This window comes from Canis lupus, chromosome 8 (assembly GCF_011100685.1).
Source record: "Canis lupus familiaris isolate Mischka breed German Shepherd chromosome 8, alternate assembly UU_Cfam_GSD_1.0, whole genome shotgun sequence".
NCBI classification, from domain to species: domain Eukaryota; kingdom Metazoa; phylum Chordata; class Mammalia; order Carnivora; family Canidae; genus Canis; species Canis lupus.
Genome location: NC_049229.1, coordinates 73,068,043 through 73,202,330, shown reverse-complemented (window position 1 = coordinate 73,202,330; position 134,288 = coordinate 73,068,043). Strand labels below are relative to the sequence as shown.

Below are 134,288 nucleotides of genomic sequence, written 5' to 3'. Positions count from 1 at the left end.
GGAGGGCCACCCACAGCCCCTCAATGACCAGGCGGCAGGATCCAGATGAGGCCGGGCAGGGCCGCCGCCAACTGGGCCAGCTCCTGCCGACACTGGCTCTGCAGCTGGCGCAGCACCGCCTCCAGGCAGGCCTCCCGGCTGCGCAGTGCCCCAATCACCTCGGCAGCCCGCAGCCCCGGGCCCCCCGAGGCTCTGGCATCACTCTTCACCAGCCGGCAGGGTCCGTGGGGCTGGGCCGGGGCCCCACCTTCCTCCCAGGCCCGCCGAAGCGCCGCCAGCTCCTGTCCCACGGCCTCCTGGGTGGCCCGCTGCAGAGCGCTCCACTCGGACCCCGAGCCTCCAACCTGCGTTGGGGACAAGGCGGCTCGTGAGCCAGGGGCAGCCGCCCCCTGGCCAGGACACAGGCTGCAGGCCCAGATCCCACTCCTCCCCGGGGAAGGGGCCAACCCCGGTGCTGGCTGTCCAGCCTGTACATCACCCTCCCCGAGCACCTGAGCCCTGAGCCAGCAGTGGGCCCGGGACACGGCCAGCACCCGAGCACCCAGCGGACTGCAGCACCGCCCAGCGGCAGGCCAGCCAGCTCACCAGGTCCCCCGGGGCCTGTTCAGAGCCGAGGGCCAACCCTCCAGCCACCTACCCCCACCCCCACCCACCGTGCCGGGGTCAGGCTCGGCCTCCCACACCCACTGCCTTCCCAGGGCTCCCAGGAGGGGGACAGCGCCTGCCCAGCACTGGTGCTCCAGGCAAGCCCAGCCCAGGGGCGGGGGAGTGAGAAGAGGCTGTGTCCCCAGTCGTGGCCCTGACCCTGGCCCTCAGCGGGCTCCGCTGCAGGCAGCTTGGGAGAAACGCCTGCAAACATCAAACACGCTCCAGGGGTCACCACCACGGACGGGAGGGGCCGCAGGCTGCTGGGAACACCCCCGCTTCACGGGGTCCTGAAGACTTTAGGGAAAACCCTGCCTGCAAGTTACTTCACGATGCCTCAGAAAAGGCGAGGCAACTGGGGTGGCTCCCGGGGAGCAGGGCGGGGCTGGGGGGCTGGGAGGGGCTACGTGGGGACAGAGCGCAGTCCCTGCATCAGCGCCCCCTCACCCTGGCCTCCCAGGCCGCCCGCCGGGGCTCCACGGCTCCCTGCAGCTCCTCGTGCAGGGCCTGCAGCTGCTGAGCCACCATCTCCAACTGGTCAGCCCCCGACTCGGGGATCCTGGGCAGAAACGGGGGCTGTGCGGCCTCCAGGGGGCAGGCCCCCAGGACGGTGTCCTGCAGAGAGAGACCCCACCCTGTAAGAGGCAGGCAGCGAGCCCAGGGCTCCTAACCACAGGCCCAGCCCCTCAGCCCATGGGGCCGGCGCCCACCGCCGTGGGTGGACAGCTACCTGTCACCCCAGCAGGCCAGAGGCCAGGGCAGGCTGGATGCTGAGAAGTTGGGGCTCCCGGGGAGCTGGGCAGCAACGGGGACGGGACAGAGTCCTGGAGAGGGCCCCGGGTCTGAAGCTGGCTTCATGGCCGGGTGTGTATGCGCCCCCCGCCCCCGACGCCCCTTCCCGTCTGGGCAGTATGGAGGTGCCCCCAGGGCTGCTGGCTGCACTCAAGGCTGGGGGGCCCCGTCGTACCATCCACTGCCAGAAGACCAGCTCCCGGCGCCGCCACGCCAGGGCAGCCTCCAGGCGCGCGTTCTCACTCTCCAGCCTCCGGAGCAGCTGCAAGGCAAAGCACACAGCGCGGCCAGGTCAGAGCCCCACCTGCCCACCGGGGAGCCCCAGCGCCGACGCCCGTCCCTCTGGCCCGCAAGCCCGTCACCGCCGCCACTGCCGGCCTGGCCATCTCCGGGCAGGCAAGGCAGGGCAGCCCCACCTCCAGACGCGACCGGGCCGACACGCCCACGGTCCCCACGGAGTCAGGAGCGGACATCAAGCACCTTGGACTCAGGACCTCTGCCCCACAACCCTCACTGGGGGCCGCAGCCCGAGACGGCGGGCAGGTGAGGGAGCCCAGAACGGGGAGCCTGCCGGGCTCTCGGGAGAGGGAACCCCTCCTGGGCAACCTGGGAACCCCAGCGGCAGGGAGGCCGGGTTGCACACCCCGAACCTGCGCCCCCCACACAAACAGGTGGACCCACAGACGGCCACGGGCCCCAGGGCTGCTGCCGCTCGCGGAGTGCCTGCCCCGGCCTCGGCCTCCAGGAGCTTGGCGGGGGTCAGGAGTCCCACACTGGGGGGCCCACTGGTCACTGGGGAGGCGCAGTCAGGCCTCCTCGAGCCCCGTCCGGGCCCCAGCACGCCCCGCCACCCCCACCAGGAAGCCACAGGCCTGCACCTGCTGTGGCTCCTCTGAACACAGCACACCCGCCGGGCGGCACCCACAGCTCCTTCTAGAAGGCAGACCTGCCGGGCTTCCTGGGAACCCAGCGGCGCGCTGTGCGGCCAGGACGAGGGGCCAGAGCACAGCGGCCAGCGAAGAGCTCTGCCACGCCGCCGGCGGGAAGGTTCGGGGCACACGCCCTACACACCGGCCCGGGGTGGGGCCCGGGTCTCCCCACCCGGAGGGGCCCCTGCTCTGCCCCCGCTCCGCAGCAGACGGCCAGCAGGCAACCAGGAGTCCACTTCCTACAGCCGGAACCTGGGGCTCCAGGGGCCAGATGGGGACAGCCTCGCCCCCTGCCCCTCCAGCGGGGGGGCCTAGCGGAGCACAGCCCCGGAGGCTGAGAGGAGCGCCCTGCAGACCACGTGCGCGCAGGCGAGCTCAGTTCTGTGGTTTCCGAGAACAGTCCGCGGGGGCTCCCCACCTCCCAGGCTAGGGAAAGGGGGGCAGGCACAACAGGAAGGCGCAATGAGTCCCCGCTGCCCCCCACCTCCGGCCCGGTGCTGGAGTCCCCCCCTCCCCCCGCTGCAGCCCGCTGCTGTGGCCAGGCACAGGGACGCGAGAGGCCTGCAGGCCCAGCCCGGAGCCAAGCACGCGTGCTGCCCAGCTGCTCCGCGGCACGCCTGGCCACCCACAGCAACCACAGATCTCTCCAGAAGCTTCTGGGACCCATCCCAGGAGTGCAGGTCCTTTGGGTACACTGGCCCAGGTTTCTGCCACTCGCCCTCCAGAGACGCTGGGAAGGAAACCGATCGTGACCCCCATCCACCCCACGCCACCTGCGGTCCTGCAGCTGCAACACGCCCCAGCGTCAGACAGGAGGGGGGGCATGCAGGCCGGGGCCCCCAGGGGCAGGAGGCCCGGCCTCGCTGAGTCACCCGTAAAAGGGCACCTCGGGTCGCCGAGATACTACTGCCTCCGCACGGCCAGGGACAAGTGCAGCCCTGCCTGAACGGGGCCAGCCAGGTATTGGCCAGGGATGCGGGCCTGGCAGGCACCCCCAGGTGGCCACCCCAACCCCACTAACGGGATACAGGACCTTCTGGGAGCACGTGACTCCAAGGCTGGGATCTGCTGGGCCTGGAAAGAGCGGCCGCACCAGCCCTGAGCCTCAGCCCTCCTGCCTGGCCAAGTGCCCCCCAGGCTGCATGGTGCCAGCCTCACACTCTGGACGAGCCAGAGTCCAGCCCTCAAGTGACAGCCAGCCCTGGGCCTGGCCCAGGACACCCTGGCCGTGCCAGCCCAAGGGAAGGAAACAATCATGACAGATCGGGGGCCACCGAAACGAAAGTCAGCAAAGTCGGGCCATGCTAGACCAGCCCTCTGCCCACCACCTCCATCGCCAGATGACCCCTGCTCGGGCTCCAGGCACCCCCATCGTGACCTTGACCCTCAAGCAGTCTTCCTTAATTCCAAAGGGCCCCCTCCCCCAGCTGCCAGTCCAGCCTAGACACCTGTGCCCCTGGGGCCCTAACCATGCCCAGCCACAGGCACACACAACAGCCGGTCTGCATCCTGGTCTAGGGTGCCAGGGGAGGCCCTCTGGACGTGCCTGTCCCCCACATCAGCAAGATGGTGAGTTGGGCAATCACTCAGAGATCAAAGCGGGTCGGCTGGGTCCTCCTTCGCAGCCCCCCGCCCACCTCAACCCCACTACCTCTGGTCTCTGCAGTCCTACGGCACCGACACACACCTGGCTCAGACAGGAGGGGGACCCACACCAGCCCTCACCTGCCGGCCTCCCTCCGGGTCCCTGAGCATCTCGGTCTCAGCAACAGACAGGTGGCCGAGGCTTCGGTCACTGTGGCAGCCACGGGTATACGAGTGGATCTGAAACAGGCAGTGCCAACCCCAGGCTGAGCAGGAGGAAGCAAGGAAACGGGCCTCGCCTTGCCAAGGTGGTCCAGGGCAGGCCAGGGTCAGGCTCAGAGAGCAGTCAGCACTGCGGGGGTGCTGGCCCAGGGCCCTCCCAGAGACCCCTGCAGTGGGAGGGGCGCTGGACAGTCCCCCTGTAGCCTCCCTGTCCCACCCAGTTCCCAGGGGCATGGTGGGAATCGAATGGGGCACCCCTGCTTCTCCCTAAGTTCACTGAGTGCCAGGTCTACGTGGGGGGAGAAACAGCCTCTGGACAGGCTACATGGTCCGGTGGAGCCAACAGCAGGGACACAGAGTGACCATTTGGGTCTGGGAGGCAGGGAAGCTTCTCGGCAAGGTGAGGCCTGAAGGCATCACGGAGGTTAATGAGTGGCCATGGCCCACGCAGGAGGAGCAACTGGAGCCCAGGCCAAGCAAGAGACAGGTTCTAAGAAGGGCTGAGGGAGCAAAAGGCTCTCTGCAGGGGTGCAGGGTGCAGGGGCACAGGAGTGCAGGGATATAGGGGTTTAAGGGTGCAGGGGTGCAGGGTGCATGCATACAAAGATGCAGGGATACAGGGGTGTGGGGTGCAAGGGTACAGAGGTGCAGGGATACAGGGGTGCAGGGATGCTGGGTGGCGGGGCCCACAGTGGTGGGAGTGGGAGTCTGAGCATCCCTGCCCAGTGTCCTCTGAGCCTAGCTGCAGTGGGCCTGTAAGGGTGACCTGTGCCCCCATCACGGAGCCTTACCAGCCTCTAGGAACCCTACAGAAGCTGCCCACTGCCCACGAGCACCCAGGATGTGGTAGGAGGGGGTACCTTCCTCCCGGAAAAACACCAAGGCAGCTGCGGCTCCCCCAGGGCCCAGAGATCATTCTGCTCAGAGACGGAGCCTGAGGCCCCTGACGACTTCCAGGAACAGGCTCCCCAACCCATGGCTCCCTGTCCCAGCGATGCCCAGGTCCACCTGCCCTGGACTCCCCTGGACCACCTGGAGCCCGGGGCTCAGGATCCGGGCCACTGCAGGGCACACCCGGGCTCCTGGGTGGACAGGCCTCGGGCAGAGAGAGGCCGCGGGCCCCGGGGACAACCCTCAAGCCCCAATACCTTGCCCAGGAGGGCACACTGCTCCTGCTGACTGGTCATCAGGTTTCGCCACTGCAGCCGCAGCTTTCCCATCAACCACTGCAAGTGGCGTATGTCCACAGGGCCATCTGCACCCCCGCAGGCCGCGGGCGGGCCAGGACTGGCCGGGGCTTCGCCCTGGAGAGGGAACGGGGGTCACGCCCTGCTCCCCCACCCCCTGCGGAGACCCCGAGGGAGAGAGAGAAAAGACGCCCCCCCACCCCGAGTGAAAGCCGTGGGCCCCCGGGGCTGCCCGGAAGGGGGGAGGGCAGGAGGCCGGCGCAGGGGTGGCCCCGCCGACCCCCAGGGCGGCCCCGAGGGCTGGCCCAGGCCGCCCGATGCCCGCTCACCCCACACGCACCTGGCACAGGGCTACCTCGTCGCCCAGCCGCACGCGTGTCCGGCCCAGCAGCCGCTCGAGCAGGGGCCCGCGGGCCAGGAGCCAGGCGAGGGCCAGCAGGAGCTCGCGGCTGCCCCGGGCGCCGTCCTCGGGGAGCTGTGCCAGCGCCCGCCGGGGGTAGCCCTGGGAGCGCAGCGCCCTCTTCACCAGGCGGACTTGAGCCTCTGGGAAGGGGCCCGGCTGCTCAGGGGGCGCCCAGTGGGCACCGCCCCGCCCGGGCCTCCGGGGCCCCGCACGGCCACCAAGCGGAGGCCCGGGTCGCAGGGGTCAGCAGGGCACTGGGGGCGGGGCGGAGGGGCGCCGGGGCTCGGGGGCGGGGCTCACGAGGGGGCGGGGCCTCGCCGGAGCGGGGCCGTGGCCGGGTGGGCGGGGCCAGAGCCGCGGGGGCGGGGCTTACCGGGGGCGGGGCCACAGGAGCCGGAGGCCCCCGCGGCGAGTGGGCAGGGCCAGGGCTGCGGGGCGCGGCTTCCTGCGGGGGCGGGGCTCGCGGTGGGCGGGGCTCGCGGTGGGCGGGGCTTACCCAGGGCCGGGGGCGCCGGCGGGGCCCGGGGCGCAGGGGCGCAGTCGCCCGGCAGCGGCGAGAGCGCGAGGAAGAGCATCCGCCAGAGCGGCGGGGCCTGAGCGATCAGAGGGCGGCGGTCAGCGTGGCCGCCGCCGCCCCGCCTCCCCCAGCCCCGCCGCGGGCCTCACCGCCTCCGGACGGTCGAACTTGGCGCGGCGGAAGGTCTCGGGGCTGGGCCCGGCGGGCAGCGTCCGGCTGAGCGCGGCGATGGCGTCCGGCAGGGCCCCGGCCGCGCCCGCCCGCTCCTGCTCCGCCCGGCGCCGCCGCCCCATGTCGCCCTCGCGGTCCCGGCGTCCGAGGCGGGCGGTGCGGCGCGGCCCGGACACGCCCCCAGCGCCCGCGGCCCCCGGCGGACGCGCTTCCTGCGCCGCAGCGGCCAATGCGCGTCGGCGGCTCCGCGGGGCCCGCCCCCTGCAGCCCGGAGGCGGCCACGGCCCCGCCCGCCCCAAGCGGCGCCCGCAGGGCCAGCGCCCGGGAGCGCAGCGCGGCGGGGCCGGGCCCCGAGGCCCCCGAGGCCCCCGCGCACCCCGGCCGCCCTGCTCGCCGGCCCCGCCCCGCCCCCGCCCCTGCCCCTGCCCCTGCCCCTGCCCGGGTCCGGCCGTGCGCACCGACGCCGCGGGGCGGGGCGGGGCGGGGGGCAGCCGCGTCTCCGGTGTCTCGGACGGCGCCCGGGCCTGGGGAGCCGGCGGGCTGCCTGCGGTACGCGTGGGCACGGGCGTGACCCCCCGCGCCCCGGAGCCCAGGCCCCGCGCCCGCCCCGCCCGCGCCCCCCTCCGGCTGGCCGCCCTGCCCACGGGCGGGGGTGCAGCGCCCTGCGGCCGTCGGGACAACGAGCACACCCTGGCCCCGCCGCGCGGCTCCGCGGCTCCTCTCTGCGGCTTCCCGTGGGAGGCTCTTCCCCCCCACCCGTGTCCTGCGCTGCTGGGCCGCCCTCCGGCCACAGGCGTGGAGGCTCAGCCCTCATCCTGCATCCGCCCCACCTGGCTGTGAGCCCCTGAACCCGCAGGAGGCGGGAGCCACCGCTGAATCTCCAAGTCCCCCGCCCCGGCCCCTGCCCCGCTGTCCCCTGAGAAACCCTGCCTCGCCTTAGCACCGTCTGTTCCCTCCTACCCGGTCCCCCCAGACGTGCTCTGGCTCCACCGCCTAGGCTCTGTGAGCCACCCTACAGCTGGCCCTTGAAACCTCCCGACACTGTCCAGCTCAGGCCTCCACGGCCACGGGCAAAACCCTGGGGTAGGGCCAAGGCCCAGGAGGGGTGGCCCTCTGCCAGGGCCCGAGTCCGACTGGCTGGGAGGGGGCGGGGAATGGGGAGGCTCCAGTGTGGCCCAGCCTGCAGGTGCCCCCAGAACTGACAGGGGAGTTTCCAGAAATCCCCCAACTACGCACTGCCCAGCCAGTCCTCAAATTCCCCATCTGGTGGCCGGCGGCCGCTTGGGCCTCGGAGTGGAGGGCTGTGGGGGACAGCGGTGGTAGTGTCCAGGCGATACCCCCGCGGGTACGTGGCCTGCCTGGCACACGGGGCGGGTGGGTAATGGGGACAGGGTGCGGCAGGAAGCGGGGAGAGCACGCAGGGACTCCCCAGCCCAACTCCCCCAGAGCTTCTCAAAAACCGGAACTGTGTGAGCACAGCAGATGCACCCTGTGGCCACCGCCCACCGGCTGGAGGCCTCATGTTGCCACTGAAGTGTGGGCGCTCCCTCGGCCCCATCCCAGAAGCTCTGCGGGTCCGGGCGCTGGACAGCCGAGCCGCCGTGGGGCCTTCCAGGCACACAGCCGCCTGCCCCGTGGAGGAAGCTTCGGCCTGCGGCGGTCCCCAGCACAGCAGCCACCAGGGCAGGGGGCAGCAAGGCTGGCCGCAGCAGGAAGAGCTAGTGTCCCTGGCAGGGCCTGGGGTCACAGGGGCCAGCTGCAGCCTCCCCCCCACACACACCTCCTCAGCACACACAGGCAGGGCTTCTGAGCATTCAGCTTTATTGAGGGCACGAGAGTCTACAGGGGAGCCCCGGGTGCCAGGGGATGAGGCCTGCCATCAGCCTGGAAGGGTGTGGCCCGGTGGGCAGCCAGGGATGGCCTTTCCATGACCTGTGCAGAGAGACACGGAGACAGGTGAGAGCGGGCCCAGCGAGCCTCGGAGCTCGCTTAGGAGCGGGGGCCGCATCCGCCAGGCTGGGGGACGTGGGGGTGTACCTGGGTTTACTTGAAAGTGTGACTCTCGGCTCCACCCCGCCCAAAGCCTGCAGAAAAAAAGAGTAGGCAGGTTAGGGGGAGCCAGGGGCTGGGGGGGCAGGTCAGGGGCCCTGAAGCGTACCTTTAGGCCCGAACATGGCGGAGTAGCAGGGGTGGTTGCAGTAGGGCTTGCCTTCATGCTGCAAAGAGAAGGGCCATGAGGGGCTGTGGGCCCTCGCCCAGCCCTGAGCCCCTGCCGCCCTGCACGCCCACCTGCGCGCCCCACCTACCTCGGCGTGGCCCCCTGACGTCAGCGTCTTTCCACATTTCTCACACTTCAGGCAAGGCCGATGCCAGTCCTTCCCCAGAGAGGTCACCCGCTCAGCTGCAGAGGCACAGACACCCCCCAGGGTGAGGCCCTGCTACGGGGTCACAGGGCACACCAGCCTCCTCCACCTGCCCTGCTCCCACCCACGGCCGCCCAGGGTCCCAGCTGGCCCTTGTGCCCAGGAGTAGGGAGGGGCACCTCCAGTCCCCAGGGCAAGCTAAGAGGGGGCGCTGGGGGGCCAGGGCTGGGGGCCTGGCTGAGCTGCAGGCCGGAGGGGTGGGGCCTGCGGGGCGCCCTTCTCTGGGGCGGAGGCGGGGAAGACACTTCCCACTTCCTCCCTCCGGGGTGGACCCCGGGGCGCGGGGCGGGGAGGCGGCACCCGGGATCGCGCCCCGAGCGCCGGTTTCCGCGTCTGCTTCTACTTAGCGATGGGAGGGGCGGCTCGAGCGCGGTCCCCACCCAGGGCGCGCCGCGGGGGGACGGCAGGGAACGGGGTGACCAGGGCCAGGGAGGAGCAGCAGGACCGAGGGGGGACACAGCGGGGCGGGGGCAGGGGGGCTCCGACGCCGGGTCCCCCCGCACAGCCCGGCGGCCGGCGGCTCGCTGCCCCAGGGTCCCGGGCGCGCCCGCCCTCCAGGGAGACCCGCCCGCTCGGCCCTGGAGGGGCCCGGGCTGGGAGGGGGCGGGGGGCGCTCACCGAAGTACACCTCCTTGTCGCACTTGGGGCACTTAGGCATAGCGGCTCGGGTCCGGCGCGCACGTCAGGGCAGGAGCGGACGGGAGAGCGGGACTGGGTGGGTGCGGCCGGGCGCGCGCCTTTCAGCGACCCCAAGGCCCCGCCCCTTCGAGACCCGCCCCCTCGCGCCCCGCCCCCGAGTCGAGGACCTGGACCCGAGGGCCTGGTTCCAGGCCAAGCAGCTAGGAAAGGTCATCGGTCCACCCCCGCCTCCGGGCAGCACCCGGGCCAGCCGACGGGGGGCGGGGGGGGCGCCCGGGGGCGCGCGGGAGTCCTTGGAGATGCACCGAGGGGGCGGCTGCTCCGGGGGCAGCAGGGGTCTAGGGAGAGGGCTCCCCAGGTCGGGAAGGCGCTCCCAGCCCGAGCCCCCGGATGCTTGGGAGCCAGGGAGGGGCCGAGTCACCGCTAAAATGCAAATCCCTGCAAACCGGCGTGGGCTCGCTCCTCCGCACCGCACCGCCCGTGTCCCGCAGAGGGTCGGGGACAAGCTGCCGGGGCATCTCAGCCTGGTGCCGCCGCTCCAAGACCTCGCCTCCGGCCTCCTCACTCCTGGAGCCTGGACACCCCCCCCCCTGCCCCGCCGCTGCCCGCGAGACCACAGGACAGCAGCCCGGGGGACCTGGACGAGGGGGCTCCAAGTCGGGGCGTCCCCTGCATCAGTGTCACCGCGATCTGTCACCGCGATCTGTGCGGCCCGGCTTTGTCAGGGAAGGCGCGACCAGCCGTGCCCAGGGCATCTCGTCCAGGGAGGGGCTCCTTATCTCTGTGGGAAGCGCACGAGTGAGCACGGCGGGGGCAGTGCAGGGCCGCCGCCCAGGGAAAGTGGGGGCTGGCGCCGGGTGGAGCCGGCAGCCTCCACGCACCCGGGGTGGGAGCGCCCAGGGGCGCGGGCTCCTGTCCGCCTTGTAGCCCCGGCCTGGGCGGGGGCCTGGCCTGCGGGAATCCCTGCCCTGTCCTCCCTCCGGGTCACTGGCAGCCTCTCCACCTCCCTCTCTAGCTGCTGGGGAGCGGCGCCCTCCCTCGGGGGCTCTGTGGACCCTTCACCTCCGGCCGCAGCAGCACCATCCGGGGCTTCGGGGTCACTCTCTGCCCGGACCCCAGCCAGTCTGCCCCTCCTGCCCTTCCTCCACGGGTCCCTCCCTCTGGCTACCCTGGACACACCCGTCTCTCAAAACAAAACAGGCCCTGGGCCTCTCCAGGCCGCATCTTCATGGAAGGTGCTGGAGACCATCCTCGAACAGGACCCAGGGGCGCCTGCCTCCCCACAGAGCACACGGTGACTGCGGCTTTGCCCACTGACCCATCATAGGCCCCTTGGCTGTCACTGGGGGACGGGAGGGAAACCATGGGCGCCCCCACCCCCGGCCCCCACCCGCCTGGCCTCTGCCCCCCCAAGCCTGGCTTGGGGTGGGGGTGGCAGCTTCTGTGGTTCAAGGGCCACGGAGACCACCTCCAGGGCCAGCCCCCCATGAGGATGGCACCCTAGACCCCACAGCCTCACTTCCTGCTCCTCACTCTGCCCTCTACTCACCCCCAGCTCCGCCCCCCCGCCCCCGACTCCCTTCCTGAAGCCACAGCTGGACTCTGCACGCCTGGCACCACATCCGGGAACCCCTCAGTGGCTGGCTGGCTGTCGCCCTCAGGAGCAGGGGTGCACACCACACACTGGCGGAGCCCCCAGACTCCCACCCACGGACACTGCCCCTGTGGCCGGCGCTGGGGCACCTCGGCACGGTTTCTGCAGGTAAGCCCACCAGCCCGCCCTCCCCCACGGCCCCACCCGTCCCTTGGTGTCTCCCCGGCCTGGCCTGTTGCTGCTGCAGACAGGCAGGGTGACGGGGTGGGGGTGTGGGGGGCTGACTTCCCCGTCTCCCGGCTCCAGGAGCTGGAGAGAGGCCGAGATGGGGAAGAGCAGGACGTGGAGGGCGGGAAGATGGACACTCAGAAACAGACACAGCAGAGGACAGCAGTGTAGACATGGGGGTGCAGCATCGGGGCAGGGGCTGCAGCAGAAGGGCCCTAGGCCCCAGACCACTGCTGACACGGTGTGGGGGGTTCTCTCGTAGTGGATCACGGGGCTCCAGCCACGTGCGTACTCCCACTCATGTCACGTGTACCCCCTTGCAGCTTCCTGAGAAGGCTGCCCTGCACGGGGGTGCTGGCTGCAGGCCTGGGGCTCCAGGGCAGGGCTGCCTCCACCCCGCCCCGATGATGGGCCACGCACAGGGTGCCAGGCTGTGCCCACATGTGTCCCGGTGCCATGGACACAGCCGTGTATGAGTGCGTCTGTCTGGGTACCCCAGCTGCCTCCCCATGTTTCCACCCAGCCTGCACCCCCAGCCCACCTTAAGGCTCCAGGCGGGGGCGGGGGGAGGCCATGAGCCAGCCTTGTCCGCTTCTCCACCCACCGCGCCCCGGGGTTGCCTCCCCCACTGCGACTCCAACCGCGCCCACCATGGGGGAGGCCCCCCTTTGAAAACGGTTGATGAGGTTCTTGCTAGCTTGCCTTGCTGTTATTCCCCGTTGCCATGGTCACGGGACTGCAGAGTGACGGGAGGATGCCAGAGGGGGCCAAGGGCCGTGCGCCTGGCCCTCCAGTTGGTATACAGCACAGTTTTTCCAGACACTCACACACACACACACACACACACACACACACACACACACACTCCCTGGAACCCTCGAAAATCATCAGCCACAGACTGGCATGCTCCTCAAGTCCCCGGAGCTTCCCACCTACCTTGCTGGGCCACGGGGCCTGGAACCCCTCAGCAGCTGCGGTCCCCATCACCCCCCAGACTCTATGTCCGGGAGCACCCCCATCTTGGGCTCGGCTGGGTACCAGTCCGGGCCCTGACGGCCTCCCCTGGAGATCTGCCCCCCTCCCCAGGTGCAAGGCCTCCTACTCCCATCAGCTCACCTGGCTCAGGACGCACCTGTGGGGGGTCAGAGCGCTGACCTGGCTCAGGGGACCAGTTCAAGACCCAAATCTGCCCTGCCCAGACACCCACCCCCTGGCCCCGCTCCTTGGAGGGCGCTATGGCATTTGGTGCCTGAACAATGGAGGACACCATGGGCCTCCCCACCTTGCGCCCTGGTGCTACCAGCAGGCACAGGGGCCGTGTCCGAGCGGGAGGCACAAAGCGGCCAGGACGCAGACGCCTGCTGGCCCCAGGCTGCCTCTGTGCCCAGAATGCCCCGCCTTGTTCCAGGACAGCATGGGGGTACCCCAGGACCCCCGAGACCTGGGGGAGGCAGCTGCGGGGTTCTGGTGCACCAAGCAAGACCTCAGTCCGCTTGCCCTTCCCTCCACACACACCCCCGCCCCACCCTTGCCTTGCCCAGGTTGCTCCCTCCTAAGGCTCAAGGGCCAAGTGCCCCGGGGCAGCTGCTGGCTCCCTCCCCAGTGTGCACTCCTCTGCCCTCCCCAGGCCCAGCTGAGTCATGGACGCTCAGACATTCCCAGGGCCTATTTTCAGCAGCTTGTCCCCCGGGACCCCCGGCCTGCTCTGAGGTTCTGCCCCAGAGCGGGTCTGCTGGGCCCTCCGTGGCCGCTCCTTGGCCCTGAGGCAGGAGAAGGGTTGGGGCGCTGCACCTTCGCAGGAGGACTCTGCTCCTGACCACCTGGGCCTCACCCGGGCCACGTGAGAGGGCCGCCCCGCTCCTCCTGTCCTGGAGGCGGGAGTGGCACAGAGGATGGCACCGCCAGCCCTGAGCTCCCTCAGTCAGCCCCGCATGGGCGCCAGTCTGGCCAGTTGGGGTGACCCTCGTCCCCCACGGAAGCTAAGCCTCGTTCCAAGGATCCATGTCCTGGAGACAAAGCCCAAGCAGAACTGCCTCAAATTCTGGCCTCACGAGTCCAGCAGCTGAGCCTTTCGGTGGGCCCGAGCCCGAGCCTCCCACCCCCGGCAGCCGGCCAGGCCCGGGAAGTGTGCTGCCTACACCTGCGGCCCTGGTGCCCTGCCAGTCTTCACCTGGCCCAGCCCCCGGCAGCCCAGAGCCAGGGTCACCGGCGCTTGCTGACTTCTTGACACCGATCCCGGGGACCACGGCTAGGGGCTGTGACCCGGGGTCCTTAGGCAGGTCCTAAAGAAATGTCGGGAGGGGGCCTCAGCTGGGTGGGGTCCTCAGGGAGCCTCGGGCAGGGGAAAGGGGGATGTGATGCTACGGGGGCGGCAGGGGGACCGTGGGGAACCTGGAGGGGGACGTGCCGGGGTCTAGGCCCTCAGGGGGGCGGGGCCGAGGGAGGTGCAGACAGCTGACTGCACAGCAGACTGGGGACAGCAGCCAGGGCCACACGGGCCGGGCCTCCCCAAGCTGCAGAGCCCCGCCGCGGGCCGGGGCGTGAAGCGGGCGGTTGGCACGGGGAGGGGGCTGTGCGCTGGCCTCTGCGGGCGCCCCGCTGGCTGGCGGCCGTCGGAGGGGCTGCGGCCTCGGGGGGCCCGACTCGCCCGAGCTTCCTGGAGCGGGTGCCACCGAGGCGCCGGCGAGCAGCGCAGGGGCTCGGGCGTCCTCCCGACACGCCTAGCGACGCGCCAGGCCGAGGGTGGCGCCGCCCCGGTCTCCGTGACAACCGCTGGGAAACAAACAGGGCGCGCGTCATCGTCGCCCGCAGGAAGTGGGACGCGCCTTCCCTGCCGGGGCTGGGGCGCGCGGTGTCCCGGGCAGGCCTGGGGCCCGTCTCCCCCGGGGCCGTCCCCGCCGCCCACCCCGTCTGTCCCCGCATAGTTTCCACTGGAGGCTCCCGAGGGAGGCCCGGGCCGTGCCCTCAGCAGCTCCGCTCAGGGAGGGGCAGGCGCTTCCCATCCGACCCGGCAGCAAGGGCGGGCGGGCGGGGCTCAGGACGCCTCCCCCAGCCGGTAGGTGGGGGCCTTCCACGGAGCTCCCCGAGGGCCCTGTGGCCGCCCGAGCCTCCCTGGCTGCCCTGGGGGTACCTGTTCCAGCGTGTCCCCCCCCCGCCCCCCGCGGGCCACCTGCCCTGCACATTCTGGCTGCACTCCCAGGCCGGCCAGGTGGGAGGAGACACTGCGGCCCACGGTGGGCCCCGGATTGGACCGCCTGGGAGGAGGGCGGCCTGGCATCGCTGGACACCGGATCCCGCCGATCCACCCCCAGGGACACGGCTGGCTGCCCCCAGGACAATGGCCACCGCAGCCAGGCTCAGCTACGTGGAGCCTGGGGCCCGGAGGGTGGGCCAGGGCTGGGACGCGGGGAGCTGGTCCTGGGGTGCAGGGCACAAGGGCCCAGCAGGGCCGGCGCCGCCCGCCCGCTTTCGGCCCCAGCCCAGCCCGGTTGGGGAGCCGAGGACAAGCTGCGCCCTCTGCTGGGCACCAGACAGGAGGAGCCGGCGGGCGAGGGGTCCTCAAAGCCGCAGGCGGGACTGCGTGGGGAGCGGGGGTGACTGCAGTTTCCCTGCCGACCCAGACACAGGAACGCTGCTTGGGCAGGAGCACCTGAGCAGGGCACTCAAGGCCCCGGGTCCCAGCCCCACGCTGCCTGCCTTCTGTCCCCCACGAATGACCACCCCCCTTCCCCATCCAGGCCCGCTGTCCCCCCCCCAGCTCCCTCACACCCATGGACGGCCCCTCCTCTGGCCACCTGCCCCCCTTCCTCCGCGTGCCAGGCCCTGGGCTCTTTCCCACGCTAACCCCTCCCGGGCCCGGGGTCCGAGGGAACCAGGCGTCTCCCGGCCCCGGTGCCCACGGCTGGCATTCCCGGGGAGCGGGACCCCAGCGCCAGCAGAAGCCCGCCCACAGGTGCCGGGAGCACCCGTGGATGGGACACAGAGATGCCGTCCTGGGTTCACGTCCATCCCACAGCCAGACACACAGCACTAGATCCCCCGATCCTCAAACCTTTTATTGACAGCAAATCTCAGCGGTAAATGTGAGCCGCGTGTCAGACAAGCGTTTGCAAGGCGGTGCGGGAGGTGGGCGGAGGGCTCCTGACAGGGACGCCCTCAGTGCCCCCCTGGGAACACCGTGAAGAGCGTGGCTGTGGCCGTCACTGGCAAGGGAAGCAGAAGTAATACTGTGGGGCAGGCCTGGGGCCGCGAGAGGGGGAGTGTGGGGTGGCCACCCCAGGGAGACCCACCGGGGCCACGGGCACACAGGGACACGAGACACACAGAGGAGGGGCACAGACCATGAGGACACAAGAGGGCGAGGGGCGGCCAGAGCAACAGGCGTGGGCAGGCAGGCCGCCACCCGCGGCACCGGGCCCTGGGCCTGCAGGCAGGACGTGCCGGGCCGGGCTGGGCAGCGGCTGCCCCCGGGGCCGAGCAGCGGGCTCCGGAGCAGGCCGGCGGGAGGCGGACGGGCCCTCGCCCTAGGGCTGAGCTTTGCCCTCGGGGTCTCTGTCGTAGATGTAGCTGCCCACGGCTCCAGTGTTCACTCCTGCGGGGAGAGGCGGCAAGGTGGCGGGGAGCCGGGCGGGGCGGGGCACCCCAACCCCAACCCTCCTGGCGACACTCACCCTTGGGCCCAAACAGTATTCCGTAGCAGGGCTTGTGGCAGTAGGGCTGGCCGTCGTGCTGCGGGCGGAACGGGGGTGGGCGGCGAGTCCCGCACCTGCCGCCTCCACACACCCCTCGGCCGGCCGCGGCCTTCAAGATCTCAAAGCCGCGACCTGCAGCCCGCTGGGTGGAGGCCCAGGCGCCTCGGGCCTCGGTGGAGGCCCATGCTCTGCAGCGGCATGCCTCCCCTCTGGCCGCCGGGGGGCAGCACCCGCCCGCCGTCCCGCCCCACACCCCTGCCCCGGCCCTCACCTCCGCGTGCCCGCCTGGAGTAAGCGTCTTCCCACAGCGCTCACAGCGCAGGCACGGGCGGTGCCAGTCCTTGCCCAGGGACGTCACCTTCTCGGCTGGGAAGGGGGGAGACGGTGATGCCGGGGACCCTCCTGGGGAGACCCCCACCCCCTGGCGGTAGGCGAGGTCACTCACCAAAGTAGACCCTCTTGTTACAGCGAGGACACATGTTGGGCTCCCCCGTGAACGTGGTGACGCTGGAGGCTGGGGGGGACGAGCGGTGAGGGCAGGGCAGCCCCCCAGGACCCCCCGCCCCCCACACGGAACCCAGCCCACCTTTGCTGGGCCCCTTGGGCGGACCGCTCGCCTTGCGCTCCTCAGCCCGGACCACAGGCACCTCGATGGGGCCGGTGACCTGCGGCCCCTCAGCAGAGGGCTTGTCATAGATGTAGGAGCCGGCACCCCCGATGTTCACACCTGCGGGCGGCGGGCGCTGTGGGGTGAGTGGCGGGCGGCCTCGCGCACCCCACTGACCCGCTCAGGAAAGGGCCCTCGCAGCCTCGCTGTGGGGTCAGGACTCGGGGTGCCGAGGGCCGGGTTAGATTCCTGGGAAGGGCACGGAGGATGGGGGGGACTGTGGGGAGGGGCCAGGCCTCCCGGAGCCAGAGGCTTCGCAGGCTGAGGAGGGTGACCCAAGCTCACCTTTAGGTCCAAACAGCGTGGCGTAGCAGGGCTTGTGGCAGAACGGCTTTCCGTCGTGCTAGGCAGGGGGGCACCGGGTGAGGGCTGGGACCCCGCAGCCACAGACCCGGCCTGAGGGTGGGGGAGCCCGGGATTCCCCGCCCTGCTCCCCGCAGCCCCAGGGCAGGGGGCTCACCTCCGCATGGCCCCCGGGAGTCAGCGTCTTGTTGCAGCGCTCACACTTGAGACAGAACTTGTGCCAGTCCTTGCCCAGGGAGCTCACCTTCTCCGCTGGGGGCAGGGGGGGCCGGGGGAGGTGTCAGGGCCAGGGCTGCAGTGCCCTCATCCTGCCCCGCCCCCCACCTGGGCCCCGGAACACCCGCCCCCCGCCAGAACCGCCTTCTGCTCCTCGAACCGCCTTCTGCTCCTCGGAGTCCCTGCTTCCCTGCTGGGTCTTGGTCACCCTCGCTGCCCGTGCGGGGTCCCAGCCCTAGCACCTTAGGTTTTGAGATGACCCGGGTTTGAGGTTTTGCCTCAAACACCTGCCTCACACTCACACACCTGCCCCCGCCCCCCGCAGGTCCCCGAACCCTTCCAGCTGGGCCTTAACTTGCCAGAGGCCCCCTGCCCGGCCCGCAAGCAGGGGGCATGGAGGGTTACGGAGCCTCTGGTCGCTCCACCCCGGGGGGCAGGATGCCCACCTGTCTAGATGGGGAGAACCCTCGCCCCACTGCGTCCAGCTGCTGGCTGATGTTCAGGGTCAGCCTGGCCACTAAGGGCTCAGTCACCCCCCATCTCCCCACCCCGCCCGCTGGGCCACCTCCCAATGCGAGGAAGCGTGGGCCCCCCCCAGGAGAGCGGGGCAGGAAGGGCGGTGGAGGAGAGGGCAGGAAGAAAGGCCGGAGCCAAGCCGGAATTCCGAAGGGAAGGGGTCTGAGCAGAAACCTCAGGGCGGAGGAGGTGAGGCGGCCTGGGCCCTCCAGCAGGAGGCCGAGGCCCCACAGATGCCTCCTGGGCCCCCCTTGCGCACGCTGCCAGCGGCTTCCCCGAGGGTGGGCAGCGACGGCCTGGCCGGCTCACTCCCTGCTCCCAGATGCCCATGGGTGCTGCTGCTGGCGCCCCAGGCTCGGGGCCCCAGGTGCTAGCTCCCCACGGCCCTGGCAGGACCTGCTGGGCCCAGCCAGGCCAGGGCCAGCCTCGGGGACCCCGTCCGCCCCACCCCTTTCCCCGAGGCCGCTCTGCCCACGGGGTCCTGTGTCCTGGGTCCCTTGCCAGCCCCACTCCCTCTCCCAGGGCTCCTGCTGGCCAGCGATGGCCGTGGCAGCTGCAGCCCAGGGCCGCCAGGGCCAGGCCACACTGGCCAGCTTGAGCACAGGGCCACACGGGGGCAGGGGATGACCCTGAGAGCCACCGGGTGGGTAGGGGGCCGCACAGTAGCAGCCCAGTTGCCAGGATGGAGTGGACTGGGTCCAGTGGCATGGAAGGGACCGGCTCCCCACCGGGCTGCTGCACATTGTTCGGGACACAAAGGCGAGGCATTCGGTCAGTCTGGGTGTCCTGGCCCAGGTTCCACTCAGCATTAGGGTGTTGGTGCTGGGGGCGGGGGGTGACTGGGGGATGGGCAGGATCCCAGCCCAAAGGCCCCCCTCCCTCTGCCAGCGCCTCCCGCCCAGGACAGAAGCCAGCCGGGTCTAAGCTGCCTTTGTTTCCTGCTGGGAGCCGGCGACCGCCCAAGCAGGCAGAAGCGCTTTCCGGGCTTTCCGGGCTGTCCACACGGCCGTCCTGTCCACACGGCTGTCCGCCAGCCCTGGAGGGCCCCGAGCTGGCCCTGGCCTGGCCGGGGGGCAGGCTCGGGGGCAGGCTCGCAGGCAGTGCGGCTGGCAGGAGGACCCTGGGGCCGCCCCCCACCCCGACCCCCAGGGATGAGCCCCCTCGGGGATGGGGATGGGGATGGGGACGGGGACGGGGACGGGGATGGGGACGGAGGGCTGGGCCAGCTCCCGGGGAGGCAGCCGGAAGCCCCTAGGCTCCCAGCCAGGGCAGAAGCACTCGCGGCCAAATCCGGTCCCTCCCCTCTGGGAACAGCAAACAACCCTCCACCTCCTTCTCCCGCCCGGGGGCAGGGAGGCCAAGTGGCTTCCTCCACCTTGTCCAGCCCCCACTGCAGACCCGCTGTCCCCGCAGCGACCAGGGAAGGGTCCCCTGCCTGCCCCCCCGCACCGCTAGTCCCTCTGGGGCCGGGTTGGTGGGAGGCTCAGGGGCAGGACTTCGCCGCCCAGGCCACGTCGGGAGGGAGGGAATCAGCCCGGAGAGTGGCTGCGCGGCGGGCCGGGCACCGGGGGTGGGTGGGCGCCAGGTGCCCGGGGCTGCGGGCGGGAGCCGGGCCGCTGTGGCCCCGCGGAGGTGGGGGCGGCTGGGCGGGCGGGGAGCGCGCTGGGACTCGCAGCGCCTGCAGCCGAGGTCGCCCCCGCACGGACGGGCCCCGGCGCAGCGCGTCTGGCCCGGCCCGGGGCGGCGGTCGCGGTCGCGGTCGGGGTCGGGGTCGGGGTCGCGGGCGGGGTCGCGGGCGGGGCGGGGCGGGGCGGGGCGCGGCGGGGCCACGTGTCCGCGCGGAGGCCGAGGAGAGCCGCAGCGCAGGGGCTCCCGGGGCGCCCCCCGCCCCCCGCCCCGGCCTGACCCCGCGCGCCCCGGGCCGGGAGCCCCGCGCGCCCCGCCCCGCCCCGCCCGCCCCGCCCGCCCCCGCCTGGGCGCCCGCGCTCGGGGCCGCGGCTCCGGGCGGGCGGCGAAGGGCTCCGCGGCGGCGCGGGACTCACCGAAGTACACGGTCTTGTCGCACTTGGGGCACTTGGAGGCCATGGTCCCTGCGCCCGCCCGCGCCCGCCGCCCGCGCCCGTCTCCGCGCCGCCGCGCCGCCCCGCCCGCCGCCCGCCGCCCGCGCCCCATTGGCTCCGCGGCCGGGGCGGGGCCTCGGGAGCCCGCGGCGCCGGGCGGGGGGCGGGGGGACGGGGGCGCACCTGCCGCGCCGCGAGGGGCCGCCCCGCCCCGCGCCCCGAGGCCCGCGCGGCGCCGTGTCCATGGCAACGGGCGGGCCCGCGGCCCCCGGCTCCGGGCCCTGCGCGCGGTGGCCTCGGCCCGAGCCCGCCCCGGGACGCGCTCCGGACCCCGCGCGGGACCCGCCCCCCCCCCGCCCCGCGTCCCTTTGTTGCTCGGTTTCCATAGCGACGCGCGCGGCGGGCGGGAGCGGCGGGAGCCGGATTCCGGGCGGGCGCGGCCGGCGGGTGCGGGTCGGAGGGACCCGGCGGGGACCCGCGGCAGGCGCTGCCCCCAAGCGCTCACCCGCCGCAGACGCGGGAGGACGGGGTGCGCCGGTCTCAGGGCCCCCGCGGGGCTCCGGCCGCCCCGCCGCGCCGACCCCACCCAGCCCGGGCAGCCCAGCCCAGCCCAGCACCCCCGCACTCTCGCCCTCTGGCCACTGCCATTCCCGTGAGGACAACAGCCCAGAAACATGTGGTCCCCTCAAGCCTGACTGACCAGCCTGACCAGCCCCCCTTCGCGGCCGCACCCTGACTCCGGCCCGTGCCAGACAAGGCGGGAGATGGGGGTGGGGAGGCCTCAGCGGTCCTCCCGGGGAGGGCGGCCAGCCACGGGCCCCTCCTCGCTGAGGCTGGGCGTCGGGGGGCTCCTGTAGGGAATGTGTGCAACAGGCCCAGGGCCCAGCCCTGCCCGGGGAGCGATGGGGCACAGCTCGGCAGGGACAGCCCTGGGACAGGTGCCCCGCCCCCAGCCGCAGTCCCAGGGCACGACCAGAGCCTCCCTGGTGTGACAGGGCCATTCTGGACCAATGGACACCGAGGGCCGCAGCAAGGGCAGGGCCAGGGCAGACAGGCTCCCAGCGAGCAGGATGGAGGAGGGCAGCGGGTGCAGAGCAGCGGGCAAGGCCCACAGAGACCCCCAGGGTCCCCCCCCTCCCGGGGCCACAGTGGCTCGGCATCCTGGCAACACTGGTGGTAAACAGCACACAGGACCGGCTAGGCTCTGCTGCAGGGACCCCGGGCTGGGCTCGACAGCGGGTGGGGGCTCTGGAGGTTCTGCGGGTCTGTGTGCAGGAGGGGAGAGGGCCCGAGGGATCCCTACCCCATCCTCAGACCCCAGGGGTTTGGAAGAGGTGCCCAGGAAGCTCGTCTTTGTCAGCTCAGCTCCTGGCTGAGCTGTCCCAGGGCAGCTGTCCCAGGGCAGGGTGGGAGTACCCGGGCTACAGACAACACGGCCAGTGGGCCATATCTTCAACACCCCGGCCTGTCACCTTACAGGGCCCCATCACAGGCTCCAGGGAGGCCAGGGCTCCCTTATCTGTCTCCAGCGGGGGAGCACAAGTAGTTTCTATTTTAATTCCGTGGCTGAGATGTGCACGCATCAGGGGTGGGACTGGGGGAGGAGGAGGCAGAGCTCAGGGAGGAAGGTGGAGGGGGCCCCACCCCAGGAGGGCCCAGCCCAGCCTCCTCCAGGCCAGCTGGCATGGCACAGAGTGAGAGGTGTTCCCCCCAGACCCTTCTCTCCGGTGGCTAGACAGCTTGCCCCTGTCTTGCCGGCCTGCAGGGGTGGGTGCAGAGGTATGGCCAGAGGTAGAATTTCTGAGAACAACGTATTTGCTGAAATCTGAGCAAATTCTCACTTTGGAAACTCCACACCTGCTGGGGGTTGGTTGGCCCTGTGGCTCTGGGCAGAAATCCTCGGACAGCTGGGGCAGGGCTGTGCCAGGAGCAGGGTGGGGGGCTGGCCTGACCCAGCTATGCTGGCCGCCCTGGTGGGAGAGGAGCCACAGGGCCACCGGAGCCAGGCACCTGCCCGCCTGGGTCCCAGGCCAGGTCCAGGCCACCCCCCGACTCCACCAGACACAGGGGGTCTCAGCTCCGCTGTGTGAGGGCCCCGAGCTCTGCACCCTACCTTCACGGGAGACAGGGGGTCACTGGGCCAGGTCCCACAGAGGGCCGGTGTGGGGGGGCAGGGGCCAAGGGGCCAGCAGAAGCCCCAGCCCGGCCTGGAGGCCAGGAGAGCCGCGGGGCACGCGGTGTTCACGTGTGTTCCTGTCTGAGGACCCGATCTCGGCCCGGAGCTGCCCCCCTGCCCTGCGGTGCTGGGGGTCGGGGACAGCCTGGACGCCCAAGGCAAGGCGGGGGACGAGGGGACACAAGACACGGGAGGGGCTAGTTGGCTTTTTCTTTTTATGAGTTTTTTTTTCTTTGTTTTTTTTAATATGAAAATTACTTGAAAAGACCAGGGGCCAACCCCACCAGGCAGCTCGGCCGGCCGCTGGCCATGCCGATCCTAACATTCCAGATGTAAGTTACAGAGCTTAAGTTCATCTACAAAAAAAGTAATAAAAATAAAATTTAAAATGGCACCTTCAACAGAACACAACAAAACTTCCGGCCGGCCCGCGAGCCCGCAGCGCGGTGCGGGCCCGCAGGGCGGCTCCTCGGCTCCGCTCCGGCCAAAAAGTAAACACAAAGCTAAAAACGACTCCTGGGCGTCCTGGGAATCGGCGCGCCTCTTCCCGACGTCCCGGAGGAGCAGTTTCTGTGCGGTGGGGCGGGAGGGGGACGCTACCAAAACCGGGCGGGCGCGGGCGGGCGGCGGGCGGGGGCGCGGGCTGTGGTCGGCGGCGGCGCGGCGCGGGCGCTAGTCCTCGATGACGATGGGCTCGTCGTTGACGGGCGCCGGCGGGGGCGGCCGCAGCGGCAGGGCCTGGCTCTGGCGCAGGGCGATGGGCTTGTAGGGCCGGCGCGCGGCTCGCTTGGTCTCCGAGGACGATAGCAGCTTGCGGATCTTCCTGCGAACAGAGCGGCGTGGGGTGCCGGGGGTGCCGGGGGAGCCCGAAGAGCCCGGGGAGCCCGGGGAGCTGCCCCCGCCCGCCCCCGCCCGCCCCGGGGAGGCCCCCACCTGGTCTCCTCGGTGGCCATGTAAAACACATCATCGGGGGCGTCGATCCAGTTCATCCTCCGCCGCTTGACGGGGGGCAGGGAGCCCCCCCGAATCAGGCGCACTTTGGTGGGGTAGGACTTCCCGTTGAGCAGGAGGTTCCGGCTTGGTCCCTGCGGCAAGGGGCGGCGTGAGGGGGACGCCCGCACCCCCCCACCCCGGGCTCTGCCGCGCAGCCCCGTGGCCGCCTCGACCTCTTACCATGTGCCTGGTCTGTCCGTGGTTCGCCAGACCTGACAAGAGGGGGAACAGGGCGTGAGGCCTGCAGCTGAGGGCGGGGGCTGCGTCCCCTCAAGCCACGGCCTAGCACACGCGCCGGGCGAGCCTGAGGCCGCGGGAGCCCCCCCAGCTCCTGGGGCTCCAGGCAGAAGGCAGGCGTCCCGGTGTGACGGCCCGGTCCCTGGCACGCAGACCGCCTGCCCGGCTGGGCCGCCACAGACGAGGCCGGGTTTACGCGGTAGCCAGGCAACGCCTCGCCCGGCTATCAACACGGTGGTACCAGAACCCCGCGGGGGGCCGCCCCTCCTCGGGCAGCGCTGCGCCTCTTCCCCAGGGACATCAAGCATCCCTGGCTGACCCTGGGGCTGGCTGCCCCGGAGGAGCACATGGAAGCTTCTAGGAGAGGCCAGGGCACAGGCGCGGCCACCCTACCGGCTCGAGAGGGCACCCTCCCAGGCCGTGGTCCACACGCCCCCAGGCCCCGGCCACGGGCACCCGGGCAGAGAAGCCAGGTGACCCCCGATGACCCCACTGCCCCCCGGCTCCGCCTGCGCCAGTGAGCGTGCACGCGAGCACACGGTGCGGCCCGTGGGAGCACGAGAGCCTGGCCTGCCGGCGGCCTTCCAGAACTAGCCCTTCCCGAGCACGCTCCTTGGCGGAGGCTGTCGCCTGCGTGCAGCTGTCCAGCCCTCCCACCGCACACCTCCTAGCCTGGGGCGCCCCTGGGCAGGGCGGAGGGACAGGCCACCGCTGCCGCAGCCCCGCAGCCCCCAGGCCCGGCGCTACTTACCCAGGTAAGTGCCTATCAGAGCGACGGGTGCGGAGGGAAGGAAACACACGGTTAGTGTTAGCCAGGGAGCACGTGCACTGCCACGGGCCGGGGAGGGCGGGTGCGGAGCAGATGCGCCTGGAGGGCTGGGTTAGTGGGTTAAGGCCCCAAGGGTGCCAGGGTCCGGGCCGGCCCAGAGCTCAGCTCCTGCCCGCGGGCTGCCCGGGGGCGCCTCAGGAGGCCAGCTGCCGCTGCTTGCAGGGCTTGTGGGTGGCGCCAGGGCTCCTGGGGGAGGCGCCCAGCAACGGCGCCCTTGGGACCCTCATGCTTGGACCCGAGCAGATGCGCAAACATGTCACTTTGGACAAACCGATAGAAGCAAATTAACTTTATCCACCTCGCTCGTTAATGGCTTTTTGCAAACAAAGCCCCAAAGCACAGCAAAGATACCTGCTAACTAGCACCAGGGCCCGTGGCAGGCCCTGTGGGGGGCTGACCATGGGGGGCTGACCGTGGGGGGCTGGCGGCCAGGAGGCAGGAGCCCCCACGGAGGGGCTCACGAAGAGAGACAGCCGGGCACCGGGGGCCTAGGGCAGGCCAGGGGGCAGGGCCCAGGGCAAGGCGAGGCCAGATGGCCACTGCCTGCTGCCCCTCGCAGGTCCCCATGCCTGGCCCACTCCTTGGCAGCAGCTCCCCAGCCCTGTGTGAGCAGGAACTCTGGGCACGTCTGTGCTCGCTGGCCCGCACCATGACCCCGAGCCTCTGTCAGCAGGGCCTCTGACCTGCTTCCCCTGTCCCTGCCTCCCTTCCACACGGATCCCGCTGCGGGCGGACGCTGGGGGGCCAGAGCCTCCGGGGCCCACAGGCCCCTCGCTGCCACCACGGCCACCCCTCTTAGCACCTCACTGTGGCGCGGTCTCAGAGCCCGTGGATGCCCCTCGCCCAGCTGAGGGGGCAAAGCCAGGCCCTGAGCCACTGGGGCAGTGACTGTGCACTGGCCTGGACGATCAGGAGGCCCGCTCCCGAAGCGCCAACCACCGGGGCACTGGGTGGCGGCAGGGTCCCATGGCCCCTGCTCCCCCCCGCCAGCCTCCCCCCTTCCCCTGGGCGTCCGGCCCCACTCGGAGCGTGCTGCCTCTGCTCTGGGACACCTGGCCCCGCGTGCCTCCCCGTCAGGCCCTGGCCTGGACATTCCCTTGGGCCTTGCGTGCCTCCCCCAGCCCTGCCGGCCAGGCCCACAGCTCGGTCCTATCTGCCCCCACCAGAGAGGCCGGGGTCCCAAAGCCCCCCCCCCCACGGCAGGGCGCACAGGAGGGTCGTAGGCACAGCGCGGGCAGCCGCGGGAGCAGAGGCTGACGGCATGCAGGCGGTCACAGCGCGACGGCAGACAGTACAGGCAGGCGGCGGGGGCACCAGGGCTACACGAGCAAGGACAGTCCACTGACCGGGCACTGGGCCGGGAAGGAGGGGACACCCCACGAGCCAGAGGCCCCGGGGAAGGAGACGGCGTTCGGGTGCGTGCGATGGGGGACCCGTGAGGCCGCACTTGGCTCTCTGCCCAGCGACAGGGGAACCGGGGGAGCGCGGGGAAGCAGGGTGCGGCCCGGCCCGCGTGGACTGGCCCCTGGGCGAGCCCTGAGCCGCCCGCCGTGCACCATGCACGCAAGGGTACAGCACACACAGGCAGCGCACGGGGGCTCGCGCAGCAACCCTGCCAGCGGCCGCCGCAGGCCTTACCCCTACTGGGCATCAAGAGGCGCTTCTTCATGTTGCCTGCCAGCGCCCGACGGCGGGAGAGAGAGGGAGAGAGAACACCATCAGCGGGCGCGGGCGAGGCAGCGACAGGGCCGGCCGGGCACCCCCAGGCCAGCAGGCCGCGCCGGCCCAGAGAGGAGGCCCCGCCTGGCCGCCCCGCCGGAGACTCACCGTCCACCCCGTTGTGCTGCTCATAGCTCCTCTTGCCCAGGATGGTGGGGGAGCCGTTGTTGATGACGGGGGCCGACTTGGCCGGGGTCAGGCCTCCGAGCACGCCAGACACGCTCTTCACGGGGTCGGGCTTGGGGGGGCGGGGGTGGGTCTCTGTTGGGAGCAACAGCGGGGGCTCACTGTGGCTAGGGAATGGCTCGAGCAGCCCCCGGGGCCCATCCCGATGGAGGTCGACCACGGGGCCGGCCGGGGGAGCACACCGCCGGCCCTGCCCATCAGGGTGTCCGAGGAGCGGGGAGAGCGAGGCAGGCCTGGGCCCCACAGATCACTGGGTGACTGCCAGCAGCTTCCAGGCTCCAGACACAGGCCCATAAACAAGCAGGCCCATCAGAGGTGTCTAGGTCCAGGCCACCGGAGCTGATGGCAGCAGGCTGGCCGCCGGCCAGGTGATGAATTAACTGCCAGGCTGGCCCAGCCAAGGCCACGCCCCCCCTCAGCGCCGGCCGGCCGCAGGCTCAGGCTCGGACCTGCCAAGCAACCCCCCCGGGCCCCGGTAGCTCTCAAGATGGGGCAAGGCCCAGCCCCCCGACCCAGACCCTAGACATCTGATGACGCCAAACCCACTTGTGTCCACGTGGAACGCGATTAGGTCATGGTTCTGGAATGTCCTTCACAGAAGGTCAGCCACCTCCACGCTGGAGGGACTGACTCACGATCCCGCCCTGAGCCCAGCACAGGGGCCAGCTCCCTCCTGCCCCCAAGCACCCTGGTGAGCCCCCAGGACAAGCCGCCCATGGCTGGCTGAGCAGTGGGCAAAGCCGAGCCCAGGGGTGCCAGCCGAGGACCCCCCCGTGGGCTGCAGACCAGGCATGTGTGCTGCTCACGCGGCAATGGGCCGTCCGCTTGGGCTGGGGGTGAAGAACCATCCTGCAGGTGTCTGCAGTGGATGCCCGAAGCCTGTCCTGAGTCCGTGCGGCCAAACCCTGGACCCCCCCCAGGCCCCCCTGGACCCCCCCAAGCCCCCACGCGCTGCAGCAATACAAAGCAATACAAATACAAATACGTGCCGGGGGCCACGGCAGCTCAGGCCCCAAGGGCCCCTCCAGGCCTGGCTCGGTGGCAGCACGGAGGCCGGCTCCCTCCCTTGCAGGCGCCCGCTGCCAGGCTGCCCACGCGGGGCTGGGGCGGGGCAGGCTTACCTAGGTACCGGAGCACAGCTTCCAGGGGCTTCCGCACGGCCTGCTTCAGCACCAGTGGGCTCTGGGAGGCTTCGGGCAGCCGGGCCGTGCCTGTGGGGGCCCGGCACACAGAAGGGAGCCCGGGGTCAGAACCCCCATACCCGCCAGCCGCCCCGCACACTGGTGAGCCCCTCCTCCGAGGACCGAGCCCGGGGCTGGGGGGCGGCACTCACACTCCGCCTTGATGGCCGCGCTGTTGATCGGCATGTAGGGGTGCCGGGCAGCGTGCCACGGGCGCAGGATCTCTCGGCACAGGCGCCGGGCGATGCGGGTGAGCTTGGTGGTGTGCAGATAGAAGGCCTGTCTCGTCTTCATGGCAAACTTGGGACTCCCGCTGCTCCGGGCTGGGATGCCGTGGGGGCTCTGCGGAAGGGGGCGCGCCGCCCCGACACAGCGCCATGACCGCGGGCCGGGCGCCCGGCCACGCGTGGGGGCGGGGAGGGGTGCCCACTTACCATGTTACTGCGGTTTGGTCCTGGCCTCTCTCCATCTAACCGGGTTGGCATTTTCAAGCCACCATATTTCTTCCAATATGTCCAGCAAGATGCGCAGAGGCGACACTGCATGTTAGGGGGACCCCAAGAATACCACTGGTAAGACTGGGCGGCTACGGACAACAAAGTTGGAAATAGACGGGTCCTTAAGCAGAACCAGTGACGGCAGAGAGCATTACACAGTGTCGCCCGCCCGCCCGCTGAGCCGCCCCGCCCCGCCGCGGGCCCAGGCCCCCCGCACACCCGCGAGGAGGGTTTCCCGGGAGGGGTGGCCCCCGCCCCCCGGCCAGGACCCCGGGACGGAGCAGGGCGCCCAGCGCTGCGGGTGGGCCCCGATGCCGGGCGGCGGGCACTTACTGTAACAGCTCTCGCAGGCTCGGCCAGCCCCAGGGCTCTGGCCTGGCGCCCCCGCGCCATTCACCACGCCTGCCTTGACGTTATTGACGCTGATCTGGTTCGGGTTGGGCTTGTTACTTAGGGCAAGGGAGAGAGGCAGGACGTCACGGGAGCGCCTCGCGGCCACGCCGGGGGGCGCCGGCTTCCTCCCCGCCAGTCCTGGAAGCGGCTGCAGAGAACTTCGAGCCCCTGTCTACACCCCAGCTCTGGCCGCCAGAGCTGTGCTGGGCTCAGAGTGGAACCCTGGGCCAGGTGGGCTCGAGTCCTGGAGCCTGTGCTACAAGAGCCACTCCCCACCCGCCCGGCGGCCAGAGGTCCGAGGACCCCGGCCCACCCAGCCCACGGTCCCCAGGGACGGCGAGGACGTGCACGACGCACTTACTAGTTGGGAATATACACTTGCTTTAACTTGCTCTCCGCTTCAGCCGCTTTCAAGCGTTTCTGGAAACGTGGAACTGATGTCAAGGACGGTGGGAAGGGAAGGGCCGCCCCTTGGGGTGCGGGAGGGGGAAGGGCCACCCTGCTGGGCTCAAGAGGGAAATGGCTGTCCACACCTCGGGGCGTGGGAGGGGGAAGGGCCGCCCGTGGGGTGCGGGGTCCCCGTGGGGGCGCTCACCTGTTGCACGTATCTGTCGGTGGTCTTCCACATGTAGTAGTACTCGATGATGCTGGTGAGGGACTTCCAGGGCAGCTGCGCGACAGGGGGCGGCATGTGTACGTGGGGGGCCTCCCCAGCCAAGCACCCCTCCCTCGCATGGCCGTGACTCAGAAACCCGCCTGGTCGTGTCCCAGATTCAGACCCTGCCTACACCTCGAGTGCTCAGCGGTGGCAGAGGGGCCAGCGTGTCTCAGTCGGGGTCCCAGCCCCGTGGCCTCCGCCAGCGTCTGGCTATGCAAGTTGGCCCAAGGGTTCCCAGCAGCCCCATCTTCTGGCTGTCATTTTTTTTTTAAGATTTTATTTATTCATGAGAGAGGCAGAGACACAGGCGGAAGGAGAAGCAGGCTCCCTGCAGGGAGCCCGACGTGGGACTCGATCCCAGAACCCCGGGGTCACGAGCTGGGCTGAAGGTAGACGCTCAACCGCTGAGCCACCGGGCGCCCTTGGCTGTCGTTCTCGGGGAAGCTCTCAGCGAACTAATCCTACATCAGACTCTGAGCGAGTCAGACTCTGCTCTCCGCTCTGCCCCTCGGGGGCCTCAGCAGGCTTCTCTATCCTGAACGGGTCCCTTCCACCTTCCCGAGGCTTATCAAGATTCCCACCTGGGGCGGGGGCCGCTCCTAAGCAGATGCCGGCCGGCCTGTGGCGCCCCCCCCCCCCACCTGGGACAGACACGCTCGCCTCTTGCGTGAGTGCACGTGTTCAGCTGAGCACAGGGGCTGGGGGGTCCCGGAGGGCACAGGCCCTGCCCGCACTGCGAATCCCAAGGGCTCCCTGGGGGACACTCTCAAGGGACAGGAGACAAGGACGCACAGGGAGAAGCCCTGTGGGTCAACAACCGACAAACTCAAGGCGGCACAGGTGTTGGCGCCAGGAGGACACTGCGGGCCAGCACGGGCCCCCGGCCTGCGGCAGGAGCAGCTCTCAGCCCAGCCCTCCCGGGAGCCGCACACACACTCGGGGGGCGGGGGGTGCACAGCGGTGCTGGGAGGGGCCCGGAGCCCACCCGGGGGCACTCACGAAGTCTTGCTGAATGTCCGTGAAGTCCTTCCCGTACTTCTCCAGAGCCTCCTCGAAAAGGCTGGCCTCGGAGGCCGACCACTCCTCCATCTCGTCCCTGCAGAGCACGGGCCCGCCCTGCGGCACCAGCGCCGAGATGGCCTTGGCGACGTCGTACACGCTCTTGTGCAGTGTGTCCATGGCATGGAACTGGCAGGACACACAGGTGTCACCCAGGCCCACCGCCCGAGAGGAGAGACGACAGTCCCAGGGGCAGCTGCAGGTCCGGGAGTACCGGGGCCTCCGAGGGGCTCGCTCCCAGGACGAGCTGCTGGGCTCTCCTGGAGGGCATGGACGGCTCGCCCAGCCTGCCCTGGCTGGCGTGGAGACCCCAGGGGGAAACGTGGCCCGGACACAGCAGGCCCCAGCAGCACACCTGTGTGCAGATCCCCGCACCCGGCCCACTCACCAAGGTGATGTCCCGGGAGGCGGCCGCGGCGCTCATGTGCAGGCTGGGCTGCCGGACGGAGCTGCTACAGTCCAGGGCTCGCGCAAAGGTGCCGACGGAGCTGGGGGCGGTGGGGGCACAGTGACCACTGGAGCCCGACACAGAGGCGCCCCAGCCAAACCCCCAGCACAGCGATACAGGAAGACGCCGCCGGGAGGCCCCAGGGACAGAGCGGGGACACCCGGGACAGAGGTCTGACTCAGCCGCTGCCCGGGGCTCCCCTTCCACAGGCTCGGGTCCAGCTGAGATCCACGGGCGCCCCCGGGCATGGGGCTCCCGCACCCACACAGGGACTCCCCTCCTGCTGGCCCGGGCTCAGGGCTCCACTGGGGGCCTGCCGGAGGGAACGCCGCTCCTCGGAGCACTGCCTCCCTTGTGGCCCGAAGACCCTGGGTCGTAGGAGCCACGTCCCTTGGCCACCTCCCCACGGTCTGCAGGGCAGCGGCCCGCAGCCCATCCAGAGATGGCAGCATCCCCGTCCAGCCTGCAGCCCTGCCTGTGCCCGGCCTGCTCAGGCCCTGCAGGTGGGGGGCCCCGGGTGATGCAAGTGCACAGGTCCCGCCCCCAAAGCCGGGAGCTGCCCCCGGGACCCTCCAGGAAGGGAGACAAGGGCTGGGCCAGGGGAGCTGCTGAGCCCCAGCGCCCGGGTCCAGGCGGTACCCTGGCTGCCCCCAGTGCCCAGAACTCACCGAGCCACCACCAGGAACTGGTCGATCTGCTTGTCTATGAGCGGGTTGTGCGCCTCCCACACTTTGGTCTCCAGTCTGGACTGGTCTCGGCCGTCCTCCTCACCTATAGGAAACACGACACGGTGACGCCAACGTGACCCCGAGGCCCTCCCCCGCTGCTTACGGCCAGGCCTCTTGGAGCGAGGGCTCTGCAGGCCTCCGGGGTCCTGGGAGTGGGCCCGAGGGCCACTCGCTGCGCTAAGCGGTGAGCCCAGGTGAGGCGGCAGCAGGCGTGCACGCACAGTTCCAGGCATACTCGGCTCGCAGCGGATTTTCACCTCTGCAAACACAGCAGCCCCCTCTTCCCCCCGCCGCCCCGGCCTGCCTGCTGGGGGCTGGCGGAGTCTGATGATAGGCTCAGGGGCCGGGGGAGCCCCGGGACGGCTTGGCCTGCCGTGGGCCCCGGGCGGCCAGGTGTGACAACGGGGGTGCCAGAGGCTGGCTCTGGCTTGGATCAGGCTCCTGAGGCAGAGGCAGCCCGGCAGCCCGGCAGCAGCAGTGCGCTCTGCGACCAGGACACGGGACAATGGCTGCATCCGGCGTGGGCATCTGCCCGCCGGGACCCCTCGCAGTGCCAAAGAGACCACAGTTCAGTTTATCCTCTTCCAGGAGGGCCACCACCCCCGGCCGCTCTTCAGCCTGCAGACGCCAGAGTCGGGGCTCGTTTGGGGGGCTGTGTCCTGCACAGCTGGGGGCAGAGCCCCACAATCCGGCAGGCACGACAGCTTCTGATGAAGCAAACTTGCTCCCAGAGGACAGGGCGGCCGGTCAGGGGACACCTGGGGAGAGCCCGCGCCCAGGGCAGCCAGCCAGCGTGTGCAGGACGCCCACGGCCACGCTGGCCAGCCCCCCGCGCCAAGGGCACGTCCTCAGGCAGCCCAGGCCCGCAGGCTGCACACCCGCAGGAGATCCACTCAGCTCCTGTGCTGCGGCGACAGCACGCTCCAGGCCAAGGGCGGGGACCCACACGGCGTGTCCCACTGGTCAGTGCCCAGCAGGCCGGCCAGGGAGCCTGTGCAAGCAGGTGGCTTGAGCGGGGCCGGTCACCAGAGACGCGTGTGCTCCCTCGCCTCGGGGAAGGTCGAGCCTCGCGGGCCCACCTGGGGTCACGGCAGGAGGGCCCCACACCGCAGGGGCGCGACGGTTATCCCTCCCGGTCGCCCCTGGAGCCTGCGGCACAGGCTGACTGCGGGTGGGACGTTCCTGGTCGTAGCCGGTGTCCCTCCTGGGGGGCCTCTGCCCTGAGGCCCCTCGCCAGGTGTCCAACCCCTCCCGGCCTCTGGAGTCTGAGGGCCATGGCCAGCACCAGCCACCGCCAGCACGTCTGTCCCGCCAGCCCAAGGGACCCTGCAGGCCCCCACGCTGCACCCACTTCAGTCTCCAGCGTATGAGTGGTGGGGCACAGTCCGTTCCCTGGGAGGGTCCCGGGCTCCAGGGGCCACCCTGTGCCCGCCCTGCTGCAGGTTCGCTCGACCAGGCCCGGGCCCCACACCCCGAGGCAGCCCTCACAGCCTCCTTGGGGCCGCAGCTCAAGGGTCTGAGGCGGCCGCTCGGAGGAGCCGAGGAGCCCTCTCCCTGGCACCAGGTCACTGCCCGGGAAACCGAGGCCCTCTGACGTTCGGGCCACTCTGGGTCCTCCTCTGGCCGTCACCAGACCTGTCACCCTCAGCCACGCAGGGAAGGCAGCCTGGCACCCGCCGCGGACCTGCCACTGTCGGATGGGCCAGCCGAGCCCCGAAGGACGCCTGGTCCCCGGCACCAACCACGCCCACAGCAAGGGGATGGGCCTTGCTTGCTCCTCAGAGGCCGCCAGGGGAGCCGGCGTGAGCAGGCAGGAGGAGCAGGTGCGCTCGGGGACCCCACGGGAGAAGAGCCAGAAGGGGGACGCAGGGCAGAGGGCCAGCGGGCCAGGAGGGCAGCCTCGCCACACACGGGACAGAGGGAACCTGCGTGCCTCCGGCGTGGCTCCTGCCCCGTCCTCATCTCCCACCGGCGGGACCACAGAGAGCCAACAAGCCAGCACGTGAGCCCATTAGCGTGACGGCGCACACGTGCCTGTGCATGTGGTGGTCACGCGGGCGCGGACAGGGCGGGGGGGCGGCACACAAGCCAACACCAGACCGGCCTCAGGGGGATGGAGCATCACGTCCAGGGAGATGCAGAGGCCACAGAAAAGGGAACCTGGGTGCTCAGGAACTGTCCTCGGATTAAAGCCAGGACCACAGACATCGGGAGGGAGGCCGGAGCCCGGGGCCCTGGGCTGGGCTGGCGGCCGGGCAGGCTCCACGGGAGCAGCTCAACGAGCAAAGACCTCAAGATCACCAGGGCCAGCGGGCCTATGTCGGGGTGACGAGGGTGGTCTCAGCAGCGGGGCGGCAGGGGCGGCGCCTGCACGCGCCACGCCCGGGCGCACTGAGCCACGTACAGGCTCCAGCTCCTGGGACCCAGCCCCAGCCCCAGCAGGTGGCTCCCAGCTGGAGGCAGGACGCACGGCTCCTCCGACCACGACCACGACCACGGCCACGGCGGGCTGCGCAGAGTCACCGGCAGCACCGCCCGGCGGCGGAAGTTGGCAGCACGGGCAGAGACTCATTCAACAAGTTTCTTTGGAGAAAAAGCTCAGCAGGGCGCCCGAAGGCCGCGGGGGGCGCCTACCTTCCTTCAGCAGGTCAGTGATGTCCGCCTGGTAGCGGTTTCCCACGCGGATCTCCCCCTTATCGGCCAGCAGGGTCTTCTGCTGGGGGTCGTAGACTAAAGAATAGAAGAAGAAATCCTGAAAGACAGCACACAGGACGGCGTCAGCAGGGCGCCCGCGGCCTCACTGAACCGCCGCAGGGACCCGGGCCCCGGCCAGCCCGACCGTGGGGGGTGGGGGGGGCGCTCGACAGCGACAAAAACGCTCCAGCGCGGCTCGGAGCGGCTGTCACGGGAGATGCCCACGCGGGGCCACAGAATGTTCCGGGCTCGATGCCCCGGGCTGCAGCGCAGCAGCCGCCCTGCGTTTCTCGCCCGTCCTGGGGGCACACCCGGCCCTCCTGACCCCAGCCCCGCACGGAGCTCTTAGAATCTGTGTTGAGCGGGTTGGGCTGTTCTCCCACGGCTGCAGGTCCAGGTCACGAGCGGAGCGCCCCCCGGAGGCGGGCGACCACACTTCCAGCGCCTCCTCCAAACGCCTGGCATCTCCGTCCGCCCTGCGGGATGGACTGTGGGCTTGGCCCCTCCCGGCGGCTGCTCCAGCTCCCGACCCCATGTCAAGCCATCGCGGGACCGCACCACCGGCTCTCCTCAAAGCCACGCCGCTCGCTTCTGCACGCCGTTCCCGGCCGCAGGCCAGGCTCCGCGCGGTGGGAGGGGCTGTGGCTGACAACGAGGCCGCCCCTCAGGCCTCCAGCCCCTGCAGGCCCCACCTGGCCCCCCAAGGCCCGCGTCCCCGCATCCCGAATGCAGGCTCCGCCCGGGCCATGCAGCTCCCCAGGGACACACGCGCTGTCTGGAGACATTTTCGGCTGTCACAACCGGGGGCGGCATCGGTGGGTCGTGTCCTACAAACGCATGCGGTCCCTGCTCCTGTGTGTGGGATGAAAAGGCTGGCTCCACGGCCCCGAGCCCCTGACAACTCGTGTTTTTGGTTTTAGACTCAGAAACCCTTCCCGCCGCCTGGGCGTCCTGGCTCCGGCCCCATACGGTGAGGGTCCGAGGTGCTGGCCTGCGGCGGGCTGCGAGGCACTGGCCCAGAGGAGGGGCGGGGTGGGGACGGCCCCAGGGACGCCGCGGCTGGCCTCACCTCCCGCTCCAGGTAGGACTTGAGCGACTCCGTCTCGTTGAGCAGGGTGACGCTGCACTTCCCTCTGCAACAGGAGGGCGCAGCGTCAGGGGGGCAGGGCGGACCCCCGGCACCCTCCGGGCCGCTGGGTACCTGATGTGAGTGGCGGGCAGCGACTCCAGCTGCCGGGACAGGAACAGCTCCCGGTGCCGTAGCTGGTGCTTGAGCTTCTCGGGCAGGTCCACCATCTCGGGGTTCTCCATCTCCTCCTCGATCTCCCCTGCAGGGTCCAGGGCTTCCTGTGAGTCGGCTGCGAGGTGCCTGCCCAGCCGCGCCCACTAGCCCCCGGCACTGACAGGGGGGACAGGGGACGGCAGCTCCCGCCAGCCAGCCCGGGAGGGTCCTCCGCAGCAAGTGGCGCTTACCTTCCTCGCCGTTGTCGGCCCCTGGTCCGGTTTTATAGCAGACAGACAGGGCTGAACGATAGACAGACAGAGCCCAGACGGCAGATTAGCGCCGGAGCACCGGCCACCCACCGGCTGCCCGCAGGCTGCGGGGGGGGGGGCAAGGGGGACACAGGGCCCAAGGGCAGGGAGGGGCCCAGGTCAGGTGGGCAGAGCGCTGACCATCCCGAGCGCTGACCAGGGGCCTCGGCCACACCTCCAGGGCTCGGACACTGATGCCCGCAGGGAGCGCCCCAGGCTCCCGCGTGAGCACGCACACCTGTCGGGCACCTACTGGGGGTGCGGTGACCGGGAGGCACAGTGGAGGTCTGGGGGACCTGGGGGGCCTGGGGGCCATGCCAGGCCAGGGCACGCGGAGGCCGGCCACCCCACGAGGCTGCTGCACCTGGGCAGCACCTGGGCAGCACCTGGGGACCCGGGTCTCTATCCCAGGGCCCTCCGCAGCCCTCTGCTGCCCCCCAGTGGTGACAGAGAGGCCAGGGCCCGGGTTGCAGGGGGACGGGGTCCTGTGCCTGCTTCAGGCAGGTGGGCCCGGGGCCTGGGCATCCACACTGCTGGCCTTGCCACCTCCTTGCCCACTCCCGCAGACCCCACCAGCACACTGCGGCCCAGCTGGGGACGTCACCAGCGTCCACACAGCCACCAGCCGGCCCACCTGATGTGCACGCCTGTCATGTGATGGCTCCGGGCCAGGGCAGCGTGGTCAGGAGCGGGGCCGGAGAGTCACCCGGGCCCCTCCCCAGCAAGACACAAGCCCGCGGTGGCTCCGAGATCCCCACCCCTCAGCTGCCACCGGCAGTGGTGAGGAGCCCCGAATGGGCCTTCCAGGCATGTGCACGGCCCAGGAGCCACACTCGCCAGCAGCCCCGGGAGCTTCCCACAGCCCCGCGCCCCCCACCCCAGCCTCCAAGCGTCCTGCAGGCCTGGTGGACCCGAGTGTGTGTGGCGCTCGGGCTGCAGGAAGTCAGCGAGTGGCGGCTGGGGGAGGCAGTCTCTGGCACAGAAAACCCTGCCTCCGGGACGCGTGCATCCTGGTGCTGGGCCCAGTCTGGGGCTCACCCCCCAAGGCACAGGCGGGATCCATGCTCCCACCACAGCCAGCTCTGACACGTACCCCGGGAGCCCCCGCAGCCTGCTCTGGGGGCGTCCGGGGGGGGGGCCTGTCTCCTGCACCCGCCGCTCCCCAGGGCAGGGTCCTGCTCAGGCCGGCTGTGTGTGCACGTGTGTGTGCAGGCCCAGGGCAGCGGGCTGTGGCTTGAGGGGGCTGTTCTGGTTCCCTACAAGGGGTCGGGGCTGAGCAGAGCGTGGCTGGAAGACGGCCGGAGGACTTCCCTGCTGTGGGGACACCCACATGGCCTGGGTGCCTCTGGCCCATGCTGGGGGCTGGAGGCCTGGCAGGGGGCTCCCTGGGTCCCCCGCATGCCAGGAGAAGGGGCCCCACAGGTCTTCACACCCACCCCTGACACTGGGCTCGGGCCTGGGCCAAAGGGTGGACCAGGGTCACCCTGGCCACACCCGCCAAGGTGGCCCCATAGAATGAGGTTCCTGCCCCAGAGGACCACGCCAGCGGCTTTTGTGGACCTTGTCACCCACCTGGCCGCAGTGCCCTGGGGAGGCTCAGGGGCACTGGCCACCCCATCAGCCCCAGCGTGGTCCTTCCAGCCACACGGCCCCCCACCCCCCAGCTCCCCTCACGTGATGTCAGCCAAGCTCCCACCTGGCCCCTCCTGGCCACCAGCTCACCGACCTCCACGGTGCCTGCCAGCGGGAGCCCGGCCCTGGGGCCACCGTGTACCACCGTACGCCAGGGGGGTAAGGACCGCGGTCCCGCTGGGCCAGGCAGGGGACACGGGAGGCGGCCCGTAAGCATCAGCACCCAGGTCAACAGTGACCCCTGTGGGACATCCTGGTTCCCGCTGCGGCTGGGGGGCAGCTTCAGCACCCACGACCAGACACAGCCACGTGCAGCATGAGCGCAGCGGCCGATGCAACCAGAGAGTGGCACAGAACGCGCCACGGCCCAGGCCCCAGCCACCCACCCACCCAGGAGGCCGGACCGGGCCAGCCAAGGACCAGCGGCTGCTGCCCTCCCCTCCCCTGCCCGGTGTAGGGGCCATCCCGGGGGACCCGCTCAGCCGGGGCCCTAATGCACCTGGCTGCTCCCCTCCCTCATCCCCGAGGACTGGGGAGACCCAGTCCTGGACCACCCCCAACCCCTCCAGGACCCAGGGAGGAGGCTGGTCTGCCTGGGCGTCCAGCCCCTCACACCACTGTGCTGGGGGCTCCCCCGGGTACCCCAGGAGGCTCACAGGTGGGGCCTGCGCCCACCCAAGGAGGACGCCTGATGACCTGATGAACCCATGAGAACGGCGCGTGTCCCCAGGCTGGACGGCCGTGTGGCAGGCAGCTGGGGGCCCAGGGGCAGCCCCCACGGAGGCCAGAACCTCAGCCCGGGTGCAGGCAGGTCCCACCCAGAGGACGGGGGCTCTGAGCGGCCCGGGCCCCGGAGCACACGCCCCCACCTGCTCCAGGCCAGTCCCCAGGGCGGCGCCGCTGGCCGCTGACCAGGAACAACATCCCGGGGCTCGAGCTAAGCCGCCGCGAGTCCCTCCGGCCCCACACTTCCCAGACTCAGGTTCGAACTACAAACAGGGACTTTGCTTCTGAAAACACTACACCCAGCGTCAGGAAACCTTCGGAGCCACAGAGGCCTCGCCCCTGCCCCCCGCCCCCAGGGAAAGGCCAAGACTCACTGGCGTGCTTGTCGGCCAGGGCGATGAGGGTGCTGGAGATGTCGCGCCTCCGGTAGAAGCACACCACCTTGGCCTCCACGTTGCCGTTGGCCGTCTGCAAGAGCAAGGCAGGGTCTGAGCAACGCACGCCCCCGACCGGCCGGCGGCTGCCAGCAGGGGCGGCCCAGAGGGGCCTCGAGTGACCCCAGGGCCGGCAGGTCGCGGGAGAAGCCAAGCCCAGGGAGCGCTGACGCCGAGTGGGCCGGGGCACGTCTGACCGGGGAGGGGCGCTCGGCGGACCTGAGCCCTCCAGCGGTGCACCCTCCTCCTGGCCCGCCAGCCAGGTCCCCCTGTTGACCTGCGTCCCTCCCCCAGGCCTTGCTCGCTCAGGACCAGAACCTGGTGGACGTCCGGACGCTGGAAAGGCCACAGCCCCTGGGCCCCACCTTCCAGCACCCCTGGGGTGGATCAAGGCCTCTGTCGCACCGCTGGGCAGACCTCAGCGCCAGGGGCCTGGTTCCCCATCAGAACTGGAAGCAGCCACGGGGGCACCTGGTCAGGCGGCCGCCTCTCAATTTCAGCCCAGGTCGTGACCTCAGGGTCACGGGGCCGCGCCCCACGGGCTCCCTGCTCAGCGGGGGTCTGCGCGGGGCTCCCCGCTGGCGCCCTCCTTGGAACCACAGGGGCTGGAGCAAGCAGTCGGTGCCCCTGCCCCGCCGGCCCCCGGGGAGGCCGCCAGCGCCCAGACGCCTTCCAGGACCTCCGAAGAGCTCAGCAGACACGAGAGAGGTGGGGGGGCGGGGAGCGCCGGGTGACCAGCCGGGAGCTCAGGGGCCGCAGCCAGCTGCCGCCCCCGCCCTGCGCCAGAGCTGCGCCCAGACGAGCCCCGACTTCCGGGGACTTGACCCTCGGGGCCGTTTCTCCTGTGCCCAAGGGGCCCTGGGGGCCTGGGGGCTCCGGGCAGGGTGGCCCCAGCAGGGAAGGGCCCACAAAACGAGCTCCCAGCGGCCCCAGCCGGGACTGCCCCGGGTCCCCGGGCAGCAGGGGAGGCGGGCTGCGGGGGCCAGAGGGTCCCTCCCGCCCCACCCCAGTACTGAAGGGGGCTGCAGGCTCACACGCAGACGCCCATCGACCCCACCCCGAGCGCTCCAATGGCGGGCTGTGGCCACTGCCGTGCAGACCCGTCACCTGCAGGCTGCCACAGGTGGTGCCACCTGCCCTCTCCACGTCACAGCCAAAGCGAGGGGCAGGGGCTGTGCTGGCCCCACCCGAGACCCACTGCCCGCGGCCAGCCCAGCAGTGGGCCCCCGGCTCCCCCGCCACGCTCCCCACCGCTCACTGGAGTCGCGGGCCCGACCCCATGTGTTCCCGAGCCGATGCCCACCCCGTGCCCTGCTGGCCCTGCTGCCCGGGCGGGCCGTGGGCAGCTTCCCCCAGCAAGCACCCGCGGGAGGTGGCCCCACAGCGTCCTGGTCACTGCCCTCGCCCTGCCGCGTCCAGACCTGGCCCAGCCTCCCAGGAGCTGCCAGGCTGCAAGGACCAGCCCCACACGCTGTGTGCAGCGGAGGCCTGGGGGCACCCCCTCCCCCGGGCAGATGCTGCGCAGGAGTCTCGGGAACGGGGGCACAGGGGTCGGGGCTCGGCTGCCACCAGTCTGCTCCGTGGAGCACCAGCACCCCGACCTCCGCCCCCAGCCCGCCGGTCCCAAGGATGCCCAGCCACGCTGCCGTGCTCGGGGTCCAGGAGAGCAGCCCTTGAGGACTGGCCTCACGGAGCACAGCCAGTCGGGGACAACAGGTGCTCCGGGGCCAGGGACTCCACGGCCGCAGGGACACTCCTGCCTCTCCCCAGTGCTGCCGGGGGCGCCTCAGAGCGGGAGGCTGGCGGGAGGGGGGGCGGCTGCGAGGGCCCAGAGCGGGGCGGCAGGGGCCTGAGTGAGCCGGGAAGAGGCAGAGGCAGCAGGTGGGCGGGGAGACCCCGGCCAGGGGGACCCCACAGGGCGCCCCTGTCCCACAGAGCACACCCGCCACAGGGACCCCACGGAGAGCTCTCCAAGGAGAAGGACCCAGGTGTAGGCGTGTGGCACGGGAACAAAGCCACCGAAGGGTCTGGGGCCGGCCCTGAAGCCCCGGGCGGCCCCCCCCCACCACGCGCCCCCCCCCATGCACGTACCTTGTTGAGCTCCTCGATCCTGCGAATCAGGTACGGGTTGCTGGAGGAGTTCTCAAAATAGACGTAGTCTGCAAACAGGAACAGAGTGCGTCACCCCGCAGCACTGAGCCCGGGGACCAGGGGAGCCCCGACCCCCCTCACACCCGCGCCCAGTTCTAGGGGCCAGGGAACAGGAGGGAACGAAGGACACGGTGCCCCTGCCACCTTAGTGCACAGACAGGTACCCAGACATGTTGGTGGGTGCCGGGCACGGGTCCTAGAGGACGGAGGGGGCTGTCCCGGGCAGAGGGTCCACACGCCCCGCCCCCTGCCCCGCGCAGACGCTGTGGGAGCCGGACTGCAGCTTCCCCCAGGACAGCTTCCGAGGGGCTGCCGGGCGCCTGCACCTGCCCCCCCACCCCACGCGCCCCGGGCAGGGAACGGAGGAGGCCGGGGCTCCCTGGGCAGAGGCAGGGCTCTCGGGGGTGCGGACGGGGTCAGGTGCCAGAGGAACGAGGTCCCGCCACCGCCCGCCAGGTCCCCAGCACACCATGTGGGCACCAGCTCGCCTCCGGCTCCAGAGCAGCCTGGGATCGGTCCCCAGGAGGCTGGCAGGCACCCGGGATTTCCCAAGAGGCCCACGGGGGCGGCTGGCCGGCTCCCACGGAGCCCAGGCCAGCCGGGAGGCCACCCAGCTGCCAGCCTGGCCGCCGCCGTGATATAGCAGGTAGCTCGGGGCAGCTGCGGGTGACTCGGTGCCAGGACGAGGCCAGGCTGCAGTCCCCAGCAGGGGTGCCCCGCGCTGTCCCCCGTGCCCCAGGGAAGGCCTGCAAGAGGCCCGTGTCAGCCGGGACACAGCCAAAGGGCCACTCGGAGCACAGATCTTGCCCCAGGACCCAGGCCAGCTCCGTCCTCTCAAGAGGTCCTACCGCTCCACCGTGTGGAGAGGCCCCAGCAAGCATCTGGCACCTGCTGCTGCTGTGTACCTGCTGCAGGCACCTGAGGGGGCTCACCTGTGCTTGGGGGGGGGCGCTCACCTGTGCTGCAGAGGAGAGCTCACCTATGCTGCAGGGAGATGGGGGCGCTCACCTATGCTGCTGCGGGAGGCTCACCCGTGCTGCAGGAGAGGCTCACTATGCTGGGGGGTCCTCACCTATACTGTAGGAGGGAGCGCACCTGTGCTGCTGGGGGGGGCTCACCTGTGCTGCCCGAGGCCACAGCCGGATGGGACGCGGCCATGGGCACCCACAGAGCTCCACGGAACGAAAGAGCAACAGCACTAACAGCCCAGAGGGAACAGGGCTGCCGGGCTCAGAGGGCCACGCTCGCGGGCTGGGGGGGAAGAGAGCTCTACGGGAGGGGGCCATCGACGGGCTCGAGGTCGGCTTGACGGCAGTGGAAACACTCTGAACACAGACCGCGGCCACACCGTACGCCTCGTGAGCGGGTGAATTTTATCACACGTGAATTGTCGCTCAAAAGAGCAGTTTTAATATAAAGCCCTATTGGTCTTAAAGCTTTCATCCAAAGAAACCAAAAAACCAATTAAATCAAAGCTGTCGGGGATCCCTGGGTGGCTCAGCGGTTTAGCGCTGCCTTTGGCCCCGGGCGTGGTCCTGGAGCCCCGGGATCGAGTCCTGCATCGGGCTCCCTGCGTGGAGCCTGCTTCTCCCTCTGTGTCTGTCCCTCTCTGTGTCTCTCATGAATAAATAAGTAAAAAATCTATTTTAAAAAAAAATAAGTAAATAAACCAAAGCTGTTATTCACATGCAGTCTACACTGGACACGACCCAGGAGGAGCCCCACCGGCCCTGCATGCGGCTCTGAGGATCCCTGCTCAGGCAGGGGGCTGGGGGGCACGGGGCTGCGTCCCAGCCGCCAGTTGCACCCCTGCATGTGCTCCCCACAATTCAGACCTGCACGCCTGAGACGGGTGGGTTAAGCTTTGGTAGATGGGAAAACACGCAAAGCAAAAAGATGGTAGATGATGAGCAAAAACCAGCATAATGAGGAAAAATGAACTCGTGTAAACAGCCAGTAAGGGGATCAACCTCAGGCCAGGGTGACAAAGGAAAGACCCGGAGGGTGAGTGAGCGAGAGCTGGGTAGGAGGGGGCTCCCGGCGCCGCTGCCTGACGGCTCAGGTGACACGGGGCCCGCGCTGGGCAGACGCAGACCCCCGAGCTCCCTGCAGACAAACAGGCAACCCTGTGCCCTAAAGAAATCAGGCTCGGGCAGCCCGGGGGGCTCAGCGGCTTAGCTCCACCTTCAGCCCAGGGCGTGATCCCGGGGACCTGGAATCGAGTCCCACGTCGGGCTCCCTGCGTGGAGCCTGCTTCTCCCTCTGCCTGGGTCTCTGCCTCTCTCTGTGTCTCTCATGAATAAATTAAATAAAATCTTAAAAAAAAAAAAAATCAGGCTCAGGGGCACCGTGGTGGGCTGAGAGTCTGCCTTTGGCTCAGGTCACGATCCTGGGGCCCCGGGGTCAAGCCCCACGTCGGGGTCCACGCTCAGCCTGGAGCCTGCTTCTGCTTCTCTCTCCCTTTCCCTCTCCCTGTGTTCTCTCTCTCTTTATTTTTATTTCTTTTTAATTTTTTTTTTATTTATTTATGATAGTCACAGAGAGAGAGAGAGGCAGAGACACAGGCAGAGGGAGAAGCAGGCTCCATGCACCGGGAGCCCGACGTGGGACTCGATCCCGGGTCTCCAGGATCGCGCCCTGGGCCAAAGGCAGGCGCCAAACCGCTGCGCCACCCAGGGATCCCTCTCTCTCTCTTTAAAGTAAATAAAATTCAAAAAAAAAAAAAAAAAAAGAAAGAAAGAAAAAGAAAAGTAAACCCTTTCAACTGCAAGCAAGAAAATAAAAATCAACAAAGGAAAGAAAGGCAGCCCTCCAGACCCAGACGGGCCCTGCTGAACCCAGCCAACACCCAAGGGGGACCTGACGCCAGCCCACGCCGTTCACCCTGAGAGCGGACGCGGAGACCACGCGGGAACCCCACAGACGCGAGGGAAGCCGCTGGGACCCGAGGACACAAGGTCGGCTCGACGGGGAGGATCGCAGCGGCGGAGTGAAGGCAGGTCAGGCCGCGCGGCCGTCGGAGCAGAAGCAGGAGGGCCACGCCGTCCCGACAGTCTCCAGCAAGCCGGGAGCACGGTCCGCCCCGCAGCAGGCGCTCGTGGAACCCGCCAACGGCAGGAGGAAAACCGGCGCTCCCGGCCCACCGGCAGGACAACGGGGCGCTCTCCCCGCCGCGCTCACGGCCGGGGCCCACCAGGGAGATCATCAGCACACGCGGGGCCCAGCCTGTGCGCCCGGGAGATGCCAGAGTCGACGGGGAAGTGACGAGCGAGCGAGCGTCACACAAGCGCTGCGGACAGGAGCTCCGAGGACCGTCACGTACTCAAGGTCCCTTTAGTAAAAGACCTACAGACGCTTAAAGCTGCAAAGTCCCGTGCGGGAGCCGAGGGCAGAGCTGCACACGCGGGTCGGGACCCAGGAGCCTCCTCCCAGGGCACCACGCGGCCCAAGCGGACGTCCCCGCCTGTCGATGGCTCAACTGGCCGAGGAGCACGGGACGCCAGCTCCGCCAGCTCCACCGCGACCGTCTGCCCAGGAGCACTGATCGGCTTCCGGGCAAGACCTCTGGCTCCGCCGGGGTCCACGGTCAGGGCCGCGCCGTCCAGAGCGACCACGACGCCCGTCTGCAGGGACTGTGGGGCGGCCTGCGCGTCTCGTCCTGTCCGACGGGGAACCACAGGGTGCGTGGAGGGCATCACGACCGCGTGGCGGCCTCAGGCGAGCAGCCTCGGGTCCGCGTGGTGGCTGGAGAATCCGTGGTCCCCGGGAGAGGCCGTGAGCCTGGGCGCCGCCCGGGTGCCCTCGACGTCACTGCCCTGGCTGCAACGCTCTTGTGACCAGCCACGAGGGCGTGAGGGCCTCGCGCGTCCTGGGCCCGCAGTGCAGGGGGGCCGGGAGCCCAGGGCCCCCCAGCCCTCAATGGGGCCCACGTCCTGCCAACACGGCCAGGGCCGAGCTCTGCCTCCCGCTGTCGCCGTGACGCTCGGACACCACACGGGGCCGTCTGAGCCGCCAACCACCTCCGCTGTCCCCAACACGGCTTCCCCAGGTGGGAGAGTCGCCGGGGGCAGGGCTGCAGCTTGCCGCGGCCTCAGAAGCACCGTTACCGGGGATGCGGCGCCACGTGTCTCCACAGGCACGCGGGGAAGCAGCAGGCGGCCGTGGGCCTTCTGCCCCAGCGTCCGCCTCTGCCCGGAATGTAAGAAACCGCAGTAACGTTTAACCCCTGCGGCGCCGCGGGGCTGCTGCACGGCGGGGAGAGGGCAGCAAGGACGCTCGGCCTCCACCGTGGACAGTGGCGTCCCTGGGGTCAGGGAAGGTCGTGCTGACCCGCGGCTGCACCAGGTGACAGAGACTCAAACATCCTGCACGAAGGCACCGGCCAGCAGGACAGCGGCCCCGAGCACTCGCGCTCCGTCCCCTCCGTCGCCGTCCCACGTGCCGCCTGCGCCAGCTGGGCCCCCAGGTGCCCCCTCTGCCCAAGGACGAGGGTCTCCGGCCACGGCCCAGGAACACGGTCCAAGCAGACTGGCCGCCCCGAGCCGCAGGCCCCACGTCCGCCTGCACTGGGCCGTCTCCTGCCGACTCGTCCCAAACCACGCTGGGTTGCAGGCGTCCCCGCTCACCCCTCGGAGCCCACGCCCAGGGGACGCCGCCCTGCCCCGGAGGCCAGCTGCCCCCTGCAAACACCATTGGGGCGCGTCACCATCCGTCGGCGGCCTCCCAATGGCTGACGGACGAGGCGCCGGGACGCGTGGACAGCGGCACCTCACTCGGCTCCGTGGACACGCTCAGCTGTGACGAGATGCTCCGGTTCACGTCTTCCACCTTTTGTGACCGTGAGCTGCTCACGAGCTGTGAGACGGGGTGATGCCCACACGCCCTGTGCTGCCCTAGCGGCCGCGCCACCCGAGCCAAGGACGCAGGGACGCCCACGCCGCTGGGTTCACAGTACACATTTTCCTGCGATGCAATGTCACAGCAGGGACGCCGCGGGGTGCTTGAGCACGGCCGAGATGGGACAGTGTCCGCGGGAGCAGCAAGGGGACCCCCGCCACGGCGCTCAGGCCACCGCTGCGGCTCACGAGTCGCCGGAGGAGACGTGGGAATGCACCCGTGGGGCTGCGTCTGGGGAGAATTTGCTGCGGTGCTGAGGCGGGAGCCTCCCGCAATTTTGGCGTCCGGGACACGACGGCAGGTGCAGGTGTCTCCCCCGCACGGACCTTCCCGCCAGCCTGACACCCCCCAGCGGGGCCCCGCCGCTCCTCTTCTGCGGACCAGCCGAGCTCCGTGTCACCTGGGTCCAGGCCGTGGCCGCAGGCCAGACAGGGGGGCACAGCACCTGCCCAACAGCCTGCGCCCCGACCTCAGGGCTTCCTGGGAGGCGTGGACGCCGCGCCCGAGCACCGGGGACAGGAATCCGACCCGTGGCAAGACGTGACGGAGGGGCCGGCACGACCGGTGAGCGAGGACGGTGTGACTGCAGCCAGTGGTAACGGAGCCGGAGGAGGTTTGTGAACAGACGCACGCGGGTGAGAGCCCAGGGCCGGGGGCGCAGCGGTTTAGCCGCCTTCTGCCCAGGGTGTGAGCCCGGGTCCCGGATCGAGTCCCACCTGGGGCTCCCTGCTGGGAGCCTGCTTCCCCCTCTGCCTGGGTCTCTGCCTCTCTCTCTCATGAATAAATACAATCTTTAGAGGAAAAAAAAAACAAAAAGCAAAACCGAGAGCCTCCGAGTGCACCCCACACGAGGGGGAACCCAACAGCAAACCCCTGGGGCGCCCAGGTGGGCCGGTCGGATCTCAGCTCCGGTTCCGGTCGTGACCCCGGGCCTGGGACCCAGGGCGCCCGGTCCATCGCACCGTGTCCATCGGGTTAGGGCCGCACCCACGGGAGCCTGCCCCGCCCCCGCCCACGCATGCGCTCTCCCCCCCAAATAATCTATAAAAAAAAAAAAGTAAAGCCCCGAAACTACAAAAATTCCACAAGAAAACAGAAAGAAATCTTTGTGAGCTTAGATGAAGCAGGTTTCGTAAGCACGGAAGAGCTGCGGAGCCCGTGCGTGAAGGCCGGGAAGACACGCGCTCCCACAGCCCGGCGCGGGGACGGCGACCCTGCGGGTGGGGGCCTGGGCTGTGCCAACCTCACCGCCAGCCTCACCCGAGAAGGAAGGCCCTGCCCAGGGTTCAGCGCCGCCGTCCGCCGTCCACCCCGGCTCCACGCGCAACTCCGCGCCGACCCAGGTCACAGCCCAGGACACGCATGAGCGGCGGCACCGGCGGGCGGGGGGCGAGGCCACTGCGCAAGGTGTCTCCACACTCCCTGCGCGCGACACGTGGCGCCTGCAGCCCCTGGTCCCCACTGACAGCCCGCTGGCCCCTGCAGCCTGGCCTGGGGTCCGCCGGCCGGTGGACGCCTGACCCGGTGCCACCCCACCCAGGGTGCTCGGGTGTGCGCCAGCCTCCCTCACCCACAGTCCGCACCCCACGCAGCTGGTAGAGGGCCGAGCGCAAGCGTTGGTTCCGGCCGTGGTCCCCGCCGGGATCCAGCCCCGCATCGGGCGCCCTGCTCCGCCCGCGCCCTCGGCCCGTCCCCCTGCTTGTGCTCGCGCACAGGCTCGCTCTCCAGTAAGTAAATAAAATCTTCAAAAAAGGAATAAAATAAACAGAAGTTGAAAGACAAAAATGTGGAAAACGCATCACGGGACGGGCCCGGGGAGGACCCCCGCCCCCGCCCACGGGGTGGAATGAAACCAGGGGGCAGGGCGTGGCCTCCGTGGGCCCGGGCTGGGGGCCTGCTCCTGGGGGACGCGGTCTCAGGGCTCTCGGGCTCTGGGCAGCGGCCACAGCACGACCCGCGTCACAGGTCAGGTGGGCGCAGGGGTGTGGGACCTGCGGGAGCACCGGGATGGTGCCCAGGGATGGTGCCGGCGAGGAGACCCGCCCACAGGAGGTGCCACAAGAACCTGGGAGCTGGGCCGCCCGGCACACCGCGGGCGGCCCTGGCACCCACCGCCCACCCCGCGTGTCAGAACCCGCCCACCAGCTCTGCGGGGGCGGGAACCCCCCAGCCCCAGGCTCCCTCCTGGCTCCTGCACCGCGGGGACACCTGCAAGCCCAGCATTCTTCTTTTCAAATTTGGGGACGGGGATCCCTGGGTGGCGCAGCGGTTTAGCGCCTGACTTTGGCCCAGGGCGCGATCCTGGAGACCCGGGATCGAATCCCACGTCGGGCTCCCGGTGCATGGAGCCTGCTTCTCCCTCTGCCTGTGTCTCTGCCTCTCTCTCTCTCTCTGTGACTATCATAAATAAATAAAAAATTTAAAAAAGTTAAAAAAAAAAAAAAACAAATTTGGGGACGGAATCAAGAGAAACCCAAGCAGTGGCCAGGACCTCAGGCTGACCAAGGGCAGAGCCAGGGCTGGGCACACAGCCCTTGAGCGCGGGACACGGAGAGAAACCTGACTCATGCCTCTGCAGGACTATCCCCCAAATACCGCACGGGGTCCCCATGCCTCTACCACCCAGACCGGGGCAGTCCTGTGAGCGGAGGGCCTCGGCACCCACACACCCCACGGGGCTGGGCCACAGGGGACCCCAGAGGGCCCCTGAGAACACAGCGACGGCCCTAAGGACAGCCAGCAGCGTGGGGCCATGTCACCGTCCCCACAGAAGTCTGGGGACCAGAGGCTGACGTCTACTTCGGGCAGGTGCTCCGAGGGTCAAGGGCTCCAGACACTGGGCCTGAGTGGGGCCGGGTCTCCCATGCTCTCGGGGACACATGCTGGGGCAAGGTCTCAAGTGTCGCCACCTCCTCTGCCGCCCGAGGGAAGGGTGAGTGGAGGCAGAGGCAGGGCCGCAGAGGGTGGGGGCCCAGCAGGGGGGCCTGTGGCCGGGGCGACGGGGACGGTGGCTGCGCGGGGGACCCCCGCTCCTCGGAAGCTGCTAAGCAGTCTTAAGCGGCGAGAGAGAAGCTTAGCAGGATCATCTCCTAAGGCAGGTCCCAGACCTAGAGCGGGGGCCAGACTGGGGGCCACCAGACAGCTGAGGGCCGGGGAGGGGCCGTGGGGCCCCAAGGACCTGCACCCTGGGTGGGGGGCACCCTCACAGCCTGGCGCAGGCCTCCGGGGCTAGCTGTGCAGAGACCTCGGGAGCCACGGGAAAGCTGCACCCCAAGTCTGTTGCCAGGCGGGTGGAGGGACAGAGAGAGAAGCCGCAGCCCCGGGCAACCCACACATCAAATTCTGGGGAGCCCGCGGGCGGGGGCAGAAGCCGCGGCCGAGCCAAGGGCAGCCCCGCATCCTCGTCCCCGCCGCCGAGGTCCTGCTGCGAGCCAGCAGCCACCCCGTGGGCTCCCGGAGGGACGCGTCCGCCTCTTAGGACCGTCTACTCCATCCTCGGGTTGTTTCTCATTAATCCAGCAGTTAATGACCGAATTCTTCTCTCGAAAGGGACGAGGGGAGCCAAAGCCACGTGGGCAGGCCGCTGCGGGCCCCCCCGAGGGACAGGACGAGGGCCGCAGACGCAGCCGGGGGCCCCTGGGCGCCCCACCCCTGCCCCCGGCACCGGCCTCGACAAGTTTGGGATTTTCACGTGCGTGACCTTGTCACCTGGTCAAAAGTTTAAATGACACAAAAGGCAACAGGATGGTGTGGCAGCAAGACAGGGCGTGGGAGCACAGAAGCAGCGCGCGGCCCAGGTGGACCCCGGGCAGCGGCCAGGAGGCTTGGGGTGCTCCCGTCACCTTTCTAAAGCACGTTTTCGAGAAGCAAACTACCACCCCAAAGAACGGGTGTTAACTTATAGCAAGGAAAGGAGAAAGGGGGAACCACGGCGGCTGGTTACAGGCTGTCGGTTAAAAAGAGACACCCCAGTCGGTGGCCGTGCTGTCAGGGGGCTCGCGGGCTCCGGAGCCCTCAACGGCCCCGCAGGACACGTGCAGAGGGAAGAGCCACCCCGCGGCGCCCGCCGGGCCCAGAAGCCGGCCCAGGCCTCGGGGAGACGGACCCCAGAGGGGCAGAGTCACGAACCCCGACCCCGCACCCGCAGCCGGGCCCCGCCTTGCCACGCTCGGAGCCGCCAACAGAAGGCCTCTGTCGGCAGCCAGGTCACTTCCCTGGGAAGAACCGGGCCGTGTCCCCTCCCAGGCTGACCCACTCCACCCAGCTGGTCAGCTGGCACAAAGCCGCCTCCGGCCTCCGCCCCGCCCAGACATCCTGGCAGCGCCCCGGAGCAGCCTGCCAGGTAAAATGCAGGACACCCAGATAACTCCGGGTCCCTGCTAAGGATTTTCTCGCGTGAGTACGTCCTCTGCAGTATCGGGGACATGGTTACGCTCAGAAACTGCTTCTGTGACGTTCACGTCCAGCCGGCGTCCTCCACTTTCCTCGCTGAACCTGCCACCTTTGCAAAAGGCTCTTTTCTGAGGGTCCTGAGCGGAGATGAGAAGGTGGGGGGGGTCCCCTTCTCAGAATGGCCCTGCTGCCCTGCCCAGGCGGGGCCCCACCCGGGCCACCATGGGCTCAGAGAGGGCACCCATGTGCGAGGCGCCCCTTCCCTAAGCAAGTACTGAGGGACAGGGTGCCAGCAGCCCGGCCAGGACCCAGGGGCGGCACCACAGGGTCCCCATCCACAAAGCATGAGCCAACCCTGCTTCGTCTACAGGGACCCTGTGGTCACACCTGCGGAGCTCAGAGGGGAGCAACAGATGCAGGGCGGCCAGGCCTGTCCTGGAGGACGAGCCGTAACAGAGCCCCGCAGAGCTGGTCCACTGTGTGCAGCTGAGGCCAGGAAGGTGGGGGGTGGGGGGTCCTGCTAAAGCCCACGAGCCCTCGGAGCAGCTGCTGGTGGAGGGCCGCCGGCCGGGGTCGATGCGCCCAGGGCCCACGGCCTCCCTGCCACCTGCCTCGCCCCCTGTCTCCATGCAGGAGCCGGGTGCCCCGCTTCTCGCCATCACGCCTTCGTTTGTTCAACGAACCTTCTGGCCCAGACAGCACGTGGGAGCCACGGGGGCCTCACACCCGGAAGGGGGTGTCTGTGCTGCAGAACGGTGGTCCCCGGCGGGCAGGTGGTGGGGGTGGGGCGGGCAAGCCAGGGAGATGGGGGGAGCCCTGGGCCGCAGCCGGGGGGCACAGCTGACCAAGGGGCTGGGGACGGGGCCAGGTGGAGATGCACAGGGCCCGGTGGCACCTGCGTCCGCCAGAAGCCTGCGGCCAGGTGGGCTGTGGGCCTCCACCCGGCCCGGCCCCTGCGCCAGAGCGGGTGGGGGGCCTGGGGCCAGGCGGGGCGAGGGGGCCGCACACGGAGGAGGCCGAGCCCAAGGTCACAGGCTGGCCTGGCCGGCTGGAGCCCGGGTCCCAGGCCCTCGGGGGGCAGCCGGGGACACCCCGACACCGTGGGCGGGGGAGGCCGGGGGAGGCCGTCGGCGCGAGGAGGGAGCGCGGGGCCGGGCCAGGACCCGGCGGACACTGCCTCTGCCGGGCTCGCGGCTCGCGGTCCCCACGGCCAGGCCGGCCCAGCTCCCCGCGGGGGCAGCCGGCGGCCCCGGGCCATGTGCTCGGCGGCGGGGGCGGGGGCGGGGGCGGCGGCGGCGGCGGCGGCGCTCAGGCCCGGCCCAGGGATGCTCCCCGGTGCCGCGGCCCCAACAGGTGGGCGCCCCCCGCGGGCCGGGCCCAGGGGCCGTCGGGGCTGCGGCCGCGCGCAGGGCCGGGGCGGCGGCGGCGGCGGCGGCGGCGGCGGCGGAGGAAGAGGAGGAGGAGGAGGAGGAGGAGGAGGAGGAGGAGCAGGAGGAGCAGGAGCAGGAGCAGGAGGAGGCCGCTCGGCGGGGATGGAGGGCGGCGGGCGGGGGCGGGGGCGGGGGGCGGCGGGGAGGGTCGCGCCGGGCGGGCCTGCGGGGGAGGGGGGAGGGGAGGGGAGGGGGGGGGAGGGGTGCAGAGGAGGAGCGGGGAGCCGGGCCGCGGGGGAGGGGAGGGTGGGGGGAGGGGCGCACGGCGCGGCCCGGGGCGGCGGGCGGGGGCGGGGGCGGGGGCCGGGGCCGGGGCGGGGGCGGGGGCGGGGGGGGCGGCCCGGGCGCATAAAGGCGGCGGCGGCGGCGGCGGCGGCGGCGGCGGGAGCGGGAGCGGGCGGGCGGGCGGGCGGCCTTACCTCCGACCCTGTACATGTTGGCGGCCATGTCCGGGCGGGCGCGGGGCCGGCGCGGGGCGCGGGGCGCGGGGCGCGGGCGGAGGCGGGGGCGCGGGCGCGGGGCGCGGGGCGCGGGCGGGGGGCGGGCGGTTTAAAGGGGCCGCCGCCGCCGCCGCCGCCGAGGCCGCCGAGGCCGCGCAGGGACCGAGGGCCGCGGCGCGGGCGGGAGAGGAAGAGGAGGAGCGGCCGCGGGCAGGGGAGGGGCCTCGGGCGCCGCCGCCCACCGCGCGGCCGTTACCCGCCGCCCTCCCCGCGCCGCCGCGCGCCCCTGCCGGGATGGGGGCCTCGCGCGCCCCGTGCGCCCCCCGCGCGCCCCCCCTGCGCCCCCCCGTGCGCCCCTCCCCGCGCGCCCCCCCTGCGCCCCCCCCGTGCGCCCCTCCCCGCCCCCCCCCGCGGCTGCCCCCCCAGGCCCCGCACCTCCCTGCAGACCCAGCGCGTCCGCCTGCCCCTCCCCGGGCCCCTGCCCCGGGCCCCTGCCCTCGCCGCCCAGCCCCGCCGTCCACGCTGCCGCCCGCCCGCGGCCCTGCCCAAGGACCCAGAGGACGGGAGGTGGCCTCGCAGCCGACGCTCTGTAGGCCGCGTCTGACACCCATGAGGTTGGGGAGGACGCAGGTGACCTACCCCAGAAGCAGGGGAGCTGGCAGGGCTACCTGTGGGGCGCAGCACCCGCCTGTCCTCCCCAGGGCGGTCAGGGCCCACGACCATGTGCACCCGCTCGAGGTCCCCGCTCGTGGACAATCCGGTGACCGCGTGGCGCACACAAGACTGCAGGCCCCAGGCAGGAAGAGCAGGAGGGGCCCAGAAGCAGGTGTCCCAGCCAAAGTTTGCAGCCAGCATGGACGTCGGTGCTGGGGAGCAATATAAAGGGAGCGTCCCGGCTCCCAGGTGGCTGGTCCGAGCAGTGCAGTGGGTTCCTGCCCATCACTACGAGGGGACAGGCCTGTGGCTGGAGGGGGTGATGTCTAGTTGAGGAGCATCCCTGTGGGGCCTGGAGGGACGCTCCAGAGAGGCCCCCGGCTGAGCATAGGATCCAGGGTGGTGGGGGAGGGACAGAGCACACATGAACCCCCCCACAGGCCCCCACAGGGGACAAGGCAGGTGGCGGGAGCCCCAGGCAGGTGCTGGGGTAGAAGGCAGGCAGAGTTCCAAGAAGGGCCGTGGGCTGCACACCACAGGCTGTCCAGCAGCCCAGAAATCCCAAAAAGGAAATGCCCGTAGCAGACACCATCTCTGAAGAGGGGCAGCCACGGGCCAGGGGATTGGTGGTAACTCAAAGGGGAGGTGGTGGAGGAGCCTGGGCACAGGACGAGGGGCAGACACGTCCAGGAGGTTCCCCAGAGGGCAATGGGGAGGCAGTGATGCACCCACATCTCTCCCGCCCCATAGGCCCCTTTGCTAATGCCCTGGCTTGAGCCTCCTCATCTGGGCAGTGAAGCTGCATCATGAAATTTTCCAATACTGAACAAATTGACCAAAGAGTTACAGCTACCAAGAAGGGACAGCTGGGTGGCTCATTGGTTGAGCATCTGCCTTTGGCTCGGGGCGTGATCCTGGAGTCCCGGGATCTTGTCCCAGGTCAGGCTCCCTGCATGGAGCCTGCTTCTCCCTCTGCCTCTATCTCTGCGCCTCTCATGAATAAATAAACTCTTGAAAAAAAAAAAAAAAACTACCAAGAAATGCCCAGGCGGCTGTTGGGCCTGGAGCGAGCCCAAACCTCCGTGCCTTGTGAGGTGCCTCATCTGCCTCCATCCCAGGAGCGGGGTGGGCTTCATCCCGAGAAGTGCGGCACCGGCCCAGCCGGGGAGGGACGCCGACCGCGAGGGGAGGGGAGGCTGACTTCCTCCCTGCGGTGTGGACACAGGACGAGCACCCCCGCCGGCGGGCCGGTGCGTGGGCAGCAAGGGCGTGGGCCCCAGCGTCTCAGTGGAGACATCCAGACCCCGAGCTTCCCCTCGAAGGGCAAAGGATGCGCCCGTCACAAAGCAAAGTGACATTTAAGGAGCCGTGGGTCACCGCAGGGCCCTGTGGCTCGGGCTGGCTCCCCCCACCCCCCCGCTTTCTCCCCTTCCCAACCAACAAGAGAGGGGACGGTGCCTGCGGTGCCCCTGTCCTGCTCCGAGCCAGTCAACAGATCTGGGGGGGGAGTTGCTGAGTAGCCGTAGGAGTCCGTCCATTAGGCGGCGGTGCAGGTGCATGTTCAGGAGATGCTCCTCGGCTGGCACCCAACGTCTGAGAAACTGGGGGTGTGGGGCGCCGGGGGAAGCCCTAAGGGAACACTCGGGAGGCCAGGAAGCCGAGCCCTCAGGAGCACCTCGGGGCGTGAGGAGAAGGGGGGCGGATGAGGGGACAGCACCCCCCCCCCCCCGCCTTTGCTGGTTGCCAGCATCAGCGAGGAGCCGCAAGGGGTCATTTGGGGGCGAGACAAAACAATTAAAGCGATCATTTATTCATTCAGTTATGACTTAAGCACCTAATTCACGCCGCTGTTTAGACGGGGTGGCGGGGGGCGGTGGTGAGGAGACCAGGTCCCTGCCCCCCGGAGAGGCCGGCTGGTGGGGAGGAGGGCGCAGGTAAGGAATCCTCTACGGTGATGGCACAGGACGAGGGTAAGGGGACGGAGGGGTCACACCGAGGGCCACGGCTGACCCTGGTGAAGGAGGGAGCACGGCCCCGTACAGCTGCGGCGCCCCGTGGGGCTGTGGCTCTGCCGCTGGAGGGCCCCGAGCCACCGCCGATTCGGGGAGCCCCTCGGCAGCCGAGGAGCCGCGGTGAGGCCCGGGGCGCCAGAGGCCGAGCGCTAGAGCTTTCAGAGATCCGCTTGCAGGAAAGTCGGGGTGACGGCCCCCCGGGTGGCGGCCGGGCGTCTGGAGCCCAGAAGAGCCCAGAAGGAACCCAAGTTCCTCAACCGCGGAGGAGCCGACCTTCCGCACCAGCGAGGCCGGAATCACAACAAAGGCTGAGCGGCCACGTGGGGGTGGCGAGGGGGCCACGCGGGCGGGGCGGGGGTGTCGCCTGAGCGCGGTGCCAGCGCCGCCGGGAAGGACGGAGGGACGGTGGCGGGGGTGGGCGGGGGCCCAGCGCCAGCTCCTCAGCGGCTGAGGCCGGACGTCAGCCAACGCTGTCTGGGGGGAGCGCGCTGCCAGAGCCACGTGACACCGTCTCTTGATTTTTGCAATTTCTAAAAATAATCTTGGAGGCTTTGAAACTTGGGGTGAAGACGCATTCATCTAATCCAGCGATCGTGTTTGCCCTTAAATTTTTGGAAATTTGCAGAGGGGAGCTCCGTGCTTTCATTCTGCGTCTCCACGCGCTCTGCCCCGGCCTCGGCTCTGGACGCACCCGGGTGACCCTCACCGGAGGTCGACAGCCTCATGTCGGTGAACTTGTGGGCGAGATTGTTAAGACTTCATCGTTGGATTGCTGGACAGCGAGCGCGTTCCTGCAAAGCCGACGAGGCTGGGTTTTTCCAGCTGGGGCAGTGCTGGCCCTGGGAGGACACGAAGGACACGTCCCTTGCTACTTGGGGTGTCTCAGCAGCGTCGCTCCCTGCTCCCAGCCGGCCTGGCTCGGAGCTCGAGGGACGGTGTGCGGCCAGCCCCGGCGAGCCTGCCTGTGAGGCACCGTCCCCCCAAATGGCCCACCATCCCCACCGGGGAGGCCTCTGTGAGTCCTGGGGAGGCCCCCCCAGGGAGCTTGGAGAGACACCCCCACCGGGCTGAAAGGAAGGGAACGGCAGTTAGGAGTGGACGCTGGGGGCAGCCCGGGTGGCGCAGCGGTTTAGCGCCGCCTTCAGCCCAGGGCCTGATCCTGGGGTCCCGGGATCGAGTCCTGTGTCGGTCTCCCTGCGTGGAGCCTGCTTCTGCCTCTGCCTCTCTCTCTCGTCTCTCATAAATAAATAAATAAAATATTAAAAAAAAAAAGTGGACACTGGGGTTAAGCATCTGACTCTTGATTTCGGCTCAGGTTGTGGGGTCGGGCTCTGGGCTCAGCAGGGAGTCTGCTTGGAACTCTCTCCCCCTCCGCCCTGGCCCCTGCTAGTGCACATAGGGTGGGGGCACCGCAGTGGCCGCGGTCATGGGTGGCCCCAGGTGACGTCCTCACCAGGCAGGTGCTGCCCCATGACTCTCCCTGCTTGTCCTACCGATGCCCGCTCTGCTGGGCGGACCCTGTTCTCTCCCAGGGACTCCCAGCCGGGGTGCTGTTCACATCTGGGGCCCGATCACCCTCGGCTGTTAGGGGCAGTCCTGTGTTCTGTGGGATGCGAAGCAGCACCCCCAGTTCTACCCGTTCCACGCCAGGAGCCCCTGTGGAAGGCACAGTGCCCCCCCCAAAGATGTCCATGCCTTCAGAGCAAACCCGCACATGTGCAGGTCCGCACAGCGGGGCCTAGCAGCAGCCCGCGCCACCCGGGGGCCCACGGAAGAGGCAGGCGGATGCCACGTGCTGGCTTTGGAGGCCGAGGAAGGGGCCTCGCGCCAAGGGGTGCCGACCGCTTCTAGAGGCTGCAGCAGCCGGGAACACACTCTCCCCAAGAGCCTCCAGGAGGGAGGGAGCCCACCCACACCCTGATCTTGGCCTCGTGAGACCCGTCTTGGACTCCTCAGTGAAGTGCTTGGGGACGTGAGGTCTGGGGCGGCGAGCTCTTGGGGCAGCAGATCCGTCTCCAGGTGGTGGGTGAGTGACCTCTCCTGGCTCCACGCTCGACTGGAGAAGGCCACGGGCTCTGTGCTGTCCCCAACCCGCCCACGTGGGGCCGGCCCTGCAGCCTCCCTAACCATGGTGACCGTGAAGTGGCACAGGGTGCTGCCCCGCTGGAGGCCCCTCCGCTCTGCCCACTGTGGTGGGTGCTGGGGGCTGGTCCACCTGGCAGCCGGCTCCCAGCCCGGGAGAGACCCTGAGACCCCGTGAAAGGCAGAGGGCTGGTCATGGGTGTCCCGGACTCCCCGCCGTCTGACTGCAGCCTCTCGACACGCCCCCGGTGACACCAGAACCGGTAGGGGCAGCCCACTGGACCCCCAGATCTCTAGGACACCATGCAGTCCTGTAAGCCATTCGGTGACAAAGACCTCCAAGGCACTTGTCCCCGCTGCCCTGTTGACGCTGTAGCTCCCACCCGGCCCGTGAGCGCCCACAGCAGGTTCTGGCCCCGCATCCTCAGAGGAGGGGGAGGCGCCGTGAGGGCCGCAGGCCCTGCTCCAACCTCACCCCCCACCAGGACACCTCCCCTCCCCTCGCCCCACCCACAGCCCCACCTGCTGAGGGGAGGGTGGAGGGGGGCAGGAGCCCGCGGGTGCCTGGGTGCCGCACAGGCCTGGGGCCGACCGCCTCACCCTGCCCCAAGTCCCGTCCCCCCAGCTGCCCCCCCACAGCCCCCGTCAGCCCCCTCCGCCGCCTTCCCACTTGCGGGCCTCTCCACCGTGATCTCCCCCGATGCAGCCCTGCCCCGTGACCCGGCTCAGAACCCTTCCGCCTACCCCTCAACCTCCAAAGGCGGACACCGCGGGGGGCCGGGGCCAGCCCCTCATAGCCCCCCTCCCTGCCCTGCCACCCCAGGACTACGTGTGCCCTCGGGGCCTCCCGCAGGCAGGGCCCACCAGGAGACCTGGGCCCCCACGCTGGGTGGACCTGGGTGCCCAGCAGGTCCTGGAGCCCACCCTCCACCCTGACCCCTCCAGCCGTCAGGCGGGGCACCCGCTGGAGCCCGGGAAGGTGCCGCGGCCTCTCTAGGCAGCAGAGGGCGATCCTGGAAGGTCCCGCCGCCCTGCCCCCCAGCACCCCCCAGCGCCCCCAGGGCACCCCAGCGCCCACGGCCTCCCAGAGGCTGGGCTGGGCCAGGGCCCCCTCCCTCCCCAAGGTGCCCTCCAGGGCCCGGGGCTGGTGAGGAACGCGCAGCTCCCCCTGGACCTGGGACCTGTTTCCTCGTCCCTGGGCTCCCAGGCCCCGCGGGAGGTCAGGAGGCCTCAGCCGCCGACCCCAGGACCCCCAGGAAAGCGCTGGAAGCCGGACACAGGCTTACTGGCTCTTAGGAGGGCGGGGACCTCGAGACCTGTGCGGCCCAGGTCACCCTCTGCCAGAAAGGTGCGCTCCGGGCCAGGAAGGCGTGGAAGGTGAGGGCGGCCTCAGAGGACCTCAGCGGGTGGGGGAGGAGCACGTCCCTGTCCACGTCCTCGGACACCAGCCGGGCCACGAGCTGCCTGATGTCCTGAGGGCGACCGCGGGGTCAGGGCCGGGCCAGGAGGGGGGGTGGGTGCTGGGAAGGGGGGTCTCCACCCGCGTCCGCCCTGCGCCCCAGGTGCACCCTGCGGGGGGGGGGCCTCTCCGCCGCGCCTCCCCTGGCCCTCCGCCCCCCACCCCTGCCGCCCTCCCCCGCAGTATCCCTCCCCCCCCCCCGTCTGTGGGTCTGTGGGTGGGGGTCCCCGCGGTGCCCGCCCTTCCCCCCGGCTGCCCCTATCCCTCCCCCCCCCCACCGCACACCCGTCTATGGATAGGGGTCCCCGTGGTGCCGGGCTCCTCCCAGCCGCCCTGCACGGCCAGCTGCCGTCGCTCCTCGATGCTGAGGCTCCAGTGGCGGGTCGGGCGCTTGCTCTCCGGAGGCTCGCACACCTGCGGGGACAGGGAGGCTCGGCCGTGGCCACCTGCGTGCCTGCCTCCCGCGCCCACCGACCCTCTGTGCCCTGCACACGAGGGGAGGCGCGGGGGCTTTCTGAGGTGTCCTCCACTCGCTCCTCCCCAGATCCAGCTCGCCCCCGGGCCTTTGCACGGCTCTGCGCCGGATGCTGCGGCCCCACCACCTGCCCGCTTTCCTGCGCCGAGTGGGCCCTTGATGGGGGAGTCCTGGCAGCGGTGGCCCTGCCCTTCCCACCCGGGGTCGGGGTCGGGGTCGGGAGGTGGCCTGCGAGAGCCTCAGAAGGCGGGGACGCAGAGGTGGGCCACCGCCCCCCAGGGCTCTTTACGGACCTAAGGAGGCGTGAAGGGGAAAGAAGCCGCAGGAACCGGGAGGACATGAAGAGGTGGCAAGGGGCCCGTGGGGGAGGGTGGCCAGCACGGGCAGGAGGCTGCAGGGAGGCCACCGTGGGAGAGGCCGGAAGCAGCCGCCGTCCCACCAGCTCCCGTGGGCTCCCGGCCCCCAGATGGAACCTCCCAGGGGGCTGCGTGGGAAAGACCCTCAGAGCGCACCCAGGCCCCCTGCTACCGCCTGGGGGTACGGCAGCCAGTCACTGTCCCCGCGCCACAGGGGGCGTGTTCAAAATACACGGTGAAGACAAATGCAGATTAACCTCCGCAGATTCCTCCAGAAATTAAAAATAGAAGTCCCGCCGGGCTAGCAGTCCCACTTCTGGGGCTTTACGCAGGGAACTGAAAGCATCAAAGGGATGCCGCACGCCCGGGTCATGGCAGCGTGACTCGCAACACACTCGAGAGGCGGAAACACCCGACCGGCCATCGCTGGGTGACTACATAAGCCCAGGGGGAGGATCCCCTCCGTGGAATATTATTCAGCCCTAAGAAGGAACAAACCCCGATGGACCTTGAGGACACGGTGCCAAGTGACATAAGCCCGTCACCAAAGGACAGACCGTGGGTGCTTCCACTCACAGGAGGTCCCTGGGAGAGTCAGGTTCACGGGGACAGGAAGCCGACGGGCCACGGGCCGGGCGGGTGAGCGTTTAATGACGACGGCGTCAGGTTTGCAAAACATAAAAGTTCCGGAGATCCATCGCCCAAAGACGTATCGGGGCATCTGGGGGGCTCAGCGGTTGAGCCTCTTGGGCTCAGGGTGAGATTCCACGGTCCTGGGATCGAGTCCATCATCGGGCTCCCTGCAGGGAGCCTCTCTGTGTGTCTCTCGGGAATAAATAAATAAAATCTTAAAAAAAAAAAAAAAAAGACGTGAATATCCTTAACGCTGCTGGACCATCTGAGTGAAGGTAACGAGCAACAGCAGGACCGGAGACGCACACAGAAGGACGGGGTGTGAGGGGCACGGAGGGAACGGGGCCGTCTACAAGCCAGGGAGGAAGGGGACACATCCTGGCCACGCGGCCTGGAAAAGGAAGCGGCCCCGTGACACTCGGATTTTGAGCTTCCAGCCTCGACTCTGAGCAGCACGTTTCTGTGGCGTAAGCCCCCCGCCCCCCACAGAGAAGTCCCCAGCCCCTCTGCTCACTCTGCCGCTCTGCACAAGAGCCGTGGGGCTGGCTGCGCTCCCCCTCCTCCCAGGGGGAAGGGGTCCTTTCTGGGGGAAGCGACCAGCCCGACCCCCGAGGGTGGGGCACCCAGCGCAGAGCCACCAGCAACCTGCCCCCGCCCGCGCCTGCAGCGAGCATCTGAGCGCTGGCACTGCGGCACCGCGCAACTCTTTTTTTTAATTTTTATTTATCCATTAATGAGAGAGAGAGGGAGAGGCAGGCTCCATGCAAGGAGGCCGACGTGGGACTCGATCCTGGGACCCTGGGGTCACGCCCTGAGCCGAAGGCCGTGCTAAACTGCTGAGCCACCTGGGCTGTCCCCCGCACCCGCACCCACTCTTCAGCACCGACCAAGAGCCGGTGCGGGAACCCGATCCCCGTGTCCTAGGCACGTGCGCCCCTGACCGGGAAGAGGGCGGTGCGGGAAGGGCCAGTCCAGCCACAAGCCGGAGCTCTTGAGACGCGCGGTGGCGTCAGCATGGAAGGCTGGGTGCTGGCGGTCCCTCGGTTGGGGTTCCCCGTCAGCAGCGGGCTCCCAGAGCACCCACTCTAGCAGGCCCGTGTGCCCCACGCCCGCCTCTCAGGTCTCCCCGCTCGCCGTGGGTGCGGCGTCCCCAGAGGGACCTCTGCAGAGGACACGCAGATCCTGCTGACCCCAGGCCCCTGAGCAGAGCGCGCGGTTGTGCATCAAGGAAATCGCTAGAGCATCGTTACAGCGAATGCTCACTGACAGTGCAAGGACTGGCGAAGCACCGACGACGAGGATACGGTGAACGGGTAACAATTCATGAGAAAACTGGAAAATCAGGGACGCCTGGGTGGCTGAGCCGTTGGGTGTCTGCCTTCAGCCCAGGGCGTGATCCTGGGGCCCCGGGATCGAGTCCTGCGTCGGGCTCCCTGCACGGAGCCTGCTTCTCCCTCTGCCTGTGTCTCTGCCTCTCTCTCTGGGTCTCATGAATAAATAAATAAAATCTTTAAAACAACCAAACCAAGATCCTTTCATAGTAAGGAAAATCTCCAAGTAAATTTTCCAAAAAAGTCTTTATTCCTTCAAACAACATCCTTACGATGCAGGCACACAGGCCCGCTTTTGAACCCTGGATAAAGGAAGCCGCTACACACACGTTGTGCCGCTGGCTTCTTGCACCCACGCGCACGTCCACCGGGTCGCCTGCTGCAGCGTGGAGGGGCACCCACGTGCTCCAACTCCAGACCCAAAGCGTGGCAGGAACGGCGGGGAGGCTGTTCGTGGGAGGTCTCCGTCCCACGCGTTGGGCCAGTCCCATGTTCGCCCCATGCACACGCGCATATCGACGATGGACTGGGTGGGTTTGAACCCGCGCTGCCGGGGGGTGCGTCGTAAGCGGGGTGCCGGGTCTGTGCATCTGCTGACGCGACTGCCATCGGGGTCACGCCTGCTGTGGGATCTTGGGCTTCGTCTTGCTGGGTCCACACCTCTTTCTTGGACCCGTCCTCTCTTCTGCTCCGCTTCCCCTCCACTTGTTCAAGGTGCCTCTCTCTCCCCGGTCTCCTGGCGTAATCACCGCGTGAGCCAACGACTCACCAAAGTCTGTTAACAACTGTGCTCGGGATCTGCGGGTGGCGCAGCGGTTTGGCGCCTGCCTTTGGCCCGGGGCGCGATCCTGGAGACCCGGGATCGAGTCCCACGTCGGGCTCCCTGCATGGAGCCTGCTTCTCCCTCCGCCTGTGTCTCTGCCTCTCTCTCTCTCTCTCTCTCTCTGTGACTATCATAAAAAAAACAAAAAACAAAAAACTGTGCCCACTGCCTTCGTGCCACCGGAGGGGATGGTGAACACTTAGCTCCACGTCCAGAGCCCGTCCCGACAGTCGCGCCCACGTGGGTGTGCGTGTTGGTCCACGCGCATTCGTTTCCGTTTGCCCACACTCTCCCTGCTGCGGCCCCTCCTGTCTGCGAGCACCTTCCGGGGTGAGCTCCGTCTTCGTGATGAGGGGGAGGTCCTGCTGGGGCAAAGCTTCGTTCTGTTTTGTTGTGGTGCATCGTTTTCTTGACTTTTCCCTCTTCTTTTGGAAGATTATTTATTTATTTGAGAGGCCGAGCACGAGCGGTCGGGGGCAAGGGGGGCAGAGGGAGAGGGAGATGCAGCCTCCGTCCCAGGACCCCAGGATCACGCCCTGAGCCCGAGGCCGAGGCCTCACCGACGGAGCCACCCCACCGGGCGCCCCTATATTTCCGTCTCCTTAAAAGATCGTTTTTGCTGGGCGTGGAAGTCCAGGTGGACGGTTGTGCCCGCCGCATGGGGGTCCTGTCGTAGTCAGGCTCTCTGCCGCTCCTCTCAGGCCTCTGTCTTCCCTCTTTGCCTCTGCTGCCCTGCAGCGTCACTGGGATGGTTCTGGGGACACATTCCTCCCGCTGCTCCAGCTCTGGGCCTGCCGGACCTGCGGCTGCGGGGACATCCAGGGACTCGTGTCTCCTGGTGCCCTCCCCTCCCACGTCACACGGCGCTGACCCTCGGAACCAACGGGGTGGTGCGGTAACGAGGAGCGGGGGTCCAAGGCTGTCCTCGGACACTGCGGCCCCCTCCTGCCGCGTCCCCAAGCGCTGGCTCGGGGGGAAGTCAGCGGCAGGACCGGAGGACTCCTGCAGCCCCGCGGGAGGAGCGAGGCCCCTGCCCACGCCCGGCACCCACCGACTTGCCAGGCATGCGAGTGCGCCGCGGGGGACGCGGGTTCTCCGGCCCCGTTGGCCTCGCCGAGGACTGCAGCTCTGACGTCGTGACTGTAACCCCGCAGACCCTGAGCCACAGCCACGCAGCTAAGCAGCTCCCACATTCCGGACCTACAGACGCCGGGACAAGCATATTTACCATTGTTTTAAGCTGCTAAGTCTCGGGGACATGTGTCATGTGGCGACAGATATGCCAGCGGAGACATTATGCACATTTAGGATAAAATTTTCAACGTTAATGAAAAATTTAAAATAAATTGGTGTTGCACTGATTAAGATACTTGGGGGAAAAATCTGGCAGATTTAGAACATTAAATCTTCCCATCAAATATGATGGTATCGCTTTGGGCGCCCGGGGGGCTCAGAAGGTGAAGCGTCTGCCTTCGGCTCAGGTCGTGACCCAGGGCCCTGGGATCGAGCCCCACGTGGGCTCCCTGCTCCGCGGGGCGTCTGCTTCTCCTCCCTCTGCCCCTCCCCGCCGTGCACGCTCTCTCTCAAATAAATAAATGCAACTTAAAAAAAAAAAAGAAAGATGGTGTAGCTTTCCATTAGGTGTCGTCTGTGGTCCTCGGTCGCATGTCACAGTGCTCTTCACAGGGACACACTCATTCTTAAGGACTTTGCAGCTTCCGGTGTCAAAGGGAATAGATCACAAAAAGGAAAGAAAAAATAAAAATAAAGGAAACCAGACCCTTTCCTCCCACTACGTTTTCCGATTGGTTTCCAGTGTATGGAGAAACTATTTAGTTTTGTTTTATTTCATTTTACTTTTTGTTTTGTTTTTATTCAGAGAGAGAGAGAGAGAGAGAGAGGCAGTGTTTTATTTCATTTTATTTTTTTTTAATTATTTTTGTTTTGTTTTGTTTTTATTGAGAGAGAGAGAGAGAGAGAGGCAGAGGCACAGGCAGAGGGAGAAGCAGGCTCCATGCAGGGAGCCCGACGTGGGACTCCATCCCGGGTCTCCAGAATCACACCCCAGGCTGCAGGCGGCGCTAAACCACTGCGCCACCAGGGCTGCCCTTTTTTCATGGTTTTGTTTGTTTGTTTTTTGTTTTGTTTTTATTCAGAGAGACAGAGAGAGAGAGAGAGAGGCAGTGTTTTATTTCATTTTAAAGATTTTCTTTATTCATTCAGGAGACGCACAGAGAGAGGCAGAGATGAGGGCAGAGGGAGAAGCAGGCTCGACACAGGACTCGATCCCAGGACCCGGGGTCACACCCTGAGCAGAAGGCAGGTGCTCAATCGCTGAGCCGCCCGGGCGCCCCCTGACTATTAGTGTTAAAGGGAGGTCATCAGCCGCAGCCTTCCTCTGTGCCAGCGGTCCTGTTCCTCACCTGGCCCGCGTGGGGTTTCCAGGCAGACAATGGGTTAGCTGCAAATAGTGACGTTTCAGGCCTTCTTTGCAGGTATTTATAGCTCATTTCATCCTCCCCGACGACCGCAGGGCCTCGGGTGTCCGGTGCTCATCGTCATGGCGACGTGCAACCTGCCAGCAGCTCCCGCGGAGGCCCTGTGCGGCTCTGGGTCCTCCCTTGACCGGGTCACAGAAACGCCCATCACTCCCCGCCTTACTCAGAATCAACGGGTTTCCACTGGGTTAATTCTGCTTCAAGTAAAAACAAAAAAAGGAAAAAGAATCGATAGGCTTTTGTGTTTAAGGAAGGACACCAGAATTTATTAACGGTATTTTTCAACATCTATGGAGATAATCACGTGGTCTTCCTCCTTTGTTAACGCAGAGAATTTTATTAAATGGATTTCTTTTTAATTTTTTATATATTTTTGGATTTCTAAATTCCTTTGTCCTCGGGGTACGGTTTTCCTCACATTCACGCACTTCCTCAACCCCGTATCTTCACTGCGCCCCTGATGTGCCAGGCACCGCCGTCGACCCTGGGAGCGGAGCTGAGGAGGGCCGAGTCCCTGCCCTCCGGGGGTCCCGGGGACAGTCTAGCTGTACACGCTGCTCACGCCCTCGGGAACCCGCAGTCTGTGCCACACTTGGCCTGGCACCGCGCTTCCCCCTCCTCCTGTCCCGGCACCGCTGTCAGGGCGAACGGGAGGACTTGAGTCCTCATCGCTGGGCAGGGCCCGCCCCAAGCTCTTCACTTAGGGGTTTCTGGGACCACTGTAGAGAAGTTTCCGTCCTTGTCATCCGTGTCTTGAGGTGTTTAAGTTAATGGGGGTGGGCGCCTGCTGGCTCAGTCAGGTGGCCCTCTGACCCTTGTCGTGACCTCACGGTCATGAGCCTGAACCCTGGTCGGCTCGGGGTCGGGTGTGGCGCCTGCTTGGGGTGCTCTCTCCCTCGCCTTCTGCCCCTTCCCCGGTCTCTTTCTCCCTCTCTCTACAATAAAATTAATGAAATCTTCTTTACTTATTTTTAAAACATTTTATTTATTTATTCATGGAAGACACACAGAGAGAGGCAGAGACCCAGGCAGAGGGAGAAGCAGGCTCCATGCAGGGTGCCCGACGCAGGACTCGATCCCGGGACCCCAGGATCGCGCCCTGGGCCGAAGGCGGCACTCAACCGCTGAGCCCCCCAGGGATCCCCACGAAATCTTCTTTAAAAAAATAATTCTAGTGATACAGGTTCAGACGGTCGCCTTTCACCCGCTTAGTGAGCCCGTGACATCTCACGGCTGTCGCTGCCCGGCCGCGCGTGGTCTCTCCGCACAGCTCCTGTTTCTCGTCTTTTCTCCCACTTCCCCGCCTTTCTCTTCCATTTCTCCGGCGGTTCCCGCAGCTGCAGACTCGAGCCCTCCGACCGGGCGTCGCGATCCTGCTCCGTCCGTGAACAGCTCTTCATGATTTTCTGAACGTTTCTGTGTACAAACCAGAATCCTTCCCAAGTTACGGGGAGGCACGTGTTCCCCCATTTCCTGGGGTTTCCCCGTGATGCTCTGGAGGCCTCCTGCTCCCCGCGCCCCGCCCTCCGAGTCCCTGCTCCGTTCGGCGGGTGCCAGCCGTTCCGCGGGGTGCCAGCTCCGCGGGGTGCCAGCTGTTGCTCTAGCTCCCGGGCGGGGCAGGCCTGCTGGAGGCGGTGTCAGCGGAGGGGCGGCTGCGACCGTCACCACCGGCCCCCTGCTGTCCCCCACTTTCCTCCTGGGTTGCTCCCGCCTCTCTGGGGCTCGGTCCCAGAGCGTCTGCGTCTCAGATCCTCTTGCCAAGTTCCGGGGCTTCCGGAGCGACAATGGAAAGAAAAAGCGACTCTCCGCTCGCTGCGCTCAATGTTCGGGGACCCTGTAAGTCAGACGTGTTAACTGTGCTCCTCAAACCCGCTATTTTTCTTCTTCATTTTGTCACTTGGTTGTTTTCTTCTGAGAAAAGCGCGTAAACGCTCCGGGATCGGGAGTCTGGTTCTCATGGCATCACGGTGACTTTGCGCCTCAGGTATCTGCATCCTCGCCGCGGCCCCGGGCCTCCGGGAACCACGTCCGGGGGTGTCCCTGCAGCCCGTGCTGTGGGGCTGCCAGTGGCAGGAGGGCCCCCCAGGCTTCCGGCTGCGCTGGGGTGCGGCGGTCCTGCACTTGCTTCTCACGCGCACGCTTCCCAGCGGGTCCAGGTGCTCCCAGCAGGGGTCACGCTGTCGCTGTCCTGCCACCAGCAGCCACCGCCGGGGGTGCCGGCCAAGCTTCATTTCACGGACACCGCGGGCACCAAAGTCTTTACTCTGCGCGGCCAGCTGAGCTCCCCGACGACCGTGGCTTCGCCGGTGTGTCCCCGCACGACCCCCGCGGCTCTCTGCCCCCATCGCTGGCGCCTGTCAGGTGCTGGGTGTCAGGGCAGGGAGGGGCTGGCTGGGGACAGCTCACGGTGCCCTCCGTTGTCAGTGCGACCAGCTGGCCTGCGCGCCCCAGGGGGTCCACTTCAGACTGGCCCGAGCCCGGCGGGTCCGCTGCTGGGGCTCCGGGGCCTGCGGCCGCCTGGCTCAGTCTCCCTCCCAAGCTTCCAGCGCTTGTAGGAGGCACGTGTCCCCCTCTGTGCCCTGTGCTTGGTGTTCACGCCCGCCTGCTCCGTACGGACATCCCGGAGCTGTGTCCCCAGCTGATCCCTTGCGACACGACAGCATCTGCCAGCACCTGCCTTCCGGGACGGGCAGCAGCTCCGCCCCGTTTCCCACAGGGACGTCCCCAAGTGACGTCTCCCCTTCTTTTCTCTTCTCTTTTTTACACTTTCACATGTACCAAACTGCACATAAATCTCACCATCTTAAGGCGTACGGTTCAGTGTCGTTAAGCACACTGGGCAGCTGCCGGCACCGTCCGTCTCCAGAACGCCGTCTTCCCAAATGGAAACGCTGTCCTCGTTAAACACCAAGTCCCCACCCCCTCCTCAGCCCCTGCCCCTGTTGTATGTTCTGCCCACGGGAGTCTGAGCACCCTGGGGACCTCGCGTGGGGCGCCTTACAGTGTGCGTCCTTCTGCGACCCGCTGACCTCACCGAGCGTCACGCCCCGAAGGTCCACCCGCGTCGTAACCTGTCGGAACTTCCTTTTCTCGGCCTAAGCCCGGCTCCGATGGGGCACACACCACACTCATCCCTCGCGGGGCCCCGGCTGCTTGCACTGCGGGCATTGTGCACAATGCTGCTGCTCACACGGGCGTGCGCCCACCCGCTTGAGCCCCTGCACGAGAGGAGAGCTCGCACGAGCCCAGACGTGGAATCGCCGACCGCCCGGTGATTCCAGGGTAGTGTTTTCGGCAACTCCGTGCCGTTCCCCACAATCACTGCCCTACGTTGCACGGCCGCCAGCGCTGCACGGGGTTCCGATCTCTCCACATCCCTGCCAGTCCTTTTTTTCTTTTTTTTATCAGTAGCTACCCCAACGGGAGTGAAGCGGTTTCCGCTGTGGTTTTGATCACCGTTGCCCTAGGACCGGTGAGGCGGGGCATCTTCTCATACACCTGCCGGCCACTGATACACCTGGAGAAGAGTCTGTTCAAGCCCTCTGCCCGTTTTTTCTCAGGTGGTGGTTGTTTTGTTTTAGTCCCCTCTGCATTCTGGACAGTAATCCCTTACCAGGTACGTGATGTGCAAACGTTGTCTGTCATTCCGCAGGTTGGCTTTTCACTCTGGGGACTTGACGAACCCTAATTTACCTATTTTCACTTTTGCCGCTGGGGCTGTTGGGTATCATCCACGAAATCACTGCGAATCCAGTGTCACGAAGCTTTCCCCTGGGTTTTCTTGTAGGAATTTTACAGTCTTTTTTTTTTAATTTTTATTTATTCATTCATGAGAGACACAGATCCAGAGAGAGAGAGAGAGAGAGAGAGAGAGGGGCAGGGACACAGGCAGAGGGAGAAGCAGGCTCCATGCAGGGAGCTGGATGCGGGACTCGATCCCGGGTCTCCAGGATCACGCCCTGGGCTGAAGGCAGCGCTAAACCGCTGCGCCACCCGGGCTGCCCATTTTGTAGCCTCCTGTCTTTGATCCACTTTGAGTTAACTTATGTATGTGGCACTAGGAGTTCAACTTCATCCTTTTGCACGTGCAAACCCCGTGTTCCCAGCAAGCGCAGACAGGATGGCCCCCCACCCTCCCGGAGCGTCTCGGTGCGCTGGTCAGCTCTAACTCTGCGAGTGGTGTGTATTTTGCCTCCCTAAAAGTTTTGTTGGTTTTCCACACGTGGTTGCACGTAACCGTCTCTTCTTTCATGGCTTCTGGACTGAGGCTAGGTCAGAAAGGCTGCCCCAGGCATCTGGAGTTCGTCCTGGTGTTCAATGACGGCTTCTAGATAGCTACACCGCCGCCCAGCACGGTTTACCATAAACTCCACCTTCCCCACTGATCTGAGATGCCAGCTGCATCCTACACCCGGTGTCTGTCGGCATTTGGGTCAACTTCCAGACTCGCTCTTCAGTCCCGGTATCCACGCATCACACGCCAGGGCTCTGTCGCTTTGCTCACTGGAGCTCTGTGCCATGAATTCACACCTGTTAGGACTGGACCTATATTTATTTTTGTTTTGCCAGTTCAGCTTGCTGACAAAGAGAAAGACATTTACCATCTTTTAAAGCTTATCAAATATTTAGCATTTTTATTGTTGATGACACTGAATCGTCAAACACTTAAGGAGGACCCTCTGGGCCGGTGTCTCTTCCTGTTGTCAACTAATATTGTCAAAGTTTCTCTCAAATAGGTTGCTTGTCTCCTGTTAAGCTTACTCCCGTTTCCAAGTTGGTCTTTCTCGTTTCTCTCCTGGAGTCTGTTTACAGTCACGCGGGCCACTGCCTTGCACGCAGTTGTGTGCAGCGTCTTCACTAAAACCCTCCGCTGTGGATGCCTCCTAGAGCCTTCTCCTGCAACGGAGCAGGAGCAATTGCATGTCACCCGTGGTGCTGCTGTCACCGTGTGCACATCCCTGTCGTTTGGCTGCTTGCGACAATTCTTCCAAGATGGCACAGGTCCCGTGAGGATGGTGACACACCCGCAGCTCCGTCTTGTTCTGCCTGGGACTGCTGTGGTTCTGATTCCTTTTGCTTTCCTTGCTGTTTTGCTCTCCTTCATGATAGAAGTTTTCTTCTTCTTTCTTCTTTCTTCTGCTGTGGTTTTGATCGCCGTTGCCCTAGGACCGGTGAGGCAGGGCATCTTCTCATACACCTGCCGGCCACTGATACACCTGGAGAAGAGTCTGTTCAAGCCTTCTGCCCGTTTTTTCTCAGGTGGTGGTTGTTTTATTTTAGTCCTCTCTGCATTCTGGACAGTAATCCCTTATGAAGTACGGGATGTGCAAACGTTGTCTTCATGATAGAGGTTTTCTTCAAAGGTGCGGCACCCTTGGCTGTTAGCTAGGGTGCAGCGGGGCACCAAAACCATTGGCAACACGTGCGGCCTGGGGCTCGGGGGCTCGGGGGCTCGGGGGCAGCCCGCTCCTGCTGCCTCCCACACGCAACTAAGAGCGGCCTGGCTCCGCCCAGTGGGATCACCCAGTAGAACTCCCGCTGGCCAGCCCTCCCACCCTCTTCCGCTCCGTGGGTCCTGGCCTTCTTATGAGCCTTCCGTGGTCATTGCGGCGAGAGGCCCACAAGGCAGACGTGCACACGCTTGCCCAGCCGTTGGCCGGAGGCTGCATGTCTGCAGATGCTCCCCGGGGGAGGTCTCCTTGCACCCGGCCTCAGCCTGAGGTCGCTACCCTTGGGCGAGCACCTGTCCTCACTACGTGCGGTGACGGCCGAGCTGAACGCTGCACGGGAACGGAGCTCTTGCGGGCTTGGGACGCGGGGCTGGGGGACAGACGGGCGGTGCGGCTCCCTCGGGCAGGCTGGAGCTTCCCTGGGAGGCGAAGCCCGCGGGAGCAGCCGCGCACCCTAAGGAGCGGAGGGAGGAAGGACACCGGGCAAGACAGACGGAGCGAGGGCCAGGGGGCAGCAGGGAGTGGCGGCCCCAAACCCGGGGCGGGCCGTCCGCACACAGGGGTCAGCACTTTCCTCCCGGGCCCCCCAAATCCCTCCCCGCGGCCCCCCCGCGAGCTGGGGCTCCCCGGTCCCCGGGGCCCTCGGTGGGCAGCGCGCGCCTGCTCCCGTCCCGCCCCCGCCCCCGCCCCCGGGTCGCGCCGTCCGGCCCAGCGGCCCTGCACGCACGTGTCTGGCGCCCGCGGGACAGGCCCCCGCGCCACGCTGGCCCCGGCGCTCGCACCCGCCCGGCTCTGGGCCTTCCCCGCGGGGCGCCGCGCCCGGTCCTGGGCTCCGGCCTCCTGGCTCCCGGGGCGCCCCCGGGCTGTCCGCGCCCTCGTCCGCGGGCCCGCGCGGCGGGGGGGGTGCTCCGGGGCCGCCCAGCCTGAGGCGCCCCGCCCCGCCCCGCCCCCGCTTACCCAGTCCTGAGTCTGCGGCCGCCGCCCCGCGCTCCGGGCCCGGGACCCCGCGGGGCTCCGACGGCGGCGCTGCCCGGGCTCCCGCCGCGGCGCCGGCTCCTCCCCCGGGGCGCGTCCGGCCACGGCTCCCGGCCGCCCCTGTCCTCCCGGGCCCCCGGGGCAGCGGGACCCGCCGGCAGCCGGCGCCCCGCCCCCGCCCCCTCCGCGGCCCCGGCCCCGGCCCCCCGCCCCCTCCGCGGCCCCCTCCGCGGCCCCCAGCCCGGCTGCAGCCCCGCCGCGCGCCCCCGCCCAGGGCCGCCGCAGAGCCAAGGCCCCGGGCCCCCCTGTGACCTCAGCCGCGCCGCGCGGGCCACGCCCCACGGGCCCCGCCGCCGCCCCCGGCCCTCGCGGGTCCGCTCGCAGGGATCCAGGCACCGGGCGGAAGGCGGGCGGGGGCCGCGGGGGCGGGGCGGGGCGGGGCGGGGCGGGGCCCACAGCGCTGCGGGAGCCCCCAGGGGGCGGGCCCCAGCCCGGCGGAAGTTCCGCCGCGGCCGTCCCCGCCCCGCCCCGCCCCGCCGCTTCCGCTTCCGGCCCGCTCTGCGCCTGCGCCGCGCGCGGCCCCTCCCCCCGCCGCCCGGGGCGTGGCCTGCGTCCCAGGCCCGCGGGGATTGTGACCCGGCGCCGCCCCCGGGGCTGTCCTCGCGGGGCCTCGGCCGGGCCCGGACGCTCGTCCTGCGGGCCCCGCCCCCCGCCCCCGGTACCCCGGCCCGACGCTGTCCCCGGGAGGCGGCGGGGGCGCGGGGCGGCGCCCGGAGGAACGACGCGGCGGGACGGGGAGGGCCCGGGCGCCCCAGGTTTCCGGGTGTCGCTCAGCACCTCGGCAGCCCCCGTGGTCCCGCGCGTGACGGGTCCGTCTGCGCCCCAAGAGGCCGCGTACACCGACCAGGGCCCCGGGCGAGGACAGAGCGGAGCCGAGCCGAGCCCTAGCGGGGAATCCGCTCCGGGACAGCGCGGACCGAGGGAGCCCGGTCGTCCCGTCCGCGGGTCGCGCGGCGCTCACGGCCGACCTCGGCCACCCCCGGAGCTGCGGCGAGGCCCGGACTCGCACTGGCCGCACAGCCGCAGGAGGCCCGGCCCCGGGGACCGCATGGGGGGCGCGGCCTGCGAGCCCCGGTTCCCCCGGTGGCCCAGGGCGGGAACCCTTGACCCCCAGCCCCGCACGTGCTGGCGGCGGCACCGGCTCAGCACCCCCGGCTCTCACGCCTCACGCCTGCGCCGCCTTCCCCGGAGGGACAGGTGCTTCCACGTGGGTCCTCTGCAGCCCGGAGGTGGGCAGGAGGACGTGCCGCCTGCTCAGCCTTGGGGAAGCCGAGGCCCGGGCCAGCGCAGCCCAGGTCTCCGAGGCTGTGCGCACGAGCTCCTGGGCCTCGGACAGTGCGGCGGGGGGGCCCCGGGGCACTTGGGAACAGACAGACCGCGGCTGGGCTCCGGCGCCCCGGGCCGGCGCAGGTGCTGTGCGTCCCCCGCGGGCAGGAGGCCGTAGCCAGGGAAGTGGACGGAGGTGGGGGCGGGGCAGGTGGACGCGGCTGCTGCCCCCTTGGTCCCTTCCGTAGTCAGTCCTGCGGCTGGAAAGCGGAGTCAAGAGCCTCCCCTGTCCCTCCTCCCTGCTGAGTAGGACTCTTTGGGAAGAAACCCTGAGGAGCAGCGGGGACGGGGCCGGGAGGCTCGGGGTCCCAGGGCCTGCTTCTGGGGGGCGGCTGCGGGTGGACACCACACGGGCTCCTGCGGCGTGAGGCTCAGCCGCCTTGTCCCCACCCCGTCCTTCCAAGCCGGTTCTGGCCCAGCTGCTGTCAGGGGAGGAGTCCAGACCCTCACGGGGAAGGGCCTCTGCCCACAGGCATCCCTGAGGCAGGGCCATACACGAGGTCAGGCCCGGGTCCTCCTGTTCCCCAACCAGCCCAGGGCCACCGGCCAGGACCCTCCGACCCTTAACAGCCTTGGGGACAGAAGTACACAGGTGGGTCACAGGTGAGAAAGCGGGCCGTCTCTCACCGCCCCGGGGTCAGACCTGTCCTCTGGAAGAATGGGAGCGGCCGCAACCTGCCCTGCACTGGGCGCGGTGCTCTGAGCGCAGCCTGGATGGCCCCCTGGGTGGGCTTCAGTCCCGGGGCCACACCTGCCAAAGGATGGGAACTGGTGGGCTCTTTCTGTGCAGAGTGGGGGCACGTGCTTGTGGGGGGAGCAGCGGGACTGGGCCAGACTGTCTCCTGCTGCAAGGCGGGGGTGACGCTGCCACCCAGGGTGGGATCCACACCCAAAACCTCGCTCTAGGGAGCTTGGCCCCAAGAGGTGAGAGCTCCCTGCCTCTTCAGGATCCCTCTGCGCCTGGCGCCTGCGGTCGGGCTGCCCAGGCAGCAGGTGGACGGCGGAGGCCGAGTGCGCTGGGCCGGCCGCGGGCCGCTGTGCTTGCTAAGTCTGGGGCGGGGACAACTGGCGGAGGAAGCGAAGTGCGGGCGGCACGGGGTGAGGGGGGTGGAGGGCCGGGTCGCGGGGGCAGCGCTGGCTGGCTCTCCCCAGCCCCGGGGGGCCGCTGGGACGTCAGAAGAGCAGTGTCTGTTTGGCAGCTACATTTTAACGTGTATTTAAAAGCATTAAAAATATCTGCTACTATAAAACCTCCGCTGCCCCGCGAGGCTGGAGTTTATTGGGAACCACGAGTGGGCGGTGCTGGGGCATCTCCCGGCTGGTGGGCGGCTGGGCCCAGCCTGGCTGCCGGCCTCCCTGGTCTGCTCGGGACGCCCCCAACAGGAGGCCGGCCCCCAGCCTCCGGCAGCCCGTGGATCTGTGCGGACCCCACCTGACCCCAGCTCCCTGAGGACGCAGAGTCCTGGCTTTCAGGAAGGACAGGACGCGAAGGTGAGGACCCTTCTTGCTGGGGAGCTCGGGAGGTCCTGAGGCCAAAACACACCTTTCATGATCCTCAGAGCTCAGCACCGTCCGCCTGACCTCCCACCCCGCCGGCACGTCTGGTTAATGAGCAGAGCAGTTAGCGGGCTCCGAGGGCGGGAGCCTCCCCAGGAGTTTCCAGGTCGCGAGCACATTCATACTTAAGACTGTTTCTCTTTGTTTGTAAGGGTCTCTGTGGTAAACTGAAATGTTAACAGAAAAGCAGCTGGGCCCTCCTGGCGCTCGCCGTCCAGGGCTTCGGGGCAGGGCTAGCAGGTGGACTTGGAGTGTCCGAAGATGCAGATGGGGAAGTGCTTGACGTGGGAGGACCACTGGGCCGCCAGCTGGAAGAACTTGACGTCGTTCCACTCCACGCCGTCGATGAGGACTGTGAGGACAAGACCGCCTGACCCGCCTGCCCACCAGGCCCCAGGACGGGGCTGGAGGAGCCCAGCACCCCCCGGGGCCCCGGGCTCCTGGGGGACACCCGGTGGCAGTCCACCGGTGCCGGCTGGCTTCTCCCGGCCCCGGGGACCTGCTCGTCCACAGCCCCTCCACCCCAGCAGGGGCCTGGCGACTGCGTTCAGACACCCTCCACTTAAACCAGAAAAGCAACAGAGGAAGGTGGAGCGGTTCTTGACTGCAGTGGTCACCAGGCTCAAACTCACGAAGAAGACAAGTGTTTGGGGCTCCATGTTCTGAATTAATTGGTTGTAAAATATCTTGTATAAAAAATCTGAGACACACAAATCAATCTTAAAAGAACAGAAAAGAGGGACGCCTGGGTGGCTCAGCGGTTGAACGCCTGCCTTTGGCTCGGTGTGATCCTGGGGTCCCGGGTTCGAGTCCCCAAATCAGGGTCCCTGCAGGGAGCCTGCTTCTCCCTCTGCCTGTGTCTCTGCCTCTCTCCCCTTGTGTCTCCCATGAACAAATAAATAAAATCTTAAAAAAAAAAAAAAAAAGGAATGAGAAAGACTCAGAAATCATTTCTCAAAAATTAAAAAGCTGTCCCTCTGGTATGAGCGCTTTATCCACACAGGTTCGGAGCTTCGACTACGTATGTGCATTTTGTAGCAGAGCAAAAGTGTTCCCAGACGGGAATTCTGAAAAGCACTCCAGCTTCCTCTGGTTTCCTTTTGTACTTTAGACAGAAGCACCGGGGACTGGGGTCAGGGACCCAGCTCCCCACGGCCCCCCGCTGAAGGAAGCACATCTAGACAGGTGACCTCCCAGGAGTCCCGGGAGCCCCCCCGAGGTGCTCACCCCTCAGCATGTTCTGCTGGTGCTTGGCTGTGCAGATGAGGCGGCTGATGCCCTCGATGCACTGGCTCTTGGACTCCACGTCCTTGTCCTTGGTTTTCTTGGGCAGAAACATCACTGGGAAGGAAAGGGCTGCAGGGCTCAGCCACGGCCCTCGCAGCCCTGCCGTCCTGAGCCCCCCCCCCCACCGTGACCACGGCCGCCAGCCCTCCCGCCGACCCAGGCGGCCTCTGCTCACTGCCCGTGGCCACGGTCAGGAGCGGCGCCCTGACCCGTGGTGACCTCGGGGCCTGTGTGGCCGCCCTTCCCGTTACCCCGACAGCCAGCCTACCGCCCCCACCTCACCCTTCTTGTTCTTCTCCTTCGTGACCACGGTCATGGACATGGTGGGCGTGGCCGCGGCCTCGCCACTGCTGGGCAGCCTGCTGACCTGGAGAGACCGGAAGGTGCACTTGAGCGTGTTTTTGGTGGCAGGCAGGTCCTTCTTCTCCACCTCTCTCTTCCTGTCTGCAGGCGGCGCTGCCGTCCAGTAATCCACCTGCAGCCCCATCAGCTCAGCGCCGACGCCCTGGCTGCGAAAGCAGAGGGGGCCTCACTCCTCTGTCCTCGCTCGGGGGCTGGCACGGCGGGAGAAGGTGCCAGCTGGCGCCCGTGCTGCTCAACGCCGGGGAACCGCCTGCGGCAGCTGACCAGCACACGGGAGCCCCGGCCTCCGGGGACAGCCCAGTCTGTGCCTGTGGGTGGGCACGGTCGCGATGCTGAGATCCCCCAGGAGCGCCCGGGACTGCCCCCCGCCTGCTCCCTCAAGCCACCCCTTGGAGCCTGGCGGGCCAAGGTCAACCAGCCCCGTCTGAGGTGTGGTCCCCACGGGACTCGGGGGCAGCCCCATGAGCCCGCGCCCTGCCGACCACCCCACCTCCGGCTCCTGCCGCTTCCCCCTACACCCCATCTGCGTGCAGAGCACCCCCCAGCTTTACTCCTGTGTGGTTTCGTCCCTAGTGCCACCAGGGCCGGGGGGCCGAGGGGGCCACACCAGGCCAGGACCTGGCCCTCTCCCAAGTCTCCCAAGCCAGCAGGGCCCATGCCACCCCCACCCAGGGGGCACCTCGTCCCAGCAAGCCCGTGTCTTCCCCAAGGCCGTTCTGAGCCCCCTCCGGCCAGGCTCTGGGCTTGCTGGTGTCGGGGAGGTGCGGCCGGCGGCCGTGAACTCTCCGCGTCCTCTAACCCGGGGCCCTGCTGCGTCAGGAGGGGGTGGGCCGCCTGCCTTGCGCGGCCACCTTTACCTGGGGGAGGACAGGCCCCCGCTCACTGACGGGGAGGAAGGCGGGGTGGGTGAGGCCTCCTTGGCCGCGGGAGACGTGGACGGTGGGGTGGACGAGAGCATGCTGGAGCCCGAGGGGGCCGCGTCGTCAGAGTCACCTTTGGGAGGGAGTTGAGCAGGGCTGAGCTCCGCAGGCCTCTGTCCGCAGAGCAGCCCGGGGGGCTGGGGAGGCGTTGCCAGGGCCCCCCAAGGGCAGGGAGAACCGGGTTACCTGACGTGGCTGAGGACGGTTCCACTATTCCAACCTTCACCACCTGGAAGGCAACGGGACGCTGGCTGGCAGTGTGGCCCTGGCCAGCGCTGCCCCCGAGTGCTGGGGCCCCACAGGCCGGGCGCGGTCCTCCCGCCGTGGGCCACCTGGCTCGCCCCACCCTCCCAGGGAGCTCGGGACGCTGCAGCACCGTCCCAGTTCTTCCTGTCGTCGGAGCGGAGCTGAACCCCCAACCGTGGGGGTCCGTGCCACAGGACCTTCCCGCTGCCGTGGCCGTGCGGGTGACCCTGTGGAGCTGCGGCACCCTCCCTGGTCATCCTGCACACCCGGGCCGGGGCGCAAGGCCCACACTCCAGCCCTCAACAAACCATGAGCCCGTGGCTGGCCTGGCCCAGATGTCGGTGGGGTCAGGGCACTGGTGTGAGGGACCCCTGCCCAGTGAGGTGCCTGCTGCTCCAGACCTCACGGGGGCTGACCTGCATGGGGACTAGGTGAAACTAAGGCTAATTAAGTGATTGTCAGCCTCAGTCACGTGACAGGGTTTGGGGCCTCTGCATCCAATGGGGCAGGACCCTCCTGTCGTTACAGAAGATTCCCCAAGACGGGCTGCCCCGGGCTACCTGGTTCCCAGGAGGGCCACTAGCTGCCCTGACGCCTGGCCAGGGTAAACGGCCGCATGGACGTCCTGCTCTGCCAGCTGGCCCCCTCTGCCAGACTGCCCATGGCTCCGCAGCAGGTGCCGCGGCTGGAGGCCCCGCAGGGAGGGACCCGGCTGTGAACCCCTGCGGCCGTGGAGCCGCTGCTGATCCCGGCAGTGGGAGACACGCAAACCTCCCGAATTACAAAGCCCACTCCCTGCTGAGCAGGCTGGCGGGGTGGAGGGGGTGCAGAGCTCCTCGGGACAGAAGCAGCCCTCTGTGACCTGTCCTGGGACCCTGCTGGCCCAGGTGCCCGCCCACAGCCGAGTGCCCACAGTCTGACTCGGGCCGTGTGCCCAGGATGAGCTGAGCATGGAGCACCGAGCCCTCGCCTGCAGGGGAGCAGAGCTGGGGGCAGTGACGTCCTCGGGCCCAGCCCTCAACGCGGGAAGGAAACAACGAGCTTTCAGATGGGGGAGATTTAAGGAGTCTTCAGCTCACACTGGTGAAGGAGCTTCTAGAACACATCAAGTTGATGCAAAACCAGGCAGTATGAGACAGTTTGGCAGGAGCCCCACCCAGGAAGTACTCACCCCTACGAACGGGATGAACTTTTGAGAGGATTCTTCGTCAGGGCTGAGAACAAGAGACACACAGTTACCTCTCCCCGCCCGAGGCAGGCAGCACCAGGGCCCGCTCCGCCCCTGCCAGGCCCATGCCCGTCCCTGCAGTGCCTGGCCCAGGCCTCTGACCCCCTCGGTCAGCTCTCAGCCCTGCAGGAGCCCAGCTTCTTGGGGGGATCTGCTTCTCCATCCCAGGCGCCTGATGTCTGGGCCCGACTGCCCTTCTGCTAACTCTGCAAGCCCATGCTTCTGCTCAGCCCCAAGACGACAGCTTGCCGCGTGTGCTCCAGGACCCCCCAGGGGACAGTCTGGCCTTCCTCCACCAACTGGGAGCGGCCAAAAGCCAGGGTGTAGAGGCTTTCTCCCAGTCTAGGTAAAGTCCGTGCAACTAGACAGGGTGGGCAATTCCCGGGGCTCTGGCCTCAGGGATGGGGTGCACACTCCGCGCTCAGACACAGTGCCCTCCCAGAGCAGCCTGGAGCGGAGACCGAGGCTTTGGGATCATGCCTCTGTAGGAGGCTGGGCTGCAGTGCAGGTTCTGTCTGGACTTGGCGCCGCACATCTTCGGGCAGGGCCCCGGCCTCCCCGGGGCCACTGGTCACCACCCATCCTCGGGCAGAGGGCCGTCAGGGAGCGGGGGACGTGGCAGCAGCGGTCCAGGCCAGGGCCAGTCCTGCAGCTCACCTCTGCAGCTGGCTGTACAATGACTGGTCTCTACCTCGGGGCCCAGGCTGTGGCCTGTGTGGCTCCCCCGGGGTGGGGTGGGCCTGGGCACCACAGTGTCTCCGGGCCCTGGGAAAATCCCCAGGGCAGGGCCAGTCCTGGGCCTCCTGTGACCTCAGAGTATGGAGGAGGCACCTCCATCCTCCCAGCTCTGCTTCTTCTGTCTCACGCCCCCAAACATCAGAGCTCAGCGTCGGAGAGCAAATCTTCCGCAGGTGGCTATGCACCGGCTGTGCTGTGCCCACGTGCTGGCTGGAACGGTCCCCCGGGCACAGGCCCTTCGGGGAGAAGCCTCAGCAGCACCCCCGGCCCTGCCCTTGTGGGCACGGAGGCCGGCACCTGGCCAGCGCCGCCCATGAAGTGTGTGCAGAGGCCAGCCCGGAACGCACACCCAGCCCAAGGCTGGTCCCAGCGGGAGGTGCTGCCCTTGCCCCGCGGCACCACCCATGGCCTCTCCTCGGCACCGCCCATCACACCTCCAAAGACCTGGAGAGCGTCTTTGGATAAAAAAACCTACAGATCTGGGCTGTCCCACTGAACGGGGCCTCATCCCCAGGCTCTGACCTGAGGGGAACAGAGTTTATCCACAGATAGCACAGAATTCGAACCCTGTGCCCGGGCCGGCTTTCGCATGCAAGGTCCTCATGGGGTCCCCAGCCCAGCGCACGGGAGGCTCCAAGCCCGGGGGTCCCGGGACCCTCCCACGAGCAGCACGCAGAGAGACAGACGAAGGCCTGGAGGGCCGCCAGGACGCGCCATCACACAGGGACGTTGCTGGACTCTGAGAAGCCAAGCTGAGCCTCTGAGCCATGCAGACAGCATTCAGCACTCAACACGCGCCCAGCGTGACAGGGGTGACACCGGCTCGCCACTGAGACCCCCCCACCTGCCCCCGGGACGCAGAGGGAACACGCGTGTTCTGGGCGAGACAGAGGCCGGCACTCCTAGGCTCCAATGCGTGGCTCCGAGGGGGCCCTGGGTCTGGCTCAGGAGACCACGTGGGGGCAGGGACACTGGGAGCGTGGAGCTGAGCGGCACCGGGGGCGTCGTGCCCCGAGGCTGCTGTTGGGTTGTACACAGCAGGTGGGTCTGAGGTCCCGCCGGGAGCTGGGTGCTCCACGGGGGCAGGAGGCCGTGGGGCCCCGAGGGCCATGTCCACTGCCCACCCTGTCCCGGGTCTCCTGACCCCTCTGTTTTCTGTCACATCAAAGGCTACCCGCTGACCTCCTGGTCCTGGGCTCTAGGGTGGCCAGCACGCTGGGCGTCCATGGGGCTCCACCCAGCGTGTCCGGAGCCCCCACTGCAGGTGCCGGTGTCACCACTGTGACGCAGAGGCAGGGCCAGGGCCCCCTGAAGCCCGGGCCTGAGGCCGAGGAGCCAGCCATGGGAGAGACGAGAGGCCGTGGCCAGGCAGCGAAGCAGGCTGCGGGCTTCTGCAGGTCCCGGGCAGCTCGAGCAGTGGGCGGGCACACCTCGGCTGGTCTTTCTCTAGCTCACAGAGGCTTGTTTAGCAGGACAACAGAGAACTCAGACCCTCCCGCCCGCCCTGTCTGTCCCAGGGTCCAGCAAGAAGGCTGCCCGGGGCCCAGGGACCCTGCCCTGGATGCACTCCCCTGGACGGAGAAGCCCAAGAGCCAGGGTGCCCAGTGGGCAGGACCCAGGACGGGAAAGGGGACCCCGACTGAAGGGGCAGCTCTGGGGGCGCCCCGGACTGTGGCTCCCAACACCCAGGCTTTCAGGGGTAAAGCTGCCCTGGGGGTGAAAAGCCCTTCACTGCACGTGGGGGTCTTAGCGGTCTGGCCGGGCGTCCAGTTGAGCCGCAAAGCCGGGAAACCCTCTGTGCCGCTCTGTCCTCTCCGCAGCCCTGGGCGCGAGGCCCGGAGCCAGGCTGTGAGTGTGTGCCATCCGGCGGGCTCCCCACCCTTCTGCCTACACACCCCCACACGTAGGACCAGCACCCACGCTGTCCTTCTAGGGCGCTTAGCCCGTGAATCGGTCAGCAAATACCACGAGCCGAGACAAAGGCCCACACGCGGCCAGGGTGGCATCGGTGGTCAGAGGCGCGTGGGGGGACCCCAAGCGCCTGCTTCTGCTGTAAGAGGTGGTGGTGCCCAGGGCTTTGGAAACACAGGCACTCACGGAGAGGCTAACGTGGGCACCTGTTCACCTCAACCTCTGGACTGGCACGGACGGAGGACCGCCTGCCCGCTCTGACGTCCAGGCCACGGCGCTTTGCGCTCCTTCCACCTGGGTCGGGGGCGGGGAGCAAAGTCCTGGCTGGGGAGGGGGGGGACCTGCCTGACGGGCGCCGCCCCTGCTGAGCCCACGAGAGGCAGGCGGCCGGGAGAGTGATGCACCCCACCTGCCCGCACTGCTAAACAGCCCTAAAGACCAGCCTGGGGACAGGGGCGCAGACCCACGGACAGCGGTACCTGAGGGTAAAGTCAAAATGAAAGTTCTTTTTCCTTTTCAGAAAGCCACCAAAAGAGAAAACACAGACATGTTACTAAGCGCTGAGGAGCAGGACGCAGCTCCAGGCGTGGGATCGGCCGCCACAGCCCTCGCTCCGGACAGCCTGGCGCGGGGAGCTGGGGCTTCAACCGCACTCCGTCTCCCACCCCGGGACAGCCTCGGAGTGTGCCGCGGGCGGGGACCGAGACGCGTGGCCTTGTCTGACCTGCTGCAGAGCTGGCCTGTCCCCCCTCGGCCACCCGCCCCCCTGCACCGGCCTGGCAGCCAGACCTCTGCCCGGCCTTGGCTGTCCTGCCCGCGGCGGGGCGCGAGCTTGTCCCCGGGCCGGGAAGCCCAGGTGTTGAAGGAGCCGGGGCCTGCGCTTGCGTGAGCAGGTCACCGCGAGGACGGGGCCGTGTGACAGCTGTTCTTTTGACCTTTATTACGGGGAATCCCGACATACGAGATAGAGGAAACCTGACCAGCTCCTTCTAATTCCTCTTCTGCTAATTCACGAGCACCTGGGGCTGCCGGGCCTGCTCAGGGCGTTCCCCCAGCCCAGCTTGGGCTCCGTCCCCCGGCCAGCCAGGTCTGTCCCTGATGCCGTCCTGAGCCGCTGCCGTGTTGCCTGTGTCTGTGCCACGGAGCTGGGGCCCCCTCCCTCCCCCACGCCCTGCCCTGCCCAGCGCCCGGGAAGGTACCTCTTCTGCTTGTAGGTCAGCATGGCCTCTGCGATGGGCAGCTGGTGGGCACAGTTGGCGCCTGCGATGTACTGTGTGATCCTCGACACGATGTCCGGCGTGTCCTGCACTGCAGGAGAAGGCCGGGCAGGGTCCGTGGGGTGCACACGCTGCCCCCAGGCCACCCAGTACCCAGCCCGGGAGCAGCGGCAGTGCTGGGGGCCCCATGCCCTCTATCCTCAGGGGGTCCCGGGCACAAGCAGCAAGGCTTCTCCAAATCCCTGGGAGCCCTCGCCTGGGCCCACTGGCCAGCCGGCTCCGAGGCCCATGGTGGCCCGAGGGGAGCACCCGGCTGAGGCCCTGCTTCTCCTCGGGGAGGCGTGGCGGCACGGATGCCAGGGTAGCCCCACCCGGCCGGCCGGCCGTCCTCAGGCCTCACCGGCACTCTGGGCCTCCAGCTTGTTGAACAGGTCTCTCCAGGCCAGGTCTTGGAAAAAGTTGTTGTAGCGGTAGTCCACGGAGCCCAGGTACCTGGCCACGGGGTGGGAGCCTGCGAGCCGAGGGAGGCGCGTCAGGCGGCAGGCTCGCCCTGCGCCCCCTCCAAGCCCCTCCCCGCTCCTGGTGGACGGGGGCGCCTCGGGGCCCAGGTGCGTCCTGCAGGCCACAGTCGGTGCCTGGGGGCCGGTGAGCCCCCCGGGACTCCGCACTTCCGAGAGATGGCCGTTTACCAATTTCATGATAGAACCAATCGCGTAAGCCAACGAACGAAGGGTCGTGTCCCACGGGGCTGGGGAACACACAGCCACCCCGCTGTTCCCGACAGCGGCATCGAGGCAGCCTGACAACGGAGCGCAGGCTGGCGTGTCCTGTCCGAGCCCCTCACCCAGCGGGATGATGAGGAAGCGCATGTAGCCCAGCCAGTCGGGGGTCTTGTGGGACAGCTGTTCCACGAAGAGCCGCAGGACGGCGCTGAGGTAATGCTGAGCTCCCGCCACGGCGATCTTCACGGGGGTCGGGGGCTGGGAGTTGCAGTTGCAGCTGTCCAAGGGCGGACAGAGAGGGACAGGTGCGTCAGGGAGCCGTCCTTGCTGCCAGGACCCCCCGCCGGCCCGAGCAGGCCCTGCGGCCATGGGCACTGTGCTGGGACGAGGCGAGCGCTGTGCCCCCAGCGCCACACTCGGGCAGCAGCTGCTGCAGCCGCTCACGACCCCAAGAGGGCCGCCAACGCCCGGGTCCTCCACCCCAGACAGCGGGAGCCCTGGGAGGGGGCCGGGCCTCACCCAGCAAGGCCCCCTCGCTGCAGAAGTCCCGCCACCGCCCAGATCTGGACAGAAGACCTGGCTGTGGGGAGCCTGTGGGCGGGCACATCGGGGCCCCCGGGACAGAGCCGCAGGCAAGGCCGGGGTGTAGGGGCCCTGACAGATGCCATGGGCCGCTGGACTCACTATCTCTGTATCCTCGAGACGATGGTGCTGAAGGCCGCCTGGACGTCAGCTGCGGAGCACGTGCACACCACGGGGAGCGTGTGCCTCTGCAGAACTTCCGACAGGAACTGTGAGCGAGGGCGCAGCAGCCTCAGGGCTCCACCCAGCCCCCGCGGCCCGGCGCTCCCTGCTCTCCCCAGCCAGTGCGGAGGATGCCCGCCACCTCCCCGCTGCGGGGGGACACCTGGCCCCTGCCCACCTGCCCCTGCCAGTCGGAGGTGTTGACGAGAATGATGTTTTCAGGGAGCTGGTCATCAGAGATGAGGATGTGGTTCAGCTGGTCGTACACGGTCTTCCTGGGGATCTGCAGACACAGGGCCCATCCACCCTGGAGGGGGGCCTGCCGCAGCCCCTCACCCGCCCCGCCGACCCCCCGCACCCCAGTGGCCGCCCGGGAGTGCTGGCTCGGGAACTCGGCTTTGCGTCAGGCAGAGGTCACTGGGCTGAAGGCCGAGGGGCCGTCCCAGCCACGAGGCGCCGGGCCCAGCACCGGGCTGGTCCTGGGCCACCGCGGCCTCCGCCCACACGCTCTCCGGGGCGCGCACCTGTAGCTGGCTCCTCGTGTCCGGGCAGCGCTCATTGTCCAGACTGTTGGCCCGCTCGTTCTGCGGCCGCGCCGGCTGCCGCTCCTTCAGGGACGTGCTCCGGCCGCGGCGGCCAGCCTGCTTCCCCTCGGACCTGTGAGGCGCAGGACAGGCTGGGACAGCCCCTCGGGCTCCCTGCTCCCCACACGCGGTGGTGGGGCAGGTGGCAGGCAGCGTGGGCACCTCTGGGGGGCCGAGGGCTGAGCTGGGTGATGCCCACCCTCGGCGCACGCGCATATGGCACGCACGTGTGGCACGTGACGGCCGGCTGCTGGAACCACAGCCCCAGAGGGAGGGCGCGCAGCCGCAGCAGCTCCACTGTCCCTCCGGGGCCCGGGTCCCCTGCAGAAGCCTGACAGGGCTCGGGCAGGAACGGACGTCCTGGCTGCAGTGGCAGCACATGGCCCACTGTGGCAGGGAGGGGTGGCCCGCATGGCGGCACAAGGCTGCCTGGGAGTGCGGCCAGGTGCCCAAAGGAGGTGAAGAAGAGCTGGCCAGGGAGCACATCCCGGGAGGGGCTCAGGTGACCCCAGACAGAGCGAGACGCAGTGGGGCGGGACAGAGACCCTGCGGATGTCCTCCCTGGGAGGCTGCCTGGGTCACTGCAACTCAGACCCCCACCTCTTGGATGAGCGCATGGGGGGCAGGGGCCTGACCCCACAGAGCCCGTGTCGGACCCAGCGCCACCGCCTGGGCCCTGCTGCGCTCGACCACACTGGTCCCCGGAGCCACCCCGTGGGCTCAGCGAACGCCGTCAGGTCCAGGAACGTGTGGGATGACAGCAGGGGCCACACCTCGGCCCTAGAAGGCCTGCTGGCGTCTGGCTACAAACAGGGGTGGGGGTCCCGGGGGACCTCCGGGGTGAGCCCAGAAATCTTCGAGCTTCTAGGTGTTTCCGCTCAGACGGGGCCATGGCCCCCACACTGGCCGACAGCCTCCCCAGGGCATCCTGTCACCTGGTGGATGGGATGACAAGGGACTCCGTCTTGGTGATCCGCCCACTGGGCGGCAGCTTCTCGGTGAACACGTCCAGAGCGGAGGTCTCCACCTCGGGGCTCTCCTCGGGCTGTGCGGGCTGCTCCCCGGGGGCGGGCGTGCTCTGAGAGGCAGAGAAGGGGACCCGCTGGGGGTGCGCGGCCCTCAGGTCCCTCCCCAGGCCACAGCCCCTGCCCGAGGAGCCCTGGTTTGGGGGTGTTCAGGTGCTGTGGTGCAGTTCAGGTGCAGTTCTGCCACCCGCAGAGCTGTCGGCACCGAGCGGACTCCACCTCCTACCACAGGGCTGCAGGCCTTGCTGCCACGGGAGCCCAGCACCAAACTGCCCCGAATCTCCCCAAAACCTGCCCTGTGGTCCCCACGAGGGCAACAGGAGCCAATCAGTGTTCATAGGGCCAGACAGCAAAGCAGGGGGATGCCCACCATCCTCCCAGAGCTCGGGTGAGCCCAGGGGGGGCCCTGACCTTCCCTCAGGGTGGGAGTGAGCCCAGGGAGGCCCTGACCATCCCCCGGGGTGGGGGTGAGCCCAGGGAGGCCCTGACTGTCCCCCGGGGTGAGGGTGAGCCTAGGGGGGCCCTGACTGTCCCCTCGGGGTCAGGGTGAACCTTGGTGGGGCCCTCATTGTGGTTCTTGCTCAGATCCTGGGATGTGTGAGCTAAGGACCCACACGTCAAGGCCTGTCCCCCAAGGCACGTGTAAGTGTGCTCTGTGCTTGAACAAATAAAGGTGTCCCTCGTGCTCACGTGGGTCACTGTGTCAGAGACGCTGTCGCTTGGCTGCCTGCCTCCCAGGGCCCGAGTCTTCTCAGGCACGTCGGCCTGTGTGGACAAGGCGGGAATCAGGAGGTGTTCGGTGGTGGGCGGCTGGCTCACCTGGGGCAGGGGATCTGGGCTTGGGGGCAGCCTGGGAAGATGGGTCGGGCTTTCTCAGACCGCGGGCTCAGGGTCAGCCTGTGACAGCTTTGGGCCCGGGTCAGCAGCACCTGAGCGACCCAGAGAGACGGGCAGACCTCCCCTTGCCTGAGGTCCCAGGGGAGGGCGGCTGCGGGGTCTGGTCTGCTCACCGGACTCGGAGGCTCCTTGTGGCTCCGGACGCTGTGGATGCTCCCGATCTCCGTCTGCGAGCTGGAGTGTGACAGCCCCTCGAAGTAGGGCCTGGGTTGGGGACGGAGAGATGTCACTCTCCGGAGCCTTGCCGCACCGAAGGCAGGGCCACAGTGCTCGTGGGAGCCGGCGGCCACGCGGAGCTGGGGGGAGGCAGCCCCGGGGGGCCACGAGCACCGAGCAAAAAGCAGCCCTTCTCAGCTCTCAGCTCCAGCCCACTGGAGAGGACCCGCATCCTGAAAGCCACCTGCTCCTGGCCCTCGCCCTGCACAGGGCAGCGGCAGCACAGGGTGGCAGCTCCACCCAGAGGTCCTGCAGGAGGACATGTGGTCGGGGACCCTCGGGACCCAAGGCCAGCTCCGGGAACACGGGAGCACACTCAACAGGGCAACAGGGGCACATCGGCCGGACACAGTGAACCCAGGCCAGCCTGGCCGGATGCCCCGTCCCCAGTAGACAATGGGCAGAGGTGGAGGGACGGAGCCTCACAGAGAGGGTGGGCAGGGCTCGTGCGGTCTGACAAGGCCACTCAGGGACGTGCGAGGGCAGAAGGACCACGGCCTGAGACGGCCACGCTCACCCGCAGGGCTGTGGGCACCAGCTGGCCAGGAGCCTGCTCTGCAGGTGCGGCCAGCAGCAAGGGCCACACGTGGGAGGTGGCCTGCGACAGCCGTTCGGGGGAAGGCGGCTGGACGGCCTCGCTGGCCCTGCCGGTGGCCAACAGCTAGAGCACAGCCCCCGGACACCACCCACTGTCCACCACGGCGGCGGCCCCAACCACCGGTGCGGGTCAGGCTGGAGGCTCAGCAACCACAGAAAGCCCACCTCCCGCGTGTGCGTCCGTCTCGCTGACTTATGTCAAAAAGTTAAAGGGCGCCTGGGTCGCCCAGTGGGTGAAGAATCTGCCTGCAGCTCAGGTCACGATCCCGGGGTCCTGGGACGGAGCCCCATGGGCATCTCGCTCCGCGGGGAGTCGGCTTCTTCCCCTCGCTCTGCCCCTCCCCCTACTTGTGAGTGCACGCTCTCTCTCTCTCTCTAATAAATAACATCTTTTAAAAAAACACATAAAAAACAGAACTAGAACACCAAGGATCTTCTGGACTCCAAATGGCCCCCACTTGGAAACCATAGGTGGGCCAAGCGTCCCCCCACCCCACAGGGGCTCCCCCAAAACTGGGGCCTCCCGCTCGTCCTGGGCTGGGGTCACATGCGCTCCTGCGCTCTCCTGCCGCGGCCAGGCTGACACCCTGCTCCTCAGGGACGGGTGCCAGCACTGCACGCACGCTCCTCCCTGTGTGCGACAGGGATGCCCTGCGGTTCCCAGCACCCCGTCTTCCCGGGAAGACCCGGACCACCGTCCCTGGCCGGAGCTCTCGCCCCTCCATCTCGGACAGCACGGCCTCTTGCAGGGACGACCCCGATGCCTCCTAACTGGTCTCCTGTCATCATGCTCCCAGTGGATTCCAGAGACATCTTTCCAGAATGCAGGTGTGACCCTGTCACTTTGCTACATCTCTCCCTCTACAAACACCGCGGACCCGGGCAGCCTGCTAGGATGCGTGCCTCCCTGCCCTCCCTGAGCCAGAGCCCATGTCCTCACAGCAGGCTCCGCTGTGACCCCATGTCCCCAAGTGCACACTCCGCTGTGGCCCCCTGCAATGCGTCAAATGGCCAAGGGCTTGCCTGCTGGGGCCTGGGGCCGGGTGGCAGACGGAGGCGGCAGGTGTGCTCACCTGAGCTTTGGCTTGGGGGTGCTGAGGACACTGTCATCGTCCTCCAAGTCAGGGCCACTGTCGCTGGGGTTCTCCATGTCCAGCGTGTCATACAAAAGGTCCAGATCCTCCTCTGCCTCCGGGACATGCTCTGCAGGGTCCTGCTCTGAATCCAGGACCTACAGTGAGGTCAGACGTGTGAGGACTGCCCTGGTGGGGTCCCCCTGGCAGGACAGATGGGAGGGGCACACGGAGCCCCCAAGCACCCTCTGTCCAGCACGTGCCACCAGCCCAGTTCTGCTAGACGCTGGGGTGACCTTGGGGACCTCTGGTCACCGGGCACTGGGCACGGCACGGCCATCCTTCCCCTCATGACTTGTGCTTCAACAGAGAAACGCACAGTAGCAGTGCAGGGCAGTGAGCGCCACCTGGGACAGGCCACCACTGCCACCACGACTCGAAATGCCTCCCTCTGCAGGGCGTCCCCAGCCCTCTCGCTGTCCCCTCCCAACCACTGCACCGCCTTCCGCCCCCCTGCGCTGGCCGCCTCCAGAACATCACAGAAAGGGAGTCACACAGCGGGCGGCCCTCTGTGAAGGGCTCCTCCCACCGCGACGTGCGGTCTGCCCCAGCACCGTCCTCGCACAGCCCGCCCGGCTGCCCTGAACGTGGCCCAGGCCTTGCCCCTGCCTGGACGGGGGATTTGGGCCGTGGACGAAGCTCCTGTGCCCGTTTGTCCCTGAGTCTTGGAGCGACACCTTGGACCTTGCCCAGGACTGCTGTAACTGCTGGGCGGGCGCAGTTCACGCTGCGAGGAGCGGCCAGGCCGGCCTCCAAGTTTTCTCCGGCCAGCAGCACGAGCTCTGACCGGACCCCCCATCGGCGCCCTCCTGCCCTGTGGGGTCACGACTACCCTTCTGGGTCTCGTGAGCTTGCCCGTATCTTCTCAGGGTCTTGGGGCCATCCAGGCTTTTTCAGAGAAAATGTCTAGTGAGAGCCTTTGACCAACCGCTGAGCGGGACGACTGATTTCTCATCGGGGTCGTCTCTCTACGGGGTTGGGAGCGTGCCTCCCGCCGTGTGGGCGCTGGTCCCTCACCAGGAGCCACAAGCGCAAACACCTTCTGCCCGACGGTCACTTCCTCTTCCCGGCCAGGGTTCAGAGCACGGAAGTTTCTACGTTTTCATGTTCCCGGCTCACCGGTTCTCGCTCAGGCCACCTGTGCTTCCGGTGTCTGATTGAAGCCACACGGCGGGCCGCATCACCCTCCTGAGACTCCATAAGGTAAGCGCTTACGCTGGGGCTTCGATCCACTTGGAGCTGATTCTGGTACATGGGGCGAGGCAGGGGCCCGCCTGCACCCTGTGGCGTGTGAGGTCTGGCTGTGCCGTCACCGTTCGCCGGAGAGCCTCCCCTCCCCCGGTGGACGGTGCTGACGTCCCTGCCGGTGACTGGCCACGTAGAGGGGTTTCGTCCTGCCCTACGGTCTTACTAACTGGACGTCCTCGAGAGTGCTTGAACTGGGGAGCGGCGGTCTTTCTACTTCGTTCTTTTTCAAGACTGTTGTGTTTCCTGCGGGTCCCCTGCTTTTCTATGCGAGCTTGAGGACTGGCTGGTGTGCAGGAGGCAGCTGGGGATCTGCCGGGCCCACGGAACAACCTGCAGACCGAGCTGGGGAAACCGAGGCTCAGATGGGCCTGACGGTGGCGCGGGCGTCTGAGGAGGGCAGCCCACCTGCTGCTGCTCCCGAGAGACAGCCCCGTGCCCGAGGGCATCAGCGTGAGGACGAGTGGCCGCCACAACCGCATGCGGCGGGGACACTCAGACGTTTACACGCCGCCTCTCCCGGGGGGGGCAGAACCCGCACAGTATTCTCCTCTGCCCGTGTTCGAAGGAAACCAAGGCATTTTTCTTCAGGTTATAAAAGGTCTGCAGGGCAGCCCGGGTGGCTCGGGGTTTAGCGCCGCCTTCAGCCAGGGCGTCATCCTGGGGACTCGGGATCGAGTCCTGCGTCGGGCTCTCTGTATGATGCCTGCTTCTCCCTCTGCCTGTGTCTCTGCCTCTCTCTCTCTATCTCTCTGTGTCTCTCATGAATAAATAAGTAAAATCTTAAAATAAATAAATAAATAAAAAATAAAATAAAAGGTCTACAGACCCATCAAAGCAAATCGGGAGGGGAGACAACAGCTCAGGGCAGGAGCCCCCGACACAGGTGCCGACGGCGGAGGCCGTGCGTGGGGCGATGGGCACGCAGAGGCGCCTGTCTGCCAGGAGCCAAACGCGGCCCTACGGTGCCATCGACCGAGAACCCACATGAAACACGGAACTTGTGGTCACACCGCCGAACGACATCCAGCCTCCCTCCCGGTCTCTTGGCGGGGTCGTGATTTGAGAGACACGCAGGTGGCTCCGCTCGGCCCACGGGGCACCTGGGGACGGCCACCACCCGCCTGCTCTGGCAGACAAGGACAATGGGGCCCGGGGCCGCGGCGGAGCGGCAGAGCCAGGACGCCGCCCAGATGCCGCCACACCCCGGGCTCAAGGTCGCCGCGGGCCTGGGGGTCCAGGCGGGGTCACTCACCTCGTCGGACACTTTGAACCTCCGCAGCAACGCCACGACCTTCTGCTTGAAGTTTTGTTGCTGGAGACAAGCAGGACAGAATCAGAACCCCAGGGGGGCGGCTTCCCCAGGAGGTCGCGGCGGCGGGCGGGGGGGCAGGCACGGCGTCGGGGCGCACGTGAGCCCAGCTCTCGGCAGCTGGCAGCGCTGACCTCAACCGGTGCTGGGCTTGGGGACAGGCCCAGGGCGGAGCACAGTCCCAGAGCCAGCCAAGGGGACCCGGGGGGCGGCTGGCCCTTCCCGAGGCACCCCTCACCCCAGCGGGACTCCGGGTGGGCAGGGGGTGGGCGGGGGCGGCAAGGGCTCCGCAGAGGGCCCGAGCTCCGTCCACGCCCCGTGCTGCCTGGGCCTCCGAGGCTGAGCTCTGACCCCTGAGGGAGGCAGCTGCCCTCAGCCACCCTCAGCAGGGTGTGTGTGTCCATGAGACCCCACGGGAGTCCTACGCTCCCCCCCACAGGTGTCGGGTCCTGGAACCGAGGCTGCCGCAGGCGCTGCCACGTTCCACCTGCTGTATCGGGACCAGGCCTCGGCCTCCCAGCTCTGCCAGGGGTTCCTGGGGCTGGGCTTGTGCCCCACGCCCCCAACCCCACGGCGCAGGCCAGGAGCCCAGTGGTGGGCGTCCTGTGACGGGCTAAGGCCTCTGCCTGGGGCTCTCCTGGAGGAGAAACCCGATAGCCCCGCCAAACCTGGGGGGCCCGTGCCCGGTGAGCCAGATGCTGACCGGACAGGAGGGCCTGGCCTCGCACAGGGCTCGTCTGGCACAGGCAGGAGTGGGACAGTCTGCCCAGCTCTGCGCATGGAGCTGCCCTCGGGGACGAGCACGGGGACCCCCCAGGGAAGCTCCCACTGACCGTGGCCAGTGCCTCGCAGCCCGCCTGCCTCCGCGCCCCATCTAAGAGGCGGGGCCTCAGGGAAGCCAGCAGAGCCGGGCCCTGGGGGCCCTGGGACGGCCGCCCCATTCCCGACACCTAGTCTTGGGACACCCAGTGCCCGCCCGCCCCGGCCCAGGGCCCCAGGCCCCCCACCTCCACCCTTCCCCAGTGTTAGTAAAACCAGTTTCCACCGACCCTGGTCATGGACGCCGTTCTTACTATCGATCGCCGCTGCTTCTTAGGCTTCCCCACATCGAAATCCTCCTCGTCCAAGTCCTGGGGAGACAAGCCACAGAAGTCAGCGGACGGCACCCCCAGAGCACCTAAGGCGCACAGCAGGGCCCCGGGGCCGGGAGGAGTCGCCCACACGCGTTCAGGGGCCGAGCTCCCAGCCCCCACCTCCCCGACCGGGTGCCCCGCTCCTGCCGGCAGCTCAGGAGGGTCCCCGCCGTCTGCTGGGGGCTGCGCAGCTGCCGGGAGCCCCGAGGGCGGCATCTCCCACCTGGCCGCGCGGTCCTGCGCGCCAGACCCCAGGTTACCTGCCCTTGTACGGCATCATCACTGGCTTCCTGCTCAGAGGAGAAGCTCTCGTACTCCTCCTCGGAGTAGTTATCTATGGAATGAGCAAACGGAAGGGGGAGTACCGCGAGGTTCCGACTGGTGTTCTAGCAACGAGGCGGTGGCCAGAGGACGGGCCCCCGGGCACGCAGGGAGCTGTGCGCAGCCCCGGCAGGCCGACTTCAGGGCGGAGGCAGGGCTGCGCTTCTGCACTCCCACGGTGCCCGATGGACCCCAGAAGCTTCTGCCTGGATCTCGCGCCCAACTGGGTCCCCTGCGTGCCCTCCCACACTCCAGGGGGACAGGGGCCCCCCACGTGACGGTGGCAACAGTCATGCCAGGACCTGTGCCCAGACCTTGGAAGGCACTGCAACCAACCCATGACCTGCTGCCTACGGCTGAGCTCGCACACCCCAGCCCAGGCTCCCAGAGCACGCACGAGGCTGCCTGTGAGCTTGGATCCCAGAGGGAAACCCGTGAGCCCTCTCAGCCGCTCGCCAGCTCCTCAAACCCAGCAGGATGGGGGCCAGGAGGTAGCGAGAGGCAGCTAAGCAGAGGCCACGAGCAGCGGCACCCACCTGTGGACTTGGCCTTGGGCCCGGCCTGCATGGCGCTGTCCTCGTGGTCTATGGGCTGGCTGGAGAGGGAGAAGATCCAGATCTCGGCCACCTTGACCGAGGCCTCCTTGATGCTGCTGCAGAGGCTCAGCACCTGGCCGCCCTCAGAGGGGTGCTGCATCACCTGTGGGCAGGCCTCAGCTCTAGAAGGTGCCCTGGCACAGGGCCGGCCCCCAGCAGGGGCACATGGCGGGCGGGAGACCTGACCGTGGGGCAGGAGGATGACAGGGGGACACGACTCTGGGGGTCGGCGCCAGGCTCAGCCACGAGGGACTGAAGGCTGTCAAAGACGGGAGGGTCTGAGCCCACCTGTCCAGAGCCTGCGGCAGGAGCACGGTGTGTGAGGCTGTGCCTATGGGCCACCAACCCCTGGGATCCGCATCCAGGGACCTCTGTCCGTGGGGCACCAAGGAGGACCGGCCACCAGCACGGGCTGGGCGTCTCGTGTGGCAGAGCCAACACCCACCCGGCCGGCCCCCCAGGCGGGGAGTCCTTGGAGCCGTTCCAGTCGTGAGAGATTCAGGCAGGCCAGGGACCGCGGCCCGTGCCCCTGAGCACCCCCACGCACCGACGATGCCCCTGCAGGCTGGAGCCTCTGGGCTCATGTGAGCAAGTACAGATGTTGGGATTTCATGGACCAGATTGTTTTTAATTTCAGGTGCCAACTCTTCAGTGGAGCGCGAAAATAAAATTTTTGAGAAAGCTAGTGACACCCGCTAAGATGGTAATCCCCTCTTAGAAGCCAGACAGGGAAGGTGAGCCAGCGTCCAGATGCACCCCTGGGCCCGTGCATGTGTGGAGGTGGAGGCACGGGGACGCTGCCACGGTCTCCGTCCCCGCACCCTGCACACCTGTGCCACCTTCCTGAGGGGATGCTGGTCCAGGGGCAGTTAGGGTCTGAGGGGAAACAGGAGGCCTGCAGGCTGGGGCAGGTGCTGTGGGCCTGGGGGTCCCGGGAGCAGGGCTGAGAGGCGCGGGGGGCACCCTGGCTCCATATCCCCTGCCCTGCGCCCAGTGAGCACCAGCGTGGCTCCGCGTCCCTGGACCGCCCTGAACCCAGCCCCATGACGGTGAAGCCCCTGAAGCACAAAGCACACCGATGGCCTTGGCCGCCCTTCCGCCCAGGCCCACCCTACACTCCCAAAGGCCCTGTCAGGGCTCCTCCTCCCCAGCCCCACGCCACCCACATGTCAGGATGCCAGGTCCTCGGTGGTTCCGTCTTCATGAGCTGTCCCCGTCTCCTCACCAGGGAGCGTCCACACCACCCCCGACCCACAGCAAGCATGTGCTGCCCACCCAGGCCGCCCCCTGGCCAGGGTCAGCGCCCACGGAGGGACCAGCCGGGGGCGGAGGCACCTGTGGGGACACCCTCCAGACCCACGCCGGGCCAGGGGGCACCATCGCAGAGCCCGGCCACACCGGCCATCGGGTCAGGGTGTGATGAGGGGCCTGCTCACCTCGGCCATGTTGATGGAGCCCGCCGCCAGCGTTTTGTAGCCCAAGATCGTTCGGTTTTTGTACCGTTTCCTCCGCTGCAGCATGATCTGGAGCTTGTTGCCTTCTCTTTTCAAGAAGTGAGGGTACTGCAGAGAAGGGGAGTGACGGCTGCCACCCGTGCCAGTAGCTTCGCCAGCCCAGCCCCAACGAGCCCCAGAAGCTCACTCCTCGCTGCGTCACTGTGTGCCTCAGTCTGGGCAGATGTGAGCAGCTGGCCAAGGCCTCCGGGTCATCGGTGGGGGCCGTGGTCAGCCAGCACATCTGCCCACAAGGCGGACTGCAGAGGGTGCGACCCTACGAGTGGCGCTGGTCCACGTGGCCCGCGCAGAGCACGACAGGGGCTCCTGCGAGAGCAGGGCTCGTGTGCACGAAGTGGAGGCTCGCTAATTTACTTCTCGAAATTCACACACTACACCCCTGTGCATGGCTGTCGAGCCCCCCCCGAGCCCCGCACTTACAGAGGGAGCTGCACGTTTTGCAAACGACACTCTGATAAAACTGATCCCTCGGAAGAAGACTTCCAAACCCAGCAGCTCCCGTGGTGGCACCAGAGCTGGAGTCGTGTGCCCCCTGCTCCGGGCACAGCCAGGCCGGGACAGGGAGAGGCGGTGCGGGAGGAGATGGGAGCTGGCAAAGCTGTCGCAGAGCTCACTAAACCACAGCCCCGCCTCACACACTCACAAGGAGAGACAGTTTTGAACAGGTCCGAGGTGGGCTGACACAAGTAGTGTTCGTGGGACGCCCGGGTGGCTCAGCGGCTGAGCGTCTGCCTCGGGCTCAGGGTGTGATCCCGGGATTCGGGATCGAGTCCCCCATCGGGCTCCTGCGTGGAGCCTGCCTCTCCCTCTGCCTGCATCTCTGCCTCTCTCTGTGTTTCCCATGAATAAATACATAGAATATTAAAAAAAAAAAAAGAGTTCAGTATTCATCTCTACAGCAAGTGCGTCACACAGACGCAAGCACGCCTGCCGAGTCTAAGCAGCACCCTCCTTAAAACAACCGTGCCAAGAGGAGCAGGATGCGTGCCACGCGGGTCAGCGGGGGCTGGTCTGCCCCCACCCACCCACACTCCTGGGCTCAGAGGGCCGGGGAGGAAGTCCTGGCCCACGCTGGGAGGGGGGTGCCCAGGGCACTGAGCCCCTGTTCATCGCCAGCATGCCCGGTGTACTTCCAAGGGGTCTGAACTAAAAACTGAGGTCCCATATATTTCCCCCCATCTTCTAAACACTGGAATAAAATGGCCTTTTTTTTTTAAGTTTATTTAGATTATTTGTTTATTTAAGTCATCTCTACACCCAACGTGGGGCTCGAAGTCATGACCCTGGGATCGCGTGTCACATGCTCTGAGCCAGCCAGGTGCCCCCAAATGGTCTCTGGAGAGTGAGTTTGGGGCTCACCACACCCTTCAGCGCGGGACGGTTGGGAAATCTGGAGCTCACAAGGCTGCCCCGTCTCTAGCCCTCAGGAGTAAAGCAGGACCCAGGGGGACACCCGAGCCCGCTGCCCCCGCCCCGCGTGCCAGACCCACCTGCAGCGAGAAGGTCAGCGCCAGGTCGGTCTCCACTTGTCCACTGGGGGGCAGCACAATCTCATGCGACCGCAGGATCCGCTTGGAGCCCTGGGACAGAACAAGACCTTCGGTTCTCAGGGGGGCATCGTGCGGGGAAACCCGCTCCCCTACAACTCACAGGTGCAGCCGCACATCAGGGGGTGGGAGGCAGAAGCTCACGGATCCCCAAAGGCACCGCTGGGGAGATATGTCAAGAGCCTGAAAATGTCCTCGTCCCGTGACCCTCCAAGTCCTTCCCCTGGATGATCAAGACTGGTCACTGCTACATTTAATGTAACCACCAAATATGCAGCAGTGGGGTGGAGGTCACGGGACAGGGCTGGGGTGGGGGAGCCGTAATGCCTGGAAGAACCGGCGTGCGAGACGCCAAGCGTGTCTGAGAACGTGGACGGGTGAAGGCAGCTGCCTCCCCGGGGAGCAAAGGTGGCCAGAGGTGTGATGATGACAGGGTGGCTGCTGTGTCGCGGGCCGGAGACGAGGCCCTAGAAACGCGCCCGAGGACACTCAGATGCGTATATGACACACATGCTGTGGCACGACGAGCCTGCAGGTGCCCAGGAGGGGCGACGCCCTGAGCAGCCCGGGTGCGTGGGTGGCCACTCGGGATAAACGTGCAGCTCCCCACCTCCAATCCTCCACCAAAATAACCGTCAACGGGTCGAAGACGCTCCCCATGGGACTGTTTCACAGACGCTGTCCATGTGCCCGGATAGCACATGGCCCCTCGCGTGGGGGGCACCAACCTCCATCAGATTCAGAGCAGCTACCAGGGTATGGGTGGGGGGCTCCTGCGGGCCTGACCCACATGAGGGAGCAGAGCTGCGGGGCCGGAGCGGGGTGCGGGGCCGAGGGTTGCAGACCCATGCCAACGGCCGGCAGGGTCCCGGGCACAGGGATGGGGCGCCTCCCCTGGGCCTCACGCTGTGGGCTGCTCCCAGCCCGTGTGGCACCGTGCAGCACCCCGCGTGGGGTCCTGGGCTCTCCCAGGTCCTCTGGCCACGTCCCCCCGACCTCGTCCGCACTAGGTCCCGTCGTGGAGTGCTTGCCTCGGAGGACCCGCGGGCAGGCGGCAAAGGTGAGGTGGGTCCCCGAGCCTGCGTCCCAGAGATGGTGGGGTCGGGGGCCGCCGAGGATGGGGCCCGAGTGCGGGTGGGCCGCTCGTGTGCGAGGTCAGGGGCGGCCGAGCTGCACCTGCCCCAGAGCCCGGGGAGGCCCGGGCCTCTCCCTGCCAGGAGGCCCAGAGCCGGTGCGAGCTACAGGTGGCCTCGGGCACGCTGGGTCCCCGTGGGGCGGGTCCCCGTGGCCCCGGCACGCAGCCTGCACGCCTGGCTTTGATGAGAACTTACGACAGATTCTTCCGTGAGGAAAAGGATCTTTGGGTCTTTACATGAAAGACGCTGGCGACCGACGGGATCACTAACGGCGGGGCTCACGCCTCCCTGAGCTCTCCTGGGGGGGAGCCCAGGCCGGCGCAGAGGTCAGGCTGCTCCTGGAGGCCCGCCACAGGCCCTGTGACCCTGCACTCGGGGCCCCGGGCAGCCCCGCAGTCTGGGAACGTGGGCTCCAGAGCCTGGGACTGAGGGCGAGGCAGGACGTCTGTCCTGTGGGGCGGACGGTCTGGGGACCTGAGGCCCGGCCCCTCCTGTGGCTCAGCTGTGGGGGCAACACCAGGGGCAGCCAGCGCCCATGACACGGCACTGGGGGAGGGGCCTGCCGACTGGACCCCAAACCTGTGGGGGGGCCCTTGAGCACAGGGCCACAGGCGACACCCCAGGAGCGGCCAAGGGCTGGGAGCCACCTCCTGATGGTGGAGCAGACCTGGATCTGGTGGCCCTGAGAAGGTCGAGGAAGCACACGGCCAGCAGGAGCCCTCCCCACGGTGGCGGGGTGCTGGGCAAAGGCCGTGCAGGGGGCCGGGGCGGCTGTGAGTCAGGTCCCCCCGGACACACTGCTATTTGTGCCGAGGCAGGAACCTGTGAGGACCAGGGAGGGGAGCGGAGCGGGGCTGGGCCGGGCCTGGGTCAGAGGCTGGTGGCAAAGGGCCAGCGTCCAGTCCACTGCATGCACCGGGGGTGGCCGGGCAGGCCCTGCGCCTCAGTTCTGCGCCAGGAAGGCCCGTCTGCAGGCGACCTACACACACTCCGTTCCCTCCACGCTCCTGAACACGGGGCTGCCTGCCCTTGACGGGGGCAGGACCGCGCCCTGGGTCTGGGCCAGTCCAGCCCCACCAGAGCACAGCAGAGGCGGGCGCCCTGGCTCCTTGCACGGTAAGGCTGGTGGCGCAGCTGTGCCCACTCCCACTCCGAGGCAGCACGGGTGCCCGGCATGTCAGCCCCTGGGACGGTGGCAGGGGGACCCTCACCTGCATCTTGACGGCAATCACCACCGAGATGAGCTCCTTCTCCAGCTCCTTGAAGACCACCAGCTTCTTCAGGGTCAGGCTGCACAACCTGCAGAGGGCAAAGGCCTGCTTAGCGGGGACGGCTCCCTCCCACACCTGGAGCCCTAGGAAGGCCCCGCCCTCGGGAGCTCCTGCCTCAGATGTGGCCATCACATCTCCCAGGGACCCCTGGCAAGGACTAGGGCCACCCTGCAGGAGGCGGGTCTCCCGCCGGTGAGGGCAGCTCTACACAGGCCTATGGGCAACAAGAGAAGGGCACACAGACTAGGCGCCCCCAGGGACCAGGCACCCTCGGGACCAAACATCCCGAAGGACCAGGTGCCCCCTGAGAGGAGGAGCCCCCAGGGACCAGGAGCACCCAGAAACCAGGAGCATCCAGGAACCAGGACCACCCAGGGACCAGGAGCACCCAGGGACCAGGACCACCCAAGGACCAAGAGCACCCAGGGACCAGGAGCACCCAGGGACCAGGAGCACCCAGAGACCAGGACCCCACAGGGACCAGGAGTACTCAGGGACCAAGAGCACCCAGGGACCAGGAGCACCCAAGGACCAAGAACACCCAGGGACCAGGAGCACCCAGGGACCAGGAGCCCCCAGGGACCAGGAGCACCCAGAGATCAGGATCCCACAGGGACCAAGAGCACCGGGACCAGGAGCACCCAGGGACCAGGAGCACCCAGAGACCAGGACCCCACAGGGACCAGGAGTACTCAGGGACCAAGAGCACCCAGGGACCAGAAGCACCCAAGGACCAAGAACACCCAGGGACCAGGAGCACCCAGGGACCAGGAGCCCCCAGGGACCAGGAGCACCCAGAGACCAGGATCCCACAGGGACCAAGAGCACCGGGACCAGGAGCACCCAGGGACCAGGAGCACCCAGAGACCAGGACCCCACAGGGACCAGGAGCACTCAGGGACCAAAAGCACCCAGGGACCAGGAGCACCCAAGGACCAAGAGCACCCAGGGACCAGGAGCACCCAGAGACCAGGACCCCACAGGGACCAGGAGCACTCAGGGACCAAAAGCACCCAGGGACCAGGAGTACTCAGGGACCAAGAGCACCCAGGGACCAGGAGCACCCAGAGACCAGGACCCCACAGGGACCAGGAGTACTCAGGGACCAAGAGCACCCAAGGACCAGGAGCACCCAGGGACCAGGACCCCACAGGGACCAGGAGTACTCAGGGACCAAGAGCACCCAGGGATCAGGAGCACCCAAGGACCAAGAACACCCAGGGACCAGGAGCACCCAGGGACCAGGAGCACCCAGAGACCAGGATCCCACAGGGACCAAGAGCACTGGGACCAGTAGCACCCAGGGACTAGGAGCACCCAGGGACCAGGAGCACCCAGGGACCAGGATCCCACAGGGACCAAGAGCACCGGGACCAGGAGCACCCAGGGACCAGGAGCACCCAGAGACCAGGACCCCACAGGGACCAGGAGTACTCAGGGACCAGGAGCACCCAGGGACCAGGAGCACCCAGGGACCAGGAGCACCCAGAGACCAGGATCCCACAGGGACCAAGAGCACTGGGACCAGTAGCACCCAGGGACTAGGAGCACCCAGGGACCAGGAGCACCCAGGGACCAGGATCCCACAGGGACCAAGAGCACCGGGACCAGGAGCACCCAGGGACCAGGAGCACCCAGAGACCAGGACCCCACAGGGACCAGGAGTACTCAGGGACCAAGAGCACCCAGGGACCAGGAGCACCCAAGGACCAAGAACACTCAGGGACCAGGAGCACCCAGGGACCAGGAGCCCCCAGGGACCAGGAGCACCCAGAGACCAGGATCCCACAGGGACCAAGAGCACCGGGACCAGGAGCACCCAGGGACCAGGAGCACCCAGAGACCAGGACCCCACAGGGACCAGGAGTACTCAGGGACCAAGAGCACCCAGGGACCAGGAGCACCCAAGGACCAAGAACACCCAGGGACCAGGAGCACCCAAGGACCAAGAACACCCAGGGACCAGGAGCACCCAGGGACCAGGAGCACCCAGAGACCAGGACCCCACAGGGACCAGGAGTACTCAGGGACCAGGAGCACCCAGGGACCAGGAGCACCCAGGGACCAGGAGCACCCAGAGACCAGGATCCCACAGGGACCAAGAGCACTGGGACCAGTAGCACCCAGGGACTAGGAGCACCCAGGGACCAGGAGCACCCAGGGACCAGGATCCCACAGGGACCAAGAGCACCGGGACCAGGAGCACCCAGGGACCAGGAGCACCCAGAGACCAGGACCCCACAGGGACCAGGAGTACTCAGGGACCAAGAGCACCCAGGGACCAGGAGCACCCAAGGACCAAGAACACTCAGGGACCAGGAGCACCCAGGGACCAGGAGCCCCCAGGGACCAGGAGCACCCAGGGACCAGGATCCCACAGGGACCAAGAGCACTGGGACCAGTAGCACCCAGGGACTAGGAGCACCCAGGGACCAGGATCCCACAGGGACCAAGAGCACCGGGACCAGGAGCACCCAGGGACCAGGAGCACCCAGAGACCAGGACCCCACAGGGACCAGGAGTACTCAGGGACCAAGAGCACCCAGGGACCAGGAGCACCCAAGGACCAAGAACACTCAGGGACCAGGAGCACCCAGGGACCAGGAGCCCCCAGGGACCAGGAGCACCCAGAGACCAGGATCCCACAGGGACCAAGAGCACCGGGACCAGGAGCACCCAGGGACCAGGAGCACCCAGAGACCAGGACCCCACAGGGACCAGGAGTACTCAGGGACCAAGAGCACCCAGGGACCAGGAGCACCCAAGGACCAAGAACACCCAGGGACCAGGAGCACCCAAGGACCAAGAACACCCAGGGACCAGGAGCACCCAGGGACCAGGAGCACCCAGAGACCAGGACCCCACAGGGACCAGGAGTACTCAGGGACCAGGAGCACCCAGGGACCAGGAGCACCCAGGGACCAGGAGCACCCAGAGACCAGGATCCCACAGGGACCAAGAGCACTGGGACCAGTAGCACCCAGGGACTAGGAGCACCCAGGGACCAGGAGCACCCAGGGACCAGGATCCCACAGGGACCAAGAGCACCGGGACCAGGAGCACCCAGGGACCAGGAGCACCCAGAGACCAGGACCCCACAGGGACCAGGAGTACTCAGGGACCAAGAGCACCCAGGGACCAGGAGCACCCAAGGACCAAGAACACTCAGGGACCAGGAGCACCCAGGGACCAGGAGCCCCCAGGGACCAGGAGCACCCAGGGACCAGGATCCCACAGGGACCAAGAGCACTGGGACCAGTAGCACCCAGGGACTAGGAGCACCCAGGGACCAGGATCCCACAGGGACCAAGAGCACCGGGACCAGGAGCACCCAGGGACCAGGAGCACCCAGAGACCAGGACCCCACAGGGACCAGGAGTACTCAGGGACCAAGAGCACCCAGGGACCAGGAGCACCCAAGGACCAAGAACACCCAGGGACCAGGAGCACCCAAGGACCAAGAACACCCAGGGACCAGGAGCACCCAGGGACCAGGAGCACCCAGAGACCAGGACCCCACAGGGACCAGGAGTACTCAGGGACCAGGAGCACCCAGGGACCAGGAGCACCCAGAGACCAGGATCCCACAGGGACCAAGAGCACTGGGACCAGTAGCACCCAGGGACTAGGAGCACCCAGGGACCAGGAGCACCCAGGGACCAGGATCCCACAGGGACCAAGAGCACCGGGACCAGGAGCACCCAGGGACCAGGAGCACCCAGAGACCAGGACCCCACAGGGACCAGGAGTACTCAGGGACCAAGAGCACCCAGGGACCAGGAGCACCCAAGGACCAAGAACACCCAGGGACCAGGAGCACCCAGGGACCAGGAGCCCCCAGGGACCAGGAGCACCCAGAGACCAGGATCCCACAGGGACCAAGAGCACCGGGACCAGTAGCACCCAGGGACTAGGAGCACCCAGGGACCAGGAGCACCCAGGGACCAGGATCCCACAGGGACCAAGAGCACCAGGACCAGGAGCACCCAGGGACCAGGAGCACGCAAGGACCAGGAGCACCCAGGGACCAGGACCCCACAGGGACCAGGAGCCACCAGGGACCAGGAGCCCCCAGGGACCAGCAGCACCCAGAGACTAAATGCCCTGAGGGACCAGGTGCCAGCCTCGGAGCCCCACCTCAGCTTCCAGAGCACAGGCCTCTGCCAGCCCCGCCCCAGGCCCGACCCACTCACCTCCACCCTGTCCCCACACAGGTGCCTGGGTCTCAGGTCCATGGCCCCCACCTGCCCTGCCCCCCCGCAGGGCCCCTGGAGACACCACCACCACTTCCCTCAGCCCCTGTGCACACCCCTGCCCCCAGCACCCGAGTTCCCACCCCAGGGAGCTTCCCCTGGGCCCTCACACTGCCGGGTCACCACTCTGAGTGGAGGGTGGAGGCGGGGCGTGTGGGCCCTGCCGGGGGAAGGCCTGGGGACATGCCCACACTGTGTCCCCCGAGCTCCGTGGAGCACCTTCCCCTTCGCTGTGGCTGCAGCGCCTGCCTTGCAAACGCAGCACACAGGACCTCAGCTGCACGAAGGCTCCTTCCTGGGGGCAGCAGAGCCGTGGCAGCCCCCAGAGGAGCCCAGGCGGGGCAGCTCGGGGCGTGTGGGGTGCAACACGGCCCCTGGAAGCCCGGCTCGCTTTCCCACTCCGGTGCCAGCCTGCTGCTCACAGGGCCGGGGCCACGCACCACCCACACGTGCACTGACGCCCGCACAGCTTCAAGTCGCCATTCACCTGTCCTGTCTGGGCAACCCAGACTCTCCATGCCCACCTGGGCTGTCACTCAGTCCCCAAAGTATGCATCTGAACCCCAAGCAGCAGGACAGATGCTGACATGGCCAGGACGGGGGTGGCCCATCCACTGACATCAGGGACTCCCCACTCTGTCTGCCTCAGAGGAGGCATGGGGTCACGTGCACCAGAAGGAAGGCCCGGGCCTATCAGCTCACATGTCTGCATCCAGGCGGCAGGGAGTGACGGGGTGAGGCCAGGGAGCTCAGGTCTCGATGTGTCTGGTCAACCGTATGGCCTTGGAACGTTTCACGGGCTCCCTGAGCACTTGCCAGCCACCCATGGAGCAGAGACACCCGGCACCATCCTACGCTTTCTATGGAGACCCCACCACCATCCTGGGCACGGCACAGAGACCCCACTGCCATTCGGGGCATGACGATGAATGTGTTTTATTAGATTCTGTATTTGTCTATTTGACCTCCATTATTTATAGGGCCAACCGGCAGCCAGGACTGTTTACATCTCCCCTGGATCCAGAGCCCATAGTCTGAAACCCTCATTATCCAACCCTCAACACCAACCTAATATCCCCCTGCCCTACACACCCAGGCCCAGGTAGCAGACAAGTAGGGACAGCCCTTGGGACCTCAAGGTCCACCGGAATGATCCCAACCAGCCAACCCTAAGCTGTTTGCCCTATGCTGTGCCTTGCCCGTGGAAACCCCAGGACAGACTCGGGTTGGGACTCTCCCTGGTGCCTCCCCATGGCCTTATGGACAGGGGACGGTGAACAACTCTCTGCACCGTCACTCAGTCACCTTTATAAACGAAGACCGGCACAAACCACCCACTCCCATCCTGGGCCCGCGGCCAGCCGGTCACAATGCAGCACTCAGGGCCACTCGGAGGATGATGGTGACAGCAAGTGCGCTGGACTGAGCCCAGGGGAGCCAGGAGATGGACACGAGGGCTTCCCCAGGCAGCGGGGCACCTGACTCGGGACGTGTCCCTGACAGCCCCTGACACGTGGGCACTGAGGGGAGGCCCAGCTCGCTCTGCCCATCAGGCCACCCCGACTTGGCAGGAAACAAATTGCAAAGGAAAGAGCAGGGAGAAGGAGGTGGGGCATGGGGGCGAGCGTCCGTCAGTGCGGGCCGCGTCTCAGCCCCAGAGGAGCACCAGCTTCGAACAACTGCAATCATGGACTCGACCAGAAATCAATACTGGAGGGCACCTGGTGGCTCGGCGGTAAAGCAGGTGACTCCTGATCTCGGGGTCATGAGTTCAAGCCCCACGCTGGGTGTGGAGCCCATTGAAAACAAACAAAAAGGAATCAATAGTAGACAGATGGCCGGAATGCCAACCACTCGGACAGTGAGTGGCACACGGGCCCAGGAGGAAGGCTCAAAGGATCCAGAAATACCTTGTGCCAATCAAGCAGATATGAATTGAGCCCGGGGGAGGCAGCCAAAGCTGTTACTGTGCACGCTCACGCCAGAAAGTAGGAAAGGCCTCAAGTGCACAGCCCGAGCTTTACCTCGAGACGTCAGGAGCACAGCAAACCGAACCCAGGGTCAGTGGAGCGAGGGAGTCACCAAGACAAAAGCAGAAACCATGAAACTGAAGACAGAAAAACAACAAAGAAATAAAAAACGGGCAGCCCAGGTGGCTCAGCGGTTTAGCGTTGCCTTCAGCCCAGGGCGTGATCCTGGAGACCCGGGATTGAGTCCCGCGTCGGGCTCCCTGCGTGGAGCCTGCTTCTCCCTCTGCCTGTGTCTCTGCCTCTCTCTCTGTGTCTCTCATGAATAAATAAATAAAATCTTTTTAAAAAAAGAAATAAAATATAAAGTATTAAAAAACTCGTTCTTTGGGATGAGCAATAAAAGTGATAAGAGCTCTAGTCCAACAGAGAAAAAAAGGAGAGAGAACAAAATCACGAGCATCAGGAAGGGAAGGAGGAAGATCATACAGGTCTCCCGGGGCGAGGCTACAGACAGGTGCAGGGCTTGGACACACCGCAACCATATGTACTGACATGTCACAGTGCCCTGAGGCCACAACCTGCCAGGCTCTCCAGGATAAACAGATCATCTCAACAGCCTAATCTACCGAAATAATTGAATTAGTAGTTTAAAACCTGAAAAAGACGGACTCCTGGGTGGCTCAGTGGTTGAGCGTCTGCCTTTGGCTCAGGTCATGATCCGGGGTCCCAGGATTGAGTCCCGCATCGGGCTCCCTCCAGGGAGCCTTCTCCCTCTGCCTGTGTCTCTGCCTCTCTCTGTGTGTCTCTCATGAATAAATAAAATCTTAAAAAAAAAAAAAACCTGAAAGAGAAAACTCCAGGTGGATTTAACCAGATATTAAAGGATGAAACAACAGCAATTCAACACAGTATCTTCCAGAAAAACAGAAAAGGGAGGAATATTTCTCAACTCATTTTCATGAGGTCAGGAATTACCCTGATACAAAAAAAAAAAAAAAAAAATCCTGATACCAACACCAGACAAAAACATACAAAAACAAAAACTACAAACCGATATCCTTCTATGAACATAGACATAAAGACCTTCAACAAAATAACAGCAAACCGAGTTTATCATACATAAAAAGGAATGAGTGATACACTATGACCAAGTGAGGTCTGTTCCAGGAATGGAAAGCTGGTCAACATTTGAAACCAATCGGTGTAATTCATCCCAGCAACAGACTAAATTTAAAAAATCATGAAATCTCCTCAGATGATTAAAACTGGACAAAATTCAATTCCATTTGTGATTAAAACTCTTGGTGAACCAGGGCCAGAAGGGAACGTCGTGAATGGCCAACATCACGCTGGCGGCAGGATGGAACACCCCCCGCGCCCGGGAGGCAAAGCCACACCCTCACACCCCTTTGCTGGGGCACAGAGCTGAAGGCCTGCCCTGTGCAATAAAGCAAGAAAAGGAAATAAAAGGCACAAAGATCGAAAAGGAAAAACCAGAGCTCTTCTTTGCAGAGAAAACAACAGTTTAGGCAGACAACCCCAACTAATGTGGAAAAATGTGAAAGCAAATCCCCAGAACTAAGGAATTTATTATTAGCAAGACCATGCGATACAAATTTAACACGTAAAAAGTAGTCCCGTTCCTACATACGAGCAACAAAAGATTAGAAGTCAGGTTTTTTTAAACACTGCCATTTATAGGAACTCCAAAACGGAAAGAAAATACCTAAATCTAACAAGACCAGCGCAGGATCTGCAAGCTAATGAAAGGAGCCAGCAAAAGGCTGAGCAGGGGGAGAGGCAAGCCGCTGCATGGGCATCGGTGCTCCCAGACCAGATCGACAGGTTTCACTCCCATGAAATCCCAGCACGACTCTTTTGTAGAGATCAACAAGCTGGTTTTTAAGTTTATATGGGATGGCAAAGGAACTAGGATAATCAAAAGGACTTTGAAAAGGAGAACCAAGGATGGCGGGGGCCGTCCAGACTTGTGTGGACACGCAGTACTCAGGGCGGTGCTCATGGGGTGAAGGCAGGAGGCAAGGAACAGAAACAGGAAGTCTGCAAACTGGACTTCATTAAAATTTTGTGAAAGAAGGCAGAGAAGCTAAGGCTGGGAGAAACTACTGGCCAACTGAGTATCTGACCAAGGGCTTGATCCAGAATATATAAAGAGCCCTCAAAACTCAACAATAGGAAAAGAGGGGATCACTGGGTGGCTCAGTGGTTTAGCGCCACCTTCAGCCCGGGGTATGACCCCAGAGTCCTGGGATCAAGATCCCGGTCATGATCTGGGGTCCTGGGATCCAATCCCATGTCGGGCTCCCTGCGGGGAGCCTGCTTCTCCCTCTGCCTGTGTCTCTGCCTCTCTATTTCTCTCTCTCATGAATAAATAAATAAAATCTTAAAAAAAAAAAAAAGGAAAACAGAGAACCCAATTTTTTAAAAGGCAAAATATTTGCAGAAGCTTCACTAAAAAAGACAAATGGACAGTAAATTAGCACATGAAAATATGCAACTGAAAAGCACAAGGAGTCAGGAATCACCACCTCATGCAGATGGGCGTGGCTGAAACAAAATCAAAAACCAAAAGCCTGACACCCTGTGCTGGCAAGGGGGCGGGTGACAGGGGCACTAGATGTGGTCACACATATGCCACCAACAGCACTGCTCGGGGCATGCGTCCACCCAGAGACTCCACATGGACACTCACGGTGGCTGCGTGCACACCTGCCCACGCCTGGAGACACACTTCAAGCAAAGGTGAAGGAACCGGCCTGGCCCAGTGCACCAAGAGGCCCACAGCATCGGCACAGACGTGCACGCACACACACAGGTGTGCACACGGGCACACACCTCCCACACGTACATGCACACACAGAGGCCCACACTGGCCCCGGGTGGGAAGAGAAGCCAAAGGCAAGAGGCTGGGCCCTGCGCATGGGGTCGCCTCTGTGGCGTTCTGGAAAGCCCATGGGGACAGCCATGGCAGTGTGAGGACGCTGGTCCTAGGTGGAACCACCCAGTGTCCTGAGCCTGGTTGAGGGGGTAACGGGGATGTCTGGGTGGTAGACAAACATGGGGGCAGGTTGATTTTTACTCTGAGTTTTAAAAAGTAATTTTTCGGGAATCCCTGGGTTGCTCAGTGGTTTAGCGCCTGCCTTCGGCCCAGGGCGTGATCCTGGAGACCCGGGATTGAGTCCCACGTCGGGCTCCCTGCGTGGAGCCTGCTTCTCCCTCTGCCTGTGTCTCTGCCTCTCCTTCTGTGTCTTTCATGAATAAATAAAATCTTTAGAAAGTAATTTTTCAAAAGTTAAAAAAAGCCACAAGACCTAAGAGATGTATCAGCTAATTGCAAACAGGAGGCCTGTCTGGAACCCGCTTCGAATCAACTAATTACGAGGAATACCTGCACAGCCCTTCCTCGGGATGGTGTCTCTTGCTTCTCAGGCTGCTTCTAGACAAGTCGTTCGGCTGGGCAGGGGCCACTGACCCGCTTACTTCTCCGGAGTCACGTCCCCACATGGCGGGAGAAATACCTACAAGCCATTTGGATTCTCTTCTTTCTTTCTTTTTTTTTTTTTCTTTTTTAATTCTAAGACCTATTCAAGCTGATGCTACTTGTGCAAACAACATTAAAAGCATAAAAAGAATCATTTGCATACAGAAATGGAGCCAAACAGAACTCACATTATTTGTTTTTATACAAGACTGGTTCTGAGAGAAAGGCCTGAGGGCTGGAGTATAGATTATAGCCAAGGACGGGATTTATTGCATAATACTTGGCCCTAAAGGAAATCATGAGCAAATACACTAAAAACACCGCACAAACGATGATTCATCACGAAGCCGGGCTGTTACTGTGTAAGACGCCCTGCAATTGTCCTGGACTCAGCAGTAACAAAAAAGGAAGCCAAGCGTATCTTAGACACACTGTCAGGATAAAACAATCCCCCCGATGGGCAAAAAACCCAATATCCTGTCCAAGGGGCACGGGCCCCACGCTGCGTGCTCTCCTTCCTCTCGGATGATGGTGCTCAAAGGACTGGAAAGCCAACTTCCATACCTCACCCTGGAGAAGCACACGTTCTGGTTTTCTGAGAGAGAAGTATGGGGCCTACAGAAAAGTCTCCGAGACTCACGCCCCCAAACCCACGAATCCGACAACCAGAAGTAACAAATGCTCTCTGTACGGGCTTCAGATCTTTTTAAAGAAATGGGGACCAGGGACACTTGGATGGCTCAGCAGTTGAGCACCTGCCTTCGGCCCAGGGCGTGATCCCGGGGTCCAGGATCGAGTCCCGCATCGGGCTCCCTGCATGGAGCCTGCCACCCCTCCCCCCGCCGCGTGTGTCTCATAAATAAATAAATAAAATCTTAAAAAAAAAAAAAAAGAAATTGGGACCAGAACCGCATTCACCATGCGCCCTCCCCGCCCCCCTTCCCTCCGCAGGAGCCACCGTCTGGAGGGGTCGCCTTCCAGGAGACCGCCCGCTGTCCCCAAACTCAGGCCTCCCCCGTGTCACAGGGGGTCTGTTTCCCTGTCAGAGGCCACAGGCTTGCCTGGGCGAGGCTCCCGAGTGGAGGTGATGTGCGGCTCGCCCCCCGCTGGCTCCCTGCTCCAGGCTGGTGGCAGGGCCCGGCAGCCACCTGGGGCCTGCATGGCCACCAGGCACTGGCCCCGGCCCACAAACACCTGCGCGGTCCCCCAGCCCGGGTGGCTTGGGTCCGGGCTCGCTTAGGGCACACACGGCCTGTGCCACACGCGGCCGCACACGCTGGCTTCAGGGGGGTGCATGGCTCAGGTCGCCTGCCTGTGCATCCAAGACGTGTCCCTTCCGTACGAGGTGGGCACGGCCCTGCCAGCCGGTCCTCTGCCAGCCGGTCTCCCGCCAGCCGGTCCTCTTCCACCCTGTGCGGGCGGCCGTTCAGGCTGCTGCCAGCCGTCAGACGCCACAGGACGCTCTGGGCCGCACCTGCCGCGTGGTGGGAGCCGCGTGGAGGGGTGGGGGCCCCCAGGGCAGGGGTGCGGGTTCCAGGCTCTGTGCGCTCCGAGCCCGCTCTGGGCAGGGTCCTGCTGTGCACCCCACTGGCCCAGAGGAGTGCTGACTCCCACGCAGTCCCGGCGGCTCCTGGGGCCGCTCGCTGCCAGAGGGGGCTGTGCCCCCGCCCTCGCTCTTCAGGGGCCTTCCCTCTGCGCACCCCGGCTGCTTCCTCTTCCTACTAGGACACGAGTCATACTGCATCAGGACCCACTCTACGGCCTCATTCCTCTAAATCTCCTGGCGAATGTCTCATCATTTCAACTTGATGGCCTCTGAAAGCCTCCAGGCCCCAAACACACCTTCTGAGGCGCCTCTGGGGTTAGGAATTCACGTGAACCCGAGGGGGACACAGTGAGCCCAGAACAGTCACCGACACCCCTTTGGGTCTGGGGCATCTGGCGTGGTGAGGCTCGCCGCGCCTTCCCTTCGCACCTGCTGCCGGGGGCTGCGTGGGGTGGGGGCGGCCCGTCTTCCTCCTGGACTCAGGCCGGCTGTCCAGGACTCCTCAGCGCCGGAGATGTACAAGGCAGGTGCCACCCCTTGGCTGTCACAAGGAGGCGCTTCTAAGGTGTTCACAGGACACCGTCTTCCGTGATTATGTCTCGGGGTCCTCTATCCTTTAAGCCCCGCCCCTCCTCCCAGGGCGCCACCTGTGCTTCTCACAGCACCCGGGGCGCCCTGCGTGTGGAGACGCCCACGTGACGACTGCTCCCTCTGTGGGGGGCCCAGCATCCCCAACCCCTTCCTCCAGCGCGCACCTGTCCTCTCAAGGACGCCGCGGTCAGGTGTGCCCATTTCATATGGCTTTAGTTGGTGTGGCTTAAACAAACAGCTAGGGACGCCTGGGTGGCCCAGGGCGTGATCCTGGAGACCTGGGATCGAGTCCCACGTCGGGCTCCCTGCATGGAGCCTGCTTCTCCCTCTGCCTGTGTCTCTGCCTCTCTTTCATGAATAAAAAAAATAAATAAAATCTTTTTTAAAAAACCCAGTTATCTGCTAAGGAAGGTTACCCCCTTCAACATAGACACGCGTCACTTTTCTTTAAAGCCACTTGCCTGTTCCACATAAACTGCAGCGTCCACTCGCCAGGTCCCTTCCCCGCCTGTGGCCTCGTGCACCTGACCTGGGTTTAGCGGGAGCGGGGTCTCTGCACCCCTCACTCAGCGTTCCGTGTCCCGGAACAAGTGCTAGACACCTCCTCGTGGCGTCTCTGATGTCCTGGGTTCACCGGGTCCTCGATGGCCAGGAGCTGCTTTTAGGAAGAGCACTGTTTTATTTTCAGATTGGTTACTGCAGGCGACCCTGCAGCAGTCAACGTCGCACGACTCACTCCTCCTGTTCTCACGACCCTACTGCCCTGATAAAGCGCACACTTTCACCCCTACTCTTAGCCTCTCTCCAATCTCTGCAGCACTTCATATGATACAGGGCTTATTCCTCAAAGATTTGGTAACATTCAGCAATTAAAACCATCTGAGGCTGTTTGGGGAAGAGGAGGTTTTAATGTAACGTAATTGTAGTGTAATTCGCGTCTTCTCTTGCACGAAGTCAGTGATTCATAATCTCACAAAATTATCCTATCAAGTCTCATAGCAACCGACGACGCTGTGTATCGGGATCTTCGACTTCCCCGCGAACGTCATCCCTGCAATGTTAGCCTGTGCGTTCTCTCTTCCTCTTCGCCACCGTCCCCAGCGGCTGCCCCTGTCACCCTTCCCCAGCAGGGACGTCGGGCTGTTAACGGTCAACACTGTTTCTATTTCATTACGTTTCGCTCTATATTATCTGTTTCTCTCTCTCTTTTTACACCGTCCTTTGTCGGACCTGCGCTGGATGACGTGCCCGTGACGGAGCACTCACTCGGTCGCCGATACCTGCGCGGACAATGAGGTGTGTCGGTGCTCAGGACGGACGCCGGCCTGGACTCGACGTGCTGGCCCACCTCCTCGCCACCTCGGGGCCGGCCAGCCCTGGGCCCCTCTTCATGCAAGTGGGACCAAGATCTCCCCTGCATTTGTCCAAGCGAGGGTGTGCACCGTCCTGGGGACTGTGTCTGACGGCCTTCCCAAGGCAGCTGGCCTGGCTCTGCAAGGCCACACGGCAGCACCACCTCCCCAGCACCTGATGAAGCTGTCTCGTCACATGTCATCCTTGGTGTCGGGGGGGACAGATCACAGGAGACGCCTCTGTCCTGGGAAGGCAGTGCCTGGATCTCCGGGTGCAAGGGGCCTTCGATGCCTGAGCACACACGTCGATCGTCAACGTCTCTGGTTCCCGCTGTGCAGGAAGAGCCGGCCTACACGACCGCCACAGACATCAAGGGACGCACAGGGACAGCCACCTGTCCCCAAGACCCTACACAGCAGGGGCCAAGGAGTGCCTGATGGGCAGCAGGGGCGCCCACGGCCCAGGACAATGGGACGCCCAGGTCGGGCTGTCGTTGGGCTGAGGAGGGGGCCAAGCCCCTGCCCCTGGTCTCTGTCTGTCCCATACCAGCTCTGGGTGCTGTGGCTTCTGTGCGTTCTCTGGTCAGTGGTCCTCAGGGAGAACAGGATGCCAACAAGATCGAGCTCCTGGCCTGGTGCCCTGGGCTGCCGCAGAGAGCCACCCACCCAGGCCACGGACAGAGGCTGGATGACTGGGTGGAGAGGGCCAGCATCTGGAGGGTCGGAGGGGACAGCACCGACTGGGGGCAAGGGTGGAAGGAAGGACAGGAAGGAGCTGGCACCATGGGAGCGGGGAGCCAAATGTGGGACTGGGGCGAGGGGTGGGTATGAACCAAGCCCTAGGACCCTGGGACAGCAGGCCAGGGGGGAGGTCGGCGGAGGGGGGGCTCCCTGAGAAAGGGAGAGTGGGCCACAGGGGCCGGGACACACGGCTGCAGCGCAGGGCAGGCGTCCTGGGGAGCCCAGCGGGGAGAAGGCAGCAAGAAGCCATGCGGCTCCCCCAGGGCAGTGACACAAGGGCCGTCGGGAGCAACAGTATCCTGAAGCCCCCCCAGTGTTTGTGGTTGCAGAGTAAGTGACGTTTCAGAAAGCTCACAGAAACCTGGTTTTGCACAAATGTCTGCACACAAGGGCTACAAGGTATTTCCATTTCCACCACGGTGTCTTGTGGGTAAAGAAAGCCCTGTAGGGGCTGCGGGGAGGACATCCACCCACCCCTCCCCGCGGCCCGACCTGGGCACCCACAGGCAGGCCCTGCGGCAGGTCCCCCACGGCCCAGTCCTGCCTCCAGAGACCCGGCCAGCACCCATGCCGTGTCCCAAAACAAAGACCTCGGCCCACCCACCCCTGAAACCTGCATTCCATGCTTGGGGAGCAGAACCCCCGAAGGGGAGACAAAGCTGGAAGCAGCACAGGAGAGACTGACCCCCCACATCCCCTCGTACAACACCAACCAGAGATGGGTACGCACGTGGCAGCCAAGGAAGCATCTGGGTGTCACAGCAGAGCGGGGGTGGGCACCTCCTTTAAGCCACCAAACCCCCTAGAGTCTGGACAGCAGTGGGTGCTCACATGTGGGGGGGGGAGGTGGGTCCTGCGAGGGTGGGTCTGGTTGGGGCACTACCGGGGTCCCTCAGGCTCCAGGAGGTCGAGGGACAGAAGTCCAGCCCCATCGGGAGGCCCTTAGAGACCATTCCTCACGCCACAGGAGCCCAGCAGACGGCGAGGCTCAGCGCTGCTGAACACCACGGCTCCTGGTTTTAACTCCCCTTGCCTCCCCACGAGTGTTCATCTCCATCGTCTTATTTTGGGGGACAGTTTGGCCATGCCCAGCTGTTTTTATTGTGGTAAAATATACACAATATAAAATTCACCATTTTTATTTTTTATTAATTTAGTTTTTAAAAGATTTTAGTTATATATTCACGAGAACAGAGAGAGAGAGAGAGAGAGAGGCGGAGACACAGGCAGAGGGAGAAGCAGGCTCCATGCAGGGAGCCCCATGCGGGATTCGATCCCGGGTCTCCAGGATCACGCCCTGGGCCAAAGGCAGGCCCTGAACCGCTGGGCCACCCGGGCTGCCCAAATTCACCATTTTAAAACACACAGCTCAGGGGCACTGAGCACATGGACGGTGTTGCATGCCCTTCGCCACCATCCACCTCTAGAACCTTCTCACCGCGTCAAGCTGAAACCCCGGCCCCATCCACACTCACTCCCCAGCCCGTCTGCTGCATGGATGAGGCTCCTCAGGTGAGCGCACCACGCACGCTCTGTCCTTCTGTGATGGGCTGAGGTCACCCAGGGCCCGGTCCTCACAGCTCGCCCCTGGGAGCAGGGGTCAGGCCTGCTCTTTTACAGTGGGATGATGCTCCCCTTTACAGACAGACTTCTGTTTGGCCACGTGCCCTCTGACGGACCCTGGGGCTGCCTCCATGGCCCCTGGGACTCGTGCTGCCACGAGGTAGGAGTGGATGTCAAGACCCCACTGCCAGGCCCTCTGGGACACACACCCAGGAGTGGGGGGGCTCCGCTTGGCACCCCCAGGCTCCCCACAGCGTTGTCACGCACCCACCAACGGAGCACAGGGCTGTGCCTTCAACCTTCGATCCAAGCCCTTTGCCAGGAGGAGCTGTCCCACAGCCCCAAGAGGAGGGAGGACCGTCTCCCCACCTGCGCCCCAGGCCCTGCACGGGGACTCCTCTGCTCATTCCTTCAGAGAACTCTGGGCAGAAGGGTGTGGAGAACGCGCTGCTCCCCTGGAACGGAGGAATGGCCACGTCAGTCAGGAGGCGCCTGGGATCCCGCCTTCGGCGCAGGCGGCGTCTGTTACCGGGGTGCGGGGGCTCCTGCAGGGGCCCCCGACTCTTATCTCTTCTGTCCGTTTCCTCTCTGTTGCTGCTCCATTCTCCCCTTCTCGGCTGTGTCTGGCCCCATGCAGAGCTTTCCGTCTGCCATCAAGTTCTGGTGCTCACGAAGGAATGTTCTGGAATGTTCTTTCACTAGCACCTCCAGTTCCCATTTCACAGATGCAGGGCTGTGCCACTGTTCAGCTCTGCCCCCTGCTCATCTGCTCCCCCTTGCTCTGCTGGCTCTGGATCCAGGTGGCTGTGGAGCCCAGAGTGGGGACACGGAGGCCACCGGGCTCCACCCTCTGCCACGGGCACCTGTGTCTCGGCTCCTCTCCCTGCTGCCGGCCCAACCCAGGGCCCTGGTCGTCCTCCCGGGGGTCCTCCCGGCTCCAGCCCTTTCTGGCTCAGCCAGGCTTCTGGAGGAGGCACAGGGGCCCGTGCGTGCGCACCACCGCCCGTGCCCACCACCGCCCGTGCCCACTCCGGTCTTCTGCACGTTCCGCCGTAAGGTGAGAAGTTCCCACGGTGCAGCTTCCCTCTGCTGTGTGGTCAGTGTCTTCGTGGCCACCCCGGGGGGAGCCCCAGGCCCCCCGCCCCAACTCTCTCCATCTCCTAGAAGCCATCTGTTCTCTCCTGCTGCCCACCGGGCCCTGCATCACCTGCCCTGTGGCTCCTGCGGGCCTGTGCGTGCCGGCGGCTGTCGCGATGCCTCTGTCCAGCCTTGGGCAGGCCCGACGCACAGCGCCACCAGAGAGCTCCTGCACCACGGGCCCAGGACCCGAGCCGGCCCCCCACCCTCCTCGAGATCCCCCCCCCCGCTGCAATGTCCCCGCCTCCATCCCTCTGGGCCCAGGGCAGGGCCCGCCACCCGGACGGGCCCGGAGCCGGGAGCCCAGAGCGCCGCCTGGCACAGACAGGCAGGTTCTGGCTGAGGAAGGGGGCCAGGTACACCAAGCCGCAGGGAGAAGGCACGAGGCCCCGGCTCAAGAGACCGACTCCTCCTGCGACGGGAAACGCGGACGTTACCGCGAGCAAGTCGGGGACGGACAACAGATGCAGGAAAATAGCGGCTGGCAGACAAAGGACTAATGTCCCGAGCACAAAGCCTCTTACAGAAGCACAACAAAAAGACAAATAATCCAAAGAACGTGGGCGACAACCACGAAGAGGCGGCTCACAGAAGTGCAGACCCACAACCCCCCTGACCTCAGGCTCCAGAACCTTCCAGGGCTGCTGCTCCCCTGCCGCCTGGAGCCCCAAGGCTGGAGCAGGCCTCGCCCCCTGCACGGCCCTCCCTTCTCACTCTGAAAACCTCTAGGCTACAGAAAAGTCACAGGGGTTCAGGGAGCTCCCCCCTCTGTGCACCTGGGATTTCTGGCCAAACATCCAGGAGTGAGTCAGGGCGCCAAGCCCCGGAGCCCCCGGCGACCACCCCCGGGAGGGCAGAGCGGTCTGCGGGACGTGCACGGGCCTGCCCGCCTGCCGCACGCGGCACCGAGCCGCGGGGGTGCATCCCCTGCATCGCTCCAGCTCACCTGCCTGCTGGCCTCCTCGACCTAGAACCAGCCTCGCCCCTTTCGTAAGAGTGTTTTTTGTTTTGGCGAAGTACATATAACGTAAGACTGACCACTTTCAAGTGAGTTCACTTAATACGCTCAGCGTCAGGCAACTACCGCGTCTGATTCCAGAACGCTCTCGTCAGCCCCCGGCCTCCCGCGGCCGCTGGCAGCCACCGGTGTGGCCTCCCTCTGTGGCTTCTCCCCTCCAGGCGCTTCATAAAAGGGAACCGCACAGCACGTGGCCTTCCGTGCCCCGCTTCTTCACGGAGCTCGTTTTCTCCGATCCGTCCATGTCGCAGACCTCACTCCTTTTTAAGGCTGAGTAATAACCCATTCTCCGGACTTTTTGCTCACGCACTCATCCCCGGATTGGACGTGTGGCTTGTTTACACCTTCTGGCAATCGTGCGTGGCGCCACCGTGAACATGCGTGAGGGAGCCTCCCCTCATCTGGGGCCCCCGGTGGACGTCCGAAGCCTCGGGTCGTCCCGACCCCCACGTGTACTGTTTCCCTACACGTCGGCGCCTACGGCAAGATTAATCCAGGGTCACCGTAACGGCTGACGACCAGAGGGCGCGCGAGGACGCACACCGCGTGGGCGGCTCCAGGAGCGGCTCTGAGTACGCACCCTACCTGGGCTGACGCGAGATCAGAACCCAGGAGGCGAGGTGAGCGGGGCGAGCGACGAGCGTGAGGCTGCACTGCCCTGCGACCGCCATCAGGACGGGGGCCGGCCGCCTCCAGACCCCGCTGGTGCCGGCAAGTTTCTGCTGGAGACCGAGCCTCCACTCTTTGAAAGAGTGATCGGCTGGGCCACATGGTGACTCTGCCCGACCTCCTGAGGGCTGCACACTGTTGCAGGGCGGCTGGCACAGGGCACCCGCGTGGCCAAGGAGGGGCCCCGCCAGGCCCAGCCCCGCAGACGGCACACGGGGCCTACAGGGCCGGAGGAGAACACTTTATGGGTTTCTGCAAAACTGACCAGCACCCGGGCTGGCCCTCAGCAAAACGCTGACTTCTACAGTTTTCCTCTAGGCACGGAGAACAGTGAGCACCGCAGCCACGCGTGGGGCATACCTCTGTGGTCCCAAACACGCTGACTGTGTTTGATAGGAGGGAAAACTAAGGGGCCTTTTGTTTTCAGAGGCCGACCCGTCCGTGCGGTCGCGTGTCTGCCCTGGTGGGAGCCGGGCTCCGTGGTGGCTGCTGGCCAGGAGGCCCCCACGCAGTCCCCACCTCTCAGGATCAGCGAGCCCGAGAGCAGGCCAGGGTGGAGGCAGAGGGCCGCCCTGCCCCGCTCAGGCTCCGTGGGCCGGACGTCCCGGAGCCGGGCTGGGTCGGGGAAGGCCTGGGGACTAGCGTCTGGCCCAACATGCTTCCTGCAAACACAGCCCAGCCATGGCGAGCCGTGGCCAGACAGCTCACAAGCCCAAGTTCTGCAGAAGGCCGCGGGCTCCAGCTGCACCCTCACCCCGAGCGCCGGTCACCTGTCTGCGGCAGCCTGGGGCTCAGCTTCCTAGGCTCGGCTCAGCTCAGCTTTCTCTGGTGTCCGAGCCTTATCTGGACACAGCTGCTTCCTGCTAATCAGGGGCAAGGTCAGAGGTGTCTTCTCAGTGTCTCTCTGGCTAGCACGGCCTCCGTCACGGAGGCTGGAAGCCCCTGGAAGTGGGGGGAGGAGGAGGAGCGGCCAGGTCACCGGGGGGCCCACCTTCCGGCCCCGGTCCAGCCCGTCTGCCCGTGGTGGGGCCAGCGTGCCAGAGGAGGCAGAGGGGGAGCCCGTCCCCGAGGTGTGGGTGTCAGAGGACAACATGAGCACAGGAGGGAGGAGTCAGGTGCCTGCAGTGACTGCGTGTATGTCGGGGGATGCTCCGGGGACACCTGGGACCCCAGAAGCTCCCGCCGGCCAGCGATGACAACGCTCAGCAAGAGTGCTGGCTGTTGGCCACAGCCTGGTCCAGGACCAAGCGTCAGGGGACCTCCTCCTGGGGCTGCAGCCTCCACCTGGTGACCCAAACGCCCCAGCATCAGTTCAGGCATGCAGGTGTACCCCAGCAACCACTGCAGGGGAGCCCACATTGTCTCGGGCAGGTGAGACCCTGGAGGAGGTGTGGGCCTCACTTTAGCAGAGGACGGCGAGGCTGGGCCTGGTGCCCTCCAGAGCGCGCCGCAGGCTGGACTTGAGGGATGCAGTGCCAGGGCTGGGCGGCCCTGCTCCAGGCAGGACACGGATTCAGGTGACGCTCAGCTGGCTGCCAGCCCTAGGGCCTGCCTGGACAGGGTCAAGGGATGGCCCTCGCCTGGCCAAAACTACCCACTTCCTGCCTCTGACAAGAGGGGTGAGGGCACACTGGGGTGGACTGCAAGGGGGGGCCCGGGCCCCCCTTCCAGCTGCTTCAGCACCAGCTCTCAAGGGCTCAGAGAGCCTGCCACGTCCTCACCGCAGCCCAGCTCACCAGGCATGGCCCCAGGCTACCCGGAAGGAGCCAGAACCTTCTCCGGGGGACAGCAGGCTCCCCACTGCGGGCGGGACGCACACCAGGTAGCCCTTCCAAGCAGCCAGCAAGGACCCATGTGCCCCACGGAAGGCCCGGAGGGACCGAGCGCTGGCCTGTGGCACACGCGCCTCCGAAGTGCCGCAGAGGCCAGAACCGTGGCCGGGGTCCGCGAGCAGGTCCCCACGCGGCCGGCAGCGGATACGCACACCAGAAAACAGACGTCCTGGAGGAAGCCCTAAGGGAAAGCCGACCACGCCCGATGGGCTTCTGAGGAAGCGTGACCAAAATGACCAAAACCAGCAAAGGAAAAGCGCATCAGACAGAAGGTGCCGGGGATGGGTGCGGCCGGGCGGGCTGCTGACCCCAGGGCTGCACGGGCCGCCCCGGACACAGCAAGGGGCCCGACCCCTGAAGGGGTGCCACGGCCAATGCCGGCCGCCTCCAGATCGCCGACGAGCGGGTCGAGCTGGGCAGGGGCACGACCCCGGCGGTGACCTGGGAAGTACCGGCCCCACCCCCAGGGCCAGGGTCCACGGGGAGACGCCGCTCGCCAGCCGCGGGGGCACGTGCCCGGGGCCTGCGGGAAAGCGCCACAGCACGGCGGGCCCCACGGACGTGGCCTCGGCCGGGAAAGGCCCCGAGAGAGCCCAGGGAGCCCTGTCCCTCTCTCTCTCACAGACACAGCGGGAGCTTGCTGGCACATCTGCTCCCTGCTGAGACCACCCAGGGGGCACTTCCACGACGCCTGGGCCGGGTCCTGCCCCAGGAGCCACCACACGGCCCCCTGCCCGGCGCCCCCTTCCCCCCAATGGTTCCTCTCGCTTCCCCAGCAGCCCCGCACCTGAGATGCTGGACACAGCCACAAACAGGGCCTGGCAGCAATGCCTACCCGGGCCCTCAGCAAGGACATCCGGGCGCCCAGCCTGCCCGGGTCTCTGCAGCACTGTCGGGGCCACCGCCTTACCCCCACCCCCACCCCCTGCCCCGACACTTACTCTTCTGAGAAACAGCTGATCCACCCAAAGACCTGCTTCTCCCGCCAGGACGTACACGGCCACCTGTTCCTCCTGGCATGCACCCCTCGCCCCCTCCCTTCCCATCACAGACACTGCCTGCGAGCCCCCTCCCCTCCAGCTACCACTGTGACCCTGCTGTCCCCGACAGCGCCCACCCCCTCCAGTTCTCTCGTGCCCACACCCCCGCAGGCTCAGCCACAACCGGAGAAACTCCTGTGTGGTCCCAACAAGGGGTTCGGGCGCACACACCTCCTCCCAGTAGCAGCCTCCTGGAAACGCTCGGGCTCAGGCCCCTGGTGTCCAGGGGTGTGGTCACCCTTCCCACCCCCCGGTGCCGTGGACACCAGAGCACAGCTCTGGGCCCCTCCGGAAGGGACCACGCTCAGGTAAGCCAAGGCGGTCACCGAGTGAGAGGCAGGACCACACCGAGGCCAGGACAACGGTCAGCTGCATGGGCCTGCAGCCTCGGCCACTTCCCAGCACCCTCCGTGGGCACAGCAATCATCACTCAGGATCGTGTCCACAGCGTGAAAGAGCCCGGAAGGTGCCAGCACAGTGGGTCAGGCACACCTGTTCGGGTGGGCCCTGCCTCACAGCCCTCCTCTCTGCAGGCTCTGTGAGAGCCCGAGAGGTGAGGGGCAGAGCTGGGGGCCGGGCGGAGGCAGCACTCGGCGGCTGTGGTGCAGGTGGGCACTCGCCTCTCCTCCGCCCACTTGCGTCTCCGGTGTGCCGCTGCCCGGCCGCGGAGGTCTCATTCTGTCTGTGACGTGCCTGTTGGGCTCTGCAGCAAAGCGAACCCGCAGTGGAGCCGCCAGTCACCCAGAGCCTCAGGTCTGCGGAGGGTACCGCGGGCGTGCCCCACCCCTCAGCCATGGGAGAGGCCCTCCGGGGGCTTACAGCACAGCAATCCCCCCAGAGGGTACCACACTACAGACACGGAACGTGGGAGCCACGCACGCGAGGCTCTCCCAGAGCTCCCAGAGAACCCCGCGTCATCTCCACAGCCACCAGCCAGTCCGGTGCCCAGGGTGGTGCTGAGGCTGGGGCAGCAGGCCGCGCCTGGTTCTGGGGCTGCCCGTCCAGGCAGGAAAGGCAACAGCTGCCAGGGAGCAAATCTCAGATGACGATGGGAATGCCAAGCTGGGCGCCCAGCGCAGGAGGGCGGGAGGAGGGGGTTGGGACAGCACGGGGGGTGCTGGCGGGCAGCCACAAGCACCCCTCTGGGGGGCCCACCCTGGCTCCACCTCGCCCTACCGTGGGGGTCAGCCTGCACAGGGGGCACGTGGCGAGATCCCCTTCTGTGACTCTGGGTCCCGGGGAGGCTGCCTGCCTCCCTCCTGGGCCAACAGCCACAAAAACAGGGTGCCCGGCCGCACTGCTCAGGAGCAGGGATCTCATCGTCCCCTCCTCTCAGGATAACTGGAAAAATGCCGCCGTGGAGGAACTTCACCAGGCACTCTTCTAAGCAGGCTACGCAGACACGTTTCTGCTCGTTCCAAACACAAACAAACAGCTAAATCGGAAATTCTCCGAACCTTGTCCGGTGCGCTCCTAGAAGGCAAGGCGGTGCCTGGGGGCCTGCCCCGAGCTGGGTGTGGCAGTGCTTTCTCACCCCAGTCCTAAGACCAAGAGGCAGCCCGGGCTATTTCAGGTACAGAGCGCGTGCGGGACATCCCAGCTCTCCAGGGAGCCTGAGGCCAGCACAGTTTCCTGTGTCCCCTGACCGTGGGGCTGGTGACACAGCTGTCCCCTCCCCGGGGGCCTCGGTGTCCTGCTGGCACAGGATGGAATGTCTGCCTGTCCAAACTGCTGAGCCAGAGCAGCCTGCTCTCCTGCCAGCCACACGCCCTGGGGTGGGGGGTGGAGGTATCATCACCATTTCTTGAGGAAACTATTCTCCAAGAAACAAAACAGGCGAGCGGAGAGCAGGTGTGGTCATCCTGTGCTCGGCTCAGAAGGCGGAGGCCAGGACCCTGCAGGTCAGAGGGCACGGGCTGCACCCCCATCCACACCAGCTCCTCCCAGACCTCTGCCACGGCCCCCACAGCCTCTAAGACCTGGGATGGCCATGGGACGCCTGGTGGCTCAGTGGTTTAGCGCCACCTTTGGCCCAGGGCACGATCCTGGGGTCCCGGGATCGAGTCCCACGTCAGGCTCCTGCGTGGAGCCTGCTTCTCCCTCTGCCTGTGTCTCTCCCTCTCTCTGTGTCTCTCAAGAATAAATAAACAAGATCTTTAAATAATAAAATAAAATATTAAAAAGAACCCACCCGGGAGGTCCTAACTGGCTGTGACACAATCGAAGAGGTAACGTGATAGGATGCGAGCTCAGCAGTGGTCACCCTGGAAAGCAAGCATCAGATTAAATGAAAGATGCAGGTGCCTCAGCTGTCCCCAGTCTGAGGCTCTGATTCACACAGAATCACCCCAGAGGTCACCTGAGGGGCTGCCTAGGGGGGCGCCACCACTGTCCCAATGCGGATGTGTGCCCTACAAATTGAGCACTCGGGGGCAGAAGGGCCCAGTGCCACATGGAGGCTGGAGACTGCGGTCCGCGTGGGCAGAGCCAGCTGTGCTCAGGGCACAACCACACCGGGGCAGAAGGAAGTGCTTCCAAGGGCCTGGGGTAGGGGGCGAGACAGGGGCCAACCCCCTGCCAACTGGGCTCCTCCTTCAGCGAGGACAGAGGGTGACATGTGGACAGACCCCTGGGCCCACATCACTCACCTGGGACTGCGCGACGTGTGCGGGGGACGCGTGCTAGAGCGTGGAATTACCACATGGAAAGAGGACACGGATCCAGCTGACAACCAGCAGTGACACCTCCGAGGCACCTCCCTTTCTGCCGAGGGCAAAACCCAGCACAGAGGAGTACAAGGCTGGGCCTCGCTCCTCCAACACCCACCCAGCCCACCTGACGACGGGAGCAGAGCCCCACCGTGGATCGACCTGACCTCCTAAGGCCACTGCGTGTCCCCTGCCATTCTCTCCCACCATCAGGACACAGGTGCCCTCGGGGCAGGGCCACCATAGGGTCTCTCCTTGTGCCTCGGGGTCTGGGCACCATGGCAGGGTGCTGCCTGTGGCCCGGCCAGGGGGCAGTGGGGACAGAACAGCCAGTGCAAGCCCGGCCACAAGGAGGGCAAGGGTGCCCGCTCCCTGGTGCCTCCCACCACCATCTCTGGCCCCTTGGGGTGCAGACGACAGCACTCAGCAGGCGCTCCCACACAGGTCCCGCCCTGGGCGAACCACAGCAGACCCAGGGCTGCAGCCTCGCCTCCGCGGGGTGCAAAGTGCCAGGCCGGCAGCGGCCAGGCTCTGCCTGCAGACGGCTGTTGACGGTGGCACCGTGGGGCGTCTGCGTCGCCACCAGGTGTCCAGCACAGAACACCGCCTCCCCAGGGGGACGGAGCCAGTGCAGGCCGGAGACACTTACCGCAGAGGCTGCGCACACAGCGAGGCGGTCACAGCGCACCGCGGCTCTCGCACAGGCCGCCCGGACTGAGGGCCTCCAGACAACCTGCCTCCAGGGCGGAAGGGAACTGTAAATACGCACCCACGCTATTTTCAGGGCTGACTCTGCGTCCCCTGCCGCTGCCTAGCAATCCACGGGAGCTGACAAGGCGCAGGCCAGGACACGGCCAGCAGCTCCACGCGCTTGCCGGGCTCGGTGCCAAGTCCGAACTCTGCCCAGCACGGCCGCGGGGACACAGAGATGTGCCAGTTCCCAAACAGCAGCAGCAGCCGGGGGCCGGCTACAAGGCTGGATGAGGCTGGGTTGTGCCTGTGGGGACGATGTGCTCGACTCGTGGGGCCTGGGTGCGCGGCGGCATGCTGCTCCCCCTCCTGCCCGCCTGCACCTGAGCACCCAGCTCTGTATGGATCACTCTGGCCAGGCCCTGTGACACCCGGGCTCCTGGAGAACTCGAGATGTGACCCATCATGAGCCCCAAAACACCCATCATTGGCGCCTGGGCGGCTGAGCGGTTGAGCATCTGCCTTCAGCCCAGGGCGTGATCCTGGAATCCTAGGATCGAGTCCCGCGTCGGGCTCCCTGCATGGAGCCTGCTTCTCCCTCTGCCTGGGTCTCTGCCTCTCTCTTTCTTTCTGTTTCTCTCAGGAATAAATAAATAAAATCTTTTAAAAAGAAAAAAAAAGAGGGGATCCCTGGGTAGCTCAGCGGTTTGGTGCCTGCCTTCATCCCAGGGCATGATCCTGGAGTCCCCAGATCGAGTCCCACATTGGGCTCCCTGCGTTGAGTCTGCCTGTGTCTCTGCCTCTCTCTCTCTGTGTGCCTCATAAATGAATAAATAAAATCTTTTAATAAAAAATAATAAAAAGAAAAGAAAAAGAAAGAAAAGAAAAGAAAAAGAAAAAGAAAAAGAAAAAAAGACCCATCATTTTTCCTGATTGCAGAGCCACTCTCTGGAACAACCTTCCTAGCCCCACTGGGGTGGTGGCATGTTGGGCAGAAGCAGGGGGAAAGCTGCTTTTGGAGCCCAGATCCCAAGAAGGGACCAGTGCACAGCAGGGCAACCCAGTGGTTCCCACCCAGCTCACAGGCCCTTGAGCGTCAGATGAGACCACACATCTGTCCTGGCAAAGCACCCGTCTGGGCCCTTCAAGGCAGCTGCTTCCTTCCTCACCAAAGCCCATCCACACGTACGGGTGGGCTGACGTGAGCTGCAGCAGGGGACACTGGCTGCCCGAGTCCGTCCCACAGACGCCAACCCACAGGCCTCCTCACTCCCTGCCTCGTAGCAGACTTGGTCCTTCAGACCCTGCAAACACCGGGTCCACTCACCGTGCACACAGCCGATAACCCCAACCGCCAGCCAAGTCCACAGCTGGCTGCCCTGCTCGCCCCTACCCCCAGGCCCGCGCTGTCCCGGCACACACCCTCCAGTGAGAGGCGGAACCCACGTTCCTGAGCAGAGCACCGCCGCTGGGCTCCGGGAGCGTTCACCCAGCAGCCACTGCAGGGCCACGCCAAGCGGGGGCAGGAGGGAGACGGCGAGTCCCCTCGTGCAGGCCGCAGGGCAACGGGAGCGGACGGAGGCAGAGGGACGGCTGACAGCGGCCACCATCGCAGCGACATGCAAAACCTGCCCAGCCCACGCGCTCCACAATCACCCGGTAGGAAGAGCTCCTGCACCCCCAGATGTTGCCCCGAGGGGAGGACGCAGCTCATGCCACAGAGCCAGCAACTGCACCGGTGGGGCTGACACTTCCCAGAACTGGGAAACACCGCCGTCCCGCGACATTGGAAGTCCCAGCCCTGACAGGGCGGCGTCAGGAGGAAACCACACCTGGACACCACAGGGCAAGGCAAAGCCACCAGGGAGGAGGACCGGCCTTCAAAGGAGTCTTGCTTCACTCACAGCCCACTTCTCAAGAGCAAAACTGAGAGCAAAGTCAGGGAAGGTGCATCCTCCATGGGCGGAGGGGAGACGGCGCCATAGCCCCACACCTCGTCACCCCCAACACCTGCACGTGTGGAGGGGAGATGCCACCTGCACCCCCACACCCCCTATCACCTGCACGTGCAGTGGGAAGACGCCGCCTGCACCTTGACACCTCGTCACCCCCAACACCTGCACGTGCAGAGGGGAGATGCCACCTGCACCCACACACACCCCAACACCTGCATGTGCAGAGGGGAGACACCGCCTGCACCCCCACACCCCACCCCACCGAGAACACCTGCACGTGAGGAGGGGAGGCACCACCTGCACCCTCACACTCCACACACCCCCCAACACCTGCACCTGCGGAGGGGAGACGCCGCCCGCACCCCCCCACCCCCACCCTGTGGAACACCCTGCAGAAACCAGGGTAAACGTTTTCAGAACACAGAAAGAGCAGTTAGTTATCAACACACCCTCAGCCAAAGAAAATCCTAAAGGTGCATTTTCAGACCAACAGGAGAGGAAAACAATTTCAGGTTCCGAGTTGCCGGAAGAATGAAGAAAAGCAAGTGGTGAGTTTCCAGGTGAATCAAGTAAGTGCAACCGGAATAAAGGAATAACAACCTCTTGTGGCCTTAGTGAGAAGAGACAATTAAAATATGATGAACAGGACCCTATAAGCCTGAAAGAGTTATGTCAAAATAAGTGTTGGAAGATCTATCCTCATGTCTGTCACGAACAGATAAAGATAAATTAATTTTAAAATATAGCCAGTATGGGGGCGCCTGGGCAGCTATGTTGTTTGAGGTCTGACTCTTGGTGTCAGCTCAGGTCACAATCTCAGGGTGCTGAGACTGAGCCCCCCATCAGCTCCGGGCCGGGCGCACTGGGCCGGGAGCCTGCTTAAGGCTCCCTCTCTCCCTGTGCCTCTCCCCCCATGGGAAAACCACTGCCAGTATGCACATTACTACCTCCACAGTAACCACTAAAGATGCAGAAATAGCGCTAAGTTTCAAACTAACATATGAAGTGGAAACAGAATAAGGAAAGATATCAGGGCGAAATTAAGGTAAGACAAATGAGAAAAATAGACGTAAAAAACCAGGAAAATAATAAGCACGAAAAACAAAATGGTAGCTACAAACCCAAACATCAATAATCTTGATAAGGGACAACAGACGGGATGGATGTTCTAGTTAAAAAAACAAGGATTGTCAGATTGAATGAATATAGATTCTAGATCCATGCCGGAAAACCAAAGACACATGTCACATGTAAGGATACAGAAAAGTCTAAAGAAAAGAGACGAAACTACCCTGGGCTATCCTGTCACCAAAGTGCAATTCAGATGCAGAGGATCACCAGATAGAGTTGTGTAGCCTCAAAGTTCAAGACACTTGGAAGGTATTCTAGTCCAAGTACATATGGCTCGTGATGTAGTCTCAAAGTAACAGAGATCCAAGAGAAATAGATAGATCCACCATCAGGCGAGAAAGGCTTTTTTTAAAAAGAGACTTTATTTTTTTGAATGAAAGAGAGTGAGAGAGCATGAACAGGAGCGGGGGTGGGGAGCTGCAGAGGGAGAGGGAGAAGCAGGACTCCCCCAAGCAGGGAGCCCGACTCAGGGGCCCCGGGATCACGACGCTTCACCGACTGAGCCACCCAGGCACCCCAAGGTTAGAAGGTCTTAACACATTTCTGCAGCAGACAAAAAGGGGAACAGATCTGAGGACGGCAGGGATGGACAGACATCAAGCACCGCCGGCTGCCAGACACACATTCCTTTTCAGTACACAGACTGTGAAAACTGACCTCACAGTGAGCCATAAGGCAAGCCCCCAAAAATGTTAAGGACCTGGTGTCATACTGCCCACTTTCTCTGACCACAACATGACTAGTTAGAAAAGAACCATGGGAAGAAGAGACATGAACTGGATCATGGGAAAAGAACTAGGAAAAAACCCCAAATGTTTGCATATTAAGAAACTTTGAAATATCCTGGGAGGTTAAAAAAAGAACAATGGGAAATATAAAGAATACTTTTAGTGGGATGATTCTGTATAAAAGCTTGTGAGGTGCAGCCAAGGCAGCCCTTGTTCGGTAGATACAGATGCTGTAGGACAGGACACAAGGAGGAAAACAAGGAGCCACCCAGGGGTCTTGAGAAATAAGAACAAGAACAGCGAAATAAACCCGAGGAGCATACATGGCAGGAAATAAACAACCAGTGTTCATTTTTAAACACCGATGAGGGACGCCTGGGTGGCTCAGAGTGGGATCCGGGGATCCGGGATCGAGTCCCGCATCAGGCTCCCTGTGGGGGGAGCCTGCTTCTCCCTCTGTCTGTGTCTCTGCCCCCCTCTCTCTCTGTGTCTCTCACAAATAAATAAATAAATCTTAAAAAATAATAATAATAAAATAAACACCGATGAGCCTCTGGTGAGACAGATCGGAGTGTGCCTGCCTACCCGCAGAGTCAATGGGAGGAACTGAAGGGAACAGCTCTACAGACGCTGCAGCCATTGAAAAAAGAATATCATGAGCAGCTTTGTGCCAATAGACCTGAAAATCTGGATGAAATGGACAAATTCTCAGAAATACATATTAAAAGAAAAAAAAAAAGAGCTCAGAGGAGGAGAAAGTGTCCTAAACCGCTAAAGACACCGAATCTTGGTTGTGCTACCTACAAAGCAACCCCAAGCTATAGTTACTTTATGGGTGACTTTTCCCAAACATTCAGAGGATGCACAATTCCAGTCTCGCATCAACACCACCACAGGACAGCAAAAGAGGGCACACTCCGAAGCACATCCCACGAGATATCTTGGTGCCAAAATCTGGTGAGGCCGCAGACTCTACGTATGCATGCTAAAGTCCTAAACAAAATCGTAATCATAAACCCACCAACGAACAAGGAGGGTAATGCTGCATGACAAGGCTGGAATTTTTCTAAGGTTGGAAGGTTAGTTTAATACCAGAAAATCCATTTACGTAGAGTAATGTTACGTAACATGACAGCAAATCAAGGAAAATCACATGATGCTCTTGATTTAAAAAAAAAAAACCCATTTGGTTATATTCAACATCCACTCACATTAAGCACATAATAAACTCTCAGGAGAAGCCGTCACCCAGCTGTCAGAATGGCTGAAAGTCACAAGACGGTGGCATGGAATGTAACACAACGGCCGGTGGCAGCTGCAGATGGTGCCACCACTTCCGAAAACCGGGAGTTCTTCCTGAGACTGGCACGTGCCCCCCCCACCCGTGGCCAGTTATTACTCAGGAAAAGTGAAAGCATATGACTTTCAAAGTCCTGCACCCAAAGGGTTGTAGCAGCTTTGAACCCAAGAGCCTTAGAGTGGAAACAACCCACCCACTTACCAGAAGGATCAAGTTGACACAAAGCGCGCTTTATTCCTGCAGTGGGGACACTGTACACCAAATGGAAGGAGCTGAGGACTCAGACTCGGCGTGGGTGAGCCCAAGAGCCACATGCTGCCCATGACAGCGCCGAGAAGCCGGACAACAAGGGGACTTGCACTTGCCTGCAGGTGCAGAGCAGCGCCCTCGTCCTGCTGGGGTGTGGCTGACGGGCACACCGCTGCCAGAACTTGCACTGCCAGCTGGACATCCCTCCACCGTGTAAACTAAACCACAATGAGGTCCCTCAAGTGGGCCAAGGATGCAAACAAGGAGTTTGTAGAAGACAGACGTGAGTGAACAATAAGCATGGGGAAGGATGACCAGTCTTGTAAAATTTAAAAATTGGTTAATAACCCCCAATAGGAACGAAAAATAAATAGGAAGCTCAACGGTGTAAAGTGACCCAGAACCGGGGCCGGGGGCGGGAGGGGGCGGGGGGGGGGGGGGGGACGGACCAGCAGCTGCTCTGGGAACCCAGCAGGGGGCACGCCCGGGAGGCTCCCGGGGAGGGTCAGCGGGGAAGACTGCCACCAGGTGCAGTGACCCCGAGGTAACCCATGACACCTGGCAGGAGCCCCGGGGAAGAGCAGAGAGCTTGCTGCTGCGACCAGAGGGGAAGAGCAGGAAACAAGAGCAGCCGCCTGGTGCCAAAGCGGGTGCGCAGGCCTTGCAGATGGCCAAGACATTCACGGGGATGGAAGAAGATGGTCTCAACACCTCTAGCCGGGGAAGGATTCCTGTCCTCTAAAGACAGTGCCGAGACTCAAGGCGGGGTGGGCAATGAAAATAAGGAGAGAGAATCCTTGGCAGAGGAAGTGACCTGCAATTCTGCTGACAAGGAAGCACCAACAGCCTGCATTAGTAATCAGAGAAATTCAAATTAAAACCACAAAACCATTTCACACCCACCAGATTGGCAAAAATTAAAAGTCAGGCAAAGTGCTGGCAAGAATGCAGAGTACTGGGGACGCTCATCCTTGCCGCTGGGGGCTGGAGTTGGCACAACCGCACTCCATGAAGCCGCTCAGTAGCAATACTGAGCACACACCCCCAAACCCTACTACGGCACGTGCTTCCGACGGGCCCGTGCAGAGGACAGGCCCTCAAATCCTGACACCAGCACGTAGGAAACTGGCCAAAGGTCCCCTGAAGAGCAGAGACCCACACTGTCATTCTGCAGGGACCGCCTTGCAGCCCTGACCGCCGCTGGCGCAACGTCACTCCAAAACTTAAAGACTGGGCAAGAGCAAGACATGCAGGGGAGCAGAGAGAGCTTGACCCCTTTTACATGAAGTCCCAAGAGCAAATGGGAACAGCCTGCGCAAGGACTCTCCGGCGCAGAGGGTACAAGCAAGGGACCAGCACCACCTCTCAGTGAGGGGCCACGCTCACCAGGACAAGTGGGGGGGCATCTGCTAAACCTGATGTTCTCTACATTCCAGCCATAAACCGTGCCTGCCTATCCTGACGACTCTGTGGCTTCAGGACACAACCTGCCATTGTGTCCCCTCACCTGCCATGTCCCACCCATGCTGAGCCACGGAGCCCCCAGCACCTGGTGCTGCCCAGCCCTCTCATCCCACCCTCCCTGGAGTGGCCTTCCCAGACCAACTCCAGGAGGGGCTGACAGGGCCTCTAAATGCAGCTCCACCCTCCTGGCATCTCCTGCAACCTCTCCCACCACCCCCAGTCTAGCTGCAGGGGTCTTTCGGGGAGCCCCAGGAAGCTGCTGAAGACCTGCAGCACTGAGAGGCTGCAGTCCGCACGCACCCTGCCCGGGGGCACTGACAGAGACTTCCCAGACAGAGAAGAGGCAAGCAGGTGGATAAGGAGTCCTTGGCCCCAAACCCTGGCTGGCGCTGACCCTGAGGTCACACAGGGACACTGCATCCTCCAGGAGGCCCCATGAGAATCTGGCAGATGTGCTGAGGCCCATCCTTTCCAGGTGGCACAGCCAGTGCTCCGACCTCCGGCCCTGCACTCCTGGAGGGCGAACCCCACCGACTAGAAGCGCCCACACCATGCTCCACGGCTGCTGGAAAATGAGCTGTGGCGGGGTGTGCGGCCCCCTCGGCAGGAGGCCGCCCTTCCGGGACTGGATGGCAGCCCTGAGGTCCTCCCCAGGAGGCCTCCCCCCAGGCGTGGTGTCCACTCCAGAAGGGACCCTGGTGCCAGTCTCCCGCCCAGCCTGAGCGCTTCACCGCCAGCGACCAGCGCGACGGGAAGACACCGAGAGAGCTCCGAGGGGGCAAGAAACAGGGAGGCTGCGGGTCCGAGTGGAGTTGACGCGCCTGCAGCGGTGGGCTGTGGGGCAGACCTCGGCCAGTCGTTCCCGCGGGGACCCACGCGCTTCCCCACGCAGCGAGAGGCGGTCTTTTGCCCTCGCAAACCTGGCAGCCTGATGCAGAGAGCCCGCTTGTGCACACTGCGCACCGGTGACCGGCACCAGGCCCCAGCACCGCGGTAAGGAGGCGTGAGCTGCACGAGCGCGGGCCTCGGGTCACTCCCGGGCGGCGTGGCGGGCCGCAGAAGGGACTGACAGCGGCGGGGCCCGGAGGCGCCCGATCCACGCGGCCAGCACCGCGGCGGCGGACAGGTGCAGGCTGCCGCCGGGGGCCGAACCAGGTGAGCGCCCGCAGCCTGCAGCAGCCTCGCGGCACCGCGCCACTCCCTCCCGGCGCCCCCGGGGCTCGGGGCCCTGCCGCCTCAGGGCTTGCGCCCGCAGAATGCGCAGACCGGCGGGGGGCGCCGCCGCGCGGCACGGCCCGGGGGGGGGGGGGGGGTCCCGGGTGCGAGGTCCCGGGTGCGGGTCCCGAGGGGGGGTCCCGGGTGCGGCCCCGCGCGCAGGTCCCCCGGGGCTGCCCCGCTGCACCGCCCCGGCTGCCCGCGCCCCTCGCGAGCAGGAGGTCCCGAGCAGGAGGTCCCGGGCGGGGTCCCGGATGCACCGAGCGGGGCGGGGGCCTCGGGCGCCTGCGGGCGGCGGTCCCGGGCGGGGCGGGGCGGGGCGGGGCGGGGGCGGCGGTGCGGACGCAGGTCCCGGGCGCCGGCAGGTGCGCGCGCGAACAAAGCGGCGGGCGGCGGCGTACCTGGGCACGCAGCTGGGGCTGGAGCCGTCCACCTCCCAGGTGGCGAACAGGTTCATGGGCACCGGCGTGTTGAGCGCGGCGGGCGGGCCGGCCAGGCCCAGGCGGCCCCGCTCGGCACATGGGAGCGGCCAAGCAGAACCGGCGGCCTGGGATGCGGCCGGGCAGAGGAAGCGCGGCGGGCGGGCTGGCGGGCGGAGGCGGCGCGCGGAGGGCGGAGGCGCGGTCACAGGCTGAGGCGGCGGGACGGCCGGGCGGGCGGCGGACAGGCCCGCGGGCGGCAACCAGGCTGCGGCCGCCCGCCCCGCCCGCGCCGCGCCGCGCGCCCGCCCCAGCCCGCGCGCCCGCGCCGCGAGCACAGACCACGACGTCGCCGCGCCGATTGGTTGCTTGGAGCGCGAGCGCTCGCGACCCGGAGCCCAAATCGAGCCGCGGCCCGCTCGCCGGAATTGCGGGGACGCGCGACGCTCCGGCCGCAAGCCTCGCCGGCGGCCCCGCCCTCCGCCCGCGCGGAGCGCGCGCCCGCGCCTGGAACAGGCCCCGCCCGCCCGCCCCGCCGCCCAGCCCACGGGCGCCGCCGAGCGGGAGGCTCCACACCCCCCTCCCCTCCCCCGCCCGGCACCCCCGTCCCGCGCCCGCGGCGCCCCCACGGCACCCTGCGTGCCCCGTGTCCCCGCGCACGGCCGCTGCCCCCGGCGTCCCGGTGCCCCCGCCCTGCCCCCAGGGCGCTCCCGCCCCGCGACTGCCCGTGCGCCCCCTCGGGTGCCCCGGCCCCGGCGACGCCCCCGCCCCGCCCGGGGCCCTGGTGCACCCCAGGCCGGGCGTGCGAGCCGGGGCGCTGGGCCGCCTCGCCGCGGGGGTCCTGCCTGCAGGGGGGTCCTGCTCTGGGGGGTCCTGCCCGCTGCGGGGGTCCTGCTCTGGGGGGTCCTGCCTGCAGGGGGGGTCCTGCTCTGGGGGGTCCTGCCCGCTTGGGGGGTCCTCTCTAGGGGGTCCTGCCTGCAGCGGGGTCCTGCTCTGGGGGGTCCTGCCTGCAGCAGGGTCCTGCTCTGGGGGGTCCTGCCTGCAGGGGGGGTCCTCCTCTGGGGGGTCCTGCCCGCTTGGGGTGTTCTCTCTAGGGGGTCCTGCCTGCAGGGTGGTCCTGCTCTGGGGGGTCCTGCCTGCAGGGGGATCCTGCTCTGGGGGGTCCTGCCCGCTGGGGGGGTCCTGCTCTGGGGGATCCTGCCCGCTTGGGGGGTCCTGCTCTGGGGGGTCCTGCCCACTGGGGGGGTCCTGCTCTGGGGGGTTCTGCCCGCTGGGGGGGTCCTGCTCTAGAGGGTCCTGCCTGCAGGGAGTCCAGCCCTGGGGGGTCCTGCGTACTGGGGGGGGGTCCTGCCTGCAGGGGGGGTCCTGCTCTGGGGGGTCCTGCCCACTTGGGGGGTCCTGCTCTAAGGGGTCCTGCCTGCAGGGAGTCCTGCTCTGGGGGGTTCTGCCCGCTGGGGGGGTCCTGCTCTGGGGGATCCTGCCCGCTAGGGGTGTCCTGCTCTGGGGGGTCCTGCCCGCTGGGGGGGTCCTGCCTTCAGAGGGGGTCCTGCCTGCAGGGAGTCCTGCTCTGGGGGGTCCTGCCCACTGGGGGGTCCTGCTCTGGGGGGTCCTGCCTGCTGGAGGTCCTGCCTGCCGTGGGGGCACTGGCTCTGGGGTGGAGCTGATGCTCCCCCGCCCCCGCACGGTGCTCTCCCGCCGGAGCCCCTTACCTCTTACTGCCCAGCCGAGCCCCGGGTGCTCTTTCCCCGAAACCAGGGAGAACGAATGTGGGTGGGGGGCAGGGGGCTCATGGCCCCGGGGTCAGTGCCCTGGTGGACCCAGGCAGGAGGAGACCGAGACCAGGGTGACCCGCTGGGCCCGTGGGCAGGGCAGATGGGGAAAGGCCATCTAGATTTGGGGGCCCAAGGAGGGGTTCCCTCCCCCATCCTCCAGCGATAGCTCTGGGGGGTCACCAGATGCTGCACTGGGATGTAGGAAAAGCTTTTCTGGCATCTCTTCTGTTTTTTTGTATCTTTTCTTTCCATTCCTTTTTTTTTAAGATTTTATTATTTATTTATTCATGAGAGACACACAGAAAAAGAGAGAGACAGAGACACAGGCAGAGGGAGAAGCAGGCTCCCCGCAGGGAGCCCATCAGGACCCCAGGATCACGTCCTGGGCTGAAGGCGGCGCTAAACCGCTGAGCCACCCGGCTGCCCTGTGTTTTGTCTACAAGTAGTTTTATAGAAACAGGTGCCGTCCAAGAACCTCTCTCTTCCCCAGCCCTCCGGCTTTGCCACCGTGGGCCGCTGTCCCCTGCTGAGGGCCCCGCCATCGGCAGCTACAACGGCCAGGCCACACTTGGGAGTCAACAAGACAAGCTGGGCTTCCCACATGCGCCTGCCCCTGGGGTGGCACCACCCAAAGCCTGAGGGCCTGTGTGTCCTCCGGCAGCCGACTGGCCATTGTCAGAGAGAGCTGGTCCCGCCAGGCAGAGCACCTGTGGGTCTTCTACCTACGGGGTGGGGGGAGGGGGAGGGGGATGTGGCCGTGTCCAGGGAGCACGCAGCAGTCCCCCGTGGGGCCAGGCTGCCATTGACCTCAGCATTTGGCACGCTGCGCTGCGGGACAGTGTGGGGTACGGTCGCCGTCAGCTGGATGGGCTGCCTGACGCTTCACATCTGTGTGTGCAAGGAGTACGACGGGGGGCCAAGTGAGGAAATGTGGGGTGACCACGCCGTGCACACGGAAGCTTGACACCGACTGCCTGTTACAGCAGAGCTCTGCGCTTCCTGTGTGCCAGCCGGCATGGTGAGCCCTTGGCGGACGTGACAGTCCTGTCTGTGTTCCCACTCGACCACTGAGGAAACTGAGGCACAGAGGTTATGCAGCTGCTAAGGGGAGGTGCCCAAGTGTGTGCCCCACAATCTGGCCCAGAGCCACCCCAAGTGGCCACCATGGTGGAAATTCTTAAATACTTCAAGTCTGGGAGGCAGAGATGGAACACAGCTCCCTGTGCACTATACCTGAGACACTGTTCTGGTTTTTTTTTTTTTCTTTTTTTAAGATTTTACTTATTTATTCATGAGAGACACAGAGGGAGAGGCAGAGACACAGGCAGAGGGAGAAGCAGGCTCCAAGCGGGAAGCCCGACGTGGGACTCGATCCTAGGACCCCGGATCACGCGTTGAGCCAAAGGCAGGCGCTCCACCACCGAGCCACCCAGCTGCCCCTGTTTGTTCTGTTTTTTTAAAGTGGTTCTGTAGGAACACCAAGGGGTCAGTCGGGGTGAGACTGTGGCCTTTTGTGTTTTCCAAATTTTCTACAATAGACAGACAACATGACGGTAGTCAGAGTTACTATTTTGGCCAGAACCTGTTATTTGCATTGTTATTCTCTGTATTTGAAAATGAGTCTGTGTCTATCTTCCACTTGTGGAACATCCCAGGGTAAGTGCCTTGAGAGCTGGGAGGACGCTCCTCCAAGTGAGCCTGGTGTTACACACACACGCACGCACACACACACCGGATGTTGGGAGCGCATCTGCTTTCTGGTGGCGGTTTCTTTAAGACGGGAACTTGGTTCAAGAGGAACTTGTCTGGACAACTGGGGTGTCTGGGTGTGATGGGGGAGGAGTCCCTGAGCTCCGTGGGCCCGTGGGCTCCGTGACGACCCCTCCTGAGGACTTGGTGGTGTGCCTCTGGCCTGCCCCTGTTTTTTTTTTTTTTTTAATTTTTATTTATGATAGTCACACACACACACAGAGAGAGAGAGAGAGAGAGAGAGAGGCAGAGACACAGGCAGAGGGAGAAGCAGGCTCCATGCACCGGGACCCCGACGTGGGATTTGATCCTGGGTCTCCAGGATCGCGCCCTGGGCCAAAGGCAGGCGCCAAACCGCTGCGCCACCCAGGGATCCCCCTGCCCCTGTTTTGTAGATGGATTAAAGCCTCCGATTTCCAGATGGTGCAGTGAACTCCCGCTGTGTTGCAAGGGGGAGGGGGGGTCAGGCTCAAAGCCCCTTTTATGGGGCCCCACTCACGGTCACTGAGAACCCCCGCTGCCTGCAGGTTGGGCTCTGGCGTTCTCGGTGGGTGGTAGGGACCTCCAGCTTATTGGGAACGCATTCATCTACTCAGCCTGACTTAAGCTGATACAGTCCAGGTGTGGGGACGCGATGAGGCGCCAGCAGGTGTGGTTCCCCTCCGGGTGCGGGGGTGGGAGGTGCTGGGCTCCCCTCGGTCCAGGAGCTGAGCATGCATCGTCCCAGCAGCACAGCCCCAGGCTCAGGGGCAGAGCTGGCCACAGAGGGCACGCCGGTGCCGAAGCTCCGCTGTGCTCACACGGGCGGGCCACGTTCCCGTGCACCGTGTGGGGCGGCTCAGCCTGACGGGGGGCACGGTCCGGGTGGCCTCCTCCGCTCC

The 134,288-nt window shown here is 66.2% G+C and overlaps 6 protein-coding genes across 14 annotated transcripts in view; 1 reads left to right on the top strand and 5 right to left on the bottom strand.

Moving 5' to 3' along the window:
* Positions 1 to 6,572, bottom strand: part of TEDC1 (tubulin epsilon and delta complex 1) — a 9,729-nt gene extending 3,157 nt beyond the window's left edge. The window contains exons 1-8 of the mRNA XM_038545961.1: positions 6,429 to 6,572; positions 6,259 to 6,355; positions 5,700 to 5,902; positions 5,321 to 5,476; positions 4,092 to 4,190; positions 1,613 to 1,699; positions 1,093 to 1,260; positions 1 to 344 (exon numbers count right to left, since the gene is read on the bottom strand). The exon at positions 1 to 344 is cut by the window's left edge and continues 3,157 nt beyond it. Coding sequence (XP_038401889.1) covers positions 21 to 344; positions 1,093 to 1,260; positions 1,613 to 1,699; positions 4,092 to 4,190; positions 5,321 to 5,476; positions 5,700 to 5,902; positions 6,259 to 6,355; positions 6,429 to 6,572 — 1,278 coding nt within the window. The 3' untranslated portion in view covers positions 1 to 20. The remainder of the gene's footprint in view (positions 345 to 1,092; positions 1,261 to 1,612; positions 1,700 to 4,091; positions 4,191 to 5,320; positions 5,477 to 5,699; positions 5,903 to 6,258; positions 6,356 to 6,428) is intronic.
* A 1,682-nt stretch (positions 6,573 to 8,254) lies between these two features.
* On the bottom strand, positions 8,255 to 9,643 carry CRIP1 (cysteine rich protein 1). The gene is made up of 5 exons (XM_038545963.1): positions 9,492 to 9,643; positions 8,757 to 8,851; positions 8,609 to 8,666; positions 8,488 to 8,534; positions 8,255 to 8,382 (listed from the first exon to the last, which is right to left on the bottom strand). The coding sequence occupies exons 1-4, from the start codon at positions 9,529 to 9,531 to the stop codon at positions 8,494 to 8,496; spliced, it is 234 nt and encodes a 77-aa protein (XP_038401891.1). The 5' UTR covers positions 9,532 to 9,643; the 3' UTR covers positions 8,255 to 8,382; positions 8,488 to 8,493.
* A 297-nt stretch (positions 9,644 to 9,940) lies between these two features.
* Positions 9,941 to 13,160, top strand: LOC111097177 (basic proline-rich protein-like). Its single transcript, XM_038545991.1, has 3 exons — positions 9,941 to 10,806; positions 11,068 to 11,274; positions 11,658 to 13,160. The coding sequence occupies exons 1-3, from the start codon at positions 9,941 to 9,943 to the stop codon at positions 11,740 to 11,742; spliced, it is 1,158 nt and encodes a 385-aa protein (XP_038401919.1). The 3' UTR covers positions 11,743 to 13,160.
* Positions 13,161 to 15,368: 2,208 nt separating this feature from the next.
* On the bottom strand, positions 15,369 to 19,888 carry CRIP2 (cysteine rich protein 2). The gene is made up of 8 exons (XM_038545962.1): positions 19,770 to 19,888; positions 17,153 to 17,247; positions 16,978 to 17,035; positions 16,612 to 16,752; positions 16,471 to 16,539; positions 16,297 to 16,391; positions 16,005 to 16,062; positions 15,369 to 15,925 (listed from the first exon to the last, which is right to left on the bottom strand). The coding sequence occupies exons 1-8, from the start codon at positions 19,810 to 19,812 to the stop codon at positions 15,858 to 15,860; spliced, it is 627 nt and encodes a 208-aa protein (XP_038401890.1). The 5' UTR covers positions 19,813 to 19,888; the 3' UTR covers positions 15,369 to 15,857.
* A 2,273-nt stretch (positions 19,889 to 22,161) lies between these two features.
* MTA1 (metastasis associated 1) lies at positions 22,162 to 51,270 on the bottom strand. 8 transcript variants are annotated; one of them, XM_038545958.1, is made up of 22 exons: positions 51,199 to 51,270; positions 40,002 to 40,069; positions 37,851 to 37,944; positions 35,059 to 35,109; positions 34,787 to 34,913; positions 34,655 to 34,718; positions 33,526 to 33,643; positions 30,832 to 30,934; positions 30,104 to 30,203; positions 29,656 to 29,844; positions 28,594 to 28,668; positions 28,360 to 28,418; positions 27,939 to 28,054; positions 27,543 to 27,694; positions 27,261 to 27,450; positions 27,049 to 27,138; positions 25,850 to 26,002; positions 25,661 to 25,696; positions 23,945 to 23,956; positions 23,137 to 23,168; positions 22,897 to 23,048; positions 22,162 to 22,786 (listed from the first exon to the last, which is right to left on the bottom strand). In XM_038545958.1, exons 1-22 carry the CDS (start codon positions 51,224 to 51,226, stop codon positions 22,636 to 22,638), a joined length of 2,160 nt encoding a protein of 719 aa, XP_038401886.1. In that variant the 5' UTR covers positions 51,227 to 51,270; the 3' UTR covers positions 22,162 to 22,635. The 8 variants fall into 8 exon arrangements, with proteins under 8 accessions (XP_038401886.1, XP_038401887.1, XP_038401885.1 ...); XM_038545959.1 differs by lacking the exon at positions 51,199 to 51,270 and adding an exon at positions 50,033 to 50,131; XM_038545957.1 differs by lacking the exon at positions 51,199 to 51,270 and adding an exon at positions 41,180 to 41,487.
* A 21,283-nt stretch (positions 51,271 to 72,553) lies between these two features.
* PACS2 (phosphofurin acidic cluster sorting protein 2) lies at positions 72,554 to 129,992 on the bottom strand. Of its 2 annotated transcripts, XM_038545952.1 has the most exons (27): positions 121,385 to 121,464; positions 120,676 to 120,790; positions 120,219 to 120,291; positions 96,754 to 96,841; positions 94,350 to 94,439; positions 92,782 to 92,907; positions 91,286 to 91,448; positions 90,689 to 90,762; positions 90,345 to 90,425; positions 89,239 to 89,298; positions 86,679 to 86,836; positions 84,906 to 84,996; positions 84,586 to 84,660; positions 83,806 to 83,948; positions 82,811 to 82,943; positions 82,465 to 82,569; positions 82,227 to 82,333; positions 81,665 to 81,819; positions 81,221 to 81,331; positions 80,803 to 80,911; positions 80,083 to 80,115; positions 76,898 to 76,940; positions 75,667 to 75,709; positions 75,418 to 75,553; positions 74,480 to 74,706; positions 74,138 to 74,251; positions 72,554 to 73,262 (listed from the first exon to the last, which is right to left on the bottom strand). In XM_038545952.1, the coding sequence occupies exons 4-27, from the start codon at positions 96,757 to 96,759 to the stop codon at positions 73,144 to 73,146; spliced, it is 2,502 nt and encodes an 833-aa protein (XP_038401880.1). In that variant the 5' UTR covers positions 96,760 to 96,841; positions 120,219 to 120,291; positions 120,676 to 120,790; positions 121,385 to 121,464; the 3' UTR covers positions 72,554 to 73,143. The 2 variants fall into 2 exon arrangements, with proteins under 2 accessions (XP_038401880.1, XP_038401879.1); XM_038545951.1 differs by lacking the exons at positions 80,083 to 80,115; positions 120,219 to 120,291; positions 120,676 to 120,790; positions 121,385 to 121,464 and adding an exon at positions 129,869 to 129,992 and having other exon boundaries at positions 90,369 to 90,425.
* Between the last annotated feature and the right edge of the window lie 4,296 nt (positions 129,993 to 134,288).

What these genes read in the sequence shown, in the direction of transcription:
- CRIP1 (XM_038545963.1), bottom strand. Translation starts at nt 9,531, where the DNA reads ATGCCTAAGTGCCCCAAGTGCGACAAGGAGGTGTACTTCG. An exon ending in CGACAAGGAGGTGTACTTCG is followed by an intron (nt 8,852 to 9,491) that starts GTGAGCGCCCCC and finishes GTGCCTCTGCAG; the next exon opens with CTGAGCGGGTGACCTCTCTG. An exon ending in CGTCAGGGGGCCACGCCGAG is followed by an intron (nt 8,667 to 8,756) that starts GTAGGTGGGGCG and finishes TTCTCTTTGCAG; the next exon opens with CATGAAGGCAAGCCCTACTG.
- LOC111097177 (XM_038545991.1), top strand. Translation starts at nt 9,941, where the DNA reads ATGCAAATCCCTGCAAACCGGCGTGGGCTCGCTCCTCCGCACCGCACC. An exon ending in GCCTCCCCACAGAGCACACG is followed by an intron (nt 10,807 to 11,067) that starts GTGACTGCGGCT and finishes ACTCACCCCCAG; the next exon opens with CTCCGCCCCCCCGCCCCCGA. An exon ending in CCTCGGCACGGTTTCTGCAG is followed by an intron (nt 11,275 to 11,657) that starts GTAAGCCCACCA and finishes ACCCCCTTGCAG; the next exon opens with CTTCCTGAGAAGGCTGCCCT.
- CRIP2 (XM_038545962.1), bottom strand. Translation starts at nt 19,812, where the DNA reads ATGGCCTCCAAGTGCCCCAAGTGCGACAAGACCGTGTACTTCG. An exon ending in GCCCAAGGGGCCCAGCAAAG is followed by an intron (nt 16,540 to 16,611) that starts GTGGGCTGGGTT and finishes CGTCCCCCCCAG; the next exon opens with CCTCCAGCGTCACCACGTTC. An exon ending in AATACTGTTTGGGCCCAAGG is followed by an intron (nt 15,926 to 16,004) that starts GTGAGTGTCGCC and finishes CTCTCCCCGCAG; the next exon opens with GAGTGAACACTGGAGCCGTG.
- MTA1 (XM_038545953.1), bottom strand. Translation starts at nt 40,942, where the DNA reads ATGCTTGCTGGGGCCTCTCCACACGGTGGAGCGGTAGGACCTCTTGAG. An exon ending in GGCCGACAACGGCGAGGAAG is followed by an intron (nt 34,914 to 35,058) that starts GTAAGCGCCACT and finishes TGGACCCTGCAG; the next exon opens with GGGAGATCGAGGAGGAGATG. An exon ending in CAGTTCCTGGTGGTGGCTCG is followed by an intron (nt 30,204 to 30,831) that starts GTGAGTTCTGGG and finishes CACCGCCCCCAG; the next exon opens with CTCCGTCGGCACCTTTGCGC.
- PACS2 (XM_038545951.1), bottom strand. Translation starts at nt 129,924, where the DNA reads ATGAACCTGTTCGCCACCTGGGAGGTGGACGGCTCCAGCCCCAGCTGC. An exon ending in TGATTGCCGTCAAGATGCAG is followed by an intron (nt 94,440 to 96,753) that starts GTGAGGGTCCCC and finishes GTTCTGTCCCAG; the next exon opens with GGCTCCAAGCGGATCCTGCG. An exon ending in TCTCTGACACAGTGACCCAC is followed by an intron (nt 83,949 to 84,585) that starts GTGAGCACGAGG and finishes TCTGCCTCTCAG; the next exon opens with AGCACGCCCGCCCCCGGGGA.